Source organism: Haliotis cracherodii, unplaced genomic scaffold, assembly GCF_022045235.1.
Source record: "Haliotis cracherodii isolate W230 unplaced genomic scaffold, xgHalCrac1.p SCAF_10, whole genome shotgun sequence".
NCBI classification, from domain to species: Eukaryota; Metazoa; Mollusca; class Gastropoda; order Lepetellida; family Haliotidae; genus Haliotis; species Haliotis cracherodii.
Genome location: NW_027266265.1, coordinates 31,011,137 through 31,155,315, shown reverse-complemented (window position 1 = coordinate 31,155,315; position 144,179 = coordinate 31,011,137). Strand labels below are relative to the sequence as shown.

The 144,179-nt window shown below is 40.1% G+C and overlaps 4 protein-coding genes and 1 pseudogene across 4 annotated transcripts in view; 3 read left to right on the top strand and 2 right to left on the bottom strand.

The window, feature by feature from the left end:
- LOC139454302 (lysophosphatidylcholine acyltransferase 2-like) overlaps window positions 1-39,963 on the bottom strand; it is a 51,619-nt gene extending 11,656 nt beyond the window's left edge. Inside the window, exons 1-12 of the mRNA XM_071235922.1 lie at window positions 39,743-39,963; window positions 29,348-29,490; window positions 22,496-22,713; window positions 11,571-11,744; window positions 8,354-8,412; window positions 7,974-8,008; window positions 7,489-7,543; window positions 6,458-6,540; window positions 5,759-5,884; window positions 5,228-5,372; window positions 4,121-4,219; window positions 3,461-3,602 (exon numbers count right to left, since the gene is read on the bottom strand). Coding sequence (XP_071092023.1) covers window positions 3,461-3,602; window positions 4,121-4,219; window positions 5,228-5,372; window positions 5,759-5,884; window positions 6,458-6,540; window positions 7,489-7,543; window positions 7,974-8,008; window positions 8,354-8,412; window positions 11,571-11,744; window positions 22,496-22,713; window positions 29,348-29,490; window positions 39,743-39,847 — 1,384 coding nt within the window. The 5' untranslated portion in view covers window positions 39,848-39,963. The remainder of the gene's footprint in view (window positions 1-3,460; window positions 3,603-4,120; window positions 4,220-5,227; window positions 5,373-5,758; window positions 5,885-6,457; window positions 6,541-7,488; window positions 7,544-7,973; window positions 8,009-8,353; window positions 8,413-11,570; window positions 11,745-22,495; window positions 22,714-29,347; window positions 29,491-39,742) is intronic.
- A 2,527-nt stretch (window positions 39,964-42,490) lies between these two features.
- LOC139454301 (casein kinase I pseudogene) lies at window positions 42,491-49,867 on the top strand (annotated as a pseudogene).
- A 3,003-nt stretch (window positions 49,868-52,870) lies between these two features.
- Window positions 52,871-76,255, bottom strand: LOC139454300 (tRNA-dihydrouridine(20) synthase [NAD(P)+]-like). The gene is made up of 15 exons (XM_071235921.1): window positions 76,211-76,255; window positions 74,118-74,268; window positions 71,472-71,517; window positions 66,921-67,012; window positions 66,367-66,410; window positions 65,291-65,351; window positions 64,166-64,213; window positions 62,825-62,890; window positions 61,412-61,569; window positions 60,853-61,018; window positions 60,238-60,359; window positions 59,089-59,250; window positions 58,654-58,741; window positions 57,419-57,492; window positions 52,871-56,217 (listed from the first exon to the last, which is right to left on the bottom strand). The coding sequence occupies exons 2-15, from the start codon at window positions 74,226-74,228 to the stop codon at window positions 55,932-55,934; spliced, it is 1,524 nt and encodes a 507-aa protein (XP_071092022.1). The 5' UTR covers window positions 74,229-74,268; window positions 76,211-76,255; the 3' UTR covers window positions 52,871-55,931.
- Window positions 76,256-76,513: 258 nt separating this feature from the next.
- On the top strand, window positions 76,514-110,734 carry LOC139449019 (nuclear pore complex protein Nup93-like). Its single transcript, XM_071230503.1, has 24 exons — window positions 76,514-76,586; window positions 78,523-78,730; window positions 79,437-79,554; window positions 80,143-80,205; window positions 83,073-83,201; window positions 83,530-83,604; window positions 84,078-84,170; window positions 84,780-84,925; window positions 85,270-85,402; window positions 86,181-86,278; window positions 87,022-87,081; window positions 87,340-87,417; window positions 88,399-88,574; window positions 92,937-93,128; window positions 93,551-93,677; window positions 95,050-95,122; window positions 96,163-96,207; window positions 96,543-96,659; window positions 97,289-97,407; window positions 98,660-98,777; window positions 99,564-99,647; window positions 108,332-108,402; window positions 109,445-109,511; window positions 110,235-110,734. Exons 2-24 carry the CDS (start codon window positions 78,555-78,557, stop codon window positions 110,352-110,354), a joined length of 2,478 nt encoding a protein of 825 aa, XP_071086604.1. The 5' UTR covers window positions 76,514-76,586; window positions 78,523-78,554; the 3' UTR covers window positions 110,355-110,734.
- Window positions 110,735-115,569: 4,835 nt separating this feature from the next.
- LOC139454299 (inter alpha-trypsin inhibitor, heavy chain 4-like) lies at window positions 115,570-136,628 on the top strand. Its single transcript, XM_071235919.1, has 15 exons — window positions 115,570-115,799; window positions 118,404-118,561; window positions 119,416-119,526; window positions 120,506-120,744; window positions 121,727-121,887; window positions 123,532-123,829; window positions 126,057-126,763; window positions 128,098-128,215; window positions 128,525-128,602; window positions 131,129-131,161; window positions 131,370-131,408; window positions 132,886-132,990; window positions 134,322-134,444; window positions 135,638-135,895; window positions 136,116-136,628. Exons 1-15 carry the CDS (start codon window positions 115,722-115,724, stop codon window positions 136,283-136,285), a joined length of 2,676 nt encoding a protein of 891 aa, XP_071092020.1. The 5' UTR covers window positions 115,570-115,721; the 3' UTR covers window positions 136,286-136,628.
- The last annotated feature ends 7,551 nt before the right edge of the window (window positions 136,629-144,179 follow it).

The window sequence follows — 144,179 nt, the reverse complement described above, 5'->3', positions numbered from 1 at the left end:
GATCAGCGTGATCATGAGGGCCCATAATGGCAGACAAGGAAAGAATGTGGAACATTCTTGAATCTTGGCCAGGAAGTTGATTTTTCGCTAAAAAATCCAATCCGAGACCAAGATGGACGTTGCCATGGTTACGGTGATCGAACGTAATCCGACCGACGTCAATGGCATGTATTTCCGATACTCTCGCTGCCGTAGCCAGCGAGAGAAGGAAAGCCGTTTCCTGAGACAATTAGTCGAACGCGACCTGATCTAGAGGCTCGTAAGTCTGACCAGACAGGTTGCGCAGAACGACATCGAGGTCCTAGGCCGGCGGTCGGAATTTACGTGACTGATCTTCAACCATGAAGGCACGTAGAATCTTCTGCAACTCCGGTACTTTAGTGAGCTTGTCGCCTGAGGAGACGGCACCACTGAAGCCAAAGCTGCCAGATAAGTCGAGATCGTCGACCCTTTCAGACGCCGAGATGACCGGAGTGAGTGAGTGAGTGAGTGAGTGAGTATGGTTTAACACCACTTTTAGCAATATTCCAGCAATATCACGGCGGAGGACACCAGAAATGGGCTTCACACATTGTACCCATGTCGGGAATCGAACCCGGGTCTTCGGCGTGAGATGACCGGGTTGAGGCCATGAGACCTGGCGAAAATGGAGAAAGTGGTCCACTTGTCATCGTACAGCTTACGAGTCGTAACTCGATGTGCCGACGAGACAAGCGCTGCCGCTTTAGCCGAATATCCTTTCTTCATTAACTAGGTCTTAAGCAAACCCAGGCGTGAAGCTGGAGGTTCTTTACCCCCGGATGCAAATCATCGGTGTGAGGATGAAGAAGGAGGTCGTCTCGATCTGGCAACGGGAATGGTGGCTGATCGATGATCTGAAAAAGTTCCGGGAACCACGTTCTGGCTGGCCAATAAGGCGCGACCAAAAGCAAACATAGGTTGGCCCTTTGACAAACTTTCTCCAGTATCGATGGTAACAGCCTCGTTGGCGGAAACGCGTAAGCATCTAGATCATCCCCGAAATCGCTAGAGCGTCGTGGTCCCATGCCAGTGGGTCTGGAACCGGCGACACGAATCGAAGGAGGCGGTTCTTGTACCGGGTTGCGAGGAGATCTACTTGGGGCAACCAGAGTCGATCTGTCAGCAGATGAAAGACTGTCGCATGAATAATGCACTCCGTGGGAGACGGCCTCAATGGTCTCGACAGGGAGTCGGCTATTACATTCTTGGCCCCCGGGATGTGACGGGCGCATACGCCCATGTCCAAGTCGTCGACGAGGGCGAAGAACCTGAATGTCTGGTCCAGAAGGGCCGCTGACCGAGTCTTTCCCGGTTTATTGATGCATTGGACGACTGTGGAGTTGTCCGACTGTATCATCAGCCGTTTCCGACGGAGTCAAAGTTTCCAGAACTCGACCACCTGAATCATTGCTTCCATCTCGAGGCAGTTGATGTGGAGAACCTTTTCTTCTGGCGACCACAGCCTGGCCGCTTGGTCGTCCCCGAAAGTGCTTCCCCAGCCTTCCAATGACGCGTCTACGAATAGGAGTAGTATGAACGGAGGCTCGCTCATAAAGACGTAGATGAAGGAGATGGTGTACTGGTTGACGGTCCATGGACCCCCGACGTAGTCGAATCCTTCTTAGTCGACGCCGTCGAGGCGAGTACCGCCGCTGTAATCTGGGCTATCAAAGCCGGGTTGATATGAAAGTGAGACGAGGGTGTCGTTCTGTCATTATCTCTACGAAGCTGATCTCCCAGAAACTCCCTGTGAGAACGCCGCACGTCCTCGTGGGGACGAGGGCTACGATCTCTAACTGTAAAAGTACTACGATCCCCATCGTAGTTATCGTCCGAATCGTACTCCAGACGACCACGAAGGCGATGAATGTCCTTGTGTCATTTACTGTCTCTCTACCAGGCACTCGACCTGTCGTCCTGTCTGAGTTCACTGTCGTCCCGCACGTCGTCCCTATCATCGTTGATGGCCCTCGTCACCACCTGGTCCCGTCGTAACTGGGGAGGCTGAGTGACGCTCTCGATCAACCGATTGACGAAGATCAGTCGTGCGGGTAGTCTCACCAGCAGGCCAACGGTCACGTGTCTGTCGAAAACAGAAGTTGACTGAGGCGGGTCTTTATCAAATGATTTATTGGGTGTGGCTGACTCCAAGGATCCACCCGATGACCTTCTCTGCTTGTAGCGCTGGTCAGCAGCCCGCTTCGCCAACGCACGAAGATACAAGTTAAAGTTTATAGAAGACAAGTGCTCACATTCTTTATAATGTTTATCCCACGAACATGTTGAAAACCTGTCCTTAATGATGCAGGAAGGACAATCTTTGTGACGGTCTACTTTAGACAGTTTTCTTTGACACGAGGCACAAATGTCCGACATGTTGCCACGTGTATAATCAAGTCAAACAGTGAAACACGTGTTGAACACAAACAATGGATTACCAAGGATTACATTCCAGGAGTCTACAGGTAAGACATATTTATTATTATTATTACTTTATTAGAACAACAACTGTAGACAAGTGATAAGTACTAGTAGAATACAAACTAGCAGTCTACCGCGAAAGACTTTCTCGAGCTACCACCTCAGAGGTGCGCTGAGAAATTTGTGACATGTCATAGGGAGGTGCGTGCGCAACTGGATGGAAACAAGTTTAATGTTAACATTCCAGCTTCTGGCTTCATTTAAACGTGCTACTAGACGTGAGGGTATGAGAGATACCCATTTGTACGACTGAAAACAGACTAAAACAGATATTTTGTTTAGAAACCTGCATACAGGAAGGACAGGGGCCAAATATTATCAAACTATCTGATCAAAAGCTGATACTTGCAATGAAACAAAACATTTCTTTGTGTAGAAAATATTACATATACACAGACAGCTATGTTACTGCACACTAGATACAAACCAAACTATCTACATATAAGGAGGACCAATGACTAAAAATAGATCTCAATACAGTTGTCATGGGAACCAAACCATTTTTTGAAATAATCAAAGCCAAGCATTATGTTAATTACTTTTTTGGTTTCAGAGAATAAGTTCTTTAGAATTATCATTATTAATTACAAATTTTCCATTTCCCAAGCCTTCAAACAAATAAAAAATGTTATGCCTTTAATATTTGAACAGAGCTTTAACTACCTATTTATAAAAAAATTCAGTTTTCTAGGGTCATGTGATTTCTGAGAAAACGTTCGTTAAACATTTATTTAAAATAATGTTCCTGTTATTTTCTTTTAGAAAATCAGAAATGTCTTCAGGCAAATTCATTCATGTTATGGTCAGAAAGGCTGACCTGACACCTTTGTGCACAAAGCCATTCTGTAAACAAAATCTAAAATGCGAAACAATTATAGACGACAGGACAGCATAATTAAACACAGAATCTATAAGCAAGATGGGCTAAACATAATCCTCTGAACAGACTATTACCTACCAAATGAAATCTTGTCATCATTGTCACAGTCCACTTTGTCAAACAGCACCTGCACATCCTGTGTGTTCATCTTAAAGGCATTACACAGGATCTGCGTGAACCCCTCTCTGCTGATGTGGCCCTGATTTTCTGTGTCAAATAACTGAAAGTACACAAGAATTGCCTCCCTTTAACTGAAAGTACACAAGAGTTGCCTCCCTTTTACTATTAATTTCCTTATTATCTGGACTAAAGTAATACCTCATGTAATTGCATAATCTAAAAGAACAATCAAATGCAAGATAAAATAAGGACAAAAGTTGATACACAAAACATGGGATTTGGATTAAATGTGGATGCTGACACAATTACTATTTTTGATTGATTTTTTGACACAATTGATGGGATCATCATTATGATCACTTCAAACACCAGTCTCTGTCAAATACTTTGGAGTCTACAAGCCAAAACTTTTATTTGGGCATAAATAGATCAATAGATAAATTTTCAGTAGAGTTTAGTTTTAACATATATGCTAAAATAAGCTGATCTTATTAGGCCAGAAATTATTTACGAGTCTCGGGCTTTGGAATGGTGACTAAGTTGACAGATTGAAGTTTAGCATTTAGATTTATTCTTGCATGAAAAACAAAACAAAACAGACAGATAACCATTATTTACCTGGAATGCAAACTGTACTGTGTCATTTGAGTTTGCCGGTCCAGACACCAATGATAAACCTATCACATACTCCCTGAAATCTATTGTGCCAGAATTATCCTGTAGAAAGAAAAAACCCACTTAGTATCATATAGTTTACCACAGGCAATATATGCAAGTTATGCACATACAACACAATACCTGTTGAACCATGGACAGTAAAACAAATTGTGTTGCTATTCATTTGCAAAGGAAGCAGGCATATTGCTGAAATAATGCTGAGTGTGGCACTAACAATGCTAACAGTGAGTGAGTGAGTAGGGTTTTACGCCGCTTTTAGCAATATTCCAGCAATACCATGGCGGGGGACACCAGAAATGGGCTTCACACATTGTACCCATGTCAGGAATCGAACCCGGGTCTTCCGCGTGACGAGCGAACGCTTTAACCACTTGGCTACCCGACCGCCCAACAATGTTAACAACTAACATGAGTGAGTGAATATGGTTTTATGCTGCTTTTAGCAATATTCCAGCAATATCACGGCTGGGGACACCAGAAAAGGACTCCACATACATTGTAGCCATGTGGGGCATTGAACCCAGGTCTTCGGCATGATGAGTGAACGTTTTAATCACTGGGCTACCCCACCGCTCCAACAACTGACATGATATCCATTCACAAGTCGTTTCTCTTGTGCTTATGTTAGCTTGATCACTGTCTGGAAAATCAGTGGCTGATGGCATGAGCAACATTCCATGGATTCAGGTTCGATGACAACCAAACAAGGATACCCATTGTAATCATCTCTTATAACACCCATGAGGTGTTGGGGACCTAATCTTAACCATAATACCTACAGTGTAACTATAGCAGTAAGATTTTGTAAAGCAGATCCTTTGTTGAAACATCCCTGGAAAAATCCCTGGACACCCATCAAACCATGAGGTACTGGGGATCTATTCTTCCCCATAACCCCTACTGTGTCATTGTATAGCAGAACCCTTGTTGAAACACTAGCCACAAGAAAAAACCTGTGCATAATACGACCAACCCTCTTTCATACCCCCTCCTTGTGGCATAAAAAAACTCACATAATAGATGGCGATATTCAGTTTATATTCTTACCCGGTCATACAAAGCAAATACTTCCTCTAAAGCTTGGGACTTGGGCAGGTGTAAATAGCTGGCAAATTCCTCCAAGTTTATCTGACCAGATTTTGCTATTTTGCAAAACTTCTCTAAATATCCCTGCATCTGCTTAGAATTAACTCTGCAAAAGAAAACATCCATTCATGAGAAGACAAAGGATATCACAACTTTTCTGAATGCAAGGGCATAAACATAGGAGAATTCAAACAGAGCTAAAACCCATTTATACGTTTAAACAGAAAAACTCCAATCTGCATGACAATCAACAAAGTGGTCAAACAGTGTTCTCAAACAAATGTTCAATATGTCACAATGTTTTGACTTCCTACATATAAACATGTTTTTGAATGAAAAACCTCTCCATTATTGCAATTGAAACGCCACATTAGCAACCCAGTAACAGCCAGATAAGCTAACAAATAATACCCATTGCTTCAAAAGGAAATTAGTCAATATAGTCTGAAATGAATATGTTTACTGAAAAGAAATTTTGAGGAAGGTACAAACCCTAGTTTCTGATGAAGTTTCTGAAATTCTACTAATCCAGCCTCCATAGGCAATTTCAGTCTAGCTGCTCTAACCATCAAACGACAATCGTCATATGTGTGGTCTGTTACAGGACAATTGAGATGTCTGAAAACAGAAAAATTTGAAAATCAAAACAAAAATGAAACATATATTTTTTTAAATTAAAATAACAAAACCCATATTAATTACAATGAATTCTTATTTTCGGGGGATGAAAATGACTACACATGTACATGGATATGTAAAACCTCCTCTATTGTTTATTAATATTATCCCTGTCAACCCTTGAAATAATGTATAACACATGAAGATATTATCACAGGAACAGAGGATGCAATTGTCTGTGCCTTTATTTTATCTTGTAGCTACTATTAGCAGAGCAGAACAACGGACAAAAGGATACAGAGAGAAAATGGGCTTATTCCTCGAAAACAGACCTCTTCTTCTCACACCTGCTACCCCAAAGTAAAAATACCATAAAATACATATATACAATACAGAATACAAGGAACCCAAGGCTTCTAGTGAACCTCACGTCTCAAAAGAAACTGGAAGTAATATCATGTAGATAGCTCAGTAATAGTACAAGTTTTAGATGGCAAGAAAATACGGCTGAAAATATATCTTTACACACACAACGTAATGGAGATTTTTCAGATTTCAACTGAAGACACTCACTTGGCCATGACTGCTCGAACATTGTGGGCAAAGAGGCGAGCATCATTCTTTTCTTCTTCACTGGGATTATATACAGGGAGGAACTGAAACAATTGCAGCAATATTCGGGGCTTAACCTCGAGTTCACCATTGTCACTTTTTAGTGATGTGCATGCATTTGTGGCTGGTTATACTTGTCAGGATTTGTGCCAGTTTTATAGTGCTAGCCAACTGATATACCACACCGTAGCTTAACATGGATACTGACTCCTTTTATGTCGAGCGCCAGGCAGGGTAACAACAAATACCACCTTTAACATCTTTTGGTTAAGCTAGGGATTGAACCACCAAACCTCTGCTCTCCAGGTAAACGCTATATCCACTACACCACTGAGGCGGTTTATACCACATCATTCAGTCCATTGCTCACAAAACATATTTTTAGTTATTTTTTTAGTAGTTGAGAGTGAATGAGTGTATGGGAACAACATTCCAGCATTATCACTGACAGCATGAGCACCAACCAACATCTGACATCATGGTACAACATACATGCTCAGGCAGATCAAACATTGCACAGACTTTCAGATGACTCAACAAGATGGACCCCAAATGGGAGGGACTGGCTTAGAACAAGTTTAGATGAAAGACTTTTGTTGATAATCATATAATAGATGAAAGTGACAAAATCTAACAATTCCGGAAAACGGAGCCAGAGATGTTTAGTGTATTCTTTCAGTGCATTAAGAAAATACAAATTTGTACAGGAGGCAAAGTATCCCGGTAAGCCAAAGTATTCTTAATGACTGAGCTCCTGTTTAATCTAAAGTGTGAACACAGTGTGTGCATGCGTGGGCGTGTGTTCCAGAAATGCCTGGAATTTAATTAAATCTAAATAAATGAATTAGAAAATCATTTTGCCTGACAGTTCTCTTCATATAATTGGCCAACTTGACATATTTTTCGCAAATTCTAATTTAGTTTAGGCATTAACATATCTTGAATGAACAATGATGTTATTACCAATATCATGCATCATCTTACATACTAACCTCTATTTCTACCTGGTTGTTAAACTGACAGAAGGTATACCAAAGACAAGCAAATCTGAAACAATCAAGAGCAAGAGAACATGATATCAAACATCAACATTTCAACAAATATCACTACAACCAGTTCAATAGTGTGTGAGTGAGTTTCTTTGAACAGTATATTGCTGATATGTCTGATTAATATGGGATGAAAGCCCAAAGTGATTTTAGCTCTTTACCTTTTCAGAGCAACCCACAAGCACCAGTATGGTGCTGACAAAACAAAAAACATAACCAGCGCAAATTTGGTCTGAATGCATGTTCAAAGATTTCTGGCAGACCAAAGGGAAGCAACTCAAATGTGACCTGGCCATTGACACTCCCTTTTGGGGTAGGGTGTTTCAGTTTTTCATGCTTACAAACAGTTAGGTGGAGCTGACAAGTTCACACTGATGTCACATTAACTAAAAATTAAAAAATACATTATTACAAATTTGAGTACTCACGCTTTTGGACCATCCCATGTCCATGTAAATGTATCCTGGAGAAAAAGAGAAATATTTCAATAACAAGGTATAATAAGATTTGTTTCAAGAAAGAATTGATCATTACATCAATTTGACATCATATAAAAATAACCATGACCTGACAATTGTACACCTATTATTAACTCATTGGCAGTCTAATTCACAGCTGTTAGTTCGCACACAATATCTGTACAATAGCAGGTGTCACTAAACACACAGTTGAGTGACCTGCTTACTACCCCTGGAGGTAGATCGGGTCACTGGCTGTGGTGACGTTGGGGCTCTGTCCCATCACCTAACACAAACAATCTAAATAAATAGCAGTATTTGATGAGAGGGTCATAAACCAACACACTTACCAGTTTGTTGAAGTAGCGTAAACATACAGGCTGAACTGGGACCCCAGGGTAAAATGCACCTAAAATACATTAAAAAAATGTTTGAAGCAAAAAATTAATAGTTCATTCTAAAGAGGTTGAAAATAATATTTTTGTACTAATTCCTATTACATGAGATAGATATGGTTAGAAATGTCAAGCATTTTATAAGTACAGATTAGTTCAAGGACCGTTTAACATGTTTAAGGGCTTTCTTCTCTGAACCAATCAAAAATTGTTGAATGGTCAAGCATGAGAATAAAATTAGCTGATTTTAATAAAGACTTTTATTTTTATTATTTGCTTCATGAATGTTAGGCCCATAATATTTTTAATGTTGGTCGCCCAAAAAATATTATATAAAAACAACCAAGTCAAAGAACTACTGTATCCATTTAGTCACCTCCTACAAAAAGGATAGGTTGCTGGGGACAAATTCTAACCCAGAATCCACAAGGGATGACTGTAATGTGACAAGCAATTGACGTCACATCCAATGTCATGATATCTGCACAAGCTACCCAGCCTGTACATGCCAGTAAATGAGGTTTACTAAGATTATAATCAACCGCTTATATGGCCAGATTTAACAATCATAACCCTTATGAATTTTCACAAGCATCAGTGAAACAGGACAGGATTGGCACACTGACATTTACCTGGTGTTGGTGGATATAGCCTAAGATTCAGGGTAAACATCCAAATTGTGACAATATTGCCCTGTTACTACATATCTAAATTCCTATGAGCAAACAAACAAGTTCTAATATGATCTACTTACATTGCAAGTTCTTAATACGTAATCTAAGCTTAGCCTGTCATACAAAACCCACAACTACACTGCTTGAGGATGTGCCTTATGTGACATTACATGGCCATATATATAAAGACAAAAGAAAGTCAAGATTTTTTATTTTTTTTAATTACGTAGCACTGGATTCAAACCCCCCCCCCAATTTATTTATTCATTTCAGTTGGGTGCTACATTTCCACAGGTGTGTTCAGGCACAATTGTTTTCACATACATGGTCAGGATAAGTGTGGGACTGTGAGGTACAGTCAGACAAAATGCATATGACATATTGTACAGAAAAAATATATTCATATTTCTTGACATATGGACAAGGTATTATACTGCTTGTGGATGTGCCTAATGTCACGTTACACGGCCACATAATGAAGTAGGGGTGACTATTGGTCTGGAAGTCACTATTGCGATAACTATTCATATTGAAAGAAACTGTTGTGATAACTATTGATATTGCAAGCAACCATTGCGATAAATATGGATAGTTTTCAGTGCATCATTTTTGATGGATTTAAGAGTTGAATTAAACCTTGGAACTGAATTTTTTTTGACTGTGTTAACCAAAAGACTTCCACACACTCGATTTTTCACCCAAGTTTGTCACAAACCCCACTTGACTGTCACCCTCTGGCATTTTACTTTAAGAAAGACCGGTTGATATGGTAAATACAATCGAAACTATCGATATTCCTAACTGAAATCGATACTATTGATCGGAAAACTGATTTAACAATCGATTTATTGACTTTAAGTGCTTACCAATAGCAATACATCGATATTTGGATTTATTGTGACACCCCTATAATGAAGACAAAAGAAAGACACAACTTGATCTTCCCAGTTTGCCACTCATTCAAACATACATAGGGCCCCAGGGCAAATCAAATCCTGGTCCTTTTAAAATGTCCAGAAGAATGACAGCCTGCCAGTATTCTGCCCAGTTGGTAGTTGATACTTGCAACATGTGCATAACATGTATAGGTTCTACATAATTTTTAATGCATGAATTTTCTGTTGATCAATTTGTGGAATGTGAAGATTGTCTTTATCATGTTTTATTATCCACTCACACACCCGACTTGGGCACCAATCCAAAGCCCAAGTCTAGTAACATTCAGTCTAGTAAGCTTAACTAATAATATAAGTTGTAGCGGTATCATAAGGATACAGGTTTTATACCACGAGCCAGAGGTAAGCAGATTTTGGAGGAATGTCAGCTAGTGCCACATTTGGTATAATGGTTGGGACAATAAAACGGGGTACGCATATAACCACATGTACCCCTCGTGATACTGCAGCAATGAATTTATGTTACCGACATGTTTTAATCTGCCATTGTAAAAGAATTAAAACACATTAAAATTTGATAGAAAACAGCTGTCCGATTGAACTGAGGTTTACTTGTGCTATGTCATGTGACTTTCATTGACTTGGAAAAAAGTGTGCAGCCTTTTGCTTCAAAAGGGGGAATAAGGGATATATTCTAGTGCTCAGAAATCCATGTTCAGCCATTTACTTCATGGCGAGGTAAAAGGGACTTATTCTCACCCTCAGAAATTAATTTCCCTCCCAGGCGGGATACATAGTATTTTATCAACATCACATGAACTAATCAGATTTCATCATTTTGACATGATGGTATGATAACTGACCATATAACAACACAAGTATTTGGCACAAACTACACTTATCATCACATGGCATGTCATATGCTAGCTGAGTAATTTTTGAAGACCAGTTCGTTCTACCACAGAACATTTTGTCTTTTGTTATGTTTGTTCTTTATGCCACAGCCATCACTATTCCAGCTATATGTCAGTCGCCTGAAAATAATAGAGTCTGGACCAGACAATCCACTGTCCTGCAATTGATATTATGAGCAACGATCCATGCCGCAGTGGCATGAAAACATGCACTCATCCCAAGTCAACTATCCTGACCACTTGCTCCATATATTCGCCTTTCACAATTCTGACCAAAAATGATATTTGAACAATAAGTTGATTGTTGGATGATTTGTTGTTTAACGCCGCACTCAGCAATATTACAGCTATATGACGGTGGTCTGTAAATAATCGAGTCTGGACTCGACAATCCAGTGATTAATATCATGAGCATCGATCCACGCAATTGGGATCGATGACACGCATCAACCAAGTCAGCTAGCCTGACCAGCCGATCACGTTAGTCGCCTTTTACGGCAAGCAGGGGTTGCTGAAGACCTATTCTACCCCTGATCTTCATGGGTCGAACAATAAGTAGTGTTTGGGAAGACCCTGGTGTCTGTTTCATAACCTCATCAGGTCATGTTTCACTTTTCAACAAAGCAAATTTCACTTTCACTTCATTGATAGCCTTCAATCAACCTCATTGCAAGGCACCTGTTCTCACCTGGTTTAAATGTGATGAGACAAGACCTGTTGGTGCAGGTGCCCTCAGGAAAGATAAGGACTTGAGGCCATGCTCCCCCGGACTGTCCCCTCTCCCGTATCTGCTGGATGGTAACAGCGCGAGAGTTGGGATCCTCTCGTCGCACAAATACAGGCTGTGTGAACTGAATTAATGCTGACAAAAATAGCATAGAATAAGATTAATTCCTGAGATAATGCACATGACAAGTACAGTTGTTTCACAAATTCAAATATCATTTCTGGTTAATAAACATAGCGATATATCTTGACAATAAAAGAAATAGACTCTAATGTTGGTAAGCATTATAAACAACCAGGATTTCTGTCTAAACCTCAATGATTTGTGTTGATATGACACTACAGACACCATATCTAATCAGTTAATGTTGCATCATGAAAGCTTATTCATTATCTTGGGACATGTTGTTGTTACGTGTAACCAGAATTGGAATGCAAAGTCAGAAATGCAAACTAAGAAACACAACCACTCATCATTTCACACATTCTTCAACTTCAACATAGGAAGCACTTCACAAAGTTAATACGAGTCAGCAAGCTGCAAATCTCCTATGTATCATAGAGTCCACTTGGTCCATCGTATTGTTCTACCTTGACTTAAAGGCCCATGGGCTGAGTTTATTTCATAGATCTCTGCCTTAATTTCAAGTTCAAAATTCCTGTCTCAGATATTAATGGAAGTGTGTACTGCCACAATGATGCTTTCCTAATAAATTCTGACTGATTTATCTGATGCATGGATGCTTTTTATTTCCGTCACTCAAGTTGCTGATTTCCTGTTGACAAGGAACTAATATCAATGCCTGCATATTTTGCACATACTTTCCCAGGTTAGAAAACTAATGATAATTTTATTATGGATCTAACAACGTCTTCACTACACACATTTTCAATTCAATCAATCCAGTATGACACATGGTATAGCAAGATTGGACATTAACGCAAGTCAATAGTCCAAGACAAGTAAAATACAGGAAGTGTAACTAACATTTCCCTAGGAACACCACTTTTTATCAGTTTACCAGTTTGGGGCCTTAACCACTAGTCCGAAGCCTGAGTATGGTAAAACATCCTTTGGTCAAGCAAGCCCTATCAAAATCCATAAATTAACCTTAAGATCTACCGGAAAAGAATGTCAAGTGACATGACTCAAAAGTTACAGGTTAGTTACCTCAGGAGCCTTTTCAGGCAACTTAGCAGGCATAACCCAACATTAAGGTCATATGAAAGAGATCCATTTGAACTGATTCTTGTCAGTGACGCTGATAGGTTAGTAGGAATGGACATTCTTCAGTATTCTGATGTCATTCAATGTTAAAATCAAATTTCATAACCATTATCAATGCAGACAAAGTATAAATAGTCCATATTAATGCATAGATATACAGATAAGGATGGACAATTTTTGGCATGATTAGATCAGTCACAAGTTTGTAATTTGATGAGGATCATTGTAGATACTGAAGAAATAACCTGAACACTGAAGACTGGCATGATCAAGTGAGTTGGGAAACAAGGGCAAAATTTGACACAACATGACAGCGTGTAAATACTACCTGAATGGATTATCACTGAAAAATGTGGCGATGACAACTAGGTGCTTCTCAGCCATTGTGGCACTAAAGCCTTTTTACAATATACTTGGTATACATGCTTCTTTTTGAAAAAAATATCTTGTTTAAAGTTTTCTCTCCTTAAAAGAATTGTTAGAAGGAGGGGAAAATGGAATGAAAAGAATGATACATGTACTTGGGTGGTTTTCAGAATCACCAGAAATGGAACTACTTGCTTTCCCAGACAGAGCTTTTTTTATTACTGAAATTTGTCAGCAGACACAACAGAATAAAAAAAGAAGAAGACTGTTATTACACTTTTAACTTTATTCCACATGTGCAAACCTTAAGGGTTGGCAGATCCGTAAATCAAGAAGAAAAAAAATGGTTAATGACATCCCTGGATTGACACCATGATTTACTTGGCATCGGCACTGCCGTAAACTATTGATACCATTTATTCCCCACTCTTTGTACGGCTGTTGGTATATATGCCAGAAGAACTGAAGCTTGGGAATGGTAACAGATGTTCTTTAAGTGTATAGTACTGAAAGGTCATTGATTTCATTCACCATACATCTTCCGACAGCAATCAATGAGTCAAAGGTGAAATTTGTAAATCCATTCAAGTGAGTTCTACAGCACACATGTAAAAGGCAAACACAGTGATCACACAGTGACACACAAGCAACTACAGCAACAATCAAGCATATCAAACATCAACAACAGTGGAAAGGCTGTTGCATTTCCCCCCATCAACTTTCCCATTGGTTTAGCATGATATTCCTCAATTTCAAATCATGTCTTCTACACGAAGCAATGAAATTCACAAAATCAGCACTGAAATTCAAATAAATCAATTCCCATATTGAGATCAAAATTATTTAAGGCCTTTCATTATTGATGCAAGCTAATGATGGGAGATATGACTGGGAAAATGCAGTGCCTGTTAATACCTACTTCCCAAAAAGGGTAGTGAGCTGCTTTCTATCTTTGCGACAGGACTTTTTAGTTCTTGCCCCAGAAAACATACAATAGTATCAAAAAATGTTGAGTGGGGTGCAGCACAAAGGACAGGTGCGTCCTGGGCACTAGCAGGTTTCCCTCTGAACTTGATTTTGTGAAATCCTGCTATAAAGATTACACACCTCCCAAGCCACAGGATAAGTCCACTGAAAGCCCTATCAAAGGAACAAAACATGCAGTTACTAGCTGCAGCATGACTGCTGGTGCTCCAAACATGCTATGAGGAGGAGGAGATGGAGGTGGAAGAGGAGGGAATGGGGGATGGGGGATGTGGGGTGGAGAGGAAGAGATGGAGGAAGAGGGGAAACAGGGATAGATTTGCCTGTGAAGCTTATAGGAAAGTGTGTGCCATCAGATTGCTTTCACTAAGCATTTCATACTTAAATAAAAGAAATGAGTGCCTTGGCACTGTAGCTCACACGGATATGTAGATGATACCGTTACTTCATAGTATCAACAAACACAGCGCCTTGACAAATATTGTTGTCATTATTGATATTTAAATACTTTCTGCATAAATACTGAGGGCTACAAAACTAACACTGAAGTCCTAATGATTTTAACAAAGAAGGTGATCACCACAAGAAGATACATACATGTTAAAGTTCAGCTTAATCAGTCTGGCAATTTCAGAGAAGTTTACAAGACACAAATATTCATTTGTGAAAGATTTTAAAACCCAAAGGTTTAAAACAAGGTCAAAATTTAAAATATGGGGAACAACATAACATATGTGTCGAGTTCCACCAATAACCCACATACTTTTATTACATTTTGAACAGCAAGGCTGAGCAGTGGCCATAGACAAGTTCCTTGATGTAGGTAATAATATACAGAATGTTTTAACACGTCATCAAAAATGTCTGAATGGTGATCACAATTCTTGAAAAATTTAATTTGTAAATAAGAAAAATAGTCAGATCCTGAATTGCTTCATGCAGACTTGTTTTATTTACACTATAGAAACAAACAAAATGTACACGTAAATAATGCTTGGCATGTACCTATTACAAATGTAAGTTCTGAAGGGCAATACAAATGGCTACATATCACTCCATCTTTGAAATCCTATGTTTGATATTTTTATCAGCTGGCACACAGGCTAAGGATCAAAAGGACATGCAAGGTCATTTCAACTTTTCTGGTTTGATTATGAAGATAAGCAATAATATATGTAATGCAAAATTATTTAAGGATACCGACTACATCATGCACCCTGACAAACCAAGATGTCATGTTAAATATGATAGGTAAAGTCTTGCTTTCCAAAACAATAATTATTATTATTCATGGAAAACAAATTTTCCTGACTTATTTGACAACTACAAACATGATAAAAATCAAAAACTAACAGGGAACTTTATAGTCTATCAGATAAGGGACAGGCTTTTGCTTTTGAGAAACAAATTCAATGGGTCACTGCTATACCAATGTCAGTATGTGTTGCTAGATGTAGTGTACACAAAGACATCTACATGTGGTTGTATGTAGATATGTTGCCATAACAGAAACAGCCTTTCTTATGTGCTTGGTTTGTATACAAGAGGTTGTGTGTGTTTGTTCATGTATAATATTGCCTGTCACGCCTCAGTAACAACTTCCTTGGCTGAACCCCAAGCAATGGTTCAGATTGTTATTAGTCCAAAGATCAACATGTTCAGAACCTGGTACTAGTCTTATACAAACATAACCACAATATCCATTAGAAAGGTGTTAATAGAAAAGTAAGAAATCATTAAATTTGGGATGGTAAAATATTATCATATGAGTAGTTGTGATTAAGATGGCACTCTACCAATGGCTAACCATGTCCTGCTTGACTATCTTAGCATCAGACAGTTCATGATAAAACATAAACATTATTTCTGATGGCATACAAAATTGCATTAAAGGCATAATGTGATACTTGGAGTGTGATGAGACAAAGGTCACATTTTACACATAATGCGACACTGGGAGTGTGAAGACACAAAGGTGACATTTAACACATAATGTGACACTGGGTGTTTGATGATACAAAGGTCACATTTAACACATAATGTGACACTGGAAGTGTGATGATACAAAGGTCACATTAAGCACATGTAATAGTGTGAGTATTATGACACAAAGATCACATTTTACACATAATGTGACACTGGGAGTGTGATGACACAAAGGTCACATTTTACACATAACGTAACACTGGGCGTGTGATGATACAAAGGTCACATTAAGCACATGTAATAGTGTGAGTATTATGACACAAAGATCACATTTTACACATAATGTGACACTGGGAGTGTGATGACACAAAGGTCACATTTTACACATAATGTGACACTGGGCGTGTGATGACACAAAGGTCACATTTAACACATAACGTGACACTGGGAGTGTGATGACACAAAGGTCACATTTAACACATAATGTGACACTGGGAGTGTGATGACACAAAGGTCACATTTAACACATAATGTGACACTGGGAGTGTGATGACACAAAGGTCACATTTAACACATAATGTGACACTGGGCGTGTGATGACACAAAGGTCACATTTAACACATAATGTGACACTGTGAGTGTGATGACGCAAAGGTCACATTTAACACATAACGTAACACTGGGCGTGTGATGACACAAAGGTCACATTTAACACATAATGTGACACTGTGAGTGTGATGACACAATGGTCACATTAAGGAAATGTCATATTGTGAGTGTGATGACACAAATGTTGCATTATGGACATAATGTGATACCGGAAGTGTGATGACACAAAGGTCACATTTAGAACTTCTTTGTAGGTGTCCTCAGATCTTCACAATGAAACTGACATGGAATTTTAGGAGTGTGATCACAAAAGTGTTGCATCATAAAGCTATTGAACTACAACACATTGCTATAATTGAAGCTGGGTTTTTCAACCAATGATCACATGACCCTAGAACTTAAGGGAAGCAATTCTGCACAGCGATACTGGCTACCCATGTCCTCCCAGCTGTACTTACGGATACCATATAGTCTTGCCATATTGTTATACAATTTCTGGTTACTGGGCATTTATACTTCTTATTAATACCTATATTGCTTGCATAATGAACATAGTTGAATCCTTGTCAATAAAAAGTGCTGTGATACCAACCGGAGATACAAAGAATGTTCTTATTCAATACTAAGAATAGGATGTAGCTATAAGCATGATAAAGAGAAATTACATGTGGATGAGAAGAGAGGCAGATAATCCTATTAATAGGCCAGCCAGAAAATCAAACACGCTCCGTAATTTTGGTCTCACCAGCTATTCTATATCCACAATCCCATGAGAAGATCAATTAACAAATTACACCAAGTGCCAGTGGGGAGATGAAGAGATCTCCATCGATCTCATCACATGGGAAATGCTTGGGGTGAACACTGGTCACTGCAGTTTCACTGGATAGCAATCAGCCACTGTATGGTATATTCAGTCAAATTTAACCCATGTCTCACTAAATTCCACCAATTACCAAATTACATGTTTATCTAATTCTGTCAAATCTGTCAAAATTAAATCATCTTTAAGAAGTAAATAATAAGTGGCATCGTCTCATGTATTGTGTGTTTCTAACCCTTAGAACTGGAATGTGTAAGGGTACATAATATCCACTGTGAATAGAGGGAAGTTTATTGTTGACCAGCTTGTCTGTCCACATTTTGATCCCTATCATTTGAAACCAGGGACGTATTAAATGACAATGCTGAGTTGTTGTTTCCGATTCAGTTCATTTTGCTTCCTTGTCGTGTCACATCAACTTACGAGGGTGAGGTTTCATGTTGAGCCATTGTTAGGAACACTACCTTACTGTCCTCGTTTCAGCCAATTTATTTCTACTTCCAATACAGGATTATAATCTAAAAATCTTTTTGCACGTTATTGAAACATTCCATGAAAGGTTAAGTCTTGCATAAGAATAATACCCTCAGTTTCCCACACCCAATTATTCTGTAAGTTGCTTTTGTTTTTTTTGGTTGTCAAGATTGAGATGAAATCAGTCAATGGTTTACAGTATTATTTTAATGGTTGAAAAATTGTACAAGCAGAAATGACAAATGTAACGTATCATTTTGCAACCTGTGCTAACATGAACAGTATAATATAAAAGGATGTGATTAATGGATTTAATTATTTAAAGTTGTTTCTGAAAACTAATTCATTTGGAATTAAAAAGGGTCATATCATTTAACAGTATTCCAGTTATATCACTTCATGTCAGCTTAATGTGGGAGGAAAGCCCGAAGTGACGCAGGTCTTAGACGTTCACCACTTCGTTGAAACCCATGAGCACCGATATGTTCCTCATAAACCTAGAAACATAATCGAGCGAACCGGGATTTGAACCCACAATCATAGGTTTCTGGTGTGCCCAAAGGACGCAACTCTGCACAGCAAATTGCGGCACCTTAGATGACTGGGCCACCTCTGCCCCATGTCATATCATAGAGAACACACCGATCAATAAAAACAATGCCCCATAAATTGCCTGAAATTTCAGTTTCAGATTCACTTCCCAGGACATTGTCATCATAAACATCTTTTCAATTTGATCTTTTCAAATTCTGTAATGTCAGAAAAGATTGTCACATCAAAAGTCAATAAAAAGCATGAATATGTCCTCATGCCATTTGTTTCCAGCAAAACCACTGTTGTGATTCATGCTGCAAGATTTAGTAATGTTCATAGGCCAGGGTCAGACAGCCAAAGTCAGACAGGCAGGTGGTGGTGATAAGGTAGGGGTGGGTACAAGGTAGGGGTGGGGATAAGGTAGGGGTGGGGATAAGGTAGGGGTGGGGATAAGGTAGGGGTGGGGATAAGGTAGGGGTGGGAATAAGGTAGGGGTGGGGATAAGGTAGGGGTGGGGACAAGGTAGGGGTGGGGAGGAGGTAGGGGTGAGGAGAAGATAGGGGTGGGGACAAGGTAGGGGTGGGGACAAGGTAGGGGTGGGGACAAGGTAGGGGTGGTGATAAGGTAGGGGTGGGGACAAGGTAGGGGTGGGGACAAGGTAGGGGTGGGGACAAGGTAGGGGTGGGGACAAGGTAGGGGTGCGGAGAAGATAGGGGTGGGGACAAGGTAACGGTGGGGGGAGCCTTTGAGTGTTATCACTACAGTAATACAAAGGGTGAAAGGGGTACTTGGAGGTTTAGAGGGTAGCAGCAATACTCAAGCCCATTCATGAGAACATACAAACAATTAATCAATATATCTTATTCAGAAAATTCAGGTTAAAATGTATCAATGCATTTGAAACCATGTTTCTATGGCATCAAAAACTCACATTGTCAAGCACCGAAACAGCATACATCAATACTGCTAAATTTGCAAGGTTATTCTAAATCTCAAATAATCCTGAAAATAAACAAACTCATGAAAACAAACACTATAAATTATACAGCTTATACAGTGACAAATTTCCTTCAGCCTACAGTGAGGCAAGAGAAAACACATCTTAAAAATAAAACTGTAAAAAACTAATAATGCATACCGGTAATCATTTTTAACATGTTTAACCACCCAAAAGAATAATTATGTGATAGCAAATATGTTTAAGGAAGTTCCCACCACCATCAGTGAATAGAAGATCAAGTACAGTACAATCAAGACCATGCAAAGCTAACAAGCTGAGAGTGATAAGGACATACTACTGAATGAGCTGTAGCACCCACAACGACTGACTAGCTGTACCTTCAGTTAGTCAAGAATTTCACAACATACCTTTAACATCAGTGAAACTGGCTCAGGCTAGCGGACTAGTGCTACTTTCTGTTCCTGGGAATGTGTTTACTAACACAAGGCCTTTATTTTTCACATTACAGTTATTGTTGTTCACAGTTATTATCACTGAACTAAATCCTCAATGTTCATAAGAATAGGAGTTGCAGAAATACATCAATATTTACCGGAGACAGTTCAAGCCTTTCAGTTCAAGAAAACTAGTATTCATGCAGTCACATTGGTATTAACAGGAATGGCTGATGGCTCATGTAGAATGTTAAATCTACAGAATCAAACGAGATAAAACCAGTATTTTAAAGGTGGATGAGGATTTTGCTTAAAATATCTTTGTCGGGTTTCCTCTCAGGGAATTGTAACACCACTTTGAACAGTATTCAGTTATATCACTGCATGTCAGCTAAATGTGGGAGGAAAGCCTTAATTGATGCAGGTCTCAGATATGTAGCACTTTGGTGAAACCCAAGAGCACCGATATGGTGCTGACAAATCTAGAAGCCTAATCGAGGCGAATGGGGATTTGAACCCACAAGCAAAGGTTTCTGGCACACCCTATGGATGCAACTATGCACAGTGAATTACGGCGGCTTAGATGACTGGGCCACCTGTGTCCCCAGGTGAATTCTTCTATTTATGTTTGCAATCTGGTAGCCTTACCTATACATTAAGTCAAAAACTTGCAAGTGATGAAAACACCTATTTATAAATCTAACTTTCAGCTACGTGAACACATCTGATAACAAATAAACGTTTCTAAATGGTTTTATTATTTCTTAAATCATGTAATCAAACTTTGTTCATGTTTATTTCTCAGGCAAAACTGTCCTTTACAAAATGTGTACAAAAATATCATGATTTACAATGCTTTTTATAATCATTCCACAGAAGCAAACCAATAATGCATGAACTCAGTGGTCAACCTACTTCAGGCAACCTACTTGATAATTATATTACAATAATGACTGGGATCAGTATCATTTTGCAATATTACCCTATGTTATTAACTATAACATCACCAATGCATCACATAACATATTCACACAATGATTATCTCTGAGACAATATCATTTGATTTAGTAGAAAAGGCACGTTAGGACAGTAACAGCTGTTGGCAAGTGGCTGTGATGAAACAGTTGTTGAACTGGAAGTATGTAGAATGTCATATTGCCTATGATGTGAAACTTATTTATTGATGCTTATGTCAGTATCAGGGATTTACAGGGATTGGGTCTATCGACATTTGAGCATGAGGCATGGCATGAACATGGGAGTCCAAGGTTGGCAACATGCATGTGGCACCCTTAAGTTGATTTCCAAGAATTGTATTGACATCATATCTTTGCACATGCTCAGAAGCCTTAAGCATATTCAAATTGGGATTTCAATGTTACCGGGTACACTGTAGAAACCCAACAATTTCCACTCTGAAGTTTGCATTTCTTACCACAAAAAAAAGTCAGTTATGTGTAACAGCAAAACTACAAAGTACAAAGTACAATTTTGATTAGTTTAAATGATTCAAACAGCAATACTGTTTTGCATCCTGCAAGCCTCACAATGTATAGTTGTTGCAGTTATATAATATATGTGAAGTCAAGCTATGTCATTCAATAGTGGGTTAAGTCAAGCATTAATTCCATTCGCTATTCAAGGACAAAATGCTGACTATAGCCTGTATGAACTGATGTCATACACTTATACCAGAAAACATTAGTCATGGACACATTGTTTCTTGTGTCATTTCAGGTAAGTAATGCTACAATTATGATGAAGCTATGGTAAAACCTGATGTCCTGGCTTTGACTATACAACATATAGGTCAATAACAGACAAGAAATCCTGGTGTCTCCTCCTTAGAATGTGATGCTAAGAACTTAATTCACCATATGTAATTAACATGAATAATTTAAATATGGCGACAAAGTCAACTGAATAAAGAAATGGAAAACTCATGTTTCAGCTTATAACAAAGCAAAAAGCATAGCAGTTTCTAAAAATATACTTTCTCAAATTGAATGCCAAATCTGACCATGAAACAACAGTGTTATTATGACACAGATAATTAGATAATTTACAAAAATGGAACAGGAACAAGACTAGGCATCAATGATCATCTCTGATAAAACAGTCTGCATTATGATTTCACAACACTTAAATGAGCTGATTTTGAAGAAGGCTCAGTGACCACAACAAACTGTTACACGATACAGGACATACTTTCTGGTGTAAATCAAGCCAAGTTCTGGGGTTGAAATAGCCACTGGTCTGTTAAAGTCAACATTTTCTTCCCCAAATCTAATTTTTACATAAACCACTTGCCAAACCACTTGTCCAAAATGAGCTGTGGACAAGTTGGATATGACAAATGGTGTACTGTAAAAGATTTTTTTTGTTATGTATGAAGCATCAAAAGAAAAATAGTGGAATGATGTTACTGAATATATCTACTTTCACCTCAATATCCGCATGAGTTTTGCCTTACAGCGCAAATATAGGGTATGTCTTAATTTATGTCCAAAAAGTATGTCCCAAATAAAGAGTTAGGAAAGATTCGTACTTCCAAATATTGGAACTTTTTCTGATTCTGCTTTGGCAACAACAGTAGTGAGGTCGAGGAAAACGTCTGTTAACGCGTCGAAAAAAGTGGAATGTGGTGCAAGGGCAATGATAGGGGCATCCTTGGCAGTGGCACGTTGCCCCCGCACACGGATCCAGTGGAACCCCCCCATGAAGAACACGCCTCGACACAGCACCACAATCAGGGGGCGCAGCACGCTACAGAGAAATAGTAGGGGATAGAACAGTGTATATTATATAGGACAGTGTATATTATATAGGATGTACAGCAGAAACAGGCCTGTCTTCAGTTCAATGAAAATGAATAATCTTTGTTGCAGTTTTGTTTCTAGTCCACCAACTTCCACATGCATTGCTGGAGTTAACCCTGAAAGTCAAGGGATCCTTGCCATAGCCCTAATTATAAATTGTAAGGATTTAGGGATTCCCAGATTCAAACACTATACATGTATCAGCAAACCCAAAACATCACAGGACCCCTTAATTTCGAATAATGTACAAAGTAATTGCAGCTCAATGACTGTCCATGTTGATGTTTGGAGTTTCCATAGTCAGGCATTTATCTAGGATTTTAAAATAAGTGCCCTTGGTGGGTAAACTGGGAAGAAATCTTTGTTTGTTCAGTTTGTATTTTCCTAAAATTGTAGGTATTTTAACACTGCACTCAGTGCAATAATGTTAAACAAAGCATTAATGCCTCTTCCACTTGATTGGACCCATTGTCAGTGACATACAAGTTAGCCCTACAAAGCCATAATATAAGTAATAACTATAATATTTCTTTTACTGACATTTGATGTTGACTTAGGGTCGAATATCGGCCTTTGAGCAGGTCTAGATAAATCCCTGATTGTCTATTTGTCAGAAGAATCTCGCCAAAAAGTTCAAGCTCAAAGGGTTTTAGCAGCAACATCCAAATTTAATTTTTTTTAAAATTATTTTTTGGGGTGTGTGGCACAACTTTTTAATTACCAGTTGACAAAACATCTGATGTGAATCAGTTACTGGCCAAGTCTAAATTACTCTGGTCTAGCTCCTTGTGACCTAAATTGTCAACCTCGTTAGATGATCTTGAGTTACAATGATCAGTGCCTTGACCGCAACTTTCGTGCATCTTGACAAATTTGGGCATGTTGTCTGCAAGAGATCTACTGTTAATAATCTCTTAATGAACATGTATGACAGGCACTTTGGTGAGACATTCATTTTGAAAGGCAGTTTATATTAATCTGAATAAATCTTGTATAAATCTTACATGTCGATATGGTCTACATAAACCTTGTGTACTGGCCCTGCTATAACCCCTGCATCGTCTAATTCTTGAATTGTGAAGTGACATTTCCTGAAAGGAATTCAGGCCAAACACGGTTCCGTTGACTGACATAGTTACCCATAGTCATAGCATCTTTTGTTCAATCTGGTCTCGATCACACATTTGCCGTTCATACACACACATGGGTGTATTTAGTGAAAATTCAGAAAAAGACAGGTCTGTTTCCCACAATTATTTTTAGATATCTGGAATTAGAATATAAGTTATTCTGAAATGTTAAATAGTCAAAGGGTTAAAAATAAGTGTGGAAACATACATCACACTTTGAAATCAGTAACTGATTTAATGCTTATTATTCTCACTGTAATATGATACACCATGAACAATAAACAAGCTCAAGGACTTTGCTTTCATGGAAGTTGAGAATGGAATGATATCCGAAAAACAATACGTTACATAATGTAAGGCAAAATCAAATAAAATTCTCAGTAATGATCTTCATACATTTGAAGTTCTTATGTCTACAGTTCATGGGCGCAGACTACATTCAGATATACAGAAAATGCGGAAATGTTAGCAATCACTGTAAGAGCATTAATTATGCAACAGGTGTGTTGATGCATCATCTTACATTAGATATTGAAATAAAATATTCAGACTGATTAGGCCATCCATATAACTTTTGTATTTCTGATTTCTGTAATCATGTATATCCATGTGGGCAAAATGGGTGGGAAAAAGAATATATCCTTTTTTTACCCTTTGGAGTGGGTATTGTTTAGATCTTGTAGGAGAATAAAAAGACACACAGATGGCCTTACTCAAATAATACAGAACTTCCAAAGCAAACACAAGATATAAATATTAATTTTCATGATTAATAAGTATGTCACAATAACTTATGATGTACTGGTCTGGTTTCTTGACAGAGCTGTGTTATATTAAAATTAGCGTTTAATTCACAGGATCACTTCACTGTCATTTACACCTATGATGAACATGCATTGACACATTTACTGCATTTGGGTTTCCACACTGTCCAAATTATTTGCAATTGATGAAAGAGATCTGTTCATCTTTTCTCTAGCTATTGATTTTCATCTCTATTCAGTACATGGACAACACAAGAATTTATCAGTTCTCAGTTCTAAGTTACTATAATACTCATAGGTCAATGCTCGAAAGACTAGTTATTTTTACATATATGTCAGGTTATCATATATTCGTATGTATCTTTCATCAATTATTATTTGGGGGGTTTAGGATTAAAAAATCATCCTTGGAGCCAAGGTAAGAACTATAAGTGAACACTGTATTCACCATATTTTGGCCCTGCTAAAGTAAGTGCCCCCTGACCAACTAGAGCAATCTGTAAGTTTGATTGTTTGTTGTTTATGCTGCACTCAGCAATATTCCAGCAATATGATGGTGGTCTGTAAATAATCGACTCTGAACCAGACAATCCAGTGATTGACATCATGAGCATCGATCTACGCACTTGGGATACAATGACATGCATCAACCAAGTCAGAGAGCCTGACCACCCGATCCTCTTATTTGCTTCTTAGGACAAACATAGTCGCCTTTTACGGCAAGCATGGGCTGCTGAAGACCTATTCTAACCCAGATCTTCACAGGTTTGTAAGTAATTTCTCAAGCACCCCATGTGAGACCGAAAATTTACATGACAGTTCATAGTTTCTGTGAATATAGGTTGTTTACAGAAACAGCAGCACAGAAGGGGTTTATAACAGCCTTGCAACTACTATAGAATTTTTATTACTTTCATCGATGTTTGAAACAAGTTAGTACACTACCGCTCGATCACTAACAACTAATTTAACTTGAGTATGTTTTACTTTGTCAATTTTCCAAGTTCAAAAGGTGCTTATTATGGACAATACGGTACATGGACAGAATTACTGTTAATCATACTATGCATATTCTGCCTTTCCAGAGATGTGTGTTAACGAATAAGCTGACATTTATCAGGGTTTGACACTCAAAAATAGAAAATAGAAACTAGCTCATGTGTCTAGAAAAGACTACAATACTAGCAAAGTACTAATGCCTCTAGCCCACTGTGCAAAGCATTACCGCTGATTGGCATTGTTCAAAGTGAATCTTGTTTCAATATTCTTTGCAGAACATATTCCAAATCATAAGAAAAGTAATTAGACAATGTTATTTGTTTATTGTTGATAACTAATGATCAAATGGCTGTCTAGTTATTTCAGCTATGAATTAAACCAATGAATTTGTGAAGGTACTTATCAGTTTGGTCCACAGTTTCTATGGTCAGTCCCTATTTATTGCACTAGCCATCTTGGTCAGGAGAATATAAAAGATATGGCTTGCACTTGTCTGGCCGGCCAGATTATTTGTTGAGCACTGTTAATAATGGAAATCTGACATAACACGTAAAATGACATCAGCAGTATACGAGAACATATCTTCAAGACTACGCTGAAAGATGGTTAATCCATTATTCCAAACACTGACGGCGTTAACTTGATTGTAGTCAGCATTAAATAAATGAATTTGTCTACTGTGGTGATCACATTTTGTGAATGACACTGAGTTTAGGTATCTGAAAAGTACATTTTCCTATCAATAAGTTAAATAAAATACTCATTTTAAGTGATAGATCTATGAAAAAAACAGTGGACAACTTATGCTACTGGTCCGAAGCCCTGAGTTCAGAGTCTGTGCCAACAACTTCTGAGTCCACTAGCCTGAACAATTGTCTCTTGGCATAATTTTCTATAGATTGCGGTGTTAATATGTACTATTATAAGCTATGCATACGAGACCAAACATACATTTCCTACACTTGGAATCGTAGCTTCAGACTAGTGTCGCAGACTGGTCCAATGACATTGGTCTAAAAAACCCAGGTAAATTATGGTTCACACAATAACTCGAAAATCTACTGAAAATGAGGAAAAGAGCAAAGTTCATTTAAGCAGTCAAAAGTTTTTGGCATAAACTGAAATTTGTCCATAAATCGCAGTTATTGATGAAATAAATCCAACATTTTGTATTTTGCAAGTATGGCTGAAAGAATCAATTAGTCAGCAGTTCACGCCAAAAAAAGCAAATCAATAATCCAGGCTTGTAATACCCATTTTGGTAATATACTGATGGAATTGAATAAGGGAACAATGAAAAATATAGGGAAATAAGCTCTACTGCCAGTACATTTGAAATGGCTCGCAAATAAATTCAATACAGGTCGGAATCAAAGAATAAATATGAAAAAGATATGGAAATCCAAACACCAAAGTCAAAGGATAAAAGTTTGATCATTATCAAAGACGGAAATACATGGTTCACTTTTACAATTGTTGTTTTCATAGAAGGTCTTCAAAAAATAATTTCACCATGTTCACATGACAAAATTTTCTCGAACAAAAAGCCTTCACATAACCTGTACATATTTTCATGTAAACATTTTGGTACCTGGAGGCATCTAAATTACAATTCACAAATACTATTATCATAAATTATGTGTAGGGCATGTCGACACTTAAAACAATGTATGCTTAAGAAGTTCTTTCAATCCTCCCCTAGTAGCAAAGTCCTTTAACATTAAAAATAATATATCTGTAAAACCACTACTGTTACAATAGTTAATCAAACATATTACAAATTTACATGTCTGTGTGTGTGTTTGTTGTTTAACACCACTATGCAATATTCCATCAAAATAAGGGCAGCCTTGAAATAATCTGGAGTCTGGACCAGACAATCCAGTGATAGATATCATGAACACCGATACACATAGACATGGTACGATGACATGCAATCAACCAAGTCACCGAGCATGACGTCCCAATCTGACCTTCTTACAAGAAGCATAGCTTGCTGTGGACCTATTTTAACCCAGAATCCTGATGGGGTGAATTAACATGTTTTTGAGTCAGTGTCACTGTACACCAATGATCTAAAGAAATTTCTGAAAACAGGCACTCAATTAAGACTCCTTAGTACATGTAGTAACATAGTAAAACTAACAGCAATTATGTTTTGTCTGAAGTCTCAAACTAAACACTGAGCAAGTCATTGCAAACACTGAATCAGCTATAGTTATCACATCCTCCATTAAACAATGAATCACATCATCATTCTATTATGAAAAATACCCTGAACCCATTCACCATCATTGCTTCATTTCAGAAGCAACGTCCCCATCTCCCTCTCTCCTATTACAAACTTGGCACAGAATTTCTCTCTCTCATAAGCTTGAAATCAACACTCATTTAAAATGCCTCTTCTAAACACAAGTTCAATACAGATCTAAGTTGAAGCTTCATATGAGCGAGCCTTTGATATATTTTATCTAATGGTTAGACTTGTTATAAACATAATTTGATCGGATGGTTAAGTTCATTTCAACCCGACTCAAAACGAAGCTTTGATTGCCATTGGGTCCAGATATCTATCATAACACAATCTGCGTTAGAAATTGGCACTAGTCCTGTAGTCCTTGCTAAACGGCCCAATATTTCAGGTATCATAAGGAATAGTAGAAATTTGCCATTTGGGGGATTTTGATATATATTATCATTATAAGGACGAGTAGATAAAAATGTTAGTTTCTACCACTGACAATGGAGATTAGATATGATACACTGGATAATCAAGGGTCTCATGGTTATGTAATGCTGTGCAGTTATTTGATGGAATATTGCTATATAATCATGGTTAAAAGCTCATAACATGTTGTGTTCAGGTTACCAAGCTTGAAAAAGAGAACAAGCTGACAAAAGTTTAGTGCTGTGAACATTCAATACTCTGACCTAAAAGACTGGTTAATAAACAACTGCAATTATTTTACTTGTATGAAAAAAAATATCAATAGATATGCAATTGAAATAACAAAGATATTTCCAAGATTTCCTTATACATAAAGAAATGAAGTCAGCACTATGGTGAAATTGCAGTATGCATAAATGCTCCTGTTGGCTCCCAAATGGAGAGCAACTTGTTAACAAATACTGTATTCAGCTGATAGTCATGTTTCAGATAACCAAAATGATAACCTTCATATTCAATTTCAAAATACATTCCTTATTAATAATTGGACATTATCAGTAACGCAAAAAAAATAAATCTGTAATCTGTCGTCATTGATAAACTTTTTCAAATATTTGGTCAAAGATTCAAGCATTACTGAAATATTATAACTTTTTAGCAAGATTATAAAAGATTCTAGGGAATAAACATCAATAAGCAATACTCAATTGAGAATATTTCAATAAAAACCCATTCTTTGAATACACAAGTGGTTAGTACACACCTGCTGAACTGATATACTTAGGTAAAAACTGAATAAAACATTTTGAATCATTTGACATCTCAGACACTAGAAATTGATGCCAATTAAAAGAAATAAAAAGTTCAGTTCAGTATGTGAGTACCCAATATTCAACACTTAAATATGTTGTATTTCAAACTTTTACAGCACTACAATAGCATTATTACAAAGGTAAGTATTGTAAATAATAGATGATAACATAATTCAATGTTTTACATCATGTTCATTGGAGTACATACTTGCGCCATCCTGTCAGAGGTTTACGTTTTTCTTCTTCTGTTCGAAATGCGAGTGACAGTGCTGCTAATGGCCATGCTAGAACCAAACACATTCCTGCCATCAGAAGTCGGAGTGGGGCAACCGTAACTGACATAATCACAATCTGAAACAAAATGAGAAGAATTAATGTCACGGAAAACACAACCATGATTGTTCAGATTCCCAGCAGTCTGTGACTTTAGCCACTTGTCTGATGCCCAAGGCTAGTCAAATTTTGTTGATCCTGTCAGCTTGGCTAATACCTATCAATATATATTACTCCAAAGATGTTAAGGACTGGGCCAGCTTATTCTTTCATATTACCATAGTTAATCTATTAGGCATGACAGATTATCTATAGTCATATAAACGAATCAGATGCTGCTTAATTTCTTTGGAGTAGTATTCTAACCCTAAATTTACTGAAAATGATGCTGAGAGACAAGTTCGGACAAGTTAATGCAAACAGTTTTGGCACAAACTGCTTCAATGTCAGTTGGTGCTTTATGACAAACCTATACCTCCATCTGCCTGTATCAACACAATTATCATTTGAAAGTCACACTATAAAGTAGCTACATTTTGTCAGCAACAAGAATAATAGAAGTTTAGTTTTTATGATCTGCTTATGTTTTCCAGACTGAAAGAAATTTGACTTGACTCTGTGGCTTAAGTTGCAGACATATCACATTTCATAATAGTACACACAAATGGTTGAGCAATGGGCCAAATGACAAATGTTGAGGATCAGGTAAGCTAAAAAGATACTTTATTTCAAAATACTACAGGAAGAAGACCTTGCTGAACCTGTTTGTCACCTTAGTTTTGAACACTGCATTACCTGTGAGGTATAGATACAGCTATGAAAACATGTTGACAATGTAAAGTTGCATTGATGACCCTGTGGTTAATTTATAGAACTGAACTGCCCCTGTGGTCTAGTGGTAGAGTGTCCGCCTGGAGAGCTGAAGGTCCGGGGTTTGATCCCTGGCAGCATTATATCAAAAGACGTTAAAAGATGGTACTTGTTGTTACCCTGTCTTGCGCTCAGCATTAAGGGGCTAAAACAAGGACTGGTTGGCTCGGAGTCAGTATACTTTGTCCGAGTAGGGTATTCATGTTAAACTGCGGCTCGTATCTCAGTGAGCTAGCGCTATAAATCGGCATCAGTCTGGACTAGTACAAGCAGCCACATACACACATGCATGCATGGCCCTATATATCTGCCATAATCTTGGACGCGACCTTAAACCCAATTTCACCTGACCTTACCTTATAGAACTGACTCTGAGGTCAATCTCATTCAAATCAGATATTTTACGTGGATACGATACATGTTGCCATGGTTTTGATAGCTCACAAATTTCAACATTGTTTTTGATACATCTTGATCAACTGAGCCAAAAAAAAGGGAAAAGTTTATGACATGAATGATGATTAAATAATGATCATTTTTAAACTGCTCGGCACAAGTTGCCAAAAGATCTTAATGGCTTATCAATTCAAGCAATGAAAACAGCTCTACCAATAATGCAGTTATGCTGGGCAAGGCAGTTTTAGCTCATAGTTATCAGTGCTAATATTGATTTGAAGTACCTGGGTAGATTCAGTTTCCTTTCTGACAACTCTATGTAACTTGTCCCACTGAATACACACTGTACCTACTGTAAAAGCATATAATCTAGGATTCCGAAATAAGTGCCATTGGCAAACAAATTGGGGAAAACATAATTTGGTTCATAACTGTGATTATTATGAATATCTGTATCATGTATATAGATGTATTTCTAAATTCAGTGATATTTTAAGTGTGTTAAAATTTCTCTTTTTTTTCCCAATGCAAAAGCGTAAAAACTAAAACATCTTTTTGTTTATTGGTCTTGTCAGTAAAATGCAAGTCACCTCTGCTGGCAATAACATTAATTATTACTATAATAGCATGGTAGATGGTAATATTTAATGACATGTATTTCAGACTTTAGGGCTGAATATTGGACTCTGAGCAGGCCTACAAAAATCTCTTTCATGACATGGATGGTATTCATCTACTGGTCCTAGACTCTAACACAGCATGACTATCAGTTACCATGGTTATCTGTGACTACTTTGGGTTGAAAACACTATTGAAACAGTGAACAAATAAAAAGCTTTCTGCATTGTCCATTTTTGTATAACATTGGTAGTGTCCAATACAATTAACATACAATATATACAGTTTCCTGGTCATGGGTAGACACTATTAATTAATCCAAGCATCAACATTTCAGTTATGACTACTGGTTTATGGTATTAAGCATTCTGAAAACAAGTCCAATCTCACTAACGTCAGATCTTAGTGCTCACTAATGCTACACAAAAGATCTGAGGATGTCCCATTACAGGTTATGTCCTAACTACCTTTGATGAACTTTGACCGACCATTGAAATGACAAACAGGAAGTACATATCAGCCAATCAGAAAGCAGCTTTCTCAAGTGTTATGCCGTTATTCTAAACACAGCAATTTCAATTCCAGACTACACTTTGAACAATATTTTGATGAAGTTCTTGATTCAAAATTTGAAAACTGAACAAGAGAAAATTCTGTAATGTTTGATAAATAGCTGAGATTGTATGGCAGTACTTCTCTGGGTCTATGAAGAGTCTTCTATTTCCAATGTTTACCCCATCGAAGTAAGAGACAGACAATGTCTTGCATTTGGTTGGTTGGTTGGTTTGTTGTTTAACGCCTCACTCAGCAATATTTCAGCTATATGACCGTGGTCTGTAAATAATTGAGTCTGGACCAGACAATCCAGTGATTAATACCATGAGCATCGATCCACGCAATTGGGATCGATGACATGCATCAACCAAGTCAGTGAGCCTGACCACCCGATCCCGTTAGTCGCCTCTTACGACAAGCAAGGTTGCCTTAAACGGCAAGCATGGGTTGCTGAATACCTATTCTACCCCTGATCTTCACGGGTCCTTGCATTTGGAATCAGTTGTATAGCCTGGAACTGTCATTAGGAATGCCTAGTAATAGCAAACACATTAAGAATTTCACTTTCGCCATCTCGCAAGCGATGATCTCATTGGTCACAAGGAAGGTTGTTCTGACGTGACCTGTAATTGGATATCCTCAGATCTTTGTGAAGTGGTAGCGAGCACTAAGATCTGACTTTAATGAGATTGCAACAAGTCCTTCTAGATTTCCAACAGTCTGGGGACTAAAGGACTTTAGTTTAGTAGTTAGTAGTTAGTGCCATTTTGAACGTTTTTTGGAACACAATGACATGCATCAACCAAGTCAGCGAGTCTGACCACCAGATCCTGTTAGTTGCTTCTTACGACCAGCACGGTTTGCTAATGACCAATTTTAACCGAAATGTTCACCATGTCCTAAGGGACAAGTAACTGTGTCAACCCTGCTGATATAAGTGAATAAGACACTGCAATAAAACATTACTTTCACTCCTAAAATAATATTACTTGAACATTCTACTTCCCCCTTCCATGAAGACAATGTCTGTCAAAGTATTATTCAAATGTTTGTAAGTTGACCGTTTCGTCAATAAAGAATCATCAAGAGATTAACTATTCAGATCTAAAAGCCGTAAAAGGTGACTATGCTTGTCGTAAAAGGCGACTAACGGGATCGGGTGGTCAGGCTCGCTGACTTGGTTGATGCATGTCATCGATCCCAATTGCGTGGATCAATGCTCATGATGCTAATCACTGGATTGTCTGGTCAAGACTCGATTATTTACAGACCGCTGTCATATAGCTGGAATATTGCTGAATGCAACATTAAACAACAAAACAACCAAACAACCAAACCAAAGAATAGAACACAGTTATATTTTCTTATGTGAACAAACTCAAATTATTATCTTTGCAAGATTAACCCTCTTGGTGCCATGGGACCATATATGGTCCCTCACTTTTCATACCTTCATAGTGCAAGGGGACCATATATGGTCTCATGAAAATGCCCCTTTTCAACTGTGAATTAAGATGTCCAACACTGATTGCGCAAACTTAAAATAATAACCATCATCACCCTAATCATCTCAGCTTCAACATCATGTAAGTCATAGTTTATACAGTACTACGGATTGCGAAATATGGTGAGATTAATAAAGTGGTTACTGAGCTTCTCGACCTTTTTCTGCCACATTGAACTTCAGGCAAATGACGGCAATATTTTTATTATGCACCAATTTCACATTCTTGTAACTATTATAATATCAGACAACCAATTTGAAAAAGAAATCTGATCAGAGTGGTCAGAAAGCTTTACTTGTCCCCACTGTACAGTTATTGGAGTAAGAGTACAAACGTTTAGTCCATAACGGAAGTTTTTTGTTCAAGTATTGCATAAGTTTATCAACTGTGTGTCATGGCGATTAAGCATGGCGCTAGAGACGAAAAGACAGTGCAGATTGTCTTTCTGCTTATGATGCTGATTTACAGAAAATATCCAAATCAAAGATATGGAAAAATAGCTATGATCGTTAATATATTTAGGTGGTATAGTGTATTTTTATGGGCAGGAAGTTCATGATCAAAACCTCAACATTGAATGGCCACGCCCGAAGTGATTGACAGGGCACGTTGGCATCATATCTGTGCCACGATTTCCTGTCTACCGGTTGTCCTACATGCTCGCTCGTTTAGACAAATAACTGCTACTTTTTTCATATAAAATGACTTAGAGTCATGTGTGATTGCTCAAACTACCTGATCGTGTGAATGACTTGCCCTAACTGTTTCACATTTTGTCGCAAAAGGACATTTCAAAAGTGTGGCCACGACATCTAACGTGAGACAACGCCATATTGTACACACTTTGTACCAAGGTCGGTTTCACATGTGGGTTCGGCCCCCGTTTCTGTTGATGGTACACGTGATACAAACATCATCCAACTACTGAAATTATAGCAAACATCAACATTCTTCAGTGATGACAGCAATACCTTTTTGGCATTTGGGTTAATACGATGTGCTGTAAAGTTTGATTTTGATTTTTCCCCCCCCTTTCATTGAAACTGTGATAATGGCGCTATGATTGGTTTGCTAAATTGTGTACAAATGCTGATTATGAACATGCTCTAATGGTGTGGGATAAATTAGGTTGTAAGAATTTAGGCGATTATCACAATCTGTACTTAAAAAACGATGTACTGTTACTGGCCGATATATTCAAGATATTTAGAAAAAGATGTTTAAAACATTACGGTTTGGATCCGGCATGGTACTATTCCAGTCCCGGACTATCGTGGGATGCATTGTTGAAGAAGACCGGTGTAGAACTAAAATTACTCGCCGATTATGATATGCACTTGTTTGTTGAGCAAAGATTAAGAGGTGGTATATCGATGAATGCGAAAAGGTATTCTAAAGCTAATAATGAATTAGTGGAAGGATATGATTCGAGTAAACCTGATACGCACATATTTTATCTCCATACCAACAATTTGTACGGATGGGCTTTGAGTCAACCTTTACCCACGGGTGGGTTTGAGTGGGTCGATGTGAATGATATCCCCACAGATTCCGATAAAGGGTACATACTAGAAGTTGACTTGGAATATCCAGCAGAGTTACACAAAGACCATAACAGTTATCCGCTAGCTCTCAAAAGATAAATGGTTAATAAAGATTGGATGTCGGCATATCAACACTCCTTGATGGGTAATACTAGGTTTGCTAACGTAGAAAAACTCGTACCAAATTTGATGGATAAGACAAAATATACAGTTCACCATGTTCACTACAGAAATCTCCAGTTATATTTATCACTTGGCATAAAAATAAAGAAAATACACAGAGTTCTTAAGTTTGATCAAAGACCTTGGATGGAGCCCTATATAAGGCTGAACACAGATTTAAGAAAGATGGCTACAAGCAATTTCGAAAAGAACCTATATAAGCTCAAGAATAACTCAGTATTTGGAAAAACTATGGAAAATCTAAGGAAGCTTGTTGATCATGTTGATGTTAAATTAGTCTGATCTAATGAGGAAGAAAGACTTAGGAAACTTATAGCGAGCCTGGCTTTTAATAGAAGCAAGATATCTGATAACGACTTAGCAGCACTGCATATGCAGAAAATAATATAAAATTCAACAGACCGGTGTACGTTGGTATACGTATACTTGACTTGTCAAAACACTTAATGTGTGACTTTTATTACAATGAACATAAGAAGCATTACAGTGATAGATGTGAGGTGTTATATACCGATAATGATTCTTTGATGATGGAAATACAAACCGAGGATGTGCATAAAGATATGGCAGAAAAAATAGATATGTACGACACGAGTGATTACCCAAAAGATAATCCATTGCACAGCGGAGTATGTCGGATAAAAACCTAAGATGTATTTTATAAAGAAGGCTAATAATGGGGTTAAGCTAAGGGTGTTAAGTAGTATGTGGTAAAAAAGCATATCAAACATGACCTGTATTAAGAAGCATCCTTCAATGGCAGAACATTCAAACACGAGATGAACACTTTAAGAAGTGACAATCACAGGATATATGGGTTAAGAATGAACAAGACATCATTATCCCCCTTAGAAAAAGATGGATTGATAAGGATGGTATAACTACCTATGCTTATGGTTACTTAGGGCGGTAATAATGTATCGTTGGGAACTATCAGCAACTCTTCTCGTACAAATCCCCTGCCCGGCCCATCTTTAAGATAATATAGAATAGGCTCACCTGCTTTCATTTCCAATATCCTCCTGGGCTATAGTACATTTTATCAATTTTTGATAAAGATTAATCTTTCTTTTAAAACAATTCATGACATCGTTGAATCGTATCATGGGTATTGCATAAAAAATGACCTCTGTAGTAACATTATTGGGTGGTGAATCTGGCTCCAGTGGAGTGCGGAAGAACTGTCATTGCCTATACCACTCCAATTGTGTATGCATATATATAATCAAATTCACATTATTAATTGAGTGAGTGAGTGAGTTGTGTTTAACTCCGCTTTTAACATTATTCCAGTTATATCACGGCGTGTCAGCTTAATGTGGGAGGAAAGCCCGAAGTGATGCAGGTCTCAGACGTTTACCACTTCGGTGAAACCCACGAGCACGGGTATGGTGCTGACAAACCTAGAAACATAATCGTGGTGAACCGGGATTCGAACCCACAATCATAGGTTTCTGGCGTGTCCAGGGGACGCAACTCTGCACAGCGAATCGCGGCGCCTTAGACGACTGGGCCACCCGTGCCCCCCACATTATTAATCTCCTCAGACAATGGAATATATCATCATAACACGACAGCTTGTATTTCAAACATTCTGCCATAGATATTAGATCTAATTAATATAACATTTACAAATTATTGATGTACACTGTACTCTCAATTGACGTATGATAATCTATTCCAAGTCTTCAACTTTTATTTGATATGTTATCTGAAATGTCAGAAATGAGAAAACTTCATTTTTTTCCGTTACAATCTGCAATTTTATTCGAATAGGCTAATAGACAGTCAGTGATTTCCCACCTCTGTGAATATATCGTCTGGACAGGTTCACGTGATTTGAACTCAAAAAGGAATGTTTTACAGTGAGAAAGCTGTCCAAATGGATCCAATATTAAACAACCTAGACTTTTAATACTTTAGCTTCATCTATTAGAATCTCAAATGGTTCAATTTATAACATCAAGAGTAAAAGTAATTAGATCTGCTCACAATATATAGATAATCGATTTCTGAAAGACAATGGTTTCAGTGTAAATGTGATTTCATTTTGATGTTTTACATAGTTTTATTTATGTTTTTTTTTCACTCTGCATTATCTAAATGATCAAATACTTCGATCAGTGACATAGTACTAATTACCATGTTTTGTATCCTTAGTATGAAATAGATTTTAACAAAATAAATATTTGTCAAAATCAAAGCATTCTTGTGGTTCTTTTTTTACCATTTTAATTTGTATATCTTTCCTCAAAGCTGTCGTTTAGCTAGACCAAAAGAAAAATAGGAAAGACATACAAACTTAAAAACATTTATATTTCAGATTTTGCTGGTTAAATTTTCGAAGCTCAATACCAAGAATATATTTATCCTTTTATGACAAATAATTCCATTACTTTCATTGACCTACGATTATTATCTATTTCAAACTTTTCCTTTAGTAGAATGGGATGGAATGGGAAACCACTGGAAATAAACTATCAGGTATGTCCTTAAATGTACATGTACAGACCTAGGTGTAAATACACTTCTTAAGTCGTATTTATAAAACAATATGAAAGAAAAAGTTGTATTTATATGGACTAGCCATACAAGTATATTTTGAGCAAAGGTCTAAGTAAGGCAGTCAAGTGTGAAATACTAGCTGAGACGAGGATGTGTTTTCTAGTGGGCATAGTGAAACATGAACTGTATATACATTGAACACTACTTTAATCGAAGTAATTCATATTTTCATTATTTTCTCTTTCACTTGATCTAGATATTATTTATAATTGTACCGTAAAACAATAATATTGCCTTCTTTCACCTGTACTGTGCAAGTTATCATTTCCTTGTATTAAATATAGCCTACTTTTAAAATTAAAATTGTCCCAATTACATCTTGTTTCAAGTTTTTTATTAGTTAGATTCAAACCTTTAACAACACATCATGACACCCGAAGTATCAATAAGCAGTCTGTGTGATTGCACAACAAAGCAATGACATATGGCGTACGAGTTGCGAGTGATCGAAAATAGTTTTTTTTAATAGATTTGCTGCCCATGAAAATGTTTCAATGATCTTGATTGAATCTACATGTACTTACTCTTGGGTGGTATTACATTAGTATGAACTTGTTAATTATTAAGAAATAATACTGAAGTCCGATATTGAGCGGTGTCAATTAGAGTATTGTTAGGGCTGTTTAGCTATCTTTCACAATTTGTCCTTTGAAAATGTACGATGTCAATTACCACGAAATTGTTTTTATCATTAATAAGAGGGCACGGTCAATGAAACATACACAAAAGTAACAGGGTAGTGTGACATAATCTTTGAAACAGTCTGCCTAACTAATCCGACCACTTCTGTCAATTTTGTTTTGCCGTCAAAAACATGGACAATTTCTTCGGGATTTTTTATCAGTAAATATAACTCACGGAAAACTCTAAGTGAATGTGTACTGCAACGTCAATGTCATATGTCTATCACTGTTATGATATGTACTTGCCAATGATATGAATTATTGGACATTTAGATTTCAAACATGGGCGCTTACTTGACTTAACTTGCCATATTCGGGTGCTTCCATATTACGAGTAATGTAGAAAAGTAGGAAACATACAATGCCAGCACTTTTATCAATGGCTAGGCAGTGCATCAGGTGCATAGATCTTTTGGATTTGGTGACTTTAGATACTGATGGAAAGACAATCAACTCAAGTTACCTGTTATACAATTTGGTTACACTGTGTGAAGAAATAACACTTTGATACAATGTATATATTTTTTAATCTGCGACATCATAGTGCGGCACTAAACAATGCAAAACCAGCTGACGGCCAGGCACTATGAGGGTTAAGTCTGTGTATAAAAAAAACCCAGAATGTCTAATTAACCTTTTTGGGAAAGTGTTCAGAGACGTTTCAGTTACTGTACATGTAGATCTATATTCATGTACATAAATGTTACCTTGTGTCAGAAGCATGTTCATATTACTTTGGCATGACTGTGAGTTTGAAAAATATATTCATTAAAACTGAAAAAAAAACCTGCTTTCGGAAAGTTTTACTGACTGGAATTTTCCTCCATATGTACTTGAGTCAAGGGCAATGGTACATAACTTTCAAAAAGGACCTCTGTGATCTGGTGACAGCAAGCAATGACATGGTTTAACTTTGGAAATGTTTGGGAAAATATCAAAATGACAGTGAAAATTAAAAAAAAATATTATTGGGTACATGAGATGACGAAATTGTAAAAGTATTGAAGGAATCTTTAAGATTTGTTGGATGTCACAGAACACTGTTGAAAGGTTATACACATTTTCTATTTATAAACACACTGGAAACGAATAGAGCATTTGTTCCCACTCACTGTGGTTGAAATGACTATCTAAGTTAAGTACTCGTAACACAAATATTATAACTTCCTATGTGTGACATGTTTCTATAAAACAGTAAAGATCTTGAAGAAGTGTGGTCAATGTAAGTTATGACAACGCCTGTTCCGCAACTAGACCTACTGTCACAATTGCAATGACTATGCATGCATATACAGGTACACATATAAAATGTTCACAATTATTAAATAATAAATACATCATTGTACACATATATTTTCTAAATACCCAATGTTGATCGATCCGTAATGTTATGGTGGGAAGTAAATCAGACCTGAATTTTGTCCAAGATTCCGAAATGCAACCGGTGCACAAACGGGTTCTGAACGTCCGGTACAACAAGTGATTCTTGTCGCGCAATGGGCACGTTTCTCTTCATTTTCTCTAGTTTGGTTGATCAGCAGACACTTGTCACATCGGTATCACATTGGAATATACAACTCGGACATTGCGTTATCTTTTGTGCCGTTTATCACGGCTTTGAGGTGTTGTACGAGTTTATTTTTAGCATGTACTATTAACCGTTCAACACATCGCGCTTTCGATCTGACAGTGCGTGTCTCTGTTGTATGACGAGCAACTAACTGTCACCAGTCAAATCAGTTATTACGTTATATCAAAAATATTTTAAACTTCCTCCAAACACACGTTTGATTACTGTTGATAGTGTTATCATTCAAAATAAATCATTTAAATGAAAAGAAATATTCAACATAATTATTTCATGATGCAGGGTAAAGTTGGAATGACAGTCACCAATATCTGTGACTCAATGTGCTCAGTGAGGAATTTACCAGAATTAATAGTGTTAATAAAATGTTTTATGTTGATCCTATAAACATTAAGAGAATATGATGAAATATACACAATAACACATCATCCATGGTACACAAATTTAAGCTTTTTATGAACTAAATTTGTACAAAACATTTCTAATTCTTAAACATTTCAATCAAATAAAAAAGGAAACTGACCTATTGAATTTATTTAAAAATTCATATCTCTGACATTAAACAATTTTTATTTGTCATTAAAAAAGTCAGAACTATGAAAGTTTGATAATAAAATGAGCTTGTGACTGCTGTAACTAAACTAGTATTCACTCACTCACACATTAATGTGCCTTGTATTGACTATAAACAGGAAACTTGGCTCAATACTTTTGAAATATGAAGCAATGACTGTATAAATGCACTGATCTCCTTAAGAAGCATTTACTGTTTACTGCTACTAGAAACCTACAGATGATGTAAATACATTAATTACTTGGCCACCAAGAGTACCTGCATGGCTTTTTACTGAAAACATTGTGGATATTTGGTAAATATTGTCAAATAACATCTCAGTGAAGCTGGGGATGGATGGGGAGTGACAACATAATAATACACAGAACATATTAGTTTTGGTTTGTTGTTTAACGCCGCACGCAGCAACATTACAGCTATATGACGGCAGTCTGTAAATAATCGAGTCTGGACAAGACAATCCAGTGATTGACATGATGAGCATCGATCCACCCAATTGGGATATGATGACATGCATCAACTAAGTCAGCAAGTCTTACCACCCCATCCCGTTATTTGCCTCTGATGACAAGCATAGTCACCTTTTATGGCAAGCTCGGGTTGCTGAAGACCAATTCTACCCCGGATCTTCAGGGTAACTGAACACTGAACATATTAAGCGCCATATAACACAATTATACTCAGAGCATAAAACACAACCAACCATACAAAGTACATATGAAATTACTTCAGAACACAATTATACCCTGAACATATAAAATCACTTCAGATAACAAATATACACTATACATATGAAAACATTTCAGAACACAATTAAACACAGAACTTATTAAAAGACAAACTGTATCATAAGTCCACACAATAATGTTGCCAACAGTTACATTAACCATATTGTTAAACGTCATAATTTTATACATGTGTGCTTTGTATAGATATTTGAAGTTGTAAAACTTCACAAGTACCTCCATTTAGAACATATTACAGTGACATATCTGGACCTGTCAGAGGCTGGCATTCAGCTTCAAGTCTTCAGCAAACGTCACTACATATTCTCATATGGAATTACAAAATTGCCTTATTCAAAATAATTGTAACTAAAATGGCTTTGTAGAGGTAACTTCTATTTCACTCATAACAGGACCAATAAAAAGCAAAAAGCATTACTGTACTGGATGCAATGTTGCACAAGCTTTTACTTTAAGAAAAGTCTCTAAAATATTCTCAATTTGGCTCAAAATAATTATTTTTTCACAACTTGCCTGTCAGGGGCGCTTATTTTGAATCCTAAAATCCAATTTAAAAAAAAAAAATTCCAGGTACCTATCCATCTTAAACTTCATTCTTCATTGAAATTAACATGTTTTAACAATATTGTAAAACAACATTCACTCACTCAAGACATTACATAGAAATTTGGAACTGCTTTATATATCTTGGCAACTAAATCGATTTGTCATTCTATATAACTTGTATCTAAAATAATTATTTAAAATGTGATTATTATTAAAAATTTGTTGTGATCTAATATTTTGATAAACATTTTGATGAATAATTACTGCCATATTAGAAATTATGTTTGATCCATGTTTACATATATTTGCAGCATGTTGGTAACTGGATGCAAAATCAGTTTCGTGTAAGATCACTATGATTTGTTTTACAAAATATCTTTCAGGAAATGGATTCAGAATTTGAATAAGAATGTATTATAATATGCAAAGGTTTAAACATTTGAAATGTGGTGCATGAATCTACAACATTAATAAATCTGTCCGAAGCAGTTTTAATAATTAGGAATATAATTGGTTATTTCGAAATAAGACTTTATTCGTCGAGACAATCCAAACACACTGTTGTTATGAATTCAAAAGGGAGCTATCGCGGTTGTTAGGGGTGTTTCGGGTACACCGTTTGGTGACTGTTGTCATATTCAAAATCTGAAAGCTGTTGTTAGTCCAATATCACTAGCGTTGTGTCGTATTTCCGGTACGCATGCGTACTTCCTGGTCGTGAAGGATTATGGGCTGGTGCAAAGATCCCTGGGAGCGCCAGGTTTATTACACTGAAACACCCAAGATGGCAACCATTCAGATAATCTAAAAGGTGAAAAATAAGCCTCTTTTCTCCGGTTCTAAGGCATTTTTGAACACTCTACCAACATGTCTAGCGAAGCAGATACGTCTCGCGCTAAAAGTGAATTCATTGTAGGCCAGAAATACCGTCTGGTGAGGAAAATCGGCAGTGGAAGTTTTGGCGACATTTATTTGGCGATCAACATACACAGTGGAGAAGAGGTTGCTGTGAAGTTAGAATCGCTGAAAGCTCGCCACCCCCAACTGCTGTATGAAAGTAAGCTTTACAAAATACTACAGGGAGGAGTTGGAATACCTCATATCCGATGGTTTGGTGACGAAAAAGATTACAATGTCCTGGTCATGGATCTCCTTGGCCCGAGTTTGGAAGATCTGTTCAACTTCTGCTCCAGGCGATTCACCATGAAAACGGTTCTAATGCTTGCTGACCAAATGATCGGACGCATTGAATACACCCACAACAAAAATTTCATACACAGAGACATTAAGCCTGATAACTTCCTGATGGGCATTGGTCGACATTGTAACAAAGTCTTTCTTATTGATTTTGGGTTAGCAAAGAAATTCCGAGATTCAAGAACCAAACAACACATACCATACAGAGAAGACAAAAATCTAACTGGCACAGCTCGATATGCCAGCATCAATGCTCATCTGGGTATTGAACAGAGCAGGCGTGATGACATGGAGTCCCTTGGTTACGTGTTGATGTATTTCAATCGGGGATGTCTCCCTTGGCAAGGATTAAAGGCCAACACGAAGAAACAGAAATATGAGAAAATCAGCGAAAAGAAGATGTCAACTCCTGTTGAAGTGCTGTGTAAAGGCTTCCCTGCAGAGTTTGCCATGTATTTAAATTACTGCAGGGGTCTGAGATTTGAAGAGGCACCTGATTATATGTATCTGCGACAGCTGTTCCGCATCTTGTTCCGCACCCTCAACTATCAGTATGATTACACATTTGACTGGACAATGCTAAAGCAGAAAGCAGCTCAAGTTGCCCAGCATACTACTACAGCTGCCTGTCAACAAAGAGAACGTCCATAAAAAGATCCTCATTTGTGAGAACTCAGTACAAATGTACAACAAACAGATTTCGCTTCTTGTAAGCATTGGTTGGTTACATGAGCTACCTTCTAACCCAGAAAAGCATGAGGGTCCCAACTATTTGAACATGTATGGTAAAGTTGAGTCCTTTATCAATGTGACCAGAACGCAATGTGAAAGAAGATTCCTACAACATGTAGTGAAGTAGACTTTCTGTGTCTGTGGACTGACAGTACAATCCAGCAATTTAAGACCAGAAATTCTTGATAATTTAGTCATTCTGTATATTGCTTCTGTACTGTTTTGAATATATTTATTCCAGGGCTTTATCAGGGTTTCAAGGGCCTGGTTTTTGGATTTGCCCAAACGAAATAGAAGAGACAAGCGAAAAGACAACCTGAGTTTTCCCAATATGTTATAACTGATAAACATGATTCACTGCCCCAGGTGACCATTTTTTCTATAGCAAATTGCTGAAAGATGTAGATTCAGTCTTCAAACTCACCCTGTATTGTATATTTTAAAAGCTCAACAGTTCAGAGCTTTTATGCTAAAAAATGTCCTTTTTTCATGAAGACAAATAAACGAAACCCTATTTTATGGTATTTCATCCCAAATTGTGAATTCTCACAGATAAGCTTATGTTATATTATCAATAATTCAAGTAACGTATGTCAATGGTATTGATATATATTTTGGGGGGAAAATGTCCTTGCAGCTCAAAGCAAGATCAAGGCATGCTAAGCTTGTGATGTAAATGTTTCTCAGTAGCACCTGTAAATTTAAGCCTGAAAGGGATATTCAGCTATTATATTAATGTTTCATCTTCAATATCCTTTGAACTATGACAAACTAAGTACATGCATGATATTATATCATTGTCCAGTCCATAAGATTTCCTTTCCCGCACCCAGCGGAAAGAAGGACATGTCTATCATCTACTGAAAGTGGGAGGAATAAAAGGAATTCTTGTCATAATCTAATAACTAATTTCCTAGTATTGTACCTTAGATATTAATATGAATACAAGAATATGGTAGATGGATCTAAAGATATATGGAACTCAGAAGCTATATTACGTCTAAATCTGTAAAGTGTGAGGATGCACAAGCAATAGTATGTTGTGCTGAGGACTTTTGGTATTAACAGGAATAACAACCAATATTTTTCAGACTTGGATATGGATGTCCAACATTGTACATGGCAGTTGCCTCCCTCCTACATTGTGATGTAAAAATTGTATGGTCCCAGCTTGACGTGCTGGATTCTGATTGAGCCTTGAACATAGTTAACCCTTTGTATGTGGTGTTGTATGAACTTGAATGACATCTGGTTCATGTGAGATAAATCTTGCATGTTAAGGGTTAAACTGTGTGTGAGTTGAAGGCAGAGCAAATTGTGATCAATTGTTATCTTATCGTATGTCAGGGATTTCTTTGGTATTGTCAAAAATCTTAATTTAGTTTTTGAGTTTGGCTTAATCTTTAGGTTTTAAAGAATTTGTTTGATTATACATACATTTTTAACAAGTATTTACATGCTAAGTGATTGTAGATTTGATATTGATACTAGTGTGAAATACTTACATATTTACTCAAAGGTAATGTAGAATCTGTATACTTGTATATAAATATATATATGATGAAGGTAAATAGTTGACAGTATGTTAATGTGTAACTTGTTGGAGTCTAATGAAAAAGACTAGAAATATTTATTGTGGTTCACTGTCCTGTAACTGTGGTCACTGGAACAAGACCTGTCATTACGTTTTGTATTCTTCTCTGACTCTTTCATTTCGACAATTCCCATTGTGTTGACATCTTCTATGGGATGCCATTCATGGCTGATGCTTTTAAATGGCAGTAAGGTAAAGAGTGTGGATATTGGTCTCAGATGCCTTTAAAAGCATACACAGGTTTTGAAATTAAACATGAATGTCAGGGGGTCTTTGACATTAGTAACACTGATGTTAAGAGGTAAAGATTGAGGGTAACCCTCAATTTAAATACTATTCCAACACCCCAAGGACCCCAGGACATCCTGTCATTTCAAACACTGTTCTCATACACACACACACACACACACTTGTAAACAAGAATAAATTGTCCGAAAAATGTATTAGAAATATCTAGCCACTGACAATACAGAAATCATTTCTTACCTCTTACCTCTTCATACTATTATTTTCTCTATGTTGCTATCTCTTGTTTCCATTGTGATAGATGGACCTGTTTTCTTTCTGCAGTTAATATTGTCTTCTATGGATATTTAACTTCCACTGTAAACATGGTAAATGACAGGGAAAGCTTCAACACTCAACTGTCAAGATGAAAGAAATATTTTGTCTGAATAATTTTCCGTTAGTACTACATTCAGTTGAGACGGTTACACATATTGTGATTTGCTTGATGTTTGTTATACTAAATATTGTTTCCAGTTGTCATATACACATCATTTCAGTTGAAGACTGTATGTATGAATTTTGATAGTGTCTGAATTTCTTCATTCATACCTTGTGATGCTGTTACGACTTTGTGTAGTCGATACTGTTGCCATATGTCTGATTTATGTTGTAAGGCCCCAAGTTGATGCTATGTGCTGCCAGAATTACCTATCTGCCTGCCTTCTTCATGTCATTCATGCAAGCAGTGATACTATGGAAATCAAAATGCCTGACTTCAAGCATCCCCTGTTGAACTTACACAAAGTGCTTACTGTACACAGGGGAATTATGTCAATATATGAAATATCCGCACTTGTATGAACTGTATGATGAATTGACACATTTTGTGTACACACTCGTGTAGTGGATCCTCAACATCTGTGCTAATTATATGCCAAATAAGTGTGCTGGTTTTTTTATCATGGCCAAACCATTAAATGTACTGTATGTGTAGTGTCCATATGTGTTGATTTCCAAGTGAAAAGTGTTATGGCTCTACTGAATGAGTGATGCCCCAAATATTACTCGGGGTAGTTATATTTTCATGATGTCCTGAGAGTTATGACTATTTGTATGTGTACAAGATCCAATTTTAAATTATCTGCCTCTGTGAACTCTATCCCTCGCGTGGAGATACTGGCTTCCACACTGTTATGTGAGTAGTCTGTATATTAATGTCAGGTTTGTACATATGTTGTCCTGGGTACTGGCAGTGTAGACATGATTTTAGTTGTTTATTAAAAATCATACAACACTCGTCTCTCGTCTTTTATGCTCGGTTGCATCTGTGTATATGTTGATTGAACATTTGAAGAAGGCTGCTGAACTCGGGCTTGTTCGTGTACTGTTGACCACTCTCGATTATTGCAGCGTCTCCAGATATGTAAAAATGCATGGTTGGTTCTTCACTAAAGACCGTTAGCAGTGTGCGTCTTTATCAACTAGTCCTAAGCCTGAGTCAAGTAAACTTTCTGTCAAATATCATTATTCCCCCTATAGTCACATTAAAACCTAAGCGGTATGTTGCTGATAGATGATTTGGGGCTAGTACAAGTGGACTCAAAAGTGTTTGGCAAAGACTGTTACTATGGATAATGGATGGAATACCGATAAAGGAACTTTATCAGAAAAAAAATAAAATTCTTTCATTTGTTTTCTAGACGGTGATTTGAAGAATAAGAAATTAAGATTTTTCAAATGAGTTTTGACTAACAATATCGTGGCAGTCACTGGAATTGTTTTTGTCTGTTTGAATTTATACATTGTACGAGTTATTTGTTTCCATGGTAACAACTGTACTGTGTTGTTAGCTAAGGCAGACAGGACTTATGAAGCATTTGAAATGGAAGAATTGGCGACTTTGAAAATTAATGTTGCAGTCTTTATAATAAAATATTGGTTTGGGGTGCTGAGAAATATTTTTTCCTCCTTTCCATTTCATACATTCTTTTAATGTAGGTGCCATTACTCTTTGCCCTGCTCTTGTCGAGGGTGGTCTGTACAGCATTATTTACAGTATATCTTTGCTCAGGTGGTCAGGCTAAGCGTAACTGTTGGCTTGGCCATTTATTTATTGGTTGTCTTTGTTATGTTTGAAAAATAGTCTCTGTGAGCACAGCATGTTGGAGGTTGAGATTGCAAGGATTGGTGTATATAATTGTTAAACTGTCCAACAGTGTTCTTTAAATTTTCCCTCCAACAATCCTCATTTATATCTGGTAGTTGTCAAGGTTTCGGATTTGTTGTAACAGTTTGTGCGTCTTTCTGTGTTGACAGTGACCTTGTAAATCCCTTGGTGCAAGATCAGATTCAATGTCTTTGTATAATTTCATACTGAAATATTTCAACTGCTTAGTTATGTTTGCAGTGTAAATTGTAACCCCCAGATTAATTCACATAATTGAATTACCTTTGATATAAATGAAAAATCCAATAGCCCTTCTTGGATCTATTTAGACAGAAAAACTGGGTTTTCACATTTGTTGAACATATAACTGTTTAGGACTGGTCCCCCAAACTCCATGCTTGTTGAATGCATGCATCAGATTGTCGGATGCAATGATTTGGTTGATTGCAGATCAATATACACTGATGATCATATCAGTCACTGGTTTATCTGGTCCAGACTCCCTTTTTCACAGGTGGTCATCATGTAGCTGGAAAACAGTGTGGCATTAAATAACAAGCAACTCTGTTCTGGCAGTGGGTAATGTGAAAGGTGCCATAATTTGAGATGTGTTTTCTAATATCAAATAGAATTCAGAAAATGTGATCATCACATGGTTTCCAAAGTTTCTGTTGTAAGAAGTTAACAAGGTTCCACCTTATCTGCTTTGTTGTTGCTTTCTCTGTGAGAGGGTGGATGCTGGGGACATTTCATTTTAAATTTGAGAACTTAAACATGTTAAAGTTAAATCTGTTCTATCAAATGGAAGGTAGGTAGTTAACTGGCTTATGTATTATTTCCTATGAAAGGAGGAAAGAAGGCTTATTACTGTTGATTATAGTGGAGCATACAAAAGAAAAATACTGCCACTGTAATACTTCACAGATTTGTATACACCAGTTTGTACATCACCAGTGAATACATAAGGTGGAAATGCGGTATAATCGTGACGCATGTCTATTTTTAGTAAAGTAATAGAATTAGGCCCTGTAACTCGTGAAAGTCAAATAGGTCCTCCTCAGTGTGTGAATTTATGCGAACCCTACAGTTACCCAGCATTCAATAGAGTAGAGGACAGCAGAGCTGTAATGCTTACTGGTAAGAGTAACCTCTGTTTTCCCTCTCACTGGCTTGATTTGTTTGTAAAGAACAGTGATTTCTCTGCAAAGTGGATGTATGTATTCATGGGTGATAGAGGACCGTAGTGTATAAAAAACAATGAAGTATTGATGATGGTGTAATACAGTAGGACTTGGATCGGAGTGTTGAACAGTGGTATTCAAAGATCGTGTAATAAATTTGGAAGGTAGAATGAGTGGATGAAAAAAATGATGCAGTTATTATGAGGATGAGAAACCTGGTTATCAATTTTTTTTCAATATATCCCAAGAATCTTGCCAAAGAGAACATTGTGTCAATACATTTATGTACATTTAGGTACTTGGAATGTATTTTCCCAGTTGAACTCAGGACATAGGATGAGAACACTTATTTTGATTGACCTCAATGCCAGACCAGTTTTATTTCTTGTTTTACTGAAGTGTTTAATGCATCAAGGTACATGGTAGAAAAATGGTCAACTAGCGTCCATGTAAAGTTATGACAGAAGCAGCAACCATGTGTCAGTATATGGTCGGACAAAAGGCATTCAGGACACTGTCTTGAAAATGCTTGTTGATTATTGGGGCAAAATTAATGATTTCACCAATAAAAAGGAACAGAAGTAGATGTTTGAAAATATCCCCTCGGAATCATTTTTGTTTACATTTTAACTTCATTCTTGTATTTGACAGCAACTACATTTGTTCAGAATGTAGAACTTGCGTATCATCCAAAACAAAATTCTGTATGTATCACAAGTGTAAATTGTAAGCATTTTGTAACCTGGTATTTCCTATATTTTGTTTTTGTGTGTACGATGTGATTTATTTTATTTTCAAGACAGCATGTAATGTATTTTCTGTTTACAACAACCAGTTGCAGCCAGACTTGTCTGTTCTTGCTGTCCTTGATCCCTAGAATGCACATCTCAAGGAAAACTGTAGTCGGCTTGTTTGGAGGAGTCACGTGTATGTACAGGAATTCTGTGTGCTTTTATGGTGGAATAAATTTGTAGATATTTCAAGTGTAAGAATTTGTCTATTAATTGTTTTCTTCTCCTATGTCTGCATGCCAGTATTCATGACCAGCTTTATTTCCTGCTGTGGAGGATTCTTGCTGTGTGCTGTAAATGGCAATAGCTGCTGGAATGATTCTGTACAGAAAATAAGCATTGCTTGTCCTTGTGACGATTCGTGGCCAAACATCACAGACTATTTCTGTTGTCATGTGAGAGTTCTTTGAATTAGTGTGAATATGTTAATGTATTTGTTCGCAACATTCTTTGAGTGAAAATGATAAACTTGAGGGTCCTTAGTTTGTCATGACTCCTGTCACAGATACAAACGCAAAGCTTGGTGGTGGTGTAGAACAGTAGAACAGTAACTTGGATATGAGAGTATTTACCCAAGGAGATATACCTAGGGAGAAAATAGGGAGTGTGAGAAAGTATATGCTTTAGGGAATGTGGGTATGGGAGTGCATTTACCCCCCGGGTCATTGATGTGATCAGCCAACAAAAATTTACCACTAGGTGAATCCTCTGCCCCTTCCCTGCTGAAAGATGAGAATACCATATTGTTTGCCTTGGTGAATAATGTAGTCTTGTCAATCTTTGCAGCAGTCCTGGTTTCTTGTTGTATCTACAATAAGTTTCAGGTGAAATGAAAGGAGGTGTTATGGCACCAAATTCGGACAGTTTGGAGAATTACATTCTTAAAGCTCATTTTTCTGTTACCATCACGCTTTGTTTCTTAGGGGGAAGAAGGAACTCAAAGGTATGTTTCCTTTGTTGATACACAGTGAAACCCTGATAAAATTGATGGTACTTTTCCAAGTGAATTGTCCTGCACATCAAATTTCCAGATTAACGAATTATAGGTATTGAGTGATGTCCCTTTAACATATACACCTGGAAGATAATTTAGCACCACTTACCATATATTTTTATTAAAAATAACCATTTAAATAAAAAATATTTTGCATTCATTTTGTGATGAAACACATTTGACTTTGCCTCGAAAGGGACATACTTCTTTTGAATACAGAAACCGAAATTGACATTGTGTAACTGGCAATAGTTATGTGACTATCCTTTCAGTTGCTTCCTCTGCTTCTTCACACTATTTCTGACAATCCTCGCAACCACCAGGAGAAACACACTGTGTTCTTTTACACTTTCCTTATAACCATTCATCAGGTATCAGTGGCATCTTAGACATTTGATGTCAATGTCATATGTAGATATTTCCCCAAAATACACGGTGTCTTGGAATATAAGAAAATAAAGAATGAGTGGTGCTTATTTATTTTCAAGGAATTATATATAAATATAGAGTCACAGACCATTGTGGAAGTTGAAAGGACGTACATAATTAATTACTTCGAGTTATCTGAAGTTCAACACAACTGAAAATGAGATGACTGAAGATGGAATACACAGGGACCAAACTCTTATTTCGAGACAAACATAAGTTGAACACACAACAGTGTTTGACTATAGATTTTCAACAGTCTGGGGTTTGGGAGGGTTCTGGCCATGGTTTCACTGTATATTATTTGTCTCTTCTTGCCAACACTTTAATTGTCATATTTTAAGTCATGAAATACATAAAACCTTTGTTCACTGTCTGCAAACATTTCTGATCCTTTACATTCAAAATCAGTCAATGTGAAGGCCATTCCCATTCATACAGTTCCTGATTGTGATAAAAGGGAAGATACACATATATCTGATGTAAAGAAATACAAATAAAGATTTAATCTGGAAAATTGGGCAGTAACATCTGAGCAGTGTACCAGGCCCAGATTAATCTCACAGAAAACAGATCTTATATTCTGGTATGATGCCTCTCTGCATGAAGATCTGCCAACATAGAAGGTTGCGTCTGGTGAACCCTGAGTGTAAATTGACTACCCATTTAAAATAAGGAATGCATGGGTTTTCACATTTCAGCCAATCTGATGTCAGCTTTCTGAAACCATTCTGCTTCCTTTTTCTCCTGCCTTGCTTTGGAAACTTTGATCTGAGCAAAGGAAAACTAAACTAAAGATACCCTCCATAGTGGGTGTAGCAATCACATAAAAAAATGACAGGTTGTATAAAATATCCATAATAATATAATAGCACATCTTTATTGTTTTTTCATTTCGAACTCTTCGATTATCAGTTTTTGACATACAGAAATCAGGTACACTTGTCTGAATTTTTTGCTGACTTGTACTGAGAATGTGTAGGTCTCGACACTGATTGGCTGATTGGTGTGTGTCTTTATATTTTCATGAGAGCATCTTCCCAAGCGAGACAAGGGAGTTAACTGACAATGACAGTTCAGCTTCCCCCCTTGCCGAACGAGGCTGGAATTTGACTTGATCTCTCATCCAGCACTCTATTGTAATAAAACCGATCTTACCTCATGATCAAATCTCCAGAGCAAATTGATTAAATATATGAAAATATTCAGAAAATATCCTGCAATCACCCAGACTCATGTTGATTATGAATTGGTTGTTGACTTCATCATGCGATTTTTTTACGGACTATGCATAGAATCATAAGGTCAGCCAAAATATAATTCAGAAATTCCAGCCTAGTTTGGCAAGGGTGGAAACTGGACTTTGAACTGGTCAGTTAACTCTCTTGCCTCAGGAAGGTGAGATATGGGTAGTGTAGATAACAGTGTTGTGGATCATTTCTCCCACGACCACACTTTGCGTTCTTTGGAACAGATGCGATCATATTGTAGTGGACAATAATCTCTCGTACATTTAGGGATGAAATATTTTCACCATCACCCCTGCAACAAATGACTGGTCCCCAAAACATTTCATAAAACACACAAAGTCCAAACCTTACACAGTCTAAGCATAAAATATCAGTTTCATATTTGTGATTAAGAAATGTATTTAATAAGATGGATTAAATGATGTCCACCAGTCTGTATTAAACATATGTAACTTTTTAACCCCCAACTCAATGCAAGGCCATAGTTAACTTTTTTTACAGGGGGGGGGGGGGGGGGGGGGGGCAAATATTTGTACAAGTATCACTTGTCCCCTACTTGATTCAAATAAAACTGTTTTCTATAAAAAAATCTAGGGGGGGCAACTGCCCCCCCGGCTGGCTACGTCACTGCAATGTGTAGTGTTGTTATATATTACTACAATTCAGTCATAGTTAAAGAAGACTAAAAACAACATTTCCACTTGGCCTTTAGTTTCAAGCACTAATAAGCGTTTGGTGATATTCATAACATTCTACCCGTGATGATGTGGATTAGGATTAGGATTAGGATTCAGCAACCCATGCCACTAAAGGGATCAGGTGGTCAGACTCATCGACTTGGTCGATGCATGTTATCCCAGTTATGTGGATCGATGGTCATAATATCTATCACTAGATTGTATGGTCCAGACTCAGTTAATTACAGACTGTCGTCATATAGCTGGAATATTGCTGAGTGTGGCGTTAAACAAAAAAATTAAAAAATCATAACATTGTTTTGTAAGGTATTCACATGATGTGCCTGAATAACTTTCAAAACCATAAACATGAATCTTCTAATTAATCAGCTGTAAAGTTGGTCATGCTATGAAGTCGCCCAACCACCTGAACCATTTGGTTGCCTCTTAACGATAGCATCCGTTGCTTGGGCCCTTTCCTGACCAAGAATCCCAACAGGGTAACAAAGCATTGGCCTTCCACTACAGCATCCAGCGATAGTCCTCAAGACAGATGAGGAGAAACTATGCCTTGCAGCATTGTGTCATCAGCAAGAGCATGACGGACAGTTGGTACTCTAGTACCATGTATTTAGCCCAGATGTACAAGTTAAATTCCAGTTGGTCAGCTGTCCATTTTGGGCTACTTGTTATGTAAGATTACATTTTCAGAGAAAAAAGACATCCTGACAAATTTTCGCAAACAAAAAGACCAGAGTGCATATTGAACCCTCTCTATAAAGCCATTTCCTAAATGTGATCCAGTTTTGTTCGTATGGCGTCAACAATAAATTATGATATACCCACCAATATGTTCATAAATGGGACAGTCAAAGAGGTTTCATGTCCTGGGCGGGATTGGATTGGGTTCAAAGTGAGGAAAACCATACACATTAGAATTGTTACAATATCAATATACTTATCCTGATACAACATGTTGCAAATACTCTCTCTCTTTGATCGGGTAGCCTAGTGGTTAAAGCATTCGCTCGTCACGCTGAAGACCTGGGTTCGATTCCCAACAGGGGTACAATGTGGGAAGCCCATTTCCGGTGTCCCCCACCTTAATATTGCTGGAATATTGCTGAAAGTGGCGTAAAACCATACTCCCTCACTCACTCTCTTCGATCCCATACCAAGGACCCAGAATGTGCCCCTCTGCAAGGATTTGCTCTCTAACAGGTCACCACTCGGAATTACCTCCCCTTGAACCATCTTTTTCCTGTCATCTGAAACTGCTGAAAACCTTCAGATTGGGGAAGACAGGGTCGGCCATAGAGCTGTTGAATCAGGATAAGTATATTATTTTTTTAAATATTCTTTTTTTATGTACCTTATTTCTTATCTTGATACAACATATTGCCAACTAATCCCACAGTTGGCGTTGACGTCTGTAGTTTGCGATGCTGTTCTTTTGGTAATCTGGACTGGACTTTGTTGTGGACTAGACTTAAGGCCCATCCACATCCTGTCATATCCTTAGAGACTGGTAATTTAATTCAGGGGAGGGGGGGGGCCAGTGAGATTGGCGGCCTTAGGACTGTATAATATTTTGCAGGAACCCTTCCCCCCACCCACCCATATTATTTAATGTTTTACCATCACACCCCGACCCCCAAATAATCAATGAGCAGTCCCAAAACAATGTATAAATGTACATTACAATTTACAATTTCACTGACAAATGTACAGCTTTCTGTGCAAGAAACTGAATTAGTGCTTCTGCTAGTGAAACCACACCTAAATCCAATGAGGGTCTGGAGCTGTACTACTCATCCTCAAGACATCGTCATCTTCTCCGGTGCAGTTCTAATCTTCGATCTAGATGCTGCCAGTACAGATTGCCGCTAAATATGAACGAACTGTACCTACCGCAACTTCTTCAGTAATATGGATTCATTTACTTTGTATGACAGTAGCCTGTAAACAAATCCCATTTAGAGTCCAGCAGATATAAAATGTTTTTTCACAGCCGCATAGATGAGATAGATACACTGAATGAAGCATCACTAAAATAACCAGCTACTGCCCGAAATGCGAGACAGCTGATGTTCACATGAACGTAGATTGAGGCCCCGAATAAAAAGAGGCCAACATCATCTGCCACCCACAAATTTTCTCCCTTTCGATGTTCATATGCCCAAACCGTTGAAGACAGTCATCAAGGGAGCGCATCCCCAGCCAGAACCAAAGGTTACTCATAAGCAATCTGATGGATACTGTCCTTATCAGACGGCACTATCTAATGCCTAACAGGCGCAGGCATCAACTCATAAGAAGGTGGCAATATGACGGAAGACTGTATTAAAGGTGGCAACAAAGGCCTAGAAGACAACCAGGGGCTTGAAGAAGTTCTCAAAAGCTATCAAGTAGCTCAAGATGTCCCAGTGCTCTGAATTAACGAAGCTGCTGTAGCTTCTTGTGGATGTCTTGACTTGTAGACCTGTCAGTTGCCACGGTGTTCAGGAATGAAGATTGCAGGTTTGAAGTAACTGAAGGAGGTGCCACAACGCTTGGACGCAACATAACAAGTGTAGAAAGCTCTACAGCGTAGTGACAGAATAGCTGACAAAGGTATTGTGTAGACTTGCAGCAGACATAGTTGAGATTCCAGTCGCCATGATGTCTGTCTCTTGGAAGGTGACAACACATGCACTGAACCTCAATGAGGGTTCATGGGGAGGTAACTCTGATCCTTGACAAGGCACGTTTTGGGTTCTGTGTTAAGGGATTGAGGCGAGAGAGGGAATTAGCAACATGTTGCTTCAAGAAATAAATACATATTCACAACATTTGTCCTTCAGCTGACAAAATGACAAAAACAATGCTATTGAGTATGAATGGAGTGACTATATAAAACTAAGCAGGTGTTAACTCTCTTCTGGCGTCTTTTTTGAGTTTTTTTCAGGTGAATCTGGTTCCACAAAGTCTCCTTTTTCATATGTTCCTACACCAGTTTCTTCAGAAGTTCGATCACTAGTGGCCTTCCTTTTCGAACTTGACTCATCATCGTTACTTTGACTGTGGAACTGTGCCCACTTCCGATGCATGGTCTCCTTTTCATGCTTAGCTTCTTCCAGGCGACCATCGTCTTCCCCCAAGGTTATCATACAAGCAATGGCAGCTCCTTGTTCAGCTAACGGCTTGGACTTCTCCCTAAATGTATAAAAAACACACATTTTTCAGGGCTGTTTAGAGTTACAGCATCTGTCAATCTGCCATAAAAGCAATGGCTACTTCCTCTCAGCCATCCCAGAGGGGCTAAAGGAACAAATGAGTGAGTGACACAATTTGTTTAACATAGTTTTTAAACAGTATTGCAGTCATAATATGTCAGCAGTCTAATATACACACATCCAAACATTACCTGAATATGTATGCATGAGTGGGAATGGTTTAATACAACTTTGCAGCCTGTCAGTTCAATGTGGGAGGAGTGCCCGAAGTGATGCAGATCTTGAAAGTTTATCACTTTAGTGAAACCCATGAGCAATGGTATGGTGCTGACAAACCAAGAAACATAATCAGGGTGAAACAAGGATTCTGTGCAACATAGAATTGCAGAGCTTTAGATGACCTGACCAGCCATTCACTACCGGTAACAATGGGTACTCAGCACCCATGCATGCTGTAAGAGTGAGTGAGTTTGGTTTGACGCCGCTTTTAGCAATATTCCAGCAATATCACGGCGGTGGACACCAGAAATGGGCTTCACACATTGTACCCATGTCGGTATCGAACCCCGGTCTTCGGCGTGATGAGTGAACGCTTTAACCACTAGGCTACCTGACCGCCCCTCATGCTGTAAGAAAAAGCAGCATGGAGGATCAGGTGCTCATAATGTTTGACCTCAAAGTGTCTTCATTCCCTGTCAGCATGGATTTCTGCTCCTGCTCTCAACCACTAGGACATGTACTGGACTTAAAGCAACACTTACAAACTCACTTCTCCTCCCTGAAAACTTGGGTTGGTAATGAATGGGTCAAACTTGGGTTGGTTGTTTTTGTTCAACCAGATAAGCATATCAACAAACCAAGCTTACTCAACCTCTCATCCATAGGACGTAAAGAAACCTGGGTGACTGGGTCCCATTCCTCAAAACAAACTTAGCCTTACAACTGTTGCAAGTCTATGGTACAGTGTGGGAGTTACGATCGTCTTAGCGCTAAGATTGCTTTGTGGAACGGGGCCCTAAACCACAACCCACATCAATCGTCAAGGTGTCATCCTCAACACAATCAACAAGCATTGAGTTAGGACTTAATATAGCGTCTTAAATGACCTACGGCACCTGCATTATAAAGAGTGCCATATATAATAAAACCTTCACTTAACTTGTCAGACTGTGTGAACTTACCAGAAAGGCGTTGTGTACTTTATTCCCTGCACTGTCACTACACTGCTGAAGCATCGGTCTTCCATTCGGTCCACCTGCGCAGGAAAACCAGGTTAATATCACTCTCACTAAGGAGGGCTGACAATGTCAACTCTTTGATAAAACCAAGGAAGATGGGTATGGCGCTGACAAACCATGAAACAAAATCAGGGTGAATCTGGGATTCAAACCCACAATCATTGGATTCTGGCATTCCTAAGGGATGCAACTCTGCACAGCAAATTGCTGTCTTTTATGAATGTACTACCTATGTCCTCTGGATAGAATGAAGCATGCCCGTTTAAGTATCAAGATATACAGTGTTGTACTGGGGTGACATACAGTTTTGTACTGGGGTGACATACAGTGTTATACTAGGGTGACATACAGTGTTGAACTGTGGTGATATACAGTGTTGTACTGGGGTGATAAACAAGTGTTGTACTGGGGTGATATACAGTATTGTACAGGGGTGATATACAGTGTTGTACTGGGGTGACATACAGTGTTGTACTGGGGTGACATACAGTGTTGTACTGGGGTGACATACAGTGTTGTACTGGGGTGATATACAGTGTTGTACTGGGGTGACATACATTGTTGTACTGGTGTGACATACAGTGTTGTACTGGGGTGACATACATTGTTGTACTGGGGTGACATACAGTGTTGTACTGGGGTGACATACAGTGTTGTACTGGGGTGACATACAGTGTTGTACTGGGGTGACATACATTGTTGTACTGGTGTGAAATACAGTGTTGTACTTGGGTGACATACAGTGTTGTACTGGGGTGACATACAGTGTTGTACTGGGGTGATATACAGTGTTGTACTGGGGTGATATACATTGTTGTACTGAGGTGACATACATTGTTGTACTGGGGTGATATACAGAATTGTACTGGGGTGATATACAGTGTTGTACTTGGATGACATACAGTGTTGTACTGGGGTGATATACCGTGTTGTACTGGGGTGATATACAGTGTTGTACTTGAGTGACTTACAGTGTTGTACTGGGGTGACATACATTGTTGTACTGGGGTGATATACAGAGTTGTACTGGGGTGATATACAGTGTTGTACTGGGGTGATATACAGTGTTGTACTGGGGTGATATACAGTGTTGTACTGGGGTGATATACAGTGTAGTACTTGAGTGACTTACAGTGTTGTACTGGGGTGACTTACAGTGTTGTACTATAGTGACTTACTGTGTTGTACTTGGGTAGATCCACCCTGTTCTTCTTGCACCATTCATACAGGCGCTGTTTTGGGGTGACAGCAACTGGATAGTCCTTTCTGTAGGGGAACCAATGAATGGAACTTTTAGTTCAGCATAAGAGGGGAGACAACAAACAAGGCATGCACATTGTGGGCACTAAAACTGTTTACATAGGCAGTGTGCATTAAAGTTGTTAGTCACTGCAGTCAGTAATGTTCCAGCCATATCTCAGCTGTCAGACAAACCAGAGGTTGATATTATGAGGAACAACTCCCAAGTATGATGACACAATCATCCAAGTCACAGAGCCCGACCACCTGATAGAATTAAGGAGTTATTCTAACCCAGTCCCCAAAGGGTTATGACAAGCTGGATGAAGCTGGGTATTCCCTTTCCATATCCTTTCACATGCAATACTACTTACTTAATGAATCGGACTGGGAATTCATACAACACGCTGCCATCGTCCGTTTTCCTGCGTTTTATACAATGGTCATTTTCTCCTGTATCACTTTTCATCATTTCTTCCTGTGCTTTCCTCTTCTTAAGAACGTCAGAATAGAACTCCTTCATGTCCCAGATGTCACTGAAAAGACATAATGTGTTAAATTATCACTGACTGAACATTAAGGTAAGGCTTTTTGACTTCCGGGTCTACTATGTAGACATTATCTCTTGCTTTACTCAATATCTTGCAAGGTATTAGACCACAATATCTGGCTGTGGCAGTATTCGTCATATACTGCAGTATCTCATTTTAATATATAATCAGCAGTGATATAAATCCCCGGTCTCCTGCTCCAAGTATCTCAATATATCTTCTGCCTGCAGTATCTCACTATATCTTCTGACTGCAGTATCTCACTATATCTCCCCTCCAGTATCTCACTATATCCCCCCTGCAATATCTCACTATATCTCCACTGCAGTATCTCACTATATCTCCCCTCCAGTATCTCACTATATCTCCACTACAGTATCTCACTATATCCCCACTACAGTATCTCACTATACCTCCCCTGCACTATCTCACTATATCTCCCCTGCAGTATCTCACTATATCTCCACTGCAGTATCTCACTATATCTCCCCTCCAGTATCTCACTACATCCCCACTACAGTATCTCACTATATCCCTCTGCAGTATCTCACTATATCCCCCCTGCAGTATCTCATTATATCCCTCTGCAGTATCTCACTATATCCCCCCTGCAGTATCTCACTATATCCCCACTACAGTATCTTACAATATCCCTCTGCAGTATCTAACTATATCCCCCTGCAGTATCTCACTATATCCCTCTGCAGTATCTCACTATATCCCTCTGCAGTATCTCACTATATCCCTCTGCAGTATCTCACTATATCCCCCCTGCAGTATCTCACTATATCCCTCTGCAGTATCTCACTATATCCCTCTGCAGTATCTCACTATATCCCTCTGCAATATCTCACTATATCCCCCCTGCAGTATCTCACTATATCCTTCTGCAGTATCTCACTATATCCCTCTGCAGTATCTCACTATATCCCTCTGCAGTATCCCACTATAACCCTCTGCACTAACTCTCACTATATCTCATCCATGGTGGTGACTCCCAGCATGGCCTGTCCCTCTGGCTCCTTCATCGTCTCATGCATCATCTGCAGGACACAGTACTTCGTGTTGATGGCGTTGTTGTCATACTCTGCAGCCTGGAGAAGAGAAAAAACAATTTTTGTCTTACAGGTACCTGCAACAATTTGTTCTGAGGAAACGACTATTCACTCATTGTAGGTAGGAAGAACATTTTTCACTGACGTCCAAAAATAACAAGCTGTCACATGGTATGGTGCGAGATCAAACCACTGACATTCTGATTTGAAGGCAGACTCTCTCTCCACTATACCAATGAGGCGGTAACACTGAGATTGTATTACCAACATTGGACTTGTTTTTGGTTGCTATGACCTGAGGGAAAGGCCCAAGAATCTAGCACACCTAAAGGATGACACTTGTAACAGAGAATTATGGCACCTTAGACCACTGGACCACCTGTGCATCCAACAATGTCAAGATCATTGTGAGCATTTAATGTTTGTTTCATAAATTGTACCATATTGGATCAAAGTAAGAAATAATTTTTGTTTTTGATCATATTGATCAAGATTAGACCATTCATAAATGATTGTGTCGCAATATACATACAAATCTGAGGTACTTCCTGATGACTTCATACAGAGGGAGCGGACCGTCAGGTCTAAACACTGACACGTTCCATTCGGCAGCTCGTGCTATCATCACTGAGGAGGTGCCTGCTTCTTTCCAGAATTCCTTGATTTCTTTAAGAGTCTTTATATCTCGAGACCCACCACTGTTTTTTCAAATCGGAAAAATAAGACACGCATCTGTTTGATGTATCTAGACCTGCTCAGAGGCCAATATTCAGCCCAGCAAATGTCAGTAAAAATTCCCAACTTGGAATTAAGACTTTTACTATTCACATTTAAATAAATCTTTACATTTGTCTACTTATCCTGCATTACTCGTTAATGCATTTACAGCTGTTTTTTTTACAGAAAGATAAAGCTGTGAGAGGTCCAGCTGCAGAAGAAGTTTTTCCAACCAGTAGTGTAGCAGTACCCTCACACAGCTGCCATGTGACCCGGAAATGGTGATGTCACATAAGAGCACATTACTGCTTTGTCAGCCAACACGAACAGACAAGTTTTGAGAATAAAGCCATTCTGCGACATGTTTCACTTACTTTGCAATGACTGGTATTGAGAGATGCTCTGCGATGGCTCTGATGACATCATTGCGGTTGTGATGCCGTGACCTCTCATACTTTGTGCGCCCGTGGACGGCAATGGCTGCCACTCCTGTACTCTCGATTAGCTTAACCAGCTTCAGTGTGTCCTCCAACTGAACAGAGAACAATGTTACACAGCAATACTACACAAGGGCATAACACACCAATGCTGCAGTAGCGCATAACAGGGCAATACTTCAGTAGGGCATAAGACAGCAATACTACAGCAGGGCATAAGACAGCAATACTACAGTAGGGCATAAGACAGCAATACGGCAGTAGGGCACAACACAGCAATACTACAGTAGGGCATAACACAGCAATACTACAGTAGGGCATAACAGCAATACTGCAGTAGGGCATAACAGCAATACTGCAGTAGGGCATAACACAGCAATACTGCAGTAGGGCATAACACAGCAATACTACAGTAGGGCATAACAGCAATACTGCAGTAGGGCATAACACAGCAATACTGCAGTAGGGCATAACAGCAATACTACAGTAGGGCATAACACAGCAATACTGCAGTAGGGCATAACACAGCAATACTGCAGTAGGGCATAACAGCAATACTGCAGTAGGGCATAACACAGCAATACTGCAGTAGGGCATAACAGCAATACTACAGTAGGGCATAACAGCAATACTACAGTAGGGCATAACAGCAATACTGCAGTAGGGCATAACACAGCAATACTCCAGTAGGGCATAACACAGCAATGCTGCAGTAGGGCATAACACAGGAATACTGCAGTAGGTTGGTACACAGCAATCCTGCAGTAGGGTGGTTCACAGCAATTCTGCAGTAGGGAGGTACACAGCAATCCTGCAGTAGGGTGGTTCACAGCAATACTGCAGTAGGGCATAACACAGGAATACTGCAGTAGGTTGGTACACAGCAATCCTGCAGTAGGGTGGTTCACAGCAATTCTGCAGTAGGGAGGTACACAGCAATCCTGCAGTAGGGTGGTTCACAGCAATTCTGCAGTAGGGAGGTACACAGCAATACTGCAGTAGGGAGGTACACAGCAATCCTGCAGTAGGGTGGTTCACAGCAATTCTGCAGTAGGGTGGTTCACAGCAATTCTGCAGTAGGGTGGTACACAGCAATACTGCAGTAGGGAGGTACACAGCAATACTACAGTAGGGAGGTACACAGCAATACTCTACAGGCAATGTCGAAGGAAACTCACAGTAGTGGACAGGTGTTGTAGTTCTTGGTATATGAGTGACACATGACTTTCACTGTGACATTGATGGGTCACAGTTATGCCACACAAATGCTTCTGAAGATTAGGGTTACAAGACAAAACAACCTTTGTTACTTTGTGTGTTTAAGGTGAGAGTAAAACATATTGTACACACCTTGGGCAGAATTCTGATCTTGCATGTTACAGGTATAGACAGGCCAGACACAAGAGTTGTCAATATCTGCAGCAGGGATAGCATGAGACATTAGCAATATGGACGGAACAACCCTTTCTCACTAAATTTGTTGATGAAAAAACCCTCCTACTCATAACAACATCGTTGATGAAACAACCCTTCCCCTCATAACAACATCCTTGATGAAACAACCCTTCCCCTCAAACAACATCGTTGATGAAACAACCCTTCCCTTCATAACAACATCGTTGATGAAACAACCCTTCCCCTCATAACAACATCCTTGATGAAACAACCCTTCCCCTCATAACAACATCCTTGAAGAAACAACCCTTCCCCTCATAACAACATCCTTGATGATACAACCCTTGCCCTCATAACAACATCCTTGATGAAACAACCCTTCCCCTCTAAACAACATCCTCGATGAAACAACCCTTCCCCTCATAACAACATCCTTGAGGAAGCAACCCTTCCCCTCATAACAACATCGTTGATGAAACAACCCTTGCCCTCATAACAACATCGTTGATGAAACAACCCTTCCCCTCATAACAACATCCTTGAGGAAGCAACCCTTCCCCTCATAACAACATCCTTGATGAAACAACCCTCCCCCTCATAACAACATCGTTGATGAAACAACACTTCCCCTCATAACAACATCCTTGAGGAAGCAACCCTTCCCCTCATAACAACATCCTTGATGAAACAACCCTTCCCCTCATAACAACATCCTTGACGGAACAACCTGATCACATTAAAATCAGATCTTTGACTGACCAATTAAATGATTTAAATGATTAAGAAGATAACATTAGCAGCTTTCTTGAGGTTTATGGCACTAGTTTCAAACTGGCGACTTATATTCCCTACTGTGTTTTGAAATATATTTGATCCAAGTTCTCAATTAAAAATTTGAAAACTGAAAAAATAAATGATTCTGGAAAGTGTAATAGATGGCCAAGATTGTATGGTAGTACTTCCAGTGGAAAGTATCTTCTGTTTCAAATGTTTATCACTTTAAAGAAAGGGGTTGATGATGATTTTGATAGAATCAGTCTGTGACTGTCCTTCTTGGTTGTTGCATGATTTGAAGACATTCCGACTGTCATTTTCTGTGAAGCGATGCTCTAAGTGGTCCTATAAAAGTTTGTTCTGAAGTGACCCATAATGGGATGTCCTCAGATTTTTGTTTAGCAGTAGCAAGAAGTAAGATCTGATTTAAATGAGATTGTGGAACAACCCTTCCCTCATAACATCATGGCGGAACACCACACAGCTGATTACATCACTGAAGTGGATGGAGTAAACCCTTACTTCTTTGATCTTCTCTGGTTTTGACAGGAGCGCGGCCCCCATTCCTCCCTGGAACACAGAACACACGTTACCAGATATCACACAGAACACATGTTACCAACTATCACACAGAACACACATTAACTGATATCACACAGACCACATATTACCTGATATCACACAGAACACATATTATGAGACATCACACAGAACACACATTAACTGATATCACATAGAACACACATTAACTGATATCACACTGAACACACGTTACCAACTATCACACACAACACACATCAACTGATATCACACAGACCACATATTACCTGATATCACACAGAACACATATTACCAGACATCACACAGAACACACATTAACTTATATCACACAGAACACATATTACCTGATATCACACAGAACACACATTAACTGATATCACACAGACCACATATTACGTGATATCACATAGAACACACGTTACCAGATATCACACAGAACACACATTTACTGATATCACACAGACCACATAATACCTGATACCACACAGAACACATATTACCAGACATCACACAGAACACACATTAACTGATATCACATAGAACACACATTAACTGATATCACACACAACACACATTAACTGATATCACACAGACCACATATTACCTGATATCACACAGAACACACATTAACTGACATCACACAGAACACACATTAACTGATATCACACAGAACACATATTACCAGACATCACACAGAACACACATTAACTGATATCACACAGAACACACATTAACTGATATCACACAGAACACACATTAACTGATCTCACACAACACATATTACCTGATATCACACAGAACACACATTAACTGATATCACACATATTACCAGACATCAGACAGAACAGACATTACCACACATCACACATATTACCAGACATCACAGAGAACAGACATTACCAGACATCACACAAACACATATCACTAGATATCAAACAGAACACACATTACCAGATAGTACACAGACCACACAGATGTGGCCAGACTTGGTACAGGACCTGCTGACAAACAAACTGTATAGTAGAGCCTCAATGTGGAGTTGTGGCCAGACTTGGTACAGGACCTGCTGACACACAAGGTGTTTACCTTGATGGAGAACTCCTTGGGGCAGCCCATGTTGACATCTATGGCAGAAACATCATTCTCCCTGAAAAGAACAGAATTTCTCACTCAGCATAATGTATACCGGTATTTACCATGCTTTAGAATCATTCCAGTTATACCTCAATTAAAAAGAAAGATGGTTTAAACAAGAGTCATCTGGAGATGACCTATCCTCTTGTTCTGGTTCTAATGGAGTTTGGCTACTTGTATCTGTCTTTTGGTTCCTTGCCATTGGATACCTTCAGTTTAGAGAAGAAACAAATAATGCTGTTCAGCAGTTTTCAATATCCTAAATCATCAATAGGCACCAGTGCTCCACTAGACTGATGTTCCATGGTGAGCACCACCCTCATTTTCAATAAAGTCTAAGTTGTCGTCTTGAAAATATTAACAAATCTTTAATTTTTTTATCCAAAAACATGAAAAACATTAAAAAAAGAAAAAGATATTCCCAAATCATCAAAAGGCACCAATTAATTACTAGACTGATCTAAATAGCAAGTTTTATCTTGAAATATTCATCGGTTTTGGAGTTCTGCTCCGGAAACGAGCACCATACTTAGTTTCAGTAAAGTCCAACTTGTTGTCATGAAAATATATAAAAATAAAGAAAATAAATCCCAAATCATAAAATGTACCAGTTCACCACTAGACTGATCTGTATAGCAAGTTTCATCTAGAAACATTCAGCGGTTTAGGAAAATGAAAGTAGATGGACATGTTGATTGCGGTATCCCCCCTGTTTTTCAAAATGGTGGCATACGAAAGGGACATATGAAGATAAATTATTATTTTTAAACATAAACATAATGTCAATGAACATGATTAATATGACACATAAAGCAAATACTGTATTCAAGCAATAACCTTTGTAACACAGGTCTGGGCATGTCTTCTGGCAGAAGGTGGTAACATTTATGCCTGCCCAACCTATTTCATGTCAGTGTGAAAATGGGATGCAAGTGAGTTCTTGATCCATTGGGCAAATCTAGGATTCAAACCCACGACCTCAATACATCCTGGGAGGTGAGGAAGGTTCTGTAACCATAGTAACTCACACTTTTTTGGCTGCAATCAGAGCCCTCTTTGCATCTGCTGTTCCCTGAATCAAAGAAAAACAACAGTGACTTTCTCCTTCAATTCCATCAATTCAATTATCATCATGTTTACCAAACTATATGCAGGACTATTTTATATGGTGAGTGAGAGGGTGGTTGAGGGGTTGAGTAGGTGAGTGGGTAGGTGGCGAGTGCAGGAAAGCCTTGTCATACAGGTTTTGGGCCATACCAATTAGGTGAAACCCACGATAATGGGTATGATTTTGACAAACCTAGAAACTTAATCATGTCAAATTTGAGATTCACATTCACATTCATCGTTTTTGCCATGGTAACTGGATGCATGTCTGCATAGAAAATTACAAGCCTCAAATAACTGGCCCATCCCAAGGATTGTCGATCAATCCCATAACAAGGACTAATCCAAATAATATAGTCACTTCATGGAAAAAAATGTTCACCCGTAATACCCTAAATCCTTTAGCGTAATTTTTCAAGAGGATGAATAATTTTTAAACATAACAAATGGTAGAAAAGCATTCCATACACCTTACCAACTGAAACACAAGCTTGTGTTTCTCCTGGGGACATGTCCTGAACACAACGATGTCATCATTCAGGATGTAATCAACTGTGCCCAAAACATCTGTAACAAACATGGGCAAATGTCAGTCTTCAAACACATTCCTGGAACACTCAATACATACACATATTCCATCTATCAACATGCCCCTAGCACTATTATCACCATGTCCTACATACTGGATTTGACACTCACAAATATGAGACACGTCTCTGCATGAGTGAGTGAGTGAGTGAGTTGTGTTTAACACCGCTTTTAACAGTGTTCCAGTTATATCACGGCGTGTCAGCTTAATGTGGGAGGAAAGCCCAAAGTGATGCAGGTCTCAGACATTTACCACTTTGGTGAAACCCACGAGCACGGGTATGGTGCTGACAAACCTAGAAACATAATCGGGGCGAACCGGGATTCGAACCCACAATCATAGGTTTCTGGCATGTCCCGTCTCTGCATGAACATGATGAAGATCTGACAAACCCTCCTGGAGAGACATGTTAGGTGAGTGAGTGAGTGAGTTGGGGTTTAATGCCGCTTTTAACAGTATTCCAGTTATATCGCGGCGTGTCAGCTTAATGTGGGAGGAAATCCCGAAGTGATGCAGGTCTCAGACGTTTACCACTTCGGTGAAACCCACGAACACGGGTATGGTGCTGACAAACCTAGAAACATTATCAGGGCGAACCGGGATTTGAACCCACAATCATAGGTTTCTGGCGTGACCAAGGGATGCAACTCTGCACAGCGAATCGCGGCGCCTTAGACGACTGGGCCACGTGTGCCCCCACATGTCAGGTGAACCCTGAATAAAAATTTGACTGCTTAATCAAAATGAAAGATGTGTGGGTTTTCATTGTCACAGTTTCTGTTACTGATTTGGACACAAGATGAGGGATATGAGCAGGTTTTCCCAAACAAAAGAGGAAAAGTTTAGGGGGGTCTGGGCATGCCCTCCCCAGAAATTTGTAAAACATTTGATTGCATTTCAAGCAATTTCGTGCAGTTTGGACAACATTCACACCAAGAAATGTAATAAGTCAATGGCAAAAGTCAATAAGTCAAATAAACAAGATGGCAGATGCAGTAAAATTTTGAAGTTAAATCAGTACTTATAAAAAATTGGGCATAGCTTCCGCGCACCTGGCTACCCACCAGGTCTGGGAGCATTACTGCCATAAACTTCAACCCCCATCCCCCAGACACAAGGACCACTGTCAGAAAAGGGTGCACTATCTTCAAGATACAAATATACCCTTGATAGTGCACCCTTTTGTGTACAGATGCCAGGGAAAAATGACACGGAGCTTAGTTTATATTACATTCTCCATTTGGAACTGGCTGATTATTTTTGTTTTTGAGATACAAAAAGTATCACTCGGGAAAACTTAGCTCGCTCATACTGAAATTTTGAAGGCTCCATGCTGATTAGCTGATTAGAAAGTTCACCTGAGGTGATCTCCAACAGAGGGTTTGTCAAGTCTTCGTGCAAAGACGTATCGAAATTGGAGTAAAAGATCTGATATTAATGAGTGAGTGAGTTGGGTTTAATGCAGCTTTTAACAGTATTCCAGTTATATCACGGCATGTCAGCTTAACGTGGGAGGAAAGCCCGAAGTGATGCAGGTCTCAGACGTTTACCACTTCGATGAAACCCATCATCATAACAGCATTAGTATTGTTTTATGTATGTTATTCAATCATTCATTGGCTTTAAAAGCATATCCAACAGAATGGAAAAGAGCGCATGTCATGCCATTGTATAAGAAAGGAGATCATTCAGTTGTGACAAATTACAGACCAATATCACTCATTAGTTGTATTGGTAAAGTATTTGAAAGAGTTGTATTTAAATATCTTTATAACTACTTTCATGACAATAAATTGTTTTTTAAATACCAGTCGGGCTTTCAAAAAGGCCATTCCACTGTCCATCAATTAATTGAATTGTATAATCAAATTTGTATATCTGTAGATAATAGAGAAAAATATTGCATGTTTTTTTGCGATGTGTCAAAAGCATTTGATCGTGTCTGGCATAGAGGGCTTATGTACAAATTAGAAATGTATGGTATAAAAGGGAATTTACTTGAATGGCTGTCCAGTTACATAAGCAATCGTACTCAATCAGCGTTTGTAAGCGGGGCTCTATCCAAGCCAAGGATTTTGAAGGCTGGCGTTCCACAGGGGTCGGTGTTAGGTCCCTTTTTATTCATTGTGTTTGTTAACGACATTGCTGATGAATTAGATTGCATAACAAGACTCTTTGCTGACGATACAACACTCAGCTTTTCTTCACCAGACAATCAACTTGTTGAATCAACTCTAAATTTAAATCTGAGCAAGCTGTGTAACTGGGCAAAACGCTGGTTAATTAAATACAACCAAGATAAAACAGAAGCGGTTATATTTTCCTTAAAAGATGAATCAGACCTCATTACCTTGTACTTTGATGAATGTAAAGTTAAGAATGTTCAAAATCATAAACATTTGGGTATAACGTTTGCATCAAACGGAAAATGGTCCTGCCACGTAGATAACATAATTAAGTCAACATCAAAAATGATAAATTCAATGATAAAATTAAAATTCATATTGAACAGAAATACATTAAATAAAGTATATACAATCTTCATAAGACCCCATTTCGAATATGCGTGTGAAGTGTGGGATGGGTGTAATATAGAATTATCAACTCAGTTAGAAAATCTCCAACTAGAAGCTGCCAGAGTAGTTACTGGGCTCCCAAAGTATACTTCGCACACACATCTGTATTATGAAACAGGATGGGAAACGTTAATAGAACGAAGAAGGAAACGCAAGCTATGTTTGTTCTACAAAATACAAAGTAATATTGCCCCAACTTACCTTAAAGACATTGTACCAACCACTGTAGGTTCAAATATATCATATAATTTAAGAAATTCAGACAATATTGAGATTCCATATACTAGATTAAAACACTCAACGTGTTCTTTTATTCCATCAACTGTAAGGTTATGGAACACTATTCCTGCAGGAGGTAGAAATTGTACATCTAGATCCCAATTCAAGACATACATACAAAAAGAGCAAGTCATTGCACCTCCATATTTTTCCTATGGTGTTAGAAAGTTGAATATTTATCATACTCGATTAAGATACACGAAAAGCCAGTTAAATTATGATTTATACAGAATAGAGGTAAAATGTGATCCAACATGTCAATGTGGTGATCCATGTGAAAACGCATATCATTATTTATTAAAGTGTCCATCGTACGTCCACCAAAGAAAAACTATGTTAATAATAATTCGGGACATTTTACAGAACGCAGTGAACAAAAATGCTAAATTAGATTTAAATTTGATGTTAAACGGAAATGAATGTTTGTCCATTATCGAAAATCAACACATCTTTAAAGCAGTGCAAATGTTTAAAAGTCATACAAAGAGATTTGGGTAACACTTTAATGTACATATACTAGTCTCTCTCTTTTGTACATTTCTTGTTATCTTTACACTCATCTTCTTTTCTGTTTTCCTTGTATATGATTTACTGTACAAGCTTTGTAAATACCATGGAGAGGGAGTCCTAAGTTGGATAACTTGTTCCCAATCCATTTCAATCTGAATAAAATATGTTTAAATCAAATCATGAAACCCATAAGCACGGGTATGGTGCTGACAAACCTAGAAACATAATTGAGGCGAACTGGGATTCGAACCCACAATCGTAGGTTTCTGGCATACCCAAGGGACGCAAGTCTGCACAGTGAAATGCGGCGCCTTAGACGACTGGGCCACCCGTGCCCCCCTGATATTAATGTGACTTGTACTTTTTATCTACATTTAGAACTTGTCATATTAGTTTGTTTTTCGAGACACACAAATTAGACATGCTAGTCTGAATGCTTAGATCACTTGTACAGGAAATTTATAAGCCTCAACACTGACTAGCTTATTAGAAGATTCTCCTAACGTGACATCCTATGGAGGTGTCATCCAATCTTCATGTACAGACCTATGGTATGGGAGTAAAAGATCTGACAGTGATTGCTGGCAAACCTGTGGTAGTTACCATGAGCAACATTCCACTCTGTCAGAGTATAATGACACACAACCAGAGAGCCCTAACGTTGTTACCATCAAATCCTCACTCTTTGCTCAAAAGAAGTTAAAGACCATCTGATTCTTTATATGGCAAAAGATAATCTGTAATGCCATGACAGATTAACTATAGTCATATAAAAGAATTTGATGTTCTATTATTTCTTTTGAGTAGTATATAATATAGTCACTTCTCAAGAACCAATAAAACAGCACATTCACCGAACAGGTTTTTTACATGGTAGATGTTATCATTTAACAAACCTTGATAAAAATAACATGATATAAATAAAAAGGAAATCCTAAAAAATTGAATAATTGTTTCAAATCTACAAAGATACAAACCCCTTTAATATTCTCTGTGCCATTATCATGTGCTATAAGTATAAAATGTAGCATTAACAGTTAAAAAAGATAAAAATAAGTTTCAATATACGAACCATTTACTTTTCGTTTGGCTGTCAAAATCTTGAAGTCTATAATTTCCTGAAAGTAATGATAAGTTGTCATGAACCATTTTATCAATACCAATGATAACCCATGTAAGGAATTGAAGCCAGGTATTCTGTTGCAAGGGTGAACACTTGAACCATTAAAGGCACTAACTATCCTACGTCAACTTGAGTGAGTGACTGCGGTTTTAGGTCACTTTCAGCAATATTCCAGCAATATTTCAGCAATATCACCAGATATGGGCTTCACACCAAGTAGCCATGTGGGGAATTAAACCTGGGTCTTTGGTTTAACCAGAGACCATATAATAGAATATAATCTATTATATGGTCTCTGGTTTAACAACTAGGCTACCTCACCGCCCCTTAATCAACATGAGATTCAGAAACATATTCCTTACATTTAACATTTGGACTTATCAGAGAAATCACATCTGTGTTCCCATAACCATGATAACCACTCTTTGTTATTATAATATATAACTACTATAAATCATGTATAATCATGATAATATTGTTATATAAACTATATAACTACTATAATCATGATAATATTGTTATCTAAACTATATAACTACTATTATAATGATAATATTGTTATCTAAACTATATAACTACTATAATCATGATAATATTGTTATCTAAACTATATAACTACCATAATCATGATAATATTGTTAACTAAAAACATTAACATGATATATATCAGGGTATGAAACACCCAAAATTTTCAGCCAGACCACAGGACTGGCTAGCTGAAATACTTGCCAGCCCTGACCAAAACCTGCCTGCCCACTAAAATCATATGTTTCTCAGGATAATTTAATTAAAACTTTAAATCGAATTCATTGAACATGAAGTAATGCAAGAAAAGAAATAGCAAACACTTTTTAGGTCAGATTTGTATTTAATATCCTAGAATACATCATGTAAATAATGCTTATCATCGGGAAATATTTAGAATATTTTTACATATGAAATATAACCCGACCGTCTGGCGGGGGGATTTGAAAATCTGGCAGCCCGAGTTGAAATCAACCCGTCACGGACGGTCAGGCAGGCAGGTATTTCGAACACTGTATATATATATTGATCCACTGACATTAACTGTACATAAGTAAAAAAAACAGGAATTAGTAAACAGTGGTAAAATGACACATAACATTTCGAGAATATCTAAAATTCAATTGAGGTTAACACACCAAACTTCATGAATATCAATACAATTCTACCACTCAAATAAGGAACAGCACAGTTGGAAACAAATTATGTAAGTGATTCAGAGATGGGTATCTTTATCAATAAATGGTTTCACAATGTGTGGATTGTTGGTTTTCACAAGTACTGGCTTTCATTACCATACAAATACACTGTGTTTGCACAAAAACATACACTAGTGGCGATAAAGTGCAAGTGTCTTGACTATTTTCATCACACACCTAAGGAGCAGTGAGTACTTGAAGTCATGCCTAGACTTAATGAGGCTCAACGAAACAATGCCATTTGATGACTCTCAGTCAGCCGATTTAGGGCTACAGAACATTTCATTCCAACACAGGGTGACTTTGGCACCCTACCGGGCACAAGGAAATCATGTGACCTGCCTCGTTCAGGAAGACTACAGTTGATCACGCCAATTCAAGATCACCAAATTCGCTTTCGTCATCTGCATAGAATTCTGCTTCTTAATGTCCCTCTCTACCACTCCTGACGTCCCAGTTCTGAGCAGAATCTCCGACAAAACTGTCAGGAATTGTTTGAGGGAAGCAGGAATTAGAGCTTGCAGATCATTATGTAGCATTGTTCTAACATGTCATCACCTTCAACTTGGACCTCAGTGCTGCCAAAATCATCATGGATTGGCTCCACAATGATGGAGGACTGTTGTTTTCAGTGATGAATCAAGATTTCTCCCACAACATCCAGATGGCACATCTCAGGTACACAAGTGACATTATGGACATTTGGGTCATAACTGCTTTCAACAGGTGGACACATTGGTGGTGGCAGAGTTATTAAAAGATGTAAGAGGCCATCTCTTACATGGGAAGATCAGGCCTCCCTTGTGCACGTCCCAGGCATCTTTCAACACAATAATGCCTGATCACACTCAGCTTGATTCCCAACTGATTTCCTAGCACAAAAAAACATTGCTGTTCTTTAGTGGCCATCCAGATCACAAGATCTGAATCCAGTTGAACATGTGTGGGATGAACTTGATTCAAGCCCGAGCCTCAGACATTGCAGGACTTGTTGGCTTGCAACTAGAGTGGAATAACGTCCCCAGACAGCTCATGCGGAATCTTGTTGATTCCATTGATTGCCAGTGTCAGGCCGTCATTGATTCCAATAGAAGTCATACATGATATTGAAGTTATCCGTCCTTGATCTTTGTAACCCAGTGACATTGCTCATTTTGGACTGTTAAATTAATTCTTCAAACACTGACAATCACAACTTTAATATATCTTTGTATCCAAATGAGCAACTCTTTGCATACAAATTTCAATGAATTCAGCTGTGCATTTCTAACTTTTGAGAAGTATATTTGTTCAGATACACCAAATTGTACTTGTATGGAGTAATCTTCAGATATTATACAAATCAAGATCAAGACAAACGTTTGCTGCGTACCTCACAGTATACAAGGTCAGCTCCATACTCGAGGGCCAGCAGTCTCATCGGGATGGTGCACACCCTCACCATGGGGGCGAGGATAACTTTCTGTCTGTAGTCTAAAGGCATTGTTGACCAAATCAATGTTCAGTTGTTGTCATGCGCAGACCTGGAATATTATAGCCTTTTAAAGACATGCAAGACTTTTATGAAACGTGCACTACCAGTTTCCTGGGTGTGGGTTATGTTTAAAATGGCCCCAAGTGAAAAAAAAACTCAGTTTGGCAAAAAAGGCGCCATTTTCTGGTAATAACGGATCAGAGGATTAGAGAAAATGAAATCATACAACAAATGGTTTCATTAAAATATTTAAAACATTATAGTAATGAAAATGTTTAGACAAATAATTTTGTGAAGACTTTCTTTACTTGAGACTTGTGTGTATTCATTAAACCTAAGGTTCTATTTCTATCATATTCATTGTTGTTTTTTATGGTACCACTTTCGCTTATGAGTCATGACTTATTCTCTTTCTGCACCACATGAATAGTAAACTGTTCACAAATGGTAAAAGGTTAAATAGGTGTACTGCACTTTACCTGAAGGTTGAATGTGTGTGGCCAGCTTGAAGCTAAGCTATGTTGACGATTTAATTAGCCAACACTTTACACTTATCACAAGTAATTACCCCAGTAGTGTCTTTCAACCTAGTGATCAGCACCCCATTGTTTACCTGATAAACTTCATAAAAGTTGTATGGATTTTCCTCAAATAAAATTGGATTATTTCATGTAAAGAGGTTCTAGCTAGCCTATACCCTAACTCACAAATATCTCAAAGGATCATAAGGGATGTTAGATTGGCAAAGGGTGCCAAACCCTCAGAATCGTGATGGGGTGTTTGATCGGAAAGGGTATTACCTAACCCTCATGATCAGAAGGGGGTACTTGATTGGAAAAGGGATCCAAGAGCTAAAGATAGAGTTATGAGTTACCTACCTGAGCCCTAACTTAAGGATAAAAAAACCCAAGTGCATTCAGTGAAAACAAGAGCCACAGTGGCTAAAAAGATTATGATCCTAAGCGTAACACTTGTTTACTTATGGAACAACTTGATCAGTCACTGTCCTGGTTTCCTGTGGTCCAAGTATCTTGATCATGAAAATATTATGCTGACTCCTAATAGTCAACTACAACAAATGTGCCTTTAATGAGTGAAAGTATGGCTAAAGTTTGTTTCATGACAACCATAGCGGTAACCTAACCAGGGTTGCTGTAAATAGCGGTAAGTTAGTGCATTTTGCCGACCACTTCACACACAATATCGCTGCAATTAATATAGATCTAAACAATATTGAATGAAATATTGAATAAAGTTAATTACAAAGACTACAAACATAAGTCCGAATGTCCAATGAACAGACAACCAGATAGTGTAAAAACAGTCCTGATTAAATTGCATACTTCAGTACGGATATGTTGACATGGGTTTTTTTGTGTTACAAGCTCGCAGTAATGTCTGTGCATTGTGCGCCCACTCAACAAAGTGTGCACTATACGGTATATATTATGAAAGTAACACTTGATTTGTATTCTCTTATTCATACATGAACGTTCAACAGTAACTGCCACATATGAGGTGGGTGGAACACAAAAGTCTGATTTGCAAAAAAAACAATTTCGGGATCCCTGGTTACAACCACGGCAACCCAGGCGTTGTGTCGTCTAAAACAACAGATACCCCCTAGTTGGTCCGAAGGCTGCGAATCGTAGTTCTTTGGTTTTGCTGTCGATAATTGGCATCTGGTGACTACGTGGGTGAATTAAATCGGTGCCGGCGAGACGACTGTATTGAAGTATTGGAGTATTCAATTTCAAAAGAAAATCTTCACATTCCAACTCTTTAAGTGGCATATGTTCTTGATCGACAATGTTATCATTTGCAACGTGGATCTAGATCTATTCATTTTCAAATTAATGTGTAACGTTTTGAACATCGATCTGAATTTTTATCGTGTCTGCATATTTATAAGCCTCAACCCGACTTTGACATGGCAATTGATTTTAACACATAGTGAGAAGTCTGAAAATGTAATCAAAACGCATCATTACGTTTCATGTGGACCATGTTTTCATCATGGGGGCGGCCATTTTAACCAACATTGCATTATGGGTATAGTAAGAAACATTACAAATCACTGCATGGGAATAATTTCTGGAATCACCAACATTTTTTAAAGATACAATTTGATCGACAAACTCAAAAAACACATTTTAACATGTACATTCTTCATATAACCTTGTATTTTAGCTCAAAATTAGTTTTTGCTAATATGTGCTACAAATCCCATAGGGAAACAATAACGGTTTTCGTTTCTAGATCAAACATTTGTATGATCCTAAATTACGGAAACGGAAACGTCCTTCCCCGCGAAGACCTTCAAACCTGGCGTTTGAGATTTCAACATCATCATCCACACTTAACCAGGTAACTGACATAAATTCTACATTGATACCCGCCGTAATTTAACTATTAATTTGGATGTTGGAAGAAATATGTGAGAGATGTTTTGTTTGAACTTCACATCATCCTTGCAAACTGATTTATTTCGCCAGGTTCGGCAACCACTTTCGTTTTCTACTCTGAACTGTCTGTGGGTATAACTAATGTTATATTTGGGATAACACTTTCTTAGTAAAGTACAGATTCTAGTACTTTTTTGGGGTTGAGTCCCGTCCGGGACTCGAACCCACACCTGCCAGGGTGGGGCACCTAATCGCCAGCACACAAAGCCAGCGAGTTAACCCACTCAGCCACCGAGGCTTTCACAAAAATGGAAGTCCGACAACTGGTAGTCTAGATCACGTACTTTGAGTACCCCCCTGACAAGTGTAAATTGGCACGGCTCCCATGGCCGAAAGCTATGAATACACAATGCCATTTAGAAAGTGGTCAAATGTAACTAATGTTTTTTTGAAGCCTCAGTGGCTGAGTGGGTTAGATCGCTGACTTTGTGTGCTGGCACAAATATAACATTAGTTACATTTGACCACTTTCTAAATGGCATTACTAGAATCTGTGCTAGAATCTGTACTTTACTAAGAAAGTGTTATCCCAAATATAACATTAGTTACATTTGACCACTTTCTAAATGGCATTGTGTATTCATAGCTTTCGGCCATGGGAGCCGTGCCAATTTACACTTGTCAGGGGGGTACTCAAAGTATGTGATCTAGACTACCAGTTGTCGGACTTCCATTTTTGTGGAAGCCTCGGTGGCTGAGTGGGTTAAATCGCTGACTTTGTGTGCTGGCGATTAGGTGCCTCACATTAGTTACATTTGACCACTTTCTAAATGGCATTGTCTATTCATGTCTGTGGGTAGTTCATGAATTATGACTTGTCTCACTGTAACTTACTAAATGTGTCAGTTGTCCTATATACATATGCGTATTACTTATAGAGCTCGCTTTGTGCAGATTGCCTTTGCTACTATGTTTGAGATTATTTTGTTTGTTTCCTACCGATTATTTTTCTTATTTCTTAACTCATTTCCCACTGTTTTTTTGAGAGGGTGACCATACTAAAAGATGAACTGCAACTAATAAAGATAAAATTATGAGCAGAGTTTGTCGCGATTTGAACATTCTTAACAACATAGAGATGAACCGTTTTACTATTGTATTAAGTAAGGTGATACTAAAAATGGATTGATTTGCCCTTTATTAACCAACCTGTTGTAAAAGAACAAAGCATGTTACACTATTTTATTGCAGTAGTTTATTTATATTTGATACCTTTAAAATGCGTCAAACACAAAATGTTTCATTTACTTTGTTCAACTTTTATGACACACCAAATAGGATTGATTGATGCTGATTTTCTTATTATCATGGAAACACTATTTTGTGGTGTGATACGTGTGGATTATGTGGTTACATCACTTCCTGTTTTGGTTTATGCCTAATCAGTATGCATACGACCTACGTTGGGGCAAGGGACTTCGTCCAAACAAATGGATTCTTTTCAAACTAATTTCGAAATGGAAATAGGGGTAATTACACTTCAAAAACATGCCAGAAAATATCATGATAAGGTTAACACATACACTTACGAGTAGCTATGATGTACCACAACAAATCCTGTATTCGATCAAGCAATGAAAAATCATTAGGAAATTTATTAGGAAAACACCATTGCATTCCTTTCTCCCATTGTCCTTTACAGCATGATCGATAGACAGAAAAAGACATAAAAACAGAAACTTTGTAACAATGTTAGTCTCAGTTAATGGCTGGCTGATTTTCTTGGATTTGTGTATTTACAAACAATGAAAAATTTGCTCTCCTTGTAAAGTTTCTTGTCTTGGTGTTCTGACAACTTCTAAATGCCAATCAAAGACTTGACATCTTTGTGTTGACAGTTATTTAGCAGCAAGCAGCAGCCCTGCCCACAATGGAGGTGGAGGGGTTTGGTGACCTGCTTCAGCAGGCAGAACAGCTGACCGCTGACATGGACAGCGGGACTGACCTGCCTCATGTTGAGCGGAACCTGCATCAGATTCTAGAGGCTGGCCAGAGACTGCTCACAAAGACAGCCCCTGTCAGTCAGGATGCATCTGATGTTAAGGCGTGAGTACAAGAAGGAATAATGATTATGTCATATTCCATTCACCAGTAAATTATTAAGTGAATGCTTATGGCACTATGTTATTGTTACAAATGTCTTTGGATCAGTGTGAACTCAAATGTTATTCGCAGTGCCCTGTGGAGTATGTACAAACCATGTTGATGTGTGAGGCACTAGACTGTTAAGCCGTGTCCTACTGGGTGCAAGTCTCTTTGACTAAGGAGACACCACGTGTGTTTCAATGTGAGGCAGGACCGAAACCCCAGAAACTCAGAAACAGAGGATTTAAGTTTAATGTTGCATTATGATATCATGATTTGTCATTCCATTTCAATAGCAATAGAATTAACGGAACTAAGCATGTTACTAGGTTGTCATTTGCTGTATATGTTAATGTGAATAGATAGACTTTTTAGAATTTCACAGAAATGTAATAAAATGGACACTGTCCATCCGTCTGTGCAAGAAGTCTTTTCCAGCGCAAATGTTGAATATTTCTTCTTCTGGTTCTATTGATAGTTTGGGATTTTTGAAAAATTAATTTTCAATTTCAAGTCTCCATGGCAACAATATACAAAATTGGGGATAGAATAGGTCTTCAGCAACCCATGCGTGCCCAAAGAGGCGACCATGCTTGTTGTAAGACGTGACTAACAGGAACAGAATGTTTTATTAGTGATGAAATGTTTTATTTCCCTCTATTGGTAGGTCAATTCTACTGGGGTCAAAGGGCTATGCTGTACCCAAGATTGCAGAGAGACTCGAGGGCCTCAAAGCCACCACAACATTTGAGCCACTGGAGCCTGTTGCTGACACAGATATTCAGGTAGCATCAGAATATGGAGGCTTTGTGTTAAACATTCATTGATCAGGGTTTGACAAGTATACTGGCCCACTAAGTATCACTAAGACCTGAATTGGAACCAGTGATTTTAAGATTGAAGTGGTCATATATTAAGTGGAAAATATTAAATGTCAGTGTTTTATTTACCTTGGACATGAAATTACAGAAATTGTGGAAATGTTTGAATTTTTGAATGTTTTAAAGTGTAGAATTTTGAAAATTGTAGTTGTCTAACCAATATTCTGTGGGACCTGTGATAATTTTTGTGGGGCTGGTCTCATTCTGTGGCTATAGCCAGATAGCTTTCTCTGACAATGTTCTGAGATAATACAAGAAGTTGATCAATATATGTTACAAACTATTTTAACAAACATGTTCCTGTGTTGGTTTTTCTTACTGCTTTTGGGTTGGTGGGCTGGTCTGGTGGTTAAAGCGTTCGCTTGTCATGCCTAATGCATGGGGGTTCGATTCCCCACATGTCCCACCCTGAGATACTGTTGGAATATTGCTGAATGCAGCATGCTATGTACTAGCTGACTGCTCACACTCTTGCTGCTCTATTTTGTCCAGGGATTCCTGAGAAATGAGAGGGAAAATGCCTTCTTGGCTGTAATTGAACAAACGAGAAAACATGTAAGTATTTCCAGAATGTCTGTTCCCATGAGCACAGATCACACAGCTGTTGTGTCTGAAATCATTATTTGATGGATTTACATGCTAGCTAATATCAGTTTAGTTAAAAACAACAATACAAATTGTGATGTTCTACAATCAGTATTCCTTGAACGACTTGTGAATATTTGGGTCCTGCCACCACCCTGCCTGCCACCTTGGCCTATGAGATGATTAACTGCACAATAGATATACCTTCATTTAGTCAATATCAAATTGTTACTCAGATATATCAAAGAAATGATGCATTACATTGATGCATAAGTTGTCCATGATGTATTAAGTTGGCAGCAAATGTCAGTAAAACCTTACAATTAGGGTTACTTGTTCGATTCCCGACATGGGTACAATGTGTGAAGCCCATTTGTGGTGTCCTCGGCCGTGATACTGCTGGAATATTGCTAAAAGCGGCGTAAGACCATACTCACTTACTTACTTACTACAATTAGGGTTAAATTTTTTTCACAATTTGTGATCATTGTTCATAGTTATAACTAGTGTTGGAAGTTTTTTGTATAATCATATTTTGAAATTTATCCTATCGCACACTATGCATCTCTTCTTTCTTCTTCGATCCTATGTGGAAATGTGCTTGAACAGAGTTTCAATTTTCTAAAAATTAGTTCACCCAAACACATCCCAGCTTCATTATGATCACTACCCAAGCAAACAGGTCACGCTGTCTACTCCCATGCGTAGCGACCTACACAACCTAATCTCCTGATTAACCCTGCCATATCATCCTCTTTCTTATCACCATGTATTTGAATATTTAGAGAATGCAGGGTTTTTTTTACCAGGTTTTCCTCAAAATCGCCCTGAATATGCTACATTTTGAGGATAAGATGAGCAATGACCCTACTTCTCGCTTGGTTTGTCGGGAGAGCAGAACAACTGTTTCTGCCTCAGACTCTTATGGGACTGCTGGGTACGATAAAATCTTTCAAAGCGATGTTGTGAGTGTGATCACATGATAGAGGAATCCTTCAAAATATATCTATGGAGATGCCACAGACATGAAATGGACAGGTGATCAAAAAGCCCAAGCTGTCAGGAAACCCAAAGAATCTGATAAGGCGCATGTCCCTTCCTCCGTTGTTGTTGACCGACCTCAGGGTTCCTCTGTACCTGTGCTGTCGATAGCAGAGGATATTGTTTCTGACTGTTTTCTGACGGATGATGTCCCACCTGTGATGCCTAAGCAGTGTGTTCCCGATACCTCTGAATCTAAATCTACTATGGAACAACCAGTGAATCAGGATATCAGTCAGGATACTAATCTTCAGGTGTCAGTCGATCTCCTGCGCGTCAAGCGACAACATTTGAAAGACCAACAGAAGAAAACGTTGGCACCCACAATTTGTTCTTGCCCAACGGGACCTCTGAGAAGTTATCAGCAGAAGATCCAGCTCTTTTTGCGGCAGTGGGGGAGGCTGCCAGGGACAGTGAGGATCCAAGTCCTTCTCCGGACTTACAGTGTCATTCTTCGGTCGCAAGGACATCAGCGAGCCAGAGCAGGCGATTCGTCCAACAAGTGACTTGCCACAGATTTGGGACGACTGGGAACTTCCACCTCCAGTTGTGCCCGTTGATGACACATCAGGTGTAGGTGGAAGACTTGGTCTCTTTGCAGTCATCCTGGATGATTTCTTTGTTTCGATCCTTCTACAGACCGGGTACCGACTGCCCCTGAATGACGACCCATCAACCAGGTTTACTCTACCTGCTCCCAGTGATTGATCTGTTCACAACAAGGTTTAAAGCTTAGCCCTCTCAATTCGATCCTCAAGCATGGGATCACATTGCTTTGGCAATCTCATGGGAAGGCCTCAATGCTTATGCCTTTCTCCTGACTGGCATTCTACTTCAGGTCCTTCAGAAAGTGGCTGCCACTAGTCCCCTCAGACTGATTTTGATTGCGTCCTTTTGGCCAACTTGGATTTGGTTCCCCATTTTGGTACGGCTCGCTGACAGAAGGTTGCACCATCTTCCTCCATGAGACGACCTTCTTTTGCAGCCTCATTCCTAGCTGCTCCACCCATGCTGAGGTCCCTTCTTGCCAAGTGGGAAGCTTAGACCATTACGGAGGCTCACCGTTCCTCAAACTAAGATAAATGCATAATGTAAGATGGGATAAGTTTAAAGATTTGGAAATTATATTGTATATTTATGTCTTTATCCTATCTTATACTTTATATGCCATTCCAACGATTGTTTGGGAAGTGACCATGGTGATACTCTCTCTCTCTCTCTCTCTCTCTCTCTCTCTCTCTCTCTCTCTCTCTCTCTCTCTCTCTCTCCTTCTCCCTCTCTCTCTCTCCCTCTCTCTCTCTCTCTCTCTCTCTCTCTCCCCCTCTCTCTCTCTCCCCCTCTCTCTCTCTCCCTCTCCCTCTCTCTCTCTCTCTCTCTCTCTCTCTCTCTCTCTCTCTCTCTCTCTCTCTCTCTCTCTCTCTCTCCCCCTCTCCCTCTCCCTCCCCCTCTCCCTCTCCCCTGTTCTGGTCATCAGAGGCGGCCAAATGGATTAGGTGGTCAGACTCGGTGAAACAACACAGAAATCCTGCACACTAAAAGTACTTCCAGTACAACGTGTTATGTTACTTGAGTGAAAGAGGATACATGTAAATGCATCTTTTAACCAACTCACTTCGACGTATTTCGACTTCGTGTTTATAAGTGAGTGAGTTGTTATGTCAAATTGATTTTTTTTAGGAGATGGATTAAGTGTTTCATCACTTAATTGATAATAAGGCTGATATTGTATACTGTAGTCGTTATAATGCATCTTTGCCAAAAGCAGCCATTTAGTTACTACCTGATTTTCTGTCTAGACATTTGAAGAAGCCGAGCGTCGCCAGTGGGAATGTATGGAAAATGAATGGGAACGAGAGAAACAGAAGATCCTCAACACGCTGCTCAGTTCCAGTCAAGATGGTTTGGAGCTACAACAGGAAACAGAGGTTTGAGAATATGTTTAACATGAGCTACATCTGAAGTGAAATAATTTTTTCAACAGTCTGGTCAGAATAGTTTTGCAGTACCTCAGGCTTGTCATAAGAGTTGACTAAGATGGTGTCTGATGACACTCCTGCCAAGGTACTTGTGTGTCATTGTACCTTGATGTGGGGTGCTCATCATGCTATCAGCCACTGGTTTAATGGCAGAGACTTGATTATTTACAGCCTGCACTGGTAGCTGGAATATTGCTGACTATGGGCATAAGAAAACAAACTGATTTCATCCTCTGTACTACCTACAAGACAATCATCTTGTGTTGTATCGTTTCAGTCGTTCATCGGTGACACAATATACACACAAGGGCGGAGCAGCCTGGATCATGTGGAGATGGCCTATGCCAGACAGGTGTGTGGACTTGTAGAACATGGACATACGTACAGCACTATCCATGTACTGCATTTCTGTTATGTACTATATTTCTCATAATGACAAGTGAAAGATGGCTTTCTCTGGTAAATTCAAGTGCTCTCTGTCTCTGTGTTCAGTAAAAACACAATGTAAGCTTGTAATCATTATTTGAAAAAAGGTAAAATGAAAAAAAACTGGCAAAATGTAGTAATGTCCCATATTTGCTTCCATGACCAGGCTCTGTGAACAGAGGAGGTAGAAACCACTGGAAACACTGATTTGCACAATATTTTTCTCCATTTCTATCTATTCACGAATTCAAGACTCTACACCACCCGCAAATCTGAAAATAGGTAATGGTTATCACCAAAAGGGACTGTCATCAATATTTGGAGTTCAAAGTGTCTTTGTTACAGAAATAGCTGCAATATTGGTTATTATGACATTAAATGATAACTGTCTGCTTGTAGGTGTTCATGTACAATGAGCAAGTCATTGAGGGCAGTATACGTCCCAGCCTGGTGGACATGTTTGTTGAAGTAGCAAAGAAAATTGATGACAAGGTAAGAGGAAGCACCCCATTATACTGTGCAAGTCTGTGAGTGTGGTTTGATGCTGCTGTTAGCCATATTCAACCAACATGGCATGGAGATGGGCTTCACCCACTGTAATCCTGTGGGGAATTGAACTCAGGCCATTGGTGTGACGATCAAGCATTTTATCCACCAGGCTGCCCAACAGTATCAACATTGTTTTGTGAATATTTTCAGGAGCTCATGATAAAAGTCTGTCTTGGTGTTCGGACATTGTCATCACCAGGAAAAGCACAATTGATTATGCTGCATACAGCTTGCATGCCTGTGTTTCTTTACAAGTCTTTATTTACCCATCGAATGAAGGCATCACATATACATAAACTCTACTGCAGTAAATAATTCACATGAGCTTGTTGTTTCTGGTTACCACTTTGTAAAACCGAGCCCTTGACTTTTGGGAGATATTAGTGTAGCGTTACAAGATTCATAGTGCTACAATCATTTTGTGAAGAGCCCTGGAGCCTTGCAACATGTTGCTGTAGCGTTAATACTACTGTCTTTACAACCAATGATGATTGCTCTGGGTGTTAGTGTAGACATTTACTGGTGAGAAATGGTTTATGTTGTCTGTTGTAGAGTGTGTGTGACCTATGGAACATGGTGCAATGTATGGTGGAGGTCCCCCTCAGTCTCCCGGTGGGGACCAGCCCAGCAGCCATGAGGCAGGACAAGCGCATGCAGATGGCCTTCATCAACAAGGCGCGGCAGTACCTCGAACAGACGTAAGTTGGTTGCCCATGCGGATTCCGCTTAGAATTGAACCACAGCAACTTATGCTGGTCGAAAGATGAGACATTATGGATTGGGTGGCCATGCTCGTTGACTTGTTTGATAGCGTGTCATGGTACCCTGACCATGTGGATTGTATGGTCCAGATTTGATTATTGACATGTAGATGGAATATTGCTGAGTGAGGTACAGTTGGTATAAAAAGTTATGGGTATTATCTTCCGTCCTGGACATTGCAATTGGCAGCCGTATTTCCTTATGAATGTATGCTGAACCTGTGTGTAAATATGTTCCTTTTGTCTCTTACTTTATAAAACCCCGGAAAATGCTATTTCAGGTATGTAAAGTACATTCATACAACAATCTATGTGAACCTGCAACAAGCCCAATTGGGTGGAGTCCCTGGAACACTCAACCTGGTGAAGAGCTACCTGAAAGTCAGACCCCCTGTCACAGTGCGGGGATCAGAGGTAAGCGTCAACACCTATGTATGTATTACCGAGCTTTGTAAATACCAAAACTTTGTATCAAGTGAGATACTAGCTTATGTCTATAGGATTTCAGATTCTACAACCCATATCCCCAGCCAAAAAGTGGGGGGTATGGACATGGGTGCTCTCAGATTGATTCATTAAGTGTCATTGTCTCTTTAGAAGAAGTCCCAAGCAGCTTTTGTGGTGAGGAGTACTCATTAGAACATACCTTGGGAGCGGGGATATGAGTCTTTCATGCTTGTTAGTTTGTTACCTCTAGATGTTAAAAAAAGATAGGATACTATTAATGATACTATGCTTGTAGTAAGAGGCGACTAACATGATCGGGTTTTCAGGCTCGCTGACTTGGTTGATGCATGTCATCGATCCCAAATGCGTGGATCTGGTCTGGTCCCGACTCGATTATTTACAGACAGCCATCATAGAGCTTGAATATTGCTGGGTGCGGTGTTAAACAACAAACCAACCAACCAACGAACCAACCAATCACTGGATTGTCTGGTCCAGACTCGATTATTTACAGACTGCCATCATATAGCTGGAATATTGCTGAGTGTGGCGTTAAATATCAGACAGACACTATGATACCATGAAACAAGATTATGTTGTTTAATGAAGCATGACTTTAATATAACACAGAGTTGTCCAGTGATTATGACTATCCTGCCAACAAAGGCATGGAACTAATTGAGTTTTGTGACAATGTGGTGTTTGACTAAGTATCTACACAGTCTGTGACACTCTCTGTTCCCAGGAGGGCATGTTGGAGGGTCTGCCAGTGTGGGCGCTCATCTACTACTGTCTTCGATGTGGGGATCTTAAGGCTGCTCAGCAAGTTGTGGAAAAAGCTTCGTAAGTAATGAAACATATCTTTAAGTGGCATTGGAGAAGCTGTAGTTGCCATTGAAGACAATGAAGATGTGTTGACATGTGGATTTCAACTTCTTTATTAATGATGCAATAAGTAACAAATCAATTGAAAGTCAACTTTCGCTACATAGGAAAATAGAAACCAGAAACTGTGGAAAATGAGTTATCTCCCTTATGGTCCTGTGATCACAGTGGCCAGTGAGTGTTTTAGTATTGAGATATATTGACCATCAGATCAGTTCTCAACTAGGGTCAGTGTAACTTAGCCATGTTAACAGTGTGAAGAAATTATCCACTCAGCATGCTTCCTTGCTTCAACACAGGACACCGAGATAGTGGGTACATGTATTCTACATTCATACCAGGGCAATTCTCAAGTTAAAATCAGGTGACAGTATACAGTGAAAGTCAAAATGCTTTCAGCCTTATAAAGCTATTGAAAACACCTTTCCTCTAGCAGCTGTCACCAAAACTAACTACATCACACAGGTATAGTACAGTCGAATATGAACAAGTCGACAATAACAAATATAAGAATACCACTGAACTCAGGGCCTCATGAAATCAGAAGTACATCTTATATTATGGAATGTTAACTTTAGGAAAGGGAGATAATTCAGTCGTTATATAAAGTTCAGACCGCTAGAAAATCTAAGTTTCCATGTGTATATTTGCTCCCTCTCACAGGAAGTGACTACATATTGCTGCATGTGAATCTGTTACAGGCATCAGCTGGATGACTTCCCAGGCTCCTTCAGGGAATACGTCAACAGCTCGGACCACAGGTGGGTGCTTGTCTTCTGTAGGGGGGTAGGTTAAAGCGTTCACTAGTCATGCCGAAAGACCAGGTTCGATTCCCCAATTGGGTATAAAGTGTGAAGCCCATATATGGTGTCCCCTCGCCGTGACATTGCTGGAGTATTGCTAAAGCGACGTAAAACCATACACACTCAGCGTGTAGCCACAAACATACCATTGGCTGATTGCATTTCTGGATCAAGAACAAGACCCACTGAAGTTAATCTCAGTTCTTTTTCTCACAGATTGAGTCCTGGCAGCGACACGAAGATCAAGCTACAGTATCGACGCATCGTCAAGAACAGCACAGACCCGTACAAAAGGTGAGAACAGGACAGTAGATGAGTGCCCAGTGGAAAGAGTGTCAGTGTCAACCTCGTGGTGTGCATGAAATAATGTGGGTCTTAGTGAAGAGGCGACTAACGGGATCAGGTGGTCAGGCTTGCTGACTTGGTTGATGCATGTCATTGTATCCCATTTGGGTGGATCGATGCTCATGATGTCAATCACTGGATTGTCTAGTCCAGACTCGATTTTTACAGACGGCTGTTATATAGCTGGAATATTGCTGAGTGCGTCATTTAACAACAAACACACAAACAAACAAAAACAAACAAACAAACAACTAACTTAGAAGTTTACCATCAGATGATAGGTTTCTAGCAGACCTAAGGGATGCAACTCTGTATAGCATGTCTCCTCATATGACTGGGCTACTCTTGCACCAGGGAGCTGAGAAAATCGATGAGAGTCAGGCACTGTATATACTGTGTGTTTATGTGTGTAAACAATTGTTAAATGCTGGGGTAGTGTTGCATCTGTGAAACCTGTTTCACTGTTGATGGCTGTTTAGAGAATATGACTGCAGCCCAGTTGTGAGACAAACATCAACAAAGGGTGGTCAGTGGATGATGTCAACCTCCACCAAGCCGTCTGTTCAAGCATTGCCCCAACAATAGATGTGCATCTCCTTGCTACACCCACTGACCTCACCTCATCGTGACCTGAACCCATTGGTTGACACCTTTAACAAGGCTTTGCGCTATAAATCAGTGGTTGCTCATGCGCTGTTTCTTTTTGTAGGTCATCACTTTCATTGTCTGAATCATGCCGAAGACAAGGGTTCGATTCCCGTCATGGGTACAATGTGTGAAGCCCATTTCTGGTGTCCCCCGCCGTGATATTGCTGGAATAGTGCTAAAAGCGGCGTAAAACCATACTCAATCACTCACAATCAATCATTGTCTGAAGACCAAATCCACAACTATGTGAATGTACTTCATGTCATCTGCCTGTTGTTTCAGGGCAGTGTACTGTGTGGTTGGCCAGTGTGACTTCAGTGAAGATCATGCAGAGATCTCGGACAAGATAGATGACTACCTTTGGCTCAAGTTGTGGCAGATCCAGTTTGAACCAGATGAGACTGGGCAGGAGCAGTTTACTTTGCAGAAGTTGCAGACACTGTTGTATAAAGATTATGGTAAAGATGTCTCTGTTAATTATTGTTTCCTTTGACTGAGTGATTGTAATTAATTATATCTGACAGACTTTGCAAAATGAGCAAAGATCCATTCTGTCAGGGAACAGTGTCACTTGATCAGAAAAGTCTCATATAATCTCTGTTTAGTTTGCTCCCTAAGGACAAAAATGGGGGCCTATTCTGCCCTTAAACCCCAGTAGATGATTAGTTAGTTCAAATGTTTGGATAGATATAACTTCATTATAGAGACAAACTTGCTGAGGTACTTCATACTGATTCTCTTCCTTGTCTCCAATGTGCATGTCAGAGAAGTGAGGATGTGAGTTAGCTCCCTTGGTCCGATAATTGGTTCCTTGGTATAGGACTCTAGTCCATCTGAAGTAAAACCTAGTCCTAGCCCACAGCTATGTACATTGCATCTTAATCGTAGTCATAAAGATTCTTGTCGTTAAACCAACAGTAATTACATTAAGTAATACGTTACCACTGTTATACCGAGGCTGTTGTCTCCCACAACTGCTGCTATAGCGTAATCTACCACAGAGATCTCAATTACCTCATGCAGCACGTGCGTAGCCACCTAGCTGCCATGTGACACCCTTCACTCTTGTCTCCTTCGTCTGCTAAGCAAGACGTGTTTCCCTCCTGCTGAAGCGTTCATTGAATATTTGGTGATATTTATTATAGTTTATTCTCTAATAAACTGTGCTTTTATGGGGCGTTGCGGTAGCTACGCTTGGTTATAATTTTCCCGCCAAATGGAAAATTTTTCCCGCCCTTTTTTCTATATACTTGCAGGGTTCGCGTATGCACGTTGTGTTTTACGTTTCCCCTGTTCTTGTATGTTTTGGGGGTTAACATCACTTATTTCTTTATATAAAAGTTATATGTGTATGTTATATGTTCACATTGCTCGTTTATTTTCTTGTGAAAATGCTCGTTTGTGAATCATTGTGGTGCGTGCATTGTAACCATGTTTTGTTCTTTGTTTATAGAATACAAACAATGTCTGACATGGAATTGTCCCCAGTCTCCACCCCCTCTACCCCTGCTCCCTGGAGTTGCGCGGTGTTCAGAAATGTTTTGTCGTCCCGGGATCCTCACGATCGTTGCCCGCGGTGCAGGGTTCCTTGCGGCGACACCCGGTGCACCCTGTGCGAAGGTCTGGGGCCTGCGGAGTTTGAGCGTTACCGACTGTACGTCCAATCCGCCTCCACCCCTGTGGTGGCCGGTTCGTCCGGTCGGGGTCCCTGTGCGGGTACCACCTCCTCGGCTGCGGCGGATCCCTTTGCGGCCCTCGGGCTATCTGGGGATTCCGTCGCCTCTTCGAGGACATGCCAAAGCCCCTGCCGATACCGCGGGGAATCCACGGTTCTGTGGGTTCCTCAGAGGTGTATGACAAGACGTCCGACAAGGCTTTCCCGGCATCAACCTTGCTGCGCGGGATTAAGCCTTCTTTGGAGAAGGCCTTCGCGGCTGCCTCCGGTCGGGGTCTCCCGTTACCTCCACCGTTGTGGAGGAAAGGGTCTTTCCCGGTACATGACCTTGCCTTTCCCGAGGCTGGTCCTTCCGCGGAAGCCCATGTGGAGGGTTTGGGGGTCCGTGCCCCACCGGTTGCCAGGGTACCACAAGGTACCTTGCAACAGCTGGACACCCTCGCTCGACACTCCATGCTGGCAATGTCTCACGGAGACACATACCTGGCTGCAGCGGCCAGTGTGGTCGAAGGTTTTCCTACGGACCGAGACCAGCACATTTACAACTGATGGTTGGTTTAAATGCTTCCCTGGAGTACGTTGCCAGGGCTTCGGCCTTTATTTCCGGCACGTGCCATTTTCTATCTGGTTGCTTCAGGGTTGGACGCTGCCAATCAGGAGGTGCTCCTTTCGCAGCCTTGGTCTGCTCGGACCCTGTTTAATAACAAGTTCCCTGGGGTTCTGAAGGAACAACAGGCCGCTGCGTCTGCCGAGGCCTCTCGGCACACACTGGATCTTGTGGGGTCCTTGCATAGGCGCCTGGGTGCCGCTCCAAAGCGGAGCGCGCCCCAGGATGCTGCGTCCGACAGGCCTAAGGGGTCGGGTGCTTCTTCCTCTGGGAAGAAGCTCCGCTCTGAGGGCTCCAGTAAGGGTTCTCAGCAGCCCTTTCGCGGGAAGAAGGGGAACTGGGGCAAGCCCAAGTCGTCTAAGGACGGCAAGGGCCCCTCCAGGTGACTCTCATTGGAGGGGTTCGTATGCCGACTGCGCCAACTTCGGTTGGCCCGTAGGCGAACCCGCAGCCTGTCAGGCCCCCCTCTCCACAGTGGGAGCCAGACTCCAGACTTACTGGGAGAATTGGGAACAATTGTTCGACGACCCGTGGGTGGTCAACACGATTCGGTACGGCTATCGGCTCGATCTCAAAGCGAATCCGCCCCTCACCGTTGCCCCGTCGGCAGGTTTCTATTTGGAAACCGATCTTCCCTTCCTCGCCGATGCCATCGGCAGGTTGGTGGAGAAGAGGGCAGTTCGGGAGTTAGCTCTACCAGAAATAACACCGGGGTTTTACTCCAGGATATTTCTCGTTCCCAAGAAGGACAGTGCCGAACTCAGAATGATTCACAACTTGAAATCGTTCAACGAGTTCTACCTGCGCAAGCCGCCCAAGTTCAGAATGTTGAGCTTGGCGGACCTGAAAGCACTGATCATGACGTCCGACTGGCTCGCTCCGATCATCCTGAACGATGCTTATCTGCATGTTCCGATTCACCCGGATCATCACAAGTATCTCAGGTTTGTCTTTCAAGGCAGGCACTACGAATGGGTTGTATTCCCATTAGGTCTTTCATCCGCTCCCTGGCTGTTCACCCGGTTAATTACCCCCATAGTGGGTTTCCTCCACCGGAGGGGTGTCCGGTACGACTCGCAAGTCGCAAATCGAATGACGGACACCCTGTCACGCCATCTCGTTTTCGCACGTCGGCTCTTGGAGCAATTGGGGTGGATTATCAATCTCCCCAAGAGCGAGTTAACCCCTTCTCAGAACTTGCAGTTCATCGGAGGTCGGTTCAACACGGTGTCCCATCGCCTCTTTGTACCCCCCAGACCGGTGCGCAGACGAACTAGGTCTTCACATCAATTGTCTCGAGTTCAAGGCAGTCATCAACGCACTCAATCACTGAAAGCATCGTCCCGTCGACGCCCGGCTCATGCTGGCGACCGACAACATGACGGTAGTGTCCTATGTGAACAAACTGGGGGGAACCCACAGTCACTCGCTACTTGATCTCACGTTCGAGTTTTACGCTCTGGTGGACAGTGTCCCGTGCCAGATACGCGCCCGTCACATCCCAGGTGTGCGGAACGTACTGGCCGATGCTCTATCGAGGCCTCGGGATCGGAGCCCCACAGAGTGGATGCTGAACACAGTGGTGTTTCAGTGGCTGTGCGAACGTTTGGGTCGTCCGATGGTCGACCTGTTCGCAACGCGGTTCAACAATCAACTCCTGTTGTTAGTATCACCAGTCCCTGGCCCGAGGGCCGTCGATCATGATGCTCTCGTGTTAGACTGGACGGGCTTGGACGCTTATGCTTACCCGCCGACAGCGTTGATACCACACATTCTATGCATTTAATTGTCTGTCGTGTATTCCAACCTTGTGATACATGCTTACGAATACTGGAATTAGGTCACGTGCCTAATGCATACATTTAGTAGGCTTGCTCGGGGATATACGGTCTGAATGAAATTAATTTCCTTCTTTCGACTGTTTAACCTGATCTCAGATTTAGCTCACGCGGATACAGTGTTCTCATCCGCTGCGGCGATGAAATACCTATCCAGTGGGGCCGTTTGGAGTAACCAATCGTTTTGGCAATGACGATTGAGCCTTACGGTCTGCGCATGACAGTGCTTTGGTATTCCTATAGGGTAACACCTAGCTAGGTGCCTGCGCATCGAGTGCTTCCGCCTTGGTGTTTACTTCCGCTGGTCGGAAGGAACGCTAGCAGTCAGCATTCGGGTTGTAGGTGCTCCCCACCGCCTACTGCGGTAGTCAGCCTTGGTATAACAGTGGTAACGTATTACTTAATGTAATTTGTAGAATTTTCCTATTCGGAATATTCTATAAGTATTCGTTACCACTGGGCTGCAGCCCGCCCGTCCGTCCCCCGAGCACTTGCTCTCGAAGGAGACAAGAGTGAAGGGTGTCACATGGCAGCTAGGTGGCTACACACATGCTGTATGAGGTAATTGAGATCTCTGTGGTAGATTTCGCTATAGCAGCAGTTGTGGGAGACAACAGCCTCGGTATAACAGTGGTAACATATTACTTAAAAAATATTCCGAATAGGAAAATTCTACAATTTTGTTTTTTCGGTTCTCCAGGTGAGAGTCACTTTAACGGCTACAGTCAACCATTCCTGTACTTCCAAGTACTCTGTTTGACGGCACAGTTTGAGGCCGCCATAGAGTTTCTGTCCCGGATCGAGAGGCTGCGATGTCATGCTGTTCATGTGGCTCTTGTCCTATATGAACTGAAGCTCCTTGCACTGCCAGTCAACTGTCAGGCACAGCTGTGTGAGTAGAGCCTTGCAGTCTTGTGTGTTGAAGTTAACCTGTGTATGGGTGGAAACTCCTTGCACTCCCAGTCAACTAAAGAGATAAATTGCTTTCAAATCAGGATGTTTTTGCTGATATAACACTTGCAGACGTTTTTATAACCATTTTGATTTGGTTAAAGTTTTGGAACACTTATCAAATTATGTTTTTGAGATAAAAGAATGAGAATTCACTCTTTTCGAGATGGGGATGTAATGTCATTGGAATCAAATATTTATCCCCTTCTGCACTGAAGATCAGGCTAAGTAAGAGATCTGATTTTTTGTGGGATTGCAGGGAGGTGGTAATTCATGAATAGAACTATTTCTAACATCACAATATCAAACTTGGACACTGAGACACATGAGATTATATTGTTATTTTGAAATCTATGTTTCCAGTATCCAGTAACTCCAGTGACACGCCCCCAATGATGAGGCTGAATCTGGCTCGACTCATCATGATGTACACACGCAAGTTTGAAGCTACTGATGCTCGGGAAGCCTTGCAGTACTTCTACTTCCTCAGGTAAAATTTGACTAATTTATTATCGTTTGGTAATATTTGACTTGAGCCCCAATGTTTTGGGTCACCTGGTTTTGGTATGATCAGTGTGAGCTTATGTTATAGGTCTTTGTCTGTCCATCCATCATCTTCCCGAGGCAAGGGAGTTAACTGACTTTTAAAGTCCAGTTTCCCTCCTTGCCGATCTAGGCTGGAATTATGGAGTTATGTTTTGGCTAATGAGTCTATGCATAGTCCAATCAAAATTACATAACAAAATTGACAATTGGTTGATAAACTGCTGTGCAAATTTCGGTCGACTGCAGGATTTGCAAAGCATATGTACAAGAAACTTAGCGTCAACAGATAGTTTCCAAATCTTTTTGTGTTAATAGTAAATGTACTCACATGATTTGATGCGCTTCGCGAAGTAAGACCCGTTTTATTACAATATAGATCCTCTTGATTATCAATCATATTGTCTTGATTGGGTTCTGACATTTTGTTTGAAGCAAATGCAAGTGATATGAGAGGTTGAAGCTGATTGGTCAACAGGAGGGACATAGAAGGTACATAACTTGTAATAGCCAATGGTGGCGCTACAATTGAACCCAGAAATCCAGCCTAGTTCGGCAAGGGTGGAAACTGGACTTTTACAGTCAGTTAACTCCCTTCCCTCGGGAAGATGGTCCATCCATTAGCACTGAATCTTAATTCTCCTTATCTATTAAATATCAAAATCATTTTCACAGAACATGCTCTACACTGTCTCTAACGACACTGCCTTCAACAACAATAGAACAAATTCCAAATGAAGGGTATTTGTAATCAGTTAAATATCGAATTTTGTGTACCACATGCTCACTGTACATGACAATCTGCATACTTGCATACAAGCCCAATAGGGGTTTTAGGGGATTATTCCATCAAATGATTGGTTTACTTTGGAGGTCAAGGTCACGACGTTTCAAATAAGATTGCAAACTGCTTATAAACAGTTGCACAAACTATGGATGACTTTTATTGAGATGTCAAGGTCACCAAAATTGAAAAAAAATCAATAGTCAATGAAAATAATTGTATGAACTGTGTGAAAGCTCTCTAATGAAGAAAACATAAGTTATGATTCTAGCCAACAGGTCAGGTACAGGGTCTTGTGATATTCTTTACCTGTTGTGATGTGATGTGATGTGATGCTCTGTTTGCTGTATATCATGGTTGCGTCATAGCATTTTCTATTACACAATCAACAGTTTATAGTCACCAGATACCTACAATAATGATTGTAATGATTTCATGATAATGTGTTCAGTCAAAGGCTTCAGTAAAATAAGAATGTTATAATTTATGCATGATGAAGACTACTTTTGATGATAGTTTCTGTTTTTGGTTGTAGGGATTTACGCACCAGCAGTGACGACAACTTGTTCATGTCTTGTGTCAGTGAGCTGGTTCTGGAAACAAGAGAGGTAACCATTGAAACTGAGAGCAATGGTTTCTCAGGCACTGTCTTTTGAACAAAGTGTGCAATAGGGCAAGTTTAAGCATTGTGTTTTCAGGTGGACCTAATCCCATTTTCGCATTGATGATTAGCCCGGCTTCCATCTTGTCCACATTGTGGAATTGGCATGTCAGTCACAAAGCAAATGGTGAAACTCGAATTGCTATAAAGAGCACTGCGCAAATGCTTGATGTAGCCAGTTCAAATCATACTTAATTGGCAAATTACAGAAGGAATTTTGTATGAATGAGTATTGCAGTGTTAACGAAGATGGTGACAAATCATTGGTCGTGATGAAGACATGAAATTGGGATTTGTTGGTCAAGGTGAACTTGGTGGCGCAATTAAGAAAACTTCTTCTCATACAGGCCCCTTACCATATTTTTCAAAATTCAAATCATGCTTGAATATTGCAAAGAGACTTCCCAGTCACTGAGGTAGCTGACTGCTGTACAAACGATTTACTTACTCAGTAACTGGAATCAGATTTGATTATCTCCACTCCTCCGTGATATAGTTAAAGTATTGCTGTATTTGCGGATATTGTAGGAAAGTAATGTTCTTTTAACTATGTGAATATATGGTTAATTTGATGCGTGGCATCTTTGCACTGTATGGCGACTCATTTAGAAATTGTTGGAAATATTTAAATCTACATTTTTTTATGTATTTGCTAAACATTTGCACTCTAACATATGGACGTTTTAATGTTAAATATGTTAAGACTATTAATAGATCTGTATGTTGCTGTCAACATTTCCTTATGTTCTGTATATGCCTGTGTTGTTTAGTGTGAATTTGTTGATAAGTGCACCCAGTGCAGCATATAAACTCTGTTCTTTTCTCAACTTGAAATTTAGATGAAATCGTTAAGATTTTAAAAATACAGACCTCAGATAAATTAGAACATTCTATGTATTCTTAATTGTATTTGATTGTAATTGGAGATATGATATGGAAGTGAAGTGTCAAAGTTAATTTCACACGTAATCAATTTTCTGTTTCCAGTTTGAAATGCTGCTGGGAAAACTAGAAAGAGATGGCACTAGGAAAGTAAGTGTTGACTTTATCCGATGAACACCAGGATGTTCTTTTGTCTCTGCTAACACGTGAACTGCCAACACATCATGTTCCCTGCCCAAGAGACATCCACGGTAGAAGTCCCTCGCCACATTATTAAATGAAAAAGGCCAAAGCCCCTAGCAGCCTTAACAACAGCTGACAAGTCTGGGACAGTTGTCTCCCTTAAACTACATGAATTTGTACCTGAATGGTGAATCATGTTTTAGCTCATATAAGGAAGATTATATCTCACAGAATTCTTGTTACAGATGTATTATTTTGTAAAAAGTGCATAAACACAAGGCAATTCAAACATTGACTTTCAGCCTGGTGCTATTGACAAGTTCAACAGAGACACCCAGAAGATAATAGAGCTGGTTGCCAAGGATACAGAATCTAAAGGACTCTTTGAAGATGCTGTGATGTTATTTGATTTAGCGAAGGTATATTTCCTTAACCATATATACAGTTATGTCATTTTAGATATTCCTCCCGTTAGCTTTAAGGACATACCGGTACTGTTGATCACTGTACAACAGCCTTGTGGGTTCCAAGTACAATTTCTTGGTGTTAAGGCTGATAAGACCACTTTTTATTAATTACTACATTTTCCAGTATTTACAGTATAAAAGAAGTTGTTATCCATAAAAATTGTGTCTATCTTACTACATTTTCATCCAAATTTTTAAAATTGTGAGGTGAGATTTTTTTTTTTTGCATAAACTGTTCGAGGGTGTATTAATATTAGTTGACTGTTGATGTGATTCACATTAAGCATGTGGTTACCCCTAAGAGGTCCTTGCATTGTAACTACCAGTTATGATGTGAATGTGGATACCAGATTGAAATTCCAGTTCCCAGCCACCTGTGCTTGTCGTACTAGGTGACTTAGGTGGTTCGGCTCAGTGACTTGGTTGATTGCATGTCATTGCACCATGACGTTGTGGGACGTTTTCATTGTATCAACACTTGTTTGTCTGGTCCAGACTTGATGATTTATGAGCTGACATATGGCTGAAATATTTCTGTATACACCTACACAACACACAAACAATTCATATTGATGTTTCAGAATCATGAGAAGACGTTGACCCTACTAAACAAACTGCTGAGTCAAGTGATCTCCCAGCCAGGGGCGCCGCAGTCCAACAGGGACAGGCTGAAGAACATGGCTCTTGGTATTGCTCAGAGGTCAGTTTGTGCTACAGTCATTCAGGACCATATGGTTGTTCATGATAACACTGTAAGGCTGCATAGATTATTTTGATGTTTAGACTGGCACATTGTTATCCTCCGTGGCATATAATGCGGGTAGGTATAATCATCTGGTCTGTCTGTCTGTCTATCCATATTTCGCTTCTGGAGCATAACTTGAAAACCATAAAAGATTTTTAATCCAAACTTGCTACATGTATTAACCAGGGGCTGAACCATGGTATTGTTTTGATAGCTCAATAATTACCCTTGTATAGACAGATTAGATGGAAATTCTCTCATCAAGTTAGACTTGCTGTAACAATCAGATTTGTTCTTTCAAATTTGTGGGGGTCGGGGGAGATTTGTCATCTTCTTATGAGTGAGGAGGGAGTTTTTTCACACAACCAAGAATACCAACACAAACACAAGTGGGCACACACAGAAGTCGGATAACTGTTGTCAAGTATGTCATGTTGTGGTTAACACAGTATGATGCGGAAATTTGAACAATATCAATAAATGGCAATAGAAATTACTGATGTACAGTATTTAAAGTGAATCTCCTGATAAGACTTGTATTCCTTGAACTGACCTTGTACAATAAAAAACAAAACAAACTTCTTTTGTTTGGGGTGACCCAATCAACTAGGGTGCTGCAATTCACTGTTGCATCCCTTAGGCGTATGAGAAACTTATGATCATGGGTTCAATTCCTGGATTTGCCCTGACTGTTTCGAGGTTTGTCAGCACCATACCTGTGCTCAGGGTTTCACCAAAGTGGTACCCGCGAAGATTCCGGGGTAGAATAGGTCTTCAGCAACCCATGCTTGCCGTAAAAGGTGACTATGCTTGTCATAAAAGGCATGGATCGATGCTCATGATATTAATCACTGGATTGTCTGGTCCAGACTCGATTATTTACAGACCGCCGTCATATAGCTGGAATACTGCTGAGTGCGGGGTTAAACAACAAACCAAACCAAACCAAAACCAAACTGGTAAACGTCTCAGACCTACATCACTTTGGGCTTTACTCCCACATCAAGCTGACATGCCGTGAAATAACTGAAATACTGTTAAAATTGGCATTGACTTCTTTGGTTTGTCATGGATATTTCATGTCAGATGCCAAGTCGTATTTTTGTCGTTATTAACTGAAATCTGATCACATTTCATTGTTAGCAAGTTTAAATTGTGTCATTTAAACAATACTCATCAATTCAGTAATGATGCCCCCTGATTGCAGGTATCGCACACTTGGTTATGAGGGCACACAGGCCACATCCAACACCTTCTACCTTCTGCTCGACTTGATCACCTTCTTCGACCTGTACCATGTTGGTAGCTTGGACCAAGGTTTAGAGGTGAGAATCCTTGTGAAGTACCAAGGCTAAAGTGATTGACTATTATCTTACCTTACATATGAATGTTGGATTGTGATTGGCTGAGACCCATTTTGTTATTTTCAATGTACCCCCGCTAACATGTCAGGTACATTCTTATGTTCCCAGCTCAAATTGCCAAACTGTTTGTATAATATTTGCAGCATACCAACCGCAATTTTGTATCCCGTATTAATGATGTAAGTCACCGTTCTCCACATAGTTACAATATTTTCCCTTTGAAATAGATCTAGGGGAAATAACTCACAAGCTTGTTTTGTTTTTTGATGACTGCCTAACTGTGGTATTCTTACCGATTCGGACCAATGCATGGAAGCATATGCGATCCCTGCAATATAATTAGGTGTGTGGTATGATAATTTGTCCACAGATCCTTCGAGTGAGATGGGTTGCTGTACCCCTTGGCTGGCTGCGACTCTGAACTACCCTTCGAACTCCGGGAACATAAACTAACATTGAGGGTATATCAACCCATGTCTCCCTGGAGACTGGTGGACAACTTATGATGTAATACATATTAAACGATGAACAGATGGGGATATGGTGAAATACATATTCGAAGCCCTTCTTTTTGGGACGAACATGACCTATCATGAATGCCCTGGCTGCACAAGGGGCTGAAATGTTGCATGTCATCTGGGCTGGCTGCAGCAGAGACTGTGAAATGCTGCTTGTTCTCATCTGGGCTTGCTACTTATGGTAGCTTCTGTGTTTGAGAGATTGTCTATGAGTACTATATTGTTACAGGTTGTTAAACAGCTGAAGTTGCTTCCACTGACTACAGAGGAAGTTGAACACAGAGTCAACTCTTTCCGACACTTTACAGATGAGGTAAGGATGTATTTTAATACCATTCTATGTATATTACAAGTCATGATATTCATTGTCAATCAGATTCAGCGGTAGGCTCAGGGCGCATCAGCTCGCAGTCAGGGTGCATCAGCTCGCATAGAGAGTACACAGCCCCATCCCTGTATAGGACAACATGACTGCCGTAAACAAAACAGAAAATGTATTCACAGATCACACAAGTTCATTAAAAAAAGACTACATACAATGGGCCCACAAACATTTTATCCAACAAATAAACAGGTAACCAAACAGGTAAACACGAGTCAACATGAGAGGCTGCCACGATCTCTATCTGGACCGGTCACATCCTTGTCAATGAAGGTTCATACATCCTGCTGTCCTGCTACAATGCAAGGTGTAGTATCTTCCACTGAAGAATGATATTGGTCACTGAAGGTTCTTAAAGGGCAAGTTCACACGGAAATGAACCATTTTTTCTTGTACTTTTTCCACATTAAAAGTGTTAACATAGAAGTGTCATAGACAAAAATATGAAAACATCATATTTAATTGACATATTTTTTGCACTAAAACGATTTATATTTTTCACATTTACCAAGTGTTCTATTTCCATAACAAAAACACCATGGCTTATGCCCCTTGCAATATGACGTCATTGGTGCCAATTGATAAACATTATGACGTCATCATGCTTTGTTAGAGCCGCTTCACGTGGTGTAGGTACATTCTCTTTCTGATTAAATCCTCCTTGGGGCACTTATTGCATTTTCCTTGCTCAAGAAAATCTACATGACATAGTTGTAACCATTTTCCTTAATAAAAAATGTTACCACACAAAAAACTTCGTTTTTGTATGATATACGACCACCCTTACGGGGCCTCACCACCAACGGCGCCTCACGCCAGGGGGAGCAACTCTCACCCAAATCACTTTCCTTATGTCATCTGTAAGAGACAGACGTGTTGATTTTTCACACAAGACAAAATAAGAGAAATCTATCGTTCGACAAGAACCATGGCAGACCAAACTGTATGTATGGTACATTTCTTTCATTGCAAAGGCGTAATACCTCGCATTGTGAAGTTATAGAGTTGTAATTGACGCCACGTGCACGGTACCTTTGAATTCGAATGGCCGTAATGGCATCCATATTGTAGTTCCACGGGCTGATACATGTAACACCAAGGCCATTAAGAAACGGCTTGGGGTTTTGTTATATCATACAGCATTGGTCTACAATTTTTTCCTTTACAAAACCCAAGGTGGTGTGTTAATTTATAAACTACACTTACCTTTTTTACGGGTTTTACACCTTAGCGCGTAACACGCCCCTTTGGTGTTCTAATTAAACTATGACATTGGCTATTAGTATCGCGTTACAAATCGCATTCTACATTACGCCTTTGCTTCTAGTTTCACAATTTAAGCACGTATCTTTCCAATCTTTATATAGCACTGATACACGTTAATACCCTTCCCGCCCACCTCAGAAATTACGGTATTGTTTACAAAGACCTTCAAACTGTGTACGGGTTGTTCTAAGACAGGCACGAACGCTGCCTGATATGTCTGGCGGAGGACATTGCCTTTACCCCCCAAAAGAGACAAGTTGACTTGTTCCACTTTAAAGAGGTCTATAAAGGCTGGGGTAGATATCAGATCTACTAAGACATCCCCCCTCCCCATCTAAAAAGGGTAAAAAAGCTGCCGAGATTGTCTCCCCCGCTCCCTCTCCGCCGGGGGAGAAGGCTAGAGGGTCCCCGTAGTAAGCACTGCACTCTCTCCTGCACTGTCTTTGGCAGACTGTTCTGCGTTACTTAAGTCGCCGATGGCGTCGATGATGGAGGAGGTGAAGTCTCGGCTCCGGCAGGAGCTACGGGCTGAGCCTTCCCCGTTGTCGGCGCCGGACGCGGCTTCGTGATCTGTGTTATGCCCGGCGCCGGCCGAGGCAGGCCACTTGATCTCGGGGATCTTCGGCTCCGGCTCGAGGTCGCTCCCCAGCGGAGGGGTGGCGGGCGCTGGCCAGTGCACTACCGACGCACAATTTTCCCTAGCGGGGCCAGACGCCTCTTCCGAGGCCGAGGCTTCCACTAGTGGATACCTGCCCCGGAGCAAGGTTGGTTCCCTTTGTCTCGGAGACGATCCGAGACCGAGCTTCGGCTCTGGCTCGTGGTCGATCCCCAGCGTAGTGGTGGCGGGCGCCGGCTCGGCCCGTGCACTACCGACGCACAATTTTCCCTAGCGGAGCCAGACGCCTCTTCCGAGGCCGAGGCTTCCACTAGTGGATACCTAGCCCGGTGCCAGGTGGGTTCCCTTGAACCTCCGGCACCTCGGCACCGGGACTCGGCATCGGGCCGGGTGCAGAGGCACGTGCGGGACAGGATTGTCCAGGTACTGCCTCAGGTGGCTGCGCCCATGCCAGAGTCGGAGACACCCAACTTGACTAAGGTCAAGCAGGGCCGGCTGTTGCCCCCCCTTTCCCGCGTGCGGTGCGGAGTTGAAGGCTGCTTACATATGCTTCGAGGAGCAATATCATAATGCATGCCAACAGCTCCGTGTGTCCGTACACTCCGTGTATGTCGGCTGTACAGAGGGAGTTAGCGGGAGAGGGGCCGGTCGACTCTTCGGAGTTGGCCGCGCAACTAACGGAAGTTCAGTTATCTTACGCGGGACGCTATTCATAGCTGTCCCTCGCAGATGATGTGCGCTGTTATGGGCATGCGCAGGCGGTGGATGTCGGTATCTAAATACTCGACTTACACACGCCAAGACTTACTTGCTTTGACGTATAAGAGGGTGCCACCCTCTTCCCTGGGGCTCAGCAGGTGGTCCGAGAGGCCGCTCAATTGTATACTTCCATCAAAGACTCATGAGGCCATGTTGGAGGTATCAAGCGTTAAAACCGCGTAAGCGGGCCTCTCCAATTGTCCCCTCCTACGCTAACGCACGGGTCAGACGTCCACACCTGCTTGGAAGCCGCCGCTTCCTTCAGGTATAAGGGCGCCGGGAGGAGCAAGAGAGGCACGGGCCGGGGCAAGGCAGCTGGTCGAGACCAACAGCTTATTCGCGGGGCTGGGAACGATGGGTTCCCATTAGCGCCCGGAAAGCCCCGGGTGAACCTTGAGTCGCAAGTTATCGAACTGCCGACAGCCGGGGTCCACTGCCTCCAGCCGGATGTCCCCGTAGGCGGCCGACTGGCTCTATTCCTGAAGGAATCGGAGACAGTTACATCACAATCCCCGGACCCCGTCCATTTTAAGGGATGGCCATTTGCCTCGGTGGAAACATCATCCGCCCCTCCCCTTCTCCGGGATAAAGCACACTCCGGTGCCTGCTACCCGAGAGAAGGCGGAAATCCTCCGTGCCGAGGTCGACGCACTTATGAAAGCTGCGATCGAACCGGGTCCCGAGAGCAGGAAAGCAAGGGCTTCTACTCGACTTGTTTCCTAGTCACCAAACAGTGACCTCACCTGTCGAGACAGGAGAATGGCTAACGTCAATAGACTTAAATACGCCTATCTCCACATACCAATACACCCCGAGTTCAAGAAATACCTGAGGTTTTCTTTCGACGGGAGGTGTTATCAGTTCAGGGTTCTACCATTCGGGATCTTCACGGCCCCGAGGGTGTTCACCAAGCTGATGTTGATTCCCGCCCAAGTGGCCAGGTCAAAAGGTCGGTTCTGCCATCCGTACCTCGACGACTGGTTACTAAGAGCTCTATCGCAATCCCTGAGTCAGATAGCTACACAACAAGTGATAGATATTCTGATCACTCTAGGGTGGATGGTCAGTCTCAAGAAGTCAGATCTGAGCCCCACTCAGAATCTAGTCTTCCTAGTGGCTAATTTCAACACGGTGAGGGGACGTGTATCTCTGTCACAAGATATCAAGTCCCTTAAGCGCAAGTCACACTGCTCGTACATAGCTCCAGTTACTGGACAACATGGCGGCGACAGTGGATTTGGTCTGGCGGGGCACTTGAGAATGAGTCCCATTCAACAAGCACTCTGTCGACTTTGGGCGAACTCGGAAGATCTCGAGACTGTGCTCGAGACTCCGTAGTGGCTCATAACACACCTCCAGTGGTGGACCGAGGTTGGGAATCTGTCCCGGGGGCTCCCCCTCGACACTCCCGTTCCGTCTCTCACAGTTCAAACAGACGCATCACTCTCCGGCTGGGGAGGCGTTCTGAATGATCACACTGCCTCGGGACTATGGTCCCAGCAGGAGATCAAACTGCATATCAATGTGCTAGAACTGAGAGCGGTCAGGTTGGTGTTCCAACGCTTCCCGGGTCTGCTTCGTGGCCAAGTGGTTCGTCTAGAGATGGACAACCAAACGGCGATGACTTACATCCGGAAGCAGGGGGGAACGGCGTCTCCGTCGCTTCGACGAAAGACGTGGCAGTTCCTACTATAGTGCGACTCTCACGATATCAGGGTGCTACCTGTTTATCTCCCGGGGGTGGACAACGTCCGTACGGACGCTCTGTCTCGCCGGATCCTCGCTCCTCACGAGTGGAGGCTCGACCCGGGGATATTCGGGATTTTCTCCCTGTTATACAGGCCGTTACAGGTGGATCTGTTTGCGTCTGTGATGAATCACCAGACACCAACGTTCTGCTCCCGAGTCCACGACCCGAGGTCAGTGGCACCGGACGCCTTCCAGCTAGATTGGACGGACAGAATTCTGTGGGCATTCCCCCCAGTACCTCTGATTTCCAAGGTCCTGTCTCAGCTAAGCACTCAGCCTGCGCGACTAATTGTGCTCCTGGCACCTCTTTAGTCGGCGCAGAGTGGGTTTCAAGTAATACTCAGGTTTCTGGCTCAGCCTCCTGTTATATTACCTTTATGACCGGACCTCCTATCCCAGAACGGGGCCCTCCACCCGAATCCCAGGATTCAATGGGTGGCTTGGCCACTGTCAGGAATCGCCTCCAGATGAGCGGTATTCCTGCACGAGTTGCAGACACAATACTGGCTTCGCGGAGAGATTCGACAAACGTTCAGTACGATAGATAGGCCTGCTATGCGCCCTGGTGTGTCGATAGAGGGATTGCAGATCTTTTTTTCTGCAGATCTCGTATCCGTGCTTGAGTTTCTCCAGTCGCGACTAGATGACGGCCTGGCCGCATCAACAGTCCGGGGGTACTCTACAGCTATCGCAGCTTTTCACGTCACTGTCGACGGGGCACTTCTGGGTGCACACCCATTAGTGCAGCGCTTTTTAGCAGGTGTGGACAGGATCCGACCGCCAGTCCGGCGGATCAGTCCCCCTTGGGACTTGTCAATCATTCTCGATTGGCTGTCCGGTCCTTCCTTTCGGGATCTGTCGTCTCTCTCTCTTCAGCTGTTGAGCTGGGAGACGGCGTTCCTTGTGGTGGTAATGTCCGGCAGACGGGTAGGCGACATTCGTGTTATGTCAGCCGATCCCGAAATAACTGTCTTCCATGCGGTCGATAAATATCACCGGGACAGAGTCAGTTTTCGACTACCGGACTCTTACCGTCAAAGGGTCGCACACGCTTCCACGTGAACGGCTCCTATTGAGCTACCTGCTCTTTCACAGCCTTCCTCGTCGGGGACCACTGCAAGACATGCTCATGTCTTGGATGTCCGCACGACTCTCAAGGCCTATATCAGCAGAAATATTGGTGTCCGTAAGGATAACCAACTATTTTGCTGTTACGGCGGTAGGAAGGTTGGCTCACTTGCGAGTAAACAATCTATCTCGAGGTGGATAGTTTCAACCATTTGTACAGCGTATACGCTTACAGGCAGGGACCCCCCTACCAGGTTGAAGGCTCATTAGGTTAGAGCAGTGGCTGCGTCAAAAGCGTATGCCGCGGCTCTGCACATTGAGCAGATCTGCTCCGCGGCTATTTGGAGCCAGCCGAGCACGATTCATCAAACCTTACCAACTCGACAAACACTCAAGCGAGCGTACTCGGTTTGGTCAGTCAGTTCTCCGAACGGGGCAAAGTTCTAATCTCTAGCCGATTGAGCATTCGAGATTTTAGACAGTCCTCCGGTTATACTGCTCGGTAATGATCCGGATTTTATCTTCTGCGGTCGATAAATATCAGTCCGTACTACTCGATAATACTCGTATTTTGCGCACGCGCTCCTTCGATCCTCGGGGACCCTCTGGCCTAGCTCAGCGCTGGTTATGGTCTCTCGTGATCTACGCCCCTATATCACTTGTTCAAAAAAAGTGTGGGGGTGGGAGGTGTTTCGAGTTCTCAACTTATGACAAGCCGCAAAAACAGGCTTTATCATAATATATGGTCGACCACGCCCTGTCTCTAGCCCCCGCCTTTCGACGGTGGTGCCTCACGATAAGGTTGGTTCCATTTATTGAACTCAATATTTTATTTTGTTGAATAATCAAATACGATGTATTTATTTACGCCTGTTGCTGACGGATGCCACTTCCTAGATTATCTTTGGGAGTCTGTCCTGATGCAATAAGTGCCCCAAGGAGGATTTAATCAGAAAGAGAATTTTACAAACCTGTAGAGGTTATGAATTCTCTGATGAAATCCTCCTTGGGGCACGGCCACCCACCTCCCCACATTCCGTCAGCATTTGACATATGGAAAGTGATTTGGGTGAGAGTTGCTCCCCCTGGCGTGAGGCGCCGTTGGTGGTGAGGCCCCGTAAGGGTGGTCGTATATCATACAAAAACGAAGTTTTTTGTGTGGTAACATTTTTTATTAAGGAAAATGGTTACAACTATGTCATGTAGATTTTCTTGAGCAAGGAAAATGCAATAAGTGCCCCAAGGAGGATTTCATCAGAGAATTCATAACCTCTACAGGTTTGTAAAAGTTTTGTGATTCTAGCATCTCAGATGCCAGCCAGAATTGTGTTATGCTGAGTCACCACTGCGCCGGAGTGTGTCGTAGACCATGTTGTTTTACCGCAAACTGGTCCTTGATATCTTTTGCGTTGAGAATAGACAGGGACCCAGTTGAATTGGCACCAATTACGTCATAATCTAAGGGGGATAACTCAGGCCTATTTTGCTCGTAAAACGAAGGCCTCATAACGGCATATCACTTTCGTACTATTGTGAGCTTCCTACTTTCACTGTGAAAAAAAATGAGTGTATATTTTCAAACACAGATACTAACTAATTCTAAAATTGCGTTTTGTTTAGAAAAAGAAATAAAGTGATTTTTGCGTGTACACTTCCCCTTTAAACAACTATGATGTCACTCTGATGTCATTACTTCCAGCATGATGCTGCCTAGCCAGGTTAACAAGGTTAACAGGCTCAAAACACCCATGACACTTGGAAGACATTTCCTATGAACATTCACTAACAGTTAGGAAAACCCAGCTTATATAGTTGCCTTCTGCATGCTTAGCACGAATTGCAGGTTGTGTTCGAGAGAGCTGTTCCCACACATGGGCCATGAGGGCAATGCGTTAGTTTGCTTTGACTTCAACATAGCATGATTACAGTTGAACTTGTGACACTCTCACACAGAGTACATTGGCTTTCACACAGGATACATTTGCTCGCCTACAGGATACATTGGCTTTCACACAGGGTACATTGGCTCGCATACAGGGTACATTGGCTTTCACACAGGGTACATTGGCTCGCATACAAGGTACATTGGCTTTCACACAGGGTACATTGGCTCGCATACAGGGTACATTGGCTCGCATACAGGGTACATTGGCTTTCACACAGGGTACATTGGCTCGCATACAGGATACATTGACTTTCACACAGGGTACATTGGCTTTCACACAGGGTACATTGGCTCGCATACAGGGTACATTGGCTTTCACACAGGATACATTGGCTCGCATACAGGGTACATTAGCTCGTATACAGGGTACATTGGCTTGTACACAGGATACATTGACTTTCACACAGGGTACATTGGCTTTCACACAGGGTACAAGACCGCCTCCCTGGTCTAGTGGTAGAGTGTCCGCCCGGAGAGCGGAAGGTCCAGGGTTCGATCCCCGACCGCGTCATACCAAAAGACGTTAAAAGATGGTACTCTTTGTTACCCTGTCTGGCGCTCGGCATTAAGGGGCTAAAACAAGGACTGGTCGGCTCGGAGTCAGTATACTGTGTCTGAGTGGGGTATTCATGTTAAGCTGCGGCATGGTATCTCAGTGAGCTAGCACTTTAAATCGGCATCAGTCCGGACTAGTACAAGCAGCCACACAAACACACACACGTACATGCACGTCGCTATATAAGTGCAATAATCTTGGACGCAACGTTAAACCCCATTTCACCTCACCTCACAGGGTACAACGACTGGCATACAGGGAATATCACACTCTATGCCCTGAGGGACCAGTTGATAACAATTAATATTACCAGTGTAATTTTTTGCCAATGTTTTCACGGACATCTTGACAGGTAGCAGAGTTATTGTGCTTACTTGTTAAGTTTGCTAAAATGTATTTGTTAGGTGTTCAGTTTCAGGATAATAAAATATCATTGTACTGGTAAGAAGTTTGGCATTTAGTTGTGCAGTTTTAATCACAGATTTGCTTTGATTATGTATGCACAATAACCTTGTGGGTTTCACCAAAGTGTTAAACATCTAAGACCTGCATCACTTTGAGTTTTCCTCAAAAACTGTGATATAGCTGAAATACTGTTTGAAGCAGTGTTCATCCATACTCCCTCACTCACTCATACTCATGTTTAACTGGTGTAGGTGAGACGGTGCCTGCCAGACATCCTCCTTGCTGTGATGAACATCCTCCACAACAAGTACAAGAACCTCAGGTAAGCAACACAAGCAGCACACACTCAGTCTGCTTGTTATAGAAGAAGCAAAATGCTGCAGCCATCTTGAGATCTCTGGGCTTGCATCGCAATTGGTGTCTTCATATTGCTGGTCATAGAAGAGGCATAAATCTGCAGCCATCTGTGGCCAGCCTTCAATTTGTCTGTGAAACTTTATGTAGATCTTCCCTGTTATGATAGTGCTCTTTTTTGCCAAAAACATCATTAGTAAACACTCGCTCCGCATTAATAGCTGATATTAGGCATAAGCTATCAGATAGTGTTAGATAACAAAGAATATAGCCATCTTTCAATTAATGTCTACCACCTTTTAGTGCATTAATTGGATCTAAGATGTTGTGGTTGATGATTACTTAACTCAACTGGTACTTTCTTGACTGAATTCGTTCTTTCTCAACTTAACTGGTACATAAAATCTTTACTCAGTTGGTACTTACTTGACTTGACTTGATTGTCTCTCTTGACTCAGCTGGTAGTTTTCTAATCGCGCAACCTCGAAAAATTAACACAGGGTATTCCAAACTACAGTTATTGGCTTTATGGCTGAATCCATACAATCTGTGCCATTTATTAGTCATTCCAGAATGTTCTTTTGTTTAGTTTTCAAATTTTTAATCAAGAATTTGTCAAAAGATATTTCGAAACATAGTTGCCAGTTTGAAACTTGTGCCGTAAAGCATGTGAAAGCTGCTTTCTGATTGGCTAATGTAGACTTCTTGTCGGTCAAAGTTCGCGAAAGGATGGTCTGATGTGACCCGTAATGGGATGACTTCAGATTTGTTAGTGGTAGCGAAAACTAAGATCTCATTTTAATGAGATTGGTAGTTTCTTGACTTGACTGGTACTTTTTTAACTTGACTTGTATTTTCCTGACTCAGCTGGTACTTTCTTGACTCGACTGGTCCTTCCTTACTATATTGGTTTATAACCAGTTACTTATTGTGGTTGTGTACATGACTGAACGTAATAAAAAAATAGGACAGAAACCAGGTATGTATGTAGAACACTTTATTTATTTCAGAAATGCTGGTATCCAAAGTCCGACACCAGGACAGAGAGGACGACTGGACGATGGGGGAAAGGATACGGTCAGTTATACAACATATTTTTGCAATAAGTTTATACACCTCTGTTTGTAGTTGATAGCTGTTTTGTTTTGAGGGTGTAAAATTTGAATGTTTATTTTCAATGCAAGAGGTTAGTTTGAAAATATATGTATATATAGATTTTGAAGTATATGATTAACAGTAATCATAAGTCAGATCCAAAATATGTATACTTTTTATGGAATAAGGCATCTTAATTTGTTTTGTTTTATTCAGAACGGAATATAGAATCTGTTTTGTGTTTTGTCATTACTGATATTGAGTATATGCAAAGTTCTCTGTAAAACAAAAAAGATACTTTAAGGACAGGAACACTATGTAATGATTTTGGTTGTATCACCCTATGTTCTAGGATGAATGCCATTACATTGCATATAAAAGTTTTTCATTCTTTGATTGTTATTTCATCTCTGTGTGTGTGTGTGTGTGTGTGTGTGTGTGTGTGTGTGTGTGTGTGTGTGTGTGTGTGTGTATATATATATATATATATATATATGACAATGGATACCTTCGTATTAGAAATGAAGTGTTTCCTTTCCTTGATTCTTGTTTCTGCTGTACATAGAATGGTTACCTTCATATTAGAAATTAAATGTTTCCTTTTCTTGATAGTTATGTTCGTTGAACATGTTGAGAACGGATGCCTTCATATTGGAAACAAAGTGTTTCCATTCTTTGATTGTTATTTCTTCAAACTTTTTTCAGTATTTGAACTACTTGAGGAGTCAAGCAAGAGCCCTGATAATGTTTGCTGGGATGCTGCCATACCGGTTACCAGGGGATACAAACTCCAGACTTGTACAGATTGAAGTGCTGATGAACTGATACTCTTCAACTGATCATCATTAATCAACAGAGAAGTCAACTGAGTGTAACCTACATGTTAAAGTGGAATCCATTTGCTTGTAAACACAATGCATATCGTTACCTATGTATCGTGATACATATCGTATCATGATCTTGCTGTATTGTTTCACCCCAAAGTACCACTCTGTCATGTAGCTCATCTTTTTCATTTATGATAGTGCTAATGAAAGTTTTTTATTTTGGCTGTACATCTGATTTAAAAAAAACCTTACCTGCAAACCCGAAACAAACCCTGACTGAAATGAATTAAGATATTTATCCATCACTATTGACTGCTCCTAAAAGGAATAAAAGTAGTTTGGTCATGAACTGTGACCTGGCTGATCATGTCTTCCTGACCCAACAGGATGGGGGTGGGGTGGGGGGTGGGGGGTGGGGTGGGGGGTGGGGGGTGGGGGGGGGGGGGGGGGGGGGAGGGGAGGGGGCTAGTGGTTAAAGCATTCAGTCGTCACGCCAAACGGATGGGTTTGATTCTCCACATGGGTACAGTGTGTGAAACCCATTTCTGATGTTCCTGTTGTGATACTGCTTGTATATTCCTTGAAACAGCGTAAAACCATACTCACTCACTATTATGTTTTATTGTAATATAATAGAGACTGTGATGTGAACTTAGTTGACCTCTCTGTCTTGTACATACCAAGATGTCATCCAACATCACGTCATTGTACATATCTTATCATCTTCAGAATCAAATGTGGCTAATTGAAAAAGAATAAATAGAAATGTAAATTCAGGAAGTGTTTCTGTTGTGTTTTCCAGAGCTGAATAGATAAATACCCATAGTGAACTTAACACAAAGATTGTCGTAAGTCTAAAGAATGGGAGTTACGATAGTCTTAGTGCTAAGATCGCCCTGTGTTGAAAAGATAAATACCCAAAGCTTGGTTGAGAATGCTGTTGTTAACAGGGTTATTGCCTGTCATCTTACCTAACAACACAGAATGTTGCTCTTAATATTAAACACTGGTTATCTGCTCCAAACCTGATTATTTTACAAGCTTATCTCATGTAGCTGAAATATTACAGTATGCAGTGTTAAACAATAAACATAAATATGGGGTGTATATTCACAATATCCTTTGCTGAAATTAGGTTAGGAGCAATGGAATGTTTGTGTGGAGTCAACTCAGGAAAACAATAAATCTGTTATATTCCCCATCATGGTACCATGTGTAATGGCCACCGATGGCCCACTGGTGTAAAGATCACACATTTGTCTGTGCAGAGTTGCATCCCTTAATTGTGCAAGGATCTGCTGATCATGGGTTTCAAGTCACAGATTTGCCATGATAATGATCTTTGGTTTGTCAGCACCTTGGAACAATGTTGAACACATGCAAGAACATTTCATTCCCCTATTACCTTTGTGTTGGATGAAATCTCTTTTTAATCCTTTACCGTTGTATTTATAGTCTGAAAGGTTGTTAATCAAGACAATTTTGCCAGACACTGCTAGTCATGAGTTGAAATATCAGATGCGCACCAGAAGGACCCTAGTTTTGTCAGGACAGCTTCCTTGGTCTAGTGGTAGAGAGTCCACCGGGAGATCGGAAGGTCTGGGGCAAGATTGCAGGCCGGGCCATACCAAAAGATGGTTGTTACCTTGTTTGAGTCAGTATACTGTGTGTGAGTGGGGTATCAAAATAGGGAATTGCAACGGATATCGTTTGGTCATTAATGCGTCAAATTTGAAAATTCCTCCCTATAACCTCTTTCAAAACTTTACTTAGTCCTTGAACAACTTTTGAGGTGAGGTGAAATGGGGTTTAATGTCGCGTTGAAGAATATTGCATTGACATATAGCGTGTCTGTGTCTTGTTGGGGTGGGTGGCTACTTGCACTGGTTCGGACGTCCAGAATGCAGATTCGAATGCACATTGCTACCGGCCAGTCCTTGTTTTATCACCTTTATCACTCATGCGCCAGGTAGTGTAACCGGTACCATTTTCAAACGTATTTTGGTATGATCGAACCACCAACCTTCGGCTCTCCCGGCAGATGCTCTTTCCACTCGACCACAGAAGCGGTCAAACAACATCGTATGATGTTTGAAATCTTCGTAGAAAAAGCGTGCTCTGTTGCACCTAAAACGTTGTAAAAGGGTGTTTGTGTGTGTCTGACTCATTGTCTGTGTATATATGTGGGAGATAAACTACATAACTCACATCATAACTCACAGTTGTTTACCACACAGTATAACAGATAGAGATTTGTAACATGAATATGTATACTCTTCAAAAATAAAGAAACGCAAAGACAGATTTGTGTGAGGTAGGAAAATACATTTATACGAGGAACCTTACAAGGTATTGAGCCAAAATGTTGTAGAGAGAACACTTGGTGACTGTAGTCATCTCAGTTAACGGTACATAGGAAAAGGTGAAGGTCAGCTACCATCAATAACGCGTATGTCCCCCGTTGGAATCGATAGCGGCCTGACATCGCCTGCCGATGGAAGAGACAAGTATTCGAATCACATCCTGGGGAATGGTAGCCCACTCGACCTTCAACGCAAAAGCCAACTGCTGCAACGTCTGGGGTTGTGGCTGACGTCGGCATAGCCGTCTATCCAATTCATCCCACAGGTGCTCTATCGGGTTCAGATCCGGGGATCTGGGGGGCCAGGGGAGAACATCGACGTCTGTAGACCCGTGCTCTTACATCCCGTCGACGGCGGAGAAATCTTAATTCGTCGCTTAACCAGACATCTCTCCATCGCAGTTGAGGCCATACCCTGTCTCGACGAGTCGTTGTTGACGATGTTGTCGACTGAATGTGACGCGTCGAACAGGATGACTTGCTCGTAGACCTGCTCCTCTTAAACGGTTTCGTACGGTCTGGTCGGAGTTTCTGCGCAGTCCGGCTATTGGGATGCGGTTGAGGTGGCTGTGGTCGTCCTTTCACGTAGGTGTCGCAGTCGGATGTTGCGATCTTTGGCGGGAGTGGTTACTCTTGGTCGTCCCGACCTTGGCCGATCATGTGTTGACTCATACTGTTGAAACCGATCCCATAGCCTTGTGATGGCGCTGGGCGCTACTTTGAAAACCCTGGCTACAGCTGATCGGGATTCCCCTGCCTGCATGCGGCCAATGACGTTGTGTCTTTGCACTTCTGTTAATCTTGGCAAGTTGTTGAACTGTCACTGTTCGATTGACTCAGATAACAGGCAATCAAAAACCCTGCACTTTAATACTGTTCATAGTGCTGCTGCACGTGCAGCACATAAAGCTCCATGTCCCTTTCAGTTAATGCTCTGAGTGCGTTATTCCGAATCGTACGTGTTTCCCGACTAATAGTTTGCATGTCCTTGTTCTGATCATTTTGATCCGGGAAATGTGTCACTGAAACTATAACACATTAAACCTCTTCATTTCGCACCTCTTGGTCCGCTAATCCTGCTTTTATGGCCACAAATATCCGTGTTGCGTTTCTTTGTTTGAAGAGTATATATTCCTGCTTGAGCCAATACTATAATCGGATATCTAGTCTCCCCTGGCGAGAAAGTTAAACTCTATTTTACAATCATTTTAGCTTTAAATTCAATTCCCGAAGACAGTTTGATCGAAAGGAATTATGAGAAAAGAGTTGTTTTTAAATAATATTTACAACGCATTTCATTTCTATAGTCCATGGGAGGAGGTTATGGGGTAAAAAAGCTCTCAAAAGTCGTATATGTAACCTAAGGGAGAGACACATATCTTATCGATCTGTATTATACATGTTTAACTTTTGTCTGCATAATGTACATGCATTTTATATCAATATAATTGTCATCCCGAAATAGGACGGGCACATATTCGGCTTCAACTTCAAATCTGTTGACCGACAAAATAATTCTTTGGACATTGCAAACAATACAAACAGACAATTATTTGTCAATATATTATCTATATGTAAATCATTATTTGTTCCAGTTCAATTTATCCTTCAAAGTTTCAGTTTTAAGATTGATGGAAGAATGGGGTGGTATTAAGAGCAAAATGAAAATATGAATAACGACTATTCTGTTAACCTCTTTGAGAGGCATTTAGAAGTTGGAGTACTAAGCAAGGATAAGATATATGGAAGAACAACTTCTTTATTACAATAAGGAGCGACGTTTCGGTGTAGGTTCTAACACCGTTATAAAAAAAGTCGCGAGAAATCGATGTCCCCTCTCGGCCACCATACATCCGTAGTCGAGTGAATATAGTCTGCCCGGACGAGAGAGCGGAAGGTGGATGATTCGATCCCCGGTCGCGACATACCGAAGTCGTAAAAGATGGTACCAGTGCTCATGGTAACCTTCTGCGACTTGCGCCGGTTTGAGTTTTCCTCCCACTTTAAGTTGACGCGCCATGATATGACTAAACTACTGTTCAAACCGGCGCTCTCTCAGCCACACACTTGAGCTAAATACAGACCAACGCATTTTACCAGTGCATAAGCGACAAATTTCTTTCTACATGATGTAGATTTGGCGGCTGTCAGGAGAGCGGAAAGTTGGTGGTTCGAGAGAGAGAGAGAGAGAGAGCACACCAAGTTCTACCCGATACACAATATAGGTGGTTCTATCCCTGACTGCGTTACACCAAAAGACAGAGGGAGAGAGAGAGAGAGAGAGAGAGAGAGAGAGAGAGAGAGAGAGAGAGAGAGAGAGAGAGAGCACACACCAGGTTCTACCCAATACACAATATAGATGGTTCTATCCCTGACTGCGTTACACCAAAAGACAGAGGGAGAGAGAGAGAGAGAGAGAGAGAGAGAGAGAGAGAGCACACCAAGTTACACCAAAAGACTTCAAGAGAGAGAGAGAGCACACACCAAGTCCTACCCGATACACAATATAGGTTGTTCTATCCCTGACTGCGTTACACCAAAAGCCATCAACTCGCGTCTCATCAGGCCATAACTGATCTCTCTCTCTCTCTCTCTCACTCTCTCTCTCTCACACACACACACACACACACATAAAGATAGGTTATTAAATAGTCTGTCCCAAACCAATTGATAACTACATAGACTGTCGATGTTCGGAGACGATAAAGGCAACGAAACTAGGTCATGGCATTCTGTTCAGATCTAATTACTGAGTTTTTTGTTTATTTCATTAGCCTCTAAACCAGAGTAACATCCTAGTTGCTCCACGTGACCGCTGACCTCCACGTGATCAGTGTCCCATTGGACAATTTCACCCATTTCCACCGAATGTTGTTCATTGTTTAAATCATATCCTGAAATTCAAGTCGTCGGCCTTGAGGATTCCCGGCTATAAATGTTGATGTAGTGAGGGCTGGGAATCAGTTTGACACAGTCAGCCACTGGAGCTTGGTTCAGTCTAAGATGCTGCAGGCTTTGGGTCACGTGGCCCTTGCATTGCTGGCAACGGTGGTTTATATTGGACCAGTGTTCGCAAATCAGGTAATGCTCTATTTCTTCTATTTGACTTGTTGTGTTTAATACTTATAGAATGTAAGACACATGGTTGGGTGATGGAATTGGTTTAAACCACTTTGAACAGTATTTCAGCTATATAACAGCTTGCGAGCTCATGTGGGAGGAAAACCCGAAGTGATGCAGTTTTTAGACGTTTAACTCTTTGGTGAAACGGGTATGCACTGCAGGGTTATGTTTCTGACAAATCGAAACAAAAGATGAATGGCCGTTACACGTCGCAATAATATAGATTGAGATTGGAAAATGTAGTTGGTGTACGTTGTGTAAGTGCAACCCATTCTTTAATAATTTGATAATGTTGAGCCGATGGTGTCTGGGCCCCGTTTTCCCAAATGTATGTATGTATGTATGTATGTATGTATGTATGTATGTATGTATGTATGTGTGTGGTGTGTGTGTATGTGTGGTGTGTGTGTATGTGGTGTGTGTGTGTGTGTGTGTGTGTGTGTGTATGTGTGCAAAACACATCACCGTGTCTGTTTCACTGTCAATGTATCCAGATAGTACTTAGTAGATGTTGTTTAGAGCACCCTTAATCTATCCTTTCAAATCAGTGGTTGATATGATGAGCACCGTTCGACGCTGTCGCGGTAGGATGACATGCAATCAATCAAGTCACAGAGTCTGGCCACCTGATCCATTTAGTTGCCCTATACGACAAGCATACATAGGTTACAAAGGAACTATTCTAACCCGGAATCCCAGAATAAGTCTCCCGTGTAGATGCGGGTTAAATAGGTTTCATCAACCCATGCTTGTCGTAAGAGGCGGCGATGCTTGTCGTAAGAGGCCACAAACGGGATCGGGTGGTCAGGCTCGCTGACTTTGTTGTCCTCGTATCCCAAATGCGTAGACCGATGCTCATGATATCAATCACTGGATTGTCTGGTCCGGAATCGATTATTTAGACCGCCATCACATAGCTGGCATATTGCTGAGTGCGGCGTTAAGCAACAAATAAACAAACAAACAAACGTAAGTCACACACATTTATCAATGTCAATGTGTACACGGCTCTAGTATAGCATTGTTTATTGGGCTCCTCGCTGTGGGCGCTGAACAATACTTCGCTGTTACACACAATGAGGGAAACACTCTCTTGAGAGACACCTTGAAGTCCTTACTGTTATCGTATGTATTTCCTGGCAGCACTCGTGTATTTCAACGTGATTAATGTCATCAAACCGCCTGTACATTGCCATACCCATGCTGTGGTAAACACAAACCTTATTTTTTCTCAATGTTCCTGAGCCATTAAAAAAATAAATAAATTATGTTAAGTTTAATTTATACATTTCCAAAGAGAGCGTGACCAAGTATGATAATTGCGGAGAATCTGGGATATATATATATATTTATATATTATTCTCTTAAAAATATGTGTGCCCACCCCAACCACTGCTCACACACACAGGCAGGCAGGCAGGCACGCACGCACGCACGCACGCACGCACGCACGCACGCACGCACACACCCACACCCACATTCTTTAAATTAATTACTTTGTATAATGTCCTTATACAGATACATATATTGAACAATTAATAAAGACCAATTTATTATTTATTTTTGTGGACCAGTATATCCCAGCTATTGCCAAAGTACAATAAACACAATGGATCTAACTTCAACTAAAATGAGTATTTTATGCTTGAATACAATGGACTTCGATAAGTGTTTCATACCAGATATGCGTTTGGTGTTCAATTGTTTAGCAAACGTAAAATACATTTGGCCAGTCGTAATAATTTTATCAATCAAAATGGCCCGGGTTTTTTTGGATAGTGATTTACAGCAGAACAGATAATGGAATTCGTCACCAAGTGCATTTGTATCATATAGTGAGCATAAGCTGTCTTCACGAGGTATACCATCTTCCCAAGGCAAGAGAGTTAACTGACTATAAAAGTCCAGTTTCCACCCTTGCTGAACTTGGCTGGAATTACTGGGCTCGATCGTAGCGCCACCAGTGACTATTACCAGTTATGTCCCTTCTAAGCCTCTCCTATGGACCAATCAGTTTCCACCTCTCATATCACTTGCGTTTGCTTCACACAAAATGTGGCGCCCAGTCAAAACGATCTGATCGATAATCAAGATCTATATTGTGATAAAACGCGTCTTACAAAAGATTTAGAAAATATCTGCTGACAACGAGTTGGCGGTGCACATGCTTTGCAAATCCTGCAATCGACCGAAATCTGCAGGACAGTTTCCGAACCGGATTTCGATTTCGGTGCGCGAATTTGATTGCACTATGCACATACTCGTTAGTCCAGCCAAAATGTAACTCCATAACACCAGCCTAGTTCGGCAAGGGTGGAAACTGGTAGTTAACTCTCTTGCCTCGGGAAGATGGAGGTATACGTGCCCATCTACCAGGCAATTTATGGTTCTATGTACGTAAGAAAAGTAAAGGTTCAGAGATAATGCTTCACTACCTGCACACACGTGCCTTTTCACGATCACTCTCTCTCCGAGTTTCAGCTGGCCGTGGAATCCGTCTTGATAATTTGTCTTTATACATTATAATAACCGTGTTTCACGACCATTCTCTTCGTGTTTCAGCTGACCGTGAAATCCTTCCTGGTTCGCTCTCACATCCGTTACCGGTTTGCCTCCACCGTAGTCGCAAGCAACGTCATCAACGACGATGGAACACAGAGCCGCGAGGCAGTGTTTGAAGTTTTGTTGCCTGAGGAAGCCTTTATCTCCAACTTCTCCATGTAAGTCCGACACATGGTGCTCATATACACTCCGGTTTAACTTAACCTTGATCACTTCGTTATACTCATACGACCCCAACTTCCATGTATATTTTGGAAACATCTACTCAAAGACTAAGATTTCGAGTGTATTAAGAAGTCTCTTGTTCGTGAAAATATGCTTCTCCACTTTTGATAGTGATATGTGTTATATCTCCATGATACACAAAACTGGTTCTCATAATATATCATGTGTATATTTAAAGAAATGACCCTTATTGTCCCAATCAAAAGCTGAGTAGTATTGTGTGGCATGCTGTTTTAGGCGTGAGTGAGTTGGGTTTAACGTTTGACAGCTTCTCCCTGTGGTGAAGGAAAACCCAAAGAAAGTACGACCAAGTATAATAATTGCGGAGAATCTGGGATTCAAACCCACAACCAACGGACCCGACTGAGGGAAGAAACTCGAGTGCCAATAAGCAACAGTGCCCTTAGATAAAGCGAAAACGCTGTAATGGACGCAACACAATGGTACCAATTGAATTGATTCTGCTGTGACTGGCGAAGACCGGAAATCCATCCAGCATTAAATCAGGGTGCATGTGTTACCAAATTGAACAATACTGGCGGAAAACATCCTTTTAGACTTAAATATGCGTAACGGTATGCAAACATAGACTTACATTTATGTAACATTACGTACATTTAGTATAAAATTGAGATTTAAATCTTCTGAAATATTTCATTTGTATCTTATTTTCCAAGGTGCCGCAGGTCACAGTGTAGTGCCCTATAGAATAATGGAGGGACGTGCTGTATACAATCCCTTGAACTGTTGACGATGTATTATCACATGGTAAACATTTTCCTTGTAGGACTGTGGATAGAGAGGTGTACGTCGGTCGCGTGGAGGAGAAACAAAAGGCCTTGACATCCTATCAACAGGCCAAGGACCGCGGGGAGAGTGCTGGCTACATCAAAACAACGTCAGTGTAACCGCCCTGTGTTAATTCATTCATACCGTGCTTGTTTGTTGTTTGACGCCACCGTCAGCACATCCCCGACTATCCTACTATCCTATTTTGTTTGAGATATTATTTTTCAGCGTTTTAAGCCTTGAAGTGACAAACACATTTCCATGAGATCCAGCGTGTTTTCTGTGTGTAAAACCTTAGAACAATCTATTTTAACCGGGATAAGATATATCTTATTTTACAAAATAACACCCACACAAAATGAAAATCAAATGCGAATAAAGCTTATTATTCCCATTAATTGAAGGTGTGGTTAGTACCGCTTTGAACAGAATAACAATATGAATAATCGAACCCTGCTTTCGTCCAGAACATGTGTACCGCAAACATTTCCATCACGTAATGTTTCATTCATTAGCTGCAGACCATTATCCCATAGGACAAACTCATGCAATATCTTGTACCAAGTTGTATATATGTATGTATAATATCATAACAAATAGATCGCACCAATGAGTGATTTAACAAATCGCAATGGTTGGCATCACACACTGTTCGGTGTTTTGCAGTTAAGTAATCAGTGCAGAGACAATGGCGTTTTTAACCAAATATACAATTGACAACAATGCTGTTTCAGTAGTTTTATATGTTGATGACAATAATTCAATAACTCTGTCATGTGTAGAGTCAACACAGTATCGATCTTGCAGACATTTTCCTGGGCTAATAATAGGCATTATATTCAGGTGGAAATTGAACTCATTTTTGGTATTACAATTTGTCCAACACGTAGACGGTGAACACAAAGTGATAATATTTCGATTCGACCAACCACAAGACTATGGCAGGAGTACCTGAACATAGAGAGCACTTGTCTGTAGATAGATTTGTCGATTTGGGTTAGGTTAGATTCCAAGTTGAGAGCTTGAATGCCACGCGATCTGTAGGGTTGTACACTGTGCTAATGGAACTGAATATTGTTTTGTTATAGTGCGAGACATTCAAACAAGTTTGACGTGTCGGTGAACTTGAAGCCTGGAAGTAGTGTGACCTTCAACCTGACCTATCAGCAGCTGTTGCCACGTTGCAAGGGCATGTATGAACAGAGAATTCACGTGAACCCGGGTCAACTGGTGCGTGAGGTGAAAGTTGAGGTCTTCATCGAGGACAGCCGGGTCATCACGGCAGCGACAACCGAGTTTCCAAGTGGGGAAAACAGCAATGTGTTGGGTACGTCATGCATGACATTTACATTATTACCTCCTGATAGAGAAATACAATTCACGAGTTGCCAGAAAGGCATCTTCCCAAGGCAAGGGAGTTAACAGACTAAAAAATTCCAGTTTCCACCCTTGCCGAACTTGGCTGGTATTATGGAGTTACATTTTGGCTGGACTAACGAGTCTGTGCATAGTCCAATCAAAATCGTGCATCAAAATCGAAATCAGGTTCGTAGAGTGTCCTGCAGATTTCGGTCGGTTGCAGGATTTGCAAAGCATGTGCACCGACAACTCGTTGTCAACAGATATTTTCCAAATCTTTTCATGATTTTAATCAAGGTGCTCACGCATTGCGCGATGTGAGACCCGTTTTATCACAATATAGACCTTGATTATCGATCAGATCGTCTTGACTGGGCGCCATTGTTTTATTTCAAGCAAATGCAAGTGATACGAGTGGTGGAATCTGATCGGTCTAAAGGAGAGGCTCATAAGGGACATAACTCGTAATAGCCACTGGTGGCGCTACGATAGAGCTCAGTTATTCCAGCCTAGTTCGTCAAGGGTGGAAACTGGACTTTTAAAGTCAGTTAACTCTCTTGCCTCGGGAAGATGCAAGAATGGCCGAAATAAATTTTTGTCTTTGATAAAATACCCCTGACCACCCGTAGCTGATACATCTGAGCATTAAGTGAGTGAGTGAGTGAGTGAGTGAGTGAGTTTAGTTTAACATCACTTTGAGCGGTATTGCAGTTATATGACGGCGGAGGAAAGCCCGAAGTGATGCGGGTCCTTTACCACCTTGGTGAAACCCACGAATATAGTACTGAGAAACAGATAAACGTAATTTTGACGAATCTGGGACGAACTGATCACCGCATCGCTAATAAACTGGGCAAACTTCAACGTTCTAAATCTTGGATGTCCTCATTGTCATGTCATCTCCCACTCATACCCATGTCATATCTCAATTATTGTCATGTTTTCTCCAGAGGAGATGCCAGTGTCCGTATCATCACCAAGTCCTAACAGCCGATACATCGTATACAACCCGCCACGTGACCAACAGAAACGACTTGGCCAGAACGGGGTCAACAAGGAGATGCTTATCAAGTATGACGTGGACAGAGATCAGAATGGAGGGGAGGTTTTGGTGAGTGGGTGTTTTATCAACCTCATGCCTTTTTTCATCCTTAGAATTAAAACACAAAATAGTGTTTTGAACATATAAATATAAATGTGTTATCACACTGATTAAAAATTGGCTTTACAGACAGACAGACAGACATGTTTATTCAGTAAAAGGCCAATGACCCAAAATACAGACATGTGAGCATGACATTTACTGGGCACAGAATTTATCATTAATTACTTTGTGAGCATAATATAAGAATTTACAAATTAGAAATAATGTTTGCTCATTATAATTACTAAGAATATTTATTACACGAGAATTACTGTAATGAGTAGGCATAGGAAGATTAACAAGGTATTTTTGTCTTAGTGCAGAATATAAATTACAATTAAAGAGTACATGGAATTCATCCTCAATGACATTAACTCCCTTACTACTACAATAGTTACAGAATCTGAGTGAACGGTCTGTTTTACTATATCTGCTAGTTTCTAAAGCTATTTTAAAATTGGAACATCTGAATTTAGTAAAAGCAATTCTTAAATGGGTAGGGAGTGGACATGACAAGTACCTTTCAACATTTAACATGGATTTAAAATGCTTATAAAGATCACATTTTGGAGAAGAGTGTACAGAAGCACTCCAGAATTGCTGTAAATTATCTTTGAGCCTTTGCTTAAAATGGAGAATAAAAGCTTTAGAGTCACCCACCTCTTGGTTGAGCCATACAAAACCAAATCAAATAAAATAAATTGGCTTTACAGAACTTAATTAAAAGAACGTTGATCCGACGTTCCTACATTTTCCCGAAGCAAGAGAGTTAACTGACTATAAAATTCCAGTTTCCACCCTTGCCGAACTAGGCTGGAGTTACATTATGGCTGGACTACCGAGTCTGTGCATATTACAATGAAATTCACGCACCGAAATCGAAATCCGGTTCGGAAACTGTCCTGCAGATTTCAGTCGATTGCAGGATTTGCAAAGCATGTGCACCGCCGACTCGTTGTCAGCAGATATTTTCCAAATCTTTTCATGTTTTTAATCAAGGTGCTCACGTGATTTGATGCATTTCTTGATGTAAGACCCGTTTTATCACAATATAGATCATAACTGGTAATAGTCATTGGTGGCGCTCCGATCGAGCCCAGTTATTCCAGCCTAGTTCGGCAAGGGTGGAAACTGGACTTTTACAGTCAGTTAACTCTCTTGCCTCGGGAAGATGACGGGGTCCGGACTACAGATGTTTTACTGTTGGTACTAGAGAACACGTCTGAGATTTACCCGCTAGATTGTATACTGTTACTAACATTGAACAAGGCTTAGATTTACCCGCTAGATTGTTCACAGTAATTAACATAGCACATGTCTTAGATTTCCCCGCTAGGTTGTCCACTCTTAGTGATATAGAAAAAATACCTCAGATTTACCCGCTAGATTCCTAACTGTCACTAACATAGAACGTGTCTTAGATTTACTTGCTAGATTGTTTACGCAAATTGTGTATATGTCTGCCCCGGAGTAAGAGGCAATCAGGGTTTCTTCTTTTAAAACAAGGAGCTTAGAGCTAACCCTGGCGAAACTCCCATTCTTGAAAATGGACGTAGCGCTAAGGTCGTTTTGTGGAACGAGACTCCATTTTCACTCTCCAATACATTGCAGGTAGTTGACGGGTACTTCGTTCACTTCTTTGCCCCCGAGAACGCTGGTGAAGACATCCTCCCGGTCCCCAAGGACATACTGTTTGTCCTTGACATCAGCGGTTCAATGTCAGGAACCAAGATAGCGCAACTGAAGGCAGCCATTACGGTTATTCTTAAAGAGCTGAGCAAAACCGACAGGTTCAACATTTTCCTCTTTGATGACAGACTTAAGAAATGGAAGACGGCGCTTGTCCCCGTTGAGTCGAGTACGATCGATGAAGCACTCGACTATGTTAGTCGATTGGAAGCGGAGGACTGTAAGTTAGACATACTATTCATGTGGGGTTGTATCAGAGACATGTGGTACACGTGGGATTGTAACAGAGACACACGGTGCTCAGCGAGATTGATAGAATCGGTTGCTCTAGAGGGTTGTACAAGAGACACGTGGTGCATGTGGGATTGTAATAGCTGGAATTGTTAGTGGTCTGGAAGCGAAGGACTGACTATCAGTGAGATATATTATGCATGTGGGATTGTAAGTGAGACACGTGGTGCCCAGGGGGATTGTAAGTGAGACACGTGGTGCCCTGAGGGATTGTAAGTGAGACATGTGGTGCCCGGGGGGATTGTAAGTGAGACATGTGGTGCCCTGGGGGATTGTAAGTGAGACACATGGTGCCCGGGGGGATTGTAAGTGAGACACGTGGTGCCCTGGGGGATTGTAAGTGAGACACGTGGTGCCCTGAGGGATTGTAAGTGAGACACGTGGTGCCCTGGGGGATTGTAAGTGAGACATGTGGTGCCCTGGGGGATTGTAAGTGAGACATGTGGTGCCCTGGGGGATTGTAAGTGAGACACATGGTGCCCGGGGGGATTGTAAGTGAGGCACGTGGTGCCCTGGGGGATTGCAAGTGAGACACATGGTGCCCGGGGGGATTGTAAGTGAGACACGTGGTGCCCTGAGGGATTGTAAGTGAGACACGTGGTGTCCTGGGGGATTGCAAGTGAGACACGTGGTGCCCTGGGGGATTGAAAGTGAGACACATGGTGCTCTGGGGGATTGTAAGTGAGACACGTGGTGCCCTGGGGGATTGTAAGTGAGACACGTGGTGCCCTGAGGGATTGTAAGTGAGACACGTGGTGCCCTGGGGGATTGAAAGTGAGACACATGGTGCTCTGGGGGATTGTAAGTGAGACACGTGGTGCCCTTGGGGATTGCAAGTGAGACACGTGGTGCCCTGGGGGATTGTAAGTGAGACACATGGTGCCCGGGGGGAATGTAAGTGAGACACGTGGTGCCCTGAGGGATTGTAAGTGAGACACGTGGTGCCCTGGGGGATTGAAAGTGAGACACATGGTGCCCAGGGGGGAATGTAAGTGAGACACGTGGTGCCCTGGGGGATTGTAAGTGAGACACGTGGTGCCCTGGGGGATTGCAAGTGAGACACGTGGTGCCCTGGGGGATTGTAAGTGAGACACATGGTGCCCGGGGGGAATGTAAGTGAGACACGTGGTTTTATCGTCATTAACAGGTTAAGTAGTAACCAGATATACTATCCTTGTCAGCTTCCTGTAGAGAAATACTATGAGACATACAGTAACAACACATTGCTGAACACAAATGATTTTAATTTCGGTTGGATTCGAACCTGCAACCTCATGATTTCAAGTCCGTCACGACCCGTGAAGATCCGGGGTAGAATAGGTCTTCAGCAACCCATACTTGCCGTAAAAGGCGACTATGCTCGTCGTAAAAGGAGGCTAACGGGATCGGGTGGTCAGGCTCGCTGACTTGGTTGATGCATGTTATCGATCTCAAATGCGTGGATCGATGTTCAGTGTGTCAATCACTGGATTGTCTGGTCCAGACTCGATTATTTTCAGACCGCCGTCATATAGCTGGAATATTGCTGAGTGCGGCTTAAAACAACAAACCAACCAACCAATCAAGTCCGTCACGCTACCACCTGTGAAACCGAGACTGTTGTCGTCACAAGTGTCATTTTTCCTAGTCACCATTACCTTGATTTATTTGTACATTTGTTATGTTAATATTGTACCAAGTACTTTGGAAGACCTGGTAGTATTTGTGTTATGCATATCTAATTTCAACATCTATTACACATCTCATTCCCATCCACATTTGACTTATAGCCTGATTGTATGCACTTAAACATGTTTGGATTATGGGAATGTTGTGTTAAGTTGGTGTTTAGGCTATGACGCGATAGATAGAACACACGAAATGTGCATTCCGTTTAGGGTTGAAACAGATTCCTAAACATGTCTTGTATGTGTCTATGGTCTTAACACATTTTTTACAGTGCGGTGTAAGTAGTGGATTTTATGCTAATTTAATAAGTTATATTTGCTCACCTTTAGCATCTTGGTGCAATCTGCCAGGCAGGATAGTAAATTCGCTGTTTACTAAGCTTCTGGCTGCCGCTAATTTAGCTAACAGAATTCGCTGGTTTTTTTCGCAGTGTATGCCGATTTGACTATATACCAGCGAAACTACAGCTGCACTGTCTTGACTTTCAGCAACTAACCTGAACATGGCCTTGACCGACGGCATTTCCTTCATGCTGGAAGAAAGGTACAAGGAGCACACGCCTGTGATGTTCTTCCTCACCGACGGTCAGCCCACGGTTGGCATCAAGGACCCCGGCTCCATTGCTAAGAATGTCGAACGCCTCAATGAGGACGTTGTGTCTCTGTTCGGACTGGCGTTTGGTGATGGAGCTGATTATGACCTGTTGAAGGTAGTCTCCGCCCAGAACAGCGGTTTTGCTAGGAGAATATACGAAGCTGCCGATGCAGCTGATCAGGTAGAGGGATTCTATGATGACATTTCCACCACTGTGCTACGGAACTTGAACATCAAATATATCAACGGCACAGTCGATCCCGACACCCTGACGACGACGGTCTTCAGGAACGTTTTCAGGGGCAACGACGTGGTCGTAGCCGGTCGTATGAGTGACAACATCAACACCTTGATCGGTGCTGTACTGACTGCAGACATCGGCAGAGGAAAATTGAATGTGGTTCTGGATAACCACAGCACACAACCCATTGAGCCATCGACAAACAACCCCTATTTTACTATTCCAATGGACTTCGCGTCTGTTATTGAAAGGAGCTGGGCATACCTGAGGATCAAGGATCTGCTACTGCAGAAGAGGAAGGACGAGTATAAGAACGAGAAGTCCGATGTTGACCGGAAGATTACGGAGTTAGCCCTCAAAGTACGTACACGTTTAGCATCCATCTATATGACGGCGATTCTGTATTTAATCTAGTCTTGGCCAGATAAACGAGTGTTTGGATTGTAATAAAGCAACGTCCCATGCCATCGGGGTAAGATGACATGCCATAACAAACTAGAACCATACAGTCGCCTCGTACCACATGCGTAAGGCCAGGTCAGACACGACAACCCAGTAACTGATGATGAGCGATGTCCCATGCCGTTCAGGTACCTTTACATGCAATCAAACGAGTCAACGAGTTGTATGAGTCAATGTGTTGTGTGAATCCGTATGGGGTGAATGGACTTAAAGATCAGAGTTGCATGAGTATATGTGATGTATATCAGGTTTGTGTGTATGCATATGGTGATGAATGGACTTTGAGACCAGAGCTGCATGAGTATATGTGATGTATATCAGGTTTGTGTGTATGCATATGGTGATGAATGGACTTTGAGACCAGAGCTGCGTGAGTATATGTGATGTATATCAGGGTTGCATGTATGCATATGGTGGTGAATGGACTTTGAGACCAGAGTTGCATGAGTATATGTGATGTATATCAGGGTTGCATGTATGCATATGGTGGTGAATGGACTTTGAGACCAGAGTTGCATGTATGCATATGGTGTTGTATTAACGTGGAGACCAGAGTTGCATGTATGCATATGGTGTTGTATTAACGTGGATACCAGAGTTGTATGAATGCATATGCTGTTGTATGGAACTGGAGACCAGCATTAAATCAATGTATATGGTGATGCATGGACTGATTGACTGATCGACTAGTATGAATGCAGTCCCAGTGCTGTCATATGAAACACAATGCTTTTAAACTTAAAAAAGTTGGCCATCTATGCATATGGCAAAGCGGAATTTGGAATCTGGGCAGTATGTAGCTATGGTAACAACTTATGCTCCATTTTGTTCGGATTTTATCTTCATAATCTCTTTGTAAAGTGAACATGACCTCCAGTCATACCTCAACTGTCTGCGGCTATTCAGCGAAACTCTCTAACGAAGATAACTTATTTTCCTTCGGAATCCACAACACAATTTCAATTAAATCGTTTTTGAGAGCTGACATTTGAATGACTCAAGAACCCGGGCACATTTGGCTCTAAATGCTCTCTCAAGCTTCAGCTGACGTGACCTCTCATCACGTAGAGTATCTTCAAGTAGAGAGATCTGAATAAATGAGATTGAATCCAAACGATACTTTGAGATAATCGGATTGTTTCAATAAGATCCATGTTTGTTTTTAAGAGAGTAATTTGTTTTAAGATATTTCCAATTGTTTTGTCAGAGACTGAAATTTATATGTGTTTCAGTATAATTTTGTCACTCCTCTGACGTCAATGGTGGCAACGAAGCCAGAGCAACAGGCAACAAAGACGAACATACGCGGCGACGATTACAAGAAGGAGAGGCCCGTTCAGCGGTCACATCGTAGGCTTAAGCTTTGACATTACTTCAACTTACAGGCTGTTTATGTATCAATAACGTTATAACCAGGATTACGAGCAATTTTCCTTTTTCCTCTTCTTTGTCAAGTCTAACGTGCTGGCCACGGGTTATCTTATTTACAAGGGAGACAACTTTAGAAACTCAACACTTGCCCCTTTTTCTTCTCCACACTTATATTAATTTTTCACGTGTTTTCACGACCTCTTCGACGCCGAGTGGATTACATATATGTATGTTATGAACACAGGTAATTACGAAATGCAATTTTGTCAACATGTTCTGGTCCTACAGAAAAGGCGTATGACCCACAAGCAAGTGTACCTCGCTATAACTCCATGTTGAGTCGCAAGATCGACAACCCTGCTGTAGGTGAGTTTTAACAAGTTTATAGAAATCGTCATCACGGATATATAAACTCTACGTTCCCCCATCACCCGTGAATACACACAACTGATTAGCGTGTTGTTAAGTGTACGTCTGTTTTAGTCAAATGAAATGAGGTCGTCTGTAACAACCGGAGGGTCAAATGAGACCTTCTTCATGCACGAACTGTGTGCGAACCCCACCGCTGCCTGACATTGACGCAATGTGTGGAGTAGAAGAAACCAGGCTATGACACGTGTTGGTCGAGAAACATTGACGATGTAAGCTGGACGCTCATTGGTCCGAGCTGTCATCACTTTTGCTGAAACCAGGTTTTTGCTTTGACGGCGACGGCTCTGCATAATGATCGTATTTATTCATGGGGAGTGGAGGAACATGGTGTATACAAGCCAATGAAGTATTGACGGTGGTGGAAAATACGGGTCAAAGAGTAGTGTGGATATATGCTGACCATTCTACTGAACCAGGCCTCCCGTTTGCCCTCTCTAATGTATAAAGATAAATCTTGAGATTCAATGCTGGTGATCTATCCTCCAATTATAAAACGAGTACTATGAATTTATACGATAACGAAGTTCAGGCTTATTTGTACCAAACATTACTTAAGTTATTCAAGGTAAATAAACAATGCCCCCAAGCAAACATGACAGATCGCTGTTTATCGATAATGTTGATGACACTGTTTCAGACTAGGCACAATTGCGTAAGCCTTGGTCACGCGTTTTATTCAGAGGATGTAAAGAGTCTTATACAGTCATTCTGCTAATTCTCCTTCGTTTATTGTATTCTTAGTTTGCAGTCTTCTTGTTGTGGCTTACTTGTAAGTTTTGTCGATTTATGAGGTAATGTTTCAAAGGCAATGCTTTGGCGCTTTAATTTCATGACACATTTTTTTGGTAGGGTTCGACACTCTTATAATTTACCATCCCCTTCGAAAGGGATGTGCCGTGATAAAAAATAAAAGTGTTTAACATATCCTTCCAGAGAAAAGTATTGTGTGTTTTGAGGCATGGTCGGAACAAAATTCCCCTTCCCTAACCCGTATTCCCGGACCCCATAATATTAAATAGTCGGTCCTGAGATGAGGTAATGGTACCTCAACGGCATGGAACTATATATTTACATCCTTATATTTGCATTAATGTCAAAGGTCAATGTCAATTTGGAGCAAAGTTTGAAATGTAGTTGTATCATCTTTTCTCTTGAATACGGCGAAAGACTAGGCATTAGAGGATATATTACAATAAACGTTTATGCCACATGGACCTTGAGAATTCCTTTGGCACATTCTGACATGTTAAAATGGGTCACGAGGTAGAACAATCTCAATGTTGTTACACTTTCTAAATAAGTATTAATGCATTTGTCATTAAACTTGGCATATATTGAGATTTAGAAGGTTTTGATCCAAATAGGCTAAAGGTTTTCGTAAAACATGGTTATATGATTAATATGAAACTATACTGAACCGCAAAAAGAAAAGTAACATTGCATTAAAAGTTGTCATTTAAATATCTGGGTCATTTTTGTCAAAGTTTCTAAAAATAACATTACTTTGTCCGGAAAAATGAAATTTGATTATAAAAAAACACAAAGCAGTAAATACAATAAAACCGATCACCAAAACACATCACGGCAACGGGGCGGTCGGGTAGCCCAGTGGTTAAAACGTTAGCTCGTCACGCCGAAGACCCGGGTTCGATTCCGACATGGGTACAATGTATGAAGCCCATTTCTGGTGTCCCCCATCGTGATATTGCTGCAATATTGCTAAAAGCGGCGTTAAACCATAGTCACTCACTCATCACGGCAACGGCCATGGTAACCCGATTCACGTGAGTTCCGTGCAAATTGAAATTTGAGAGAGAGAGAGAGAGAGAGAGAGAGAGAGGGAGAGAGAGAGAGAGAGAGAGAGAGTCTGGCGACGCCGTGGGAAACATTATTCGGATGCTTGTGTTGTTGAGAGAGACTCGTAGGGTGGTCCGAGGATCAGCATGTGGGGTGGAATATGTCTTGCACAGTGGGTCGGCCCTGTGGTCTTCCAGACTATCGGTAATGTTAAAAGCGGCGTTAAACCCAACTCATATATATATATATATACTGAACCGCAAAAGAAACGTCACCATGGATAGATATATGAGTGAGTTAGTTGGGTTAAACGCCGCTTTTAAATTATTCCAGTTATATCACGGCGTGTCAGCTTAATGTGGGAGGAAAGCCCGAAGTGATGAAGGTCTAAGACGTATACCACTTCGGTGCATGCATCTTTCCAAATACCGAGTTAAAACACGTCCCAGCAACATATGCTGGTCATAAGAGGCGTGGATAATTGCTGGATCGTAAACAGTTGTGTTGATCAAGGCCAAGGTCTGGTCGTAATGTTTTCGCACTGTAATTACGTGGTGTGTTACGATGTGAGGAACTTTGAGGAAATGACAGAGCATGGGCTGCTTCTATATTTGGAAAACGACTCCCCAAAATCTCCTCAGTGAATAATCTAATTTGTTTCAGCTTCCGGAATACCATTTGGACCACAATCTTTCCGTGAGTATATGTATATATAGGAAATACCCCTTCAGGGTAAATCAGCTGCTTCTATACTGGCAAACAATTACAGTTTGGTCACGCATCAGTGTAATGTTTTGCAATATCGAAGTCATTTCGTGAAATGTACAGATATATGATATCTGTTGGAGTTGGAAAGAAAAACGACTCTTAAACTCTCTTCAGTGAATAATCTAATTTGTTTCAGCTTCTGGAATACCATCTGGACTACAATACAACGGTTTGGGTAAGTCGAGTATTATTATCTAAACATTACCTTGAAGAAATAGCTCGCTTGGAATCATATCTATTCATTATGGTTAAGACCCATACACTTCATGGTGTATATTGTTTCAAAGATTAGGCACAACAGAAAAAGAAAGGATTATGAGTTTTATTCCAATTCTATTACTATTATTATACTTCTTTCATTTCATGTGTCAACCCCGTATACTGGGTGTAATATGTAATAAACAATTATAGCAGAACTCCAGATAATACATAACTGAGCGTAATAATTATTACCCAATGAATCATATTCAGCTTGCATATCTGTATTGCTTTACTATCGTTATGTACTGCAGGGATCTACAGTAGTGGGTAATGAATACTTCTCGCTTCGGGTAACTTAGACGTGTATATCGCTGTGGTGAGCTTATGTTTGTGACACACATGGGGCAAAAACATGAACAGATGCAAATTAAAAGTCACCTGAACATTATTTGAAGTGGAATGTTAATATATTAAGGTCTACCCATTAGTTAAAAAATATCCAATAGACCGGACCGAAGGGAATAAAATAAGTTTAATACCTATTAGTGAGTGAGTGAGTTCGGTTTAACGCAGCTTTTAACACTATTCCAGTTATATCACAGCTTAATGTGGGAGGAAAGCCCGAATTGATGCAGGTCTCAAAATGTAATCACTTAGATGAAACCCACAAGCACGGGTATGGTGCTGACAAACCTAGAAACATAATCGGGGCGAACCGGGATTCGAACCAACAATGATAGATTTCTGGCCTAATACCTATTAGAAAACTATCAACACCCCATGTAAACGGTAAGTAAATTTAGTTTCAATATGGGTATTTGACAATGAAATGAAGGATGAATATAAATTGTGTCAGGTGTTGTGTTTTTTATAAAACAATGTTGAATGAGACAGAAGATCGTTTGAATAAACGGCATTCCTATATGGTGAGTCTATATACACTGCAAAATTCATATTCTCTGGGCACTTCATAAACTGCGAAAAATGTGTTTTAAATCCTGAACACGTTTCTTGTTTAATAGTTTAAACACGTTTGGAAATCTACCTGACTACCAAGCAATTAAACGCATCTTTCCATTATCTGAACTGCACACTTTATACCCACATGGAGAATAGAAGCCGGGCCTTCGGCGAAACGAGGGAACCCTTTAACCACAGGCTTTCTTATCGCCTGTCACTTTACATTAAAACCATTGGTCATTATGCGGGATAAATAATGTATTATATAGGATGCCCATTTGCGTGTGACTACTACCATGGAATTCATGAATGACAATGTGTCAGCTCCTACAATCGTTTTTCCTCATCAAAAGTTGAGTTCATAATAGCTGTATAAAATGTCTGTTGACCGGGTTTAAGAAAGGTTGAAAATTAATATCAAATGATCACGTCCTGCTGAATCACAATAATTATTAGCATTATCATCGTTACCGATCTTGGCCATTTTTCAGGGGGCAATGGAGGAATCCGACCCTACCCTAGTCGCCGGAGGTCAAAGGGCAAACGAAAGAAATCAAGAGGAAAATCACGGAGGAGAAATATGAGATGCAAAATTGGTATTTTCGATATGAGCATATGTCTCACTGGTCATTTCCTGTTTAACACATATATCTCAGTACTCATCTCCTGTTTAACATACATTTCTCACTGCTTCTCTCCTGATTAAGGTATTTGTCTCACAGCTTCTCTCCTGATTAAGACATATATCTCACTGCATCTCTCCTGATTAAGGTATATGTCTCACTGATTATGTCCTAATCAAGGTATATGTCTCACTGATTATATCCTGATCAAGGTATATGTCTCGCTGGTTATATCCTGATTAAGGTATATGTCTCACTTCTTCTTTTCTGATCAAGGTATATGTCTCACTGCTTCTCTCCTGCTCAGGGTATAGATCTCACTGGTCATCACCTGTTTAACGAATATATCTCACTGGTCATCTCCTGTTTAACAAATATATCTCACTGGTCATTTCCTGTTTAACAAATATATCTCACTGGTCATCACCTGTTTAACAAATATATCTCACTGGTCATCTCCTGTTTAACATATATCTCACTGGGCATCACCCGTTTAACACATATATCTCACTCCTGTTAAATACATATGTCTCACTGCGTCACTCCTGATTAAGGTATATGTCTCACTGTTTCTCTTCTTATTGAGGTATATGTCTCACTGCTTCTCTCCTGCTCAGGACATATGTCTCACTGCTTATGTCCTGATCAAGGTGTGTGTCCCACTGATTATCTGCTCAACATGTTTGTCCCACCGCCTATTACCTGCTCACTGAATACATTTGTGATATTACACTGGACCAGTTATGTTTTATAATGTCCACTAAAGCACACCCAAAGAACGAGAAATTAACTTGATTTCACTTTGAGCTACATTATTCAGACTGCCAGCAGATGCGTGTCAGAACGTTACTATTTATTCATATGTACAAATCACAACAGATGCTTTATTTGTTTAGACGGCAGGCTATTTAGTAAACTTTGAATACTATTTTATGTATATATATACATATATAGAAAGATGCGCTTCAGCGGGATTGAAAAAGTGACCACCGTATAGTCTTATGTTATTACACATTCGCGCGACAAGAATAAAAATGCCAGGGAATAACATCTCACGATTTTATGTGTTATGCTCTGACTGAAGATTGCGAGATTACAAAATTTATTAATTTCAGTTCATCGTGTTATCGTCTTCAGGAAAAAGGATTTAATGAACTATAAAGTCAGAGGCTGAGGTGTTGCATTTCTGCATCTTAATCTAAGACATGTTGCAAAGGTCGAGAACGAGGAGATTGGCATGCCTGTTACAGAAGTGCTTGTATTAAAGCTTAACGAGTGAAGATATGTTTATTTTCGGTTTTCAGTTAAAATGTTTTTGGACGGTTTTGGGACGACAACAGACAAACAGATGTGTTCAAGAACACACAGAGCTCAACCAGGAACATTCCAGATCTACCCAGCACCATCCACAATACCGACTGAATCTAGTAGGTGGAGTACATATACAAAATAGAATTACGAACAATAACCTGGTCGCAGATTTGCACCGAAGACATACACATGGTTTACGACTGAGCTCAAGATGAGCTGCGTATTTGCGTAAAATACACAATGTAAATCACTTTTTCCCATTTAACTTTTAAGTTGCATGCGTACAAATAAGCATGGAAATTCAAAATTCAAAATCTCAATAGTGTAGAAATAGTGTGCGTAGCCATTTCAGCCTGCCTACCTGTATATAATTACTGTTGCAATGTAGGTATCACATTTACACGAACTCTACCGCTAATACACAAAACAGTTACGTCTTGAGACATTCAACGCTGTTGTGGCCTTATGCCACATACATACACCAGGAACAGCACATAAAAAGTCACCTGAAACAGCATTAAAAATCTGCCCGTTGGTTTGGTATTGATAGTACTTGGACGAATAGATAGTTCGTGGACGAGTATAGATAATGTTGTGATATCTGGAGATAATACATGGATTAGTATTGATAGTACATGGGCGAGTATGCACAGTACTTAGATGAGTATAGATAGTACTGTGATGTCTAGAGATAAAACATGGCTGAGTATTGATTGTACTTGGACGAGTATGCACAGTACTTAGACGAGTATGCATAGTATTGTGATGTCTAGAGATAAAAACATGGACAAGTATTGATAGTACTTGGACGAGTATGCATAGTACTGTGATGTCTATAGATAAAACTTGGACGAGTGTAGATAATCTGTAAATGGATAGGTGGTATTTGGACGAGTGTTGATAGTACTCGGATGAGCACTGACAGTATTTTGAAGAGTATATATCGTATTTGGACGAGTATTAAAAGTACAATATTAATAGTATAGATGATAGTACTTTCATGATTATAGATAAGACTTGAATGAATATGGATAGTACTTGGACGTGTTCATTGTAGATGAATATAGATACGAATATCAATAGCATGTTGTACTGTATTGGTATGTTGGTAAGCTACTTACGTAAAGCTAATACGTCAATAAGCATAGATCCGGGTGAGTATAAATAGTACTTGGACGAACACAGACAGTGTTTTGAAGAGTATAGATATTACTTTGAAGAGTAAAGATACTACCTTTATTAATACTCATTTTAAGATATTTTATTAGTACATATTGGTGTAAAATCCCCCCTGGTGTAACGCTTTCAGGCATATACGTGCAAGCGACTCTTAAGCGAGTATCGTCAAGGGTGTTGCTACAAGAGATCAACATCCTCCTGAAATATGCCAACATGTCCTACAAAGTCGTGATGAACACGTCCGACGTCAGCTCCAGGGTATGGCGGACGCCGGACACGCCCACAGGCCATGTGGCAATCCACAAGCAGGCGAGGTGCAGGCGAACAGTGGGTGTGGCAAGATACTTTATCATGGTGCATTTGACACAACCCGCGGGGACGGGGTCAGGTAGGGATTTGAAAATATAATGCTTCATTGGACATGTCTTTTTGTTGTTTAAAAGGGTTCATTACTATTCATTGACCTGTTACTTCAGGCATTAATTAACATACTCATGACTTGTCTTGCGTTATGAAAGGCACCAGCTTTGAACATAGGGAGTCAAGTCAAATTACACAATCACTTCATGCTTGCATATTCATGTCGGCTTCAATTGGTTTGTTTGCAGCCAGAAGAAATAAGAGGGACATCAAAGGAAAAATAAGGAGAAAACTTAGGAGAAATCTTACAGCACAGGTGTGCGGAGCTTCCTCCAGAGTGGAAAAACTCAACTCCAAGAGTAAGAGACTGAAGGGGACCGGGTACCTGTTCCAGTCTGCCCCCGTCGTCAACTTGTAAATGGGGAGGACCACGTACTGCTGGCATCTTTTCACATAAATAAATACTTGAAGAACTTTTGTGAGGTCTAGGTGAAGGAATCACCCATGAACTGTTTGGAAGTAGACTGCTGTGTCTTTTCAATCGTTTTAAAATCATATCTGTTACTTGGAAACGATACCTCTCTGCGTTGAAATCGCAGAACGCAGAACCCCTCCATAAGAAGTGGGGTCAGGTGAACTATCTAATCAGACAATAAGCATCGAGGCATTTTATTCAAGATGCGGTGAGCGAAGCATTCAGACCAGATTATCCTATGTATGTCGACCAGTTCGAAATGTAAATAATAAAGGCCACGTCATTATATTGTTGTGAAATTTTTATACACAATATCGTTTCTGGGCGCCATGGTATCTCGCACAAAAGGGAGTACTCTCGAAGGAATATTTATATTCTGTGTGGTTTTCTTTTGATAAGTTCAAAATGAAACTTTAAGACATGAAGCCGCATTGTTTTAGAAAGTTAACATCTGATTGGCTCATCAATCTGATAGGCAGTTAAAGTTTGCTTAGGGTTCACCTGAACCCACCTACTGCGGATGGGTTGAAAAATCTACACATAGGGAGGTATTGTATCGAAGTAAAAGTTGATAGGTATTCCTTGAAAGGAAGATTAGAATACGGATTATAGAACTGATGTTTGCAAATGGAAAATGATGAGACAGTAATAGCTGATGAAAACATTACGAGGTCAGATTGAAAGAATTGTTTTTGTGTGTAATTGTTTCATAACATGTCGGAGGGACATATTTAGAAGAAATGGCACCTTATCATTTGTATGTTAACTAGCCTCCACAACATTATATTGACTTGATATTCTTGCCTTTATAATGCTACTCATATTTATGCTTATTCAACCTCTCGGATGTTACATAGAGAATCTCACCCTCGTGTCTTTTGATATCAAATATATCAACACGAGTTGATAAAAGTGGAAAAATTCCGAGGCTTGCCGAGGATTTTTGCCACTTTTATCAACGAGTGTTGATATATTTGATATCAAAAGACACGAGGGTGAGATTTTATTTATCATTCAACATCATTCTTCCACCTTTTTCAATTTGTAGACAGTAATTAGCAGTGTCTTCAGTGTAAAAAGTACAGCTAACAGCTTCAGTAGCAGAGCCATTAGTGATGTCATTTGATTGTGACGTCATGGTAACCAGAGACGTCACAATGGCTTGATCTAATCCAAGCGATATCTCCTGTGGGAGCCAGTTTTGGATGATAAACGGTATTGTTATTACTTTGGCATCTCCGATGAACTGTTTAGACCTCCATATCTTTTGTTTACTGTGGCAGTTTTGTACACACGCCAACACAATATACCTGAAGAGTCAGCGCGTACAGCATGTCACTTCACAGTGTGACAACGTATGAAGAAAGACAAACTATTAATAGGCTCAGATACAAATAAAAAATCATAGTATCAGTATTAATAAGATGCAAGTGATACAATGTCGGTTGACCATAACAGATCATAATAAAAAAATATGGCCACGCCCACAATAGGATTACTGTTTCGGCATTAGCGGATTTTAGACTGGGCGGTGTTTATATAATGGTTATCGATGTAATTGATTTCTTATCGTTGTCTACTGTTTTTTATTTTAATAATTAAAAAAGTATTCTGTGAAGTTATTATTGTTGACTTATTTATTTATTTTATAAGAATCGCCTTCAATATTACGTTGCGTTTATGGAAGTATAAACGTAAAAAACAATGTGCTCACTTTGTATAAATCCACTAGACGTATTTACACATTTTGCATAAATCCACTAGACGTATTTACACATTTTGTACAAATTCACTAGACGTATTTACACATTTGGCATAAATCCACTAGACGGATTTACACATTTGGCATAAATCCGCTCTACATATTTACACATTTGGCATAAATCCTCTAGACGGATTTACACATTTGGCATAAATCCGCTCTACGTATTTACACATTTGGCATAAATCCACAAGACGGATTCACACATTTTGCGTTTATACCCTCATAACCGCAGAATAAATACGTTGAAACAATTTCGACGGTCAGTGGATCCTGGTGATGGCTGAAGAGGTTGTTGTCCTGGGTAATACAGAAATGTATACTAGCTGGCCACTGCAGGCCACTCGGAATACGGCACAAACAAAGTTACCAATATCTCTATAAATTTGCCTGTTGCCCTGTGTGTGTGTGTGTAATATATATATATATATATATATATATATATATATATATATATATATATATATATATATATATATATATATATATATAAACAATATTCATGTTTAGGAGAAAAACCTACAGTGTTTTGAAAGTTAAGAAGCGCTCGGAATAGAATAACAGTTAGACTACCTCAAGTTTAAAAAAACACATGAGGTTTATCTCCAATCTACGTTCGGACACGACGAGTGGGTGTTCTCGAAGACTATGTTACAAGTTCGACGAATCCAGAGGGTAACCCCGATCTGTAATTATGACCACCATTAACGTTATGATTTACCTGTGGAAATTAGCCTGCTGTCACAATCTCATTGCCAACGAAACGACCCTGAAGTATCGGCTGAGTATCGCCATTCTTTAAGCTGAAGACGAGCGGGCACGGCATAAGAGCGTTTGAGAGCGTCATCTTCGTGACCGGTGAGTGTGTTGCCTAATCATTCTCCCCGAGCCTAGGTAAAATCAAAATAAAATAGGAGTCCAACGCAAGTCTAGAATGATTTGGCAAGTCTAGATTGCCTTAATCCTGGTTAGGTTTTGAAAAAAAATAATTGTGCAATTAATAGATTCATCATGTTAAATAATCTGATACCGACTTCTAACTGGTATCGGCAGAAATGGTTATATGGCCTGATATGCATCGATGCGTAGGCTTTCGATAGATCCATGTTTTCATATGCAATGTAAGAGAATAACCAGTCTAGATTATCCGCTGAAACAGATTTCATTAGGCGTTATGAGGGCAAAATGGCCGTGAAAATTATATGAATGGACCGCTGAAAGTCAGTGATGACACCAGGTGTTTGCAAAAAGAGTAAGAATTTGTCATCCATAAATTATCTTGTCCTTACTGAAAGTTGCTTGGTCATGAATTGTGACTTGACTGACCTGTGTCCTCATGACCTGACAGCATGGATCAGATGCATTGTTCATGTAATCAATACCCTTTCTTAATGAATTTCGGAATCGGTCTATAAATATGTTCTACCAAGAATGGCACTCCACTTTAGAGCATAGTTCACGTTATGAATATTACAAAACTTTCAAGACTTTACTTCAACCAGAAATATATTTAGCAGTACTCACTACGGAAAACTTAAGAAAAAAGCTAATTAAATATCGACTTGGTTTTGCTAGACCTATTTGTAAATGAAGGAAGAAAACTGTCCATTGAAAAAATGAAAAGAATTTGTCCATTGTGTAATCTAGAGATAGAAAATGAAATTCATTTTGTGTTTGTCTGTCCATTTTACAATGATCTCCGAAAGAAATATATAAAAAGATTATTTAATAGCAATGTCACCGATAAACGCCTTTGTAGTTATGCTGACGACAAAGGACGAATCAAATATATTAAATCTTTCTCTTTATATTAAGCATGCATTAGCCAAAAGAAATGAATTAATCAAACAACGTGTATATCCCAATGTGTAACATATATAATTATATCTACATGCGTAACTTTTTCTTGTATATGGGCCGGTGGCTTTTTGTACAATAAACTTCTTTGACTTGACTACCCACTCTCAACTGACATAACACATGTCATATTTGGGAAAACACTTTCTTTGTAAAGTACAGATTATCGTACTTTTTTCCCGTCCGGGATTCGAACCCACACTGCAAGAGTGAGGCACCTAATCGCCAGCACACAAAGTCAGCTATCTATTCCACTCAGCCACCGAGGCTTCCAAAAAACTGAAAGTCCGGCATTTGTGGACATTTGTTACATTTGACCACTTTCTGAATGACATTGTGTGTTACTAATTGACATGTTTAATCTGAGCAGATCCAAGAGACAGGATTTGTCACACACATGTATTCAAGGTTGACTGAAATCAGTCAGTTTTCCAAACAAGATTAACCGAAACATCCGAGATATTTCATTCTCATCCGCTATGTGTTCTGATTGCATAAGAACTTATTACCTTTTGGAATATTGTATGAATTTGTTTTTTGTGTGCATATGTTTCAGGTGCTCCCTGATGTTTATTATGTTTTATTGTAATGTACAAGAGACTGGTTGAACTTAGTTGACCTTGTACATACTAGGGTGTCATCCTACATTACATCATTGTACACACCATGTTATCTTCATGTGGTCATTTGAAAAAGAATAAATTGAAATGTAAATTCAGGAAGTGTTTTTTTGTGTTTTACAGAGCTGAATAGATACATACCCAGAGCGATCATAGCACTGCGATTGTCGTCTATGTTAAAGTATGTGAGTTTTGATAATCTTAGTGCTGAGGAAGCTCTGTCATATTACCCGATGTCATGGGATGTTGCTCATAATATTAACCACGTGTTTTTCTGGCCAGACTCAGTTATTTACAGGCTACCATCATACAGCTAGAATATTGCTGAATGGAGTGTTGAACAGCAAACAAAGAAACACAAGAGGCGGAATTAAGTTTAGGGGCAGTGTGATGCTTGTGTGGAATAAACTCAGAAAAAAACGTAAATCTGTTATATTCCCCATCCTGGTGCACAGATGGCCGGCCCATTGGTTTAAAGACCATACATTTGTCTGTGCACCTCTTTGTTGTCTAAGACAACTCCCTGTCAAGTTGAGCAAGGATCTGCTGACCATGGGTTTCAAGTCACAGGTTTGCCCTGATTATGAATTTTGGTTTGTTAGCATCTTGAGTGAGTGAGTGAGTGAGTGAGTGAGTGAGTTGGGTTTAACGCCGCTTTTAACAGTATTCCAGTTATATCACGGCGTGTCAGCTTAATGTGGGAGGAACGCCCGAAGTGAAGCAGGTCTCAGACGGTTACCACTTCGGTGATACCCACAAGCACGGGTATGGTGCTGACAAACCTAGAAACATAATCGGGGCGAACCGGAAATCGAACCCACAATCATAGGTTTCTGGCGTGCCCAAGGGACGCAACTCTGCACACCGAATCGCGGCGCCTTAGACGACTGGGCCACCCATGCCCCCCTGTTAGCATCTTGAAACAATGTTGAACAAATTTGAAGAACACTTCATGCCCTTGTGACCAGAGTCTTCAGATGAAAACTCTCTATAACCCTTAACCGTTGTATTCGTGTTCTGGAAGGTTGTTAATCAAATCAATTTACGAGATACTAGGATACTAGTTTTGTCAACATCCTACCCACTTGGATGTTTCATCAAACTGGTAATAGATCAGTACCTGAGTCAACAAACTGTTTGAAATTCTGATGATGCATTCTAGATTATTCTGTGTACTGCAGTTTGGGCCTCCGCCTCTCTCATCATCAGGGTATGACAGAATTTCTCACCTCTTCAGCTTGAAATCAACATCCAATCAATATGCCTCTGCTGAAAGCGGGTTCGGCATAGGTCTGGTGATCCTTCGATAAATTTAATGGAATCGAGACATGAATACAGGGCAATTTGATTTGGTCTTAGACCCAACTTGCTCACTTACTCCACGTCCATCTGGTGCCTGGCAATGACAGTAATACTAGAAGCAATACAACTAGACTGTAAATAGATTTTACCTCCAAATAATTAAATTTTCGTTGTGTTTATTGAAATTCCTGCATTCTGATTAGTTGAATTGGTCACGTGTTATTGCATTCATTTCCCAATGAATGTAAAAAATTAAGCCACGCCCACCGAGGCGCACTACTTTTATTACTGCGGAATGTCGGGGAATCCCAATATTACAGTCGAGGGAATTCCCTTTCTGCTTACGTGTATCGTCATGCACAGGACATTTAGCGACTTTCATGCATATTCATTGTCCAAACTACCCTTTGAAACCGAAGGCCGAGAATGAACGAAACAGCAAACGTGCAGGCTCGCTCGTCTGTTTTTTTCCCGCTCGCCTCAGTTTAACTTTCATGTCTTCGGGTTTCATTTCTAACTAGCATTTTTCCAAATGTGTTTTTCTGTAATCAGGGAAGTAATGTTTGAATCTTGCGTTAACTGACCATGTTATTTGAAACAGCCGCCTTCTCCCGGACATATTATTTCCCGGTTCGTTACAGTCTGACTGTTGCAGTTGCCTTAATTGACAGGTCCAATGAACATTGTTTTGATCCTACTCTCCGTTGATTGGATACTGACTGTGTAGGCGTGTCAAGTTATGTGCATTAATTAAACGATCAAGTGATTCATGTCACGCCACAGTATGTATTCCTAAACCTGGAATGTTTATCAATCTCGTCATTTTTGTCTGTTTTGATATACACAACTGTTTTGGGTTAAACTATTGTAGATAAAACATGTTTCACGTTGTCGAATTTAATTATAAGCTTTGACTGTGAGGCAAACGCGGATTCATACAGTTTGCACATCGGTTTTTAGATTCATACCTCAATAAACCGAACAAAATACACATTCAATCCATAAAAGATAAGATATGACAAAATTCCATAACAAAATTCCTCGGAATGTCTACCCTAAATGTTTTGAATAACTTGGCCAGGCCTTTGATGGCGAAAGCGTGATTGAAAAAACTTTGCTGTAAGCAAACTGTATCTTAAAATGATAAACCATTTCCCTGCAAACAGTAGAGTTCGTTGTATGATTCCGACCATATCATGAGCATGTATTTATGAGTAGTGATGATAGTGTTCGCGTAAAGATGACCGTTGCCTGACCCACCACTGGCATATGTCGCAAACACATACCAAAGCAGGTGATGTATAACTTACAATTTCTTTCTAAACGATGTAGATTAGGCGTCTGCCCGGTTAGCTTAAACTGGTGGTTCGATCCCTGACTGCGTCATATCAAAAGACTTGGTATTTGGTGTTACCCTGCCTGGCTCTCGGCATTGAGACACAGAGGACATAGAGCAACGCGTGCGTTCCAAACTTTATCATAGGAGCAGAGTCTATGATATACATAATTATTTCAAACTGTTTAGTTTACAGTGCTAGCAATATATGAGTAATGCATAAAATATATGATAAGTTGTAAACAAAAGGAATAAACACATTACTACAGAAATTAATTGCTATAAATAAATACATCAGTTGAAGTAACTACGCTGGAACATGGTTATATAGAGAGCATACAAAAACATATACTCACGAAATACTAGTATTGTCAGCTGAGTATATGTTATATTAATGATACCTTATTTCAGAATGACAAGTCAAACAAAGCCCCCTAGCATACTCCTCACGATTGGAGCGGTTTATTCAAGAATATATGAATATACATGTACTCACAAATTATGTTAAATTAAATAAAAATAAAGTAAACTTTGAGAATCAATGATATTTCGGTAACATCACAAAAAATGGCCTTACCTTAAAGTAGAAGTAAGAATAATGGCGATACAGATGACATGGAGCAACGCGTGCGACAGGAGCAGAGTCTTATATATACATCATTAGTTCAAACAGAAAAGTTTACAGTGATATCAATGTATGTGTAATACACAAAACAGATGATAAGCTGGACAGTTGGATTTAGATAGCTCTGCCTTTCTCTTATATCACCCAAAATGTAAATGAGATAGAATGCACAGTTTGCTCTGATTGGTCGAGCTGTATCTTTATTGTTTAATATTAATGGCTGACATTGAATTGACAAATACCATCTTTTCATGTGTTGTTCCTGGATTTAACAATGCTCATATGTTATCCTAAGAAATTTCCATTGGAAGGAAACTTGAATCTATTTACCCAAA

Coding starts and splice junctions, on each gene's coding strand:
- LOC139454300 (XM_071235921.1), bottom strand. CDS start 74,228: ATGCCTTTAGACTACAGACAGAAAGTTATCCTCGCCCCCATGGTGAGG. Junction 66,411..66,920: donor ACAAGCTTGTGTTTCAGTTG/GTAAGGTGTATG, acceptor TCTTTGATTCAG/GGAACAGCAGATGCAAAGAG. Junction 56,218..57,418: donor AAGTACACAACGCCTTTCTG/GTAAGTTCACAC, acceptor TTATACATTTAG/GGAGAAGTCCAAGCCGTTAG.
- LOC139449019 (XM_071230503.1), top strand. CDS start 78,555: ATGGAGGTGGAGGGGTTTGGTGACCTGCTTCAGCAGGCAGAACAGCTG. Junction 83,605..84,077: donor AGATGGCCTATGCCAGACAG/GTGTGTGGACTT, acceptor GTCTGCTTGTAG/GTGTTCATGTACAATGAGCA. Junction 96,660..97,288: donor TGTTATTTGATTTAGCGAAG/GTATATTTCCTT, acceptor TTGATGTTTCAG/AATCATGAGAAGACGTTGAC.
- LOC139454299 (XM_071235919.1), top strand. CDS start 115,722: ATGCTGCAGGCTTTGGGTCACGTGGCCCTTGCATTGCTGGCAACGGTG. Junction 128,216..128,524: donor GCCCGTTCAGCGGTCACATC/GTAGGCTTAAGC, acceptor CTGGTCCTACAG/AAAAGGCGTATGACCCACAA. Junction 132,991..134,321: donor AAATATGAGATGCAAAATTG/GTATTTTCGATA, acceptor TTCGGTTTTCAG/TTAAAATGTTTTTGGACGGT.